The sequence below is a fragment of the Pelophylax lessonae genome (assembly GCF_965119305.1).
Source record: "Pelophylax lessonae genome assembly, chromosome: 7".
In the NCBI taxonomy this organism is placed as follows: Eukaryota; Metazoa; Chordata; class Amphibia; order Anura; family Ranidae; genus Pelophylax; species Pelophylax lessonae.
The window spans coordinates 141,616,486-141,760,664 of record NC_138774.1 but is presented as its reverse complement, the minus strand read 5'-3'; positions in this window follow the sequence as shown (position 1 = coordinate 141,760,664).

The following is a 144,179-nucleotide window of genomic DNA, read 5'->3' as shown; positions in this document are numbered from 1 at the left end:
TCCGAGGCCAAGAATGGCTGCGCATCGTAAATGTCTTGTGATGGATCGGCAAATAATTTCTGTGACTCAAGCGGAGGGTATATGGTGGTGGTGGTGGTGTTGGTGGTGGTGTCTTTGGGGGTGCACACAGCAGAGAGTGAAGAGGGTGCAGATGGAGAGGATGAGGAGGGTGCAGAAGAGAAAGGCTGAGTGAGCCACTCAACCAAGTCTGGTGCGTCCTTTGATGTAATTGAACGCACCTTCTGCAACTTCCCACTTTGGCTCCGACCTGGGGCTCTTGCCCTACCCCTACCACCCCTGTGGAAGGGCCTGTCATTTTTTAAAATGACCCTGTGACAAAAGTCTCTAGAGAATAGCAGTATATGTGGAAAAAGGTATATAACACCCTGCTTCAATCTGTCATTTGGGGGGGGGGTACTGGTTTATCACTCCAGTTATGAAAAACATTTTCTAGTAACTTTTGTCACTGTGCGTAGCAGAGTTAACACAGTGAAAGAGGCAACATTTCTGCAGTACCCAAATACACTATTATGAAAGTATATTGTTATATAACACCCCGCTTCAATCTGTCGTTTTGGGGAGCCACTGGTTTATCACACCAGTTATGAAAAATATTTTTTAGTAACTTTTGTCACTGTGTGTAGCAGAGTTGACGCAGCGAAAGAGGCAAAATTTATGCAGTACCCAAATACACTATAATATGCTTTCTATATTAGAAAGTATATTATAAGTGTATTGCACCCCTATATACTGCACACCAAACAATAGTACACCTATACCAGTCCTGTGAAGGTTTTTTGTGGACCGTTTACCGAGCGATTTGTATCACTCAGTGCCGGTTCACACTGATGCGATGCGGCAACACTGTGAATATATCTGTGTGTTCCTGCATCGCATCCGCAGCACAGGCAGTTCACACTGCCATATGCAATACGCTGGGGGTGTCAATTCAAAGTTAATGACACCCCCAGCTCAGATCACATATTGCAGTGCGATCTGACAGTTCGCACAGAATTTGGATCGCACTGGTGTGAACAACCATGCGATCCAATTCTGCTGTGGACCAAAAAAAGGGTCCTGTGCGTGTTCGCTGTGATTGCGGTGCAAATTCAGCCATACAAACTGTATTTTAGGAGCAGTGCGATCCAAATTACATGCGATCTCTGTGATCGCAATAAGTGTGAACCGGCACTAGGTGCATGGTGGTTCACACCAGTGCAATCCGATTATGTGCGAACTGTCATATCGCACTGGGATATGCGATCTGAGCTATTGGGGTGTCATTAACTTTGAATTGACACCCCCAGCATTTTGCATATTGCAGTGTGAACTGCCTGTGCTGCGGATGCGATGCGGGAATGCGCAGATATATTCGCAGTGTTCCCGCATCGCATCAATGTGAACCGGCACTGAAAGTCTGTCCCTGTTCCCCACAGCAAACCTCTCCCTACACCGACAAAAGACAGAATATAGACAGTACACCTATACCAGTCCTTAAAAGGACTTTTGTGGACCTATTACAGAGCGATTTGTGTCACTGACAATCTGTCCCTGCTCCACACAGCAACCTCTCCCTACACTGACAAAAGGCAGAATGTAAAATGTCAGCCAGCTGGGGTCTATTTATAAGGTAGGGGGTATGTCCATGTGTTGAAATGTCTCAGTTGGCTGTCCTCTACCACCTGATGGATGTGTCATGGGTCAAAGTTCTTCACAATGTAAAAGAATATGGTGGCCGAGAACATCGCAATATGTTCGCATGATCGGCGGACAGCGAACGAGCAAAGTTCGCCGCGAACCGACCGCCGGGCAAACCACAAGGTCATCTCTAATTGCCACCATCTCCTGCCACCAGATGCAGCTTGTCACTTGCCATCGTCGCCTGCCACCAAATGCAACGTGTCACTTGCTGACTTCGCCTGGCACTACGGTGGATGCAGCATGTCCCTTGGCACCGTTGCCTACCACCAGATGCAGCGTGTCACTTGCCACTGTCGCCTGCCACCAGATGCAGCGTGTCACTTGCCACCAGATGCAGTGTATTCCTTGCAGCCATTGCCTGCCATCAAATGCAGTTTGTCACTTGGCAGTGTCGATACTCATCACTATCCTGCCACTAGATGCAGCTTCCCAGTGTAGCCTGCCAACACAAACACCAGATGCTGCTTGTTTCTTTAAGAATTTTTAATGCCAACTTGTAAAGGTTTTCTGCAGTGGATACACTTGCATGTACAGTATCCCTCTTTTTGCAGCCTCTCCCCAGCGGTATGGCTTTCAGAGAATCCAAAAAAGTGGGGAAACCGAAACATGCGCAGTTGCTATACTGCATTCCATTCTGACAGTCAGAAGGGGGAAAAACTGTTATGCGAGACAGGCAGGTGAATAGAGATGATGATGGCATCTCTCTGCTCGCCTGCTACACCCCTTTCAGTGAAGCCTTCGAGGCCCAGCTGCAAACAGGGCATGGACTGGTACCGGTCCATGGCCCGGGGGTTGGGGACCCCTACCTTATAGGTAAAGATGCAGGTGTACATTTAAAGTTCAGCTGTAGCCATTTCTAGCACTGGCAACTGTAACAGGACTGGGAGCAAGCAAGGATGCTGCATTCAAATGTGTTGACAAGGAACATGCTGATAGCAAGTGAGAGCAGAGAAGGCAGAGTAAGCATAGGGGTGACATCATTGGTCTGTTATTGTTCTTTGACTGTCTAATCAGCAGACTGGGAATGGAGAAAGGACAGCACTGTACTATTAACTATAAGTGATGACATCTATCTGGCTTTGCTGTGTGAAGGGGCTGCATTAATTTCAGGAATGGATGGACAAATATATAAGCTTTTTCTTACTTTGAGGAAGGTTTAAAACCCCAACTCTATTTAGCTATAATTTTACATATTTTTTCGGATGTAGCAGTATATAGTGCACACACTTGATGTTCAAATTTACCTTAAATTAGTGTTTGTTGTTTTTTATTTTTCCTTTTCATTAGATCTTTAGTGGATAATGCTAATGTTACATGACCTCATGTTCATTACCCGCTGGCCATCTTGCTATAAATCATTGAAATTATGGGATGTGAACGTAGATGAATGACCACAAAACATGTTTTTTTATGCTGCTGCTCTATTAACATTACAATTTACCAGGAGAGTGCCTGACAACCGGTGATATGTGGCTGTGATCAAAGCTAAGAACTGTTTCATATGTTTTTACAGCAGACTTAATCCGCTCTTTCATTGTCAATAAATCTTTATACGAAACCCAATATGTCCAGGGTATTGGTAGCAGTACCTTGCAGAGATTAATGTGCAGAGAGCTGAAAATAGCTTCATTTACCAAGAGATAAGTGCCAGGAATCTTATGGGTATACTCTGTTATGTATTGCACGTTACAGGGGGTGGCTGTGCTAATAGTTAATACTGTCACTAGGCTCAGAGCACTGTATTATAAGGACTTTTGATTCAATACTAAAGAGATTCGTGCTTAGCTTATGAATCATCTTGACGCAGATGCGAGGGTCGTAATTGGTGACTATGCCAAGAAGCAGTGATTTCCCACCTACTTATGACATACTCATTTATAATGGTAGTGCATTTTTTTGCCTCTAACTCACTGTTGCTCAGGATTACTAGGGACTGACTGCTTGCAATCTTGTATTTTGAATCTTGATTTGTTTTTATAATACCATTAAACTATGTTTTCAAATTTAGCCAGGACACAGGTAAAGGTCTATTTTATTTTTTAAATAATAAACATGGTACACTTACTTTCTCAGTGGCCCTGATCCTCCTTTTCTGGGGTCCCCGTCAGCACTCTGGCCCCCTCCTCTTCTGTGTCTACAAACATGCAATCTCAGGGCCAAGCTAGTGTGTCCATAGACACACACAGCGGTGCTTGACCCCCCCCCCCCCATCCTCTGCTTACAGGATTTGATTGACAGCAGCAGAAGCCAATGCTCCCCAATGCACCCCAAAACAGGTCGAAGAGGCATTAGGAAAAAATGTTGTGAGTCTGGTGGGTACCATATACCAGTGGGAGAGGAGTTAGCTTTAATAAGGTCATATTGAGCACTCCCTTGGGTATTCTTGCCGTCCAAGCAGTCCATTCTTCTAATCCCCAATCTTTAATCCTCACTAATCTCTGAGCTCAAGTCTGTTTTTGTTTGAAATGGAGGAGAGCATTTTTTGAGACAATGTAAGTAAGGGCCAAAATCCAATCTTATATTAGATTATGTGTGAGAAATATTCATGGTCATAGAAAATGCTGTTCAATATGTCTTACATTGCTATTGATGGAGAGCAACTGGTAAAGCGCCAAGATGCCACCTCTTTGTCTCATCTCCCAAATGCATCTATTTTTTAATACAGATCTAGTGGTAATATCATCCATCTCTTTTCAGATGGGGTTTAAAAAATGTGTAATTTGATGCACCAGGAAGATTTTGGGAGGAGGCAGGTTGAGCTTTTGGAGAAAGTGGTCTAAAGCCAGAATGTCTTTATGATCGAGGTTATGTTCTGTTTAGTATAAACCTTTGTCCTTACACCAAACTAAAACACAAAACCAAACTGTTGGGGTTAAAGTCTAGGTGGGAATGTTAGGTTGTTGAATGGTGGTGTCTATGGGGTATGTGCAAAAGAGTGGATGTTTTGCAAAAGATATCCCACAGATGAGGTAAGGAAGTGTAGAGAACAGGATAGATCCTCTCTGTTTTGGTGTTAACCCCATCAGAAGTTCAGGTGGATCCAGTCAGAGTTTGAGACATTAGAATAGAACTGTGAGAGTTGAATCAATTGTAATTATAGTAATTTAGGACCCCCAATCAACCTGATAATTTAAGGATGTATAAGGAATGATTTAGTAAGGGCAAATAGTCTGTTCACTTTCAAGGGCAACTGCACTTTTCTAGGGTATTTGCCCCAGAGCTTAGTATATGAGGTGAAGTTCTTCTGACTTCCATCATCCAATCATGTGCATGCAAAAATGCTGTTTTACTTAAATTTTCCCTGCACAAGTTTGGGTATTCTTTGCAAAGTAAAACTTCACCGCATTCACTAATCTCTAGGGATAACGCCTCTGCAAAGTGCAATGTCCCTTGCAAATTTAACAGCATATTTAAACAGCATGCGTCACTTCCGGTGGGACCAGTCATATAGTGGAGTGCACGTGGAGGACGCCGGCAGCGGCTCCTCCTGCACATCCACACAGTTTGGCGGCAAAACAAGATAGACTTAACGCACAGGTATGTAATGGGCAATGTGACCCCCTAACTTTTACAACTCTATGGACTGTTGGGAATGCCTATGGGTAGATTAATACTGGGTGTCCGAGCTCCATTGCTTGGCAGAAACTCCAGGCTAATGTAAGGCAATATCACACCGGGAGGTCTTCATTATTATTTATAGTTGACCTTGAGCCCTATCCACAGTAGCCATTCTAATATGGTGGTTTAGTTAGCCCAATTGCCTTATGTAGTATAAATACTGTACAAGCTAACTGCTGTATATGGGGGGGGGGGGCTGGACCATTTGTAGTTGAGTTATATAAATAAATGCCCTGAACCTCCAGTTTGGCTATCAAAAACAACGGTTGTGATTTCACCTTCATAGCAGCTAATAACAGTTGGGTTGCATTTGTTGTGTTGCTAGGGGGGTTGCTTTGCTTATAAGCGAAGTAATGTATAGCTGACTATTTCTCATTATTCTTTAATATATTTGGATTAGATCCTCATTGCCTTGAATGTGAAGTCCACTTCCTGCCATGGGACGAGTCCGTTACGAATGGCTGGTCCAGTCTACACCGTTTTGGCCAACCCCTAAATAGGACATATGGGCCCTTTGGGTGGTGTGGCTAGGACCGGAGCTTGTCGACTCAGTGGAGTTACCCTATTGGAGGTCGCTTTGACTAAACAATGTGTTAAAAGATATATGTAAAGTATGGTAAGCTGATGACTTTGATATTAAACCTTGAATTATTATTTAATGGTTATAATTGTGATGAACATTCTGACTTATTGTCCTTTTTCTTTTTGTCCATTACAAGTACAATAGATGAATGCATTCCTCTCATTCCTGATGAAGCAATGCCCAACAAATTAATCTGCGAAACGCGTTGAATGAGGGGGCAAAGCTCTACGCACATTCATCTATGTGTTATTTTATGTAATGTTTATGTACTAGTGTGTATTAATTGGTGTTGGTTTTATGAAATTTTGTAATAAATTACTGTTTTACATTATATGCTTACCTTACTTTGTAACCTATCCTAGAAAGTCCCATCTTACTATGATCCTACTGGTTACTGGGACCATAGGCTCAGCTTTTTCTCTTTATATGCTTCTTAAGGGATGTGGAAGGGTTACATTGGACAGCACTGAATTATAATTTGTTCTAAACAGCATATTTGTCTTTAATAAATCAACCCAATAGGGTATTTTTGTAGAATCTACATCCCCTAAATAACCAGGTACATTTTATGAGGCAAGACTGGAATTTATTTCAGATCTGAGGAAAGGATGATAATGGGAAGATTTCTGAAGTAACATTAACAAGAAGTTTTAAATCACAACGTCAATATACATATATCTGGATTGCAATAGCACTGCATGTATTGTTAATTAGCACGAACTGTATCATAGATTATCACTGGTTTTATCACGGATTGTATATCACATTTGTATTTATTTCATGTCATTTATTTTACATGCACAGTATGAATTAGTATTGTATATTTAACATATAGCACAGATGAATAGCGCACCACCATTATTTCTATATACATATCTGATTACCTCAAGTTTAAGAGTACTTGAACACAGTGGGAGCAGCAATTCACTTAATTTATGAGGAATTTTCTCTTATTACATATAGCAGTGCACCTGTCTTTTATTATTCACTATTTTGGAAACACAGACTTCTGCCCATCCAGGAAAGAGAGTAGGTGGACCACAGGTCCATCTTTTCTATCAATTCAAAATTCAAAGTACAGTAATATTAGGGGTAAACTTTAGGATGGCATGTAATCAATATCCCAGGCAAAAAACAAGTGGACTTTCAGATTGACAATGGTACAGGCCAAGCAAAAGAGATATGGATTCGCAGTGATACAGATTACCATTTCGGTAGCATGGTGATGGGGGCCGAGATGAATAGCAGTAAGATATTTATGCTGAGTACTTCCACTAATAAACAATGACTGAAATCAGAATTCATGTAAATAGCTTTTGATACCAATTCTAGCTGTAATGAAAAGAAGGGGTGACAAAAAGCAGCTCTATCTTGTGCCTGTGTGGATGTTAATATTGTCAGATTTATATGCCTGTGATATTCGCAGACGGGGTGGAGTTGAGAGAGTGTAGCAGAGTGCTAAATGTAGGTTCAAAATTCTATTTGAGCAGTTTAAGGAAGAAGTAGTTCCAAGATAAAGTATCCAAGGTCTTATGAAGTGCTGTAGAGACCCATCTCAATTTTAATAGGCGATAAGGTCAACCATCCTTCTGATTTGGTGCAATGTCTATCTGTTAGGGATGACATCCACTTGATTTATATGAATTTATTGTTCCAAAAACCTGTTAAGTTGGTTAGCAAATATTCTTTTTTGTAGGTTTAAAACACAGTGGATCAATTATATTCGCCTGTAATACACAATTTTACTTGGATTCCTCTGCTGTAATCATTACCTAAAGATGTACCCCATTGAAGCACAACAAAGTATTTAACCAGGTGCAACACAGTTGTGGTACACACATTTTGTAATTTACTGTTGCAGCCTGGGGCTTAGCTTTCTTGAAAGCAAATAGGGCCTCCTCTGTCATTATGTCTCTCTCTCTATAATTTTCCTATGGGTCTGTGATAGGATAGGACAGGGAGATTTACAGGGTTGTTTAGGGAAAAGTATTGTGTCAAGTAAGAAGCTATAAGGCAATATACAGAAAGCAGTGGCGGCTGGTGCTCAAAATTTTTTTTGGGGGGGGGGGGGGTGCAAAAAGAAAAATTTGCGGCAAAAAAAGAGTAAATGTCTGCACATGAAGTAACTCCAACACAGATATATATATACTGTACACAGGCTGTTGATATTTATAGGCCACAGATACCCTGTGTATGTAGGCCTTAGACATGACCAGCGTGCCGTGCCCCCCCATCATCAATGCAGACTGACCACCAGCTTGCCGTGCCCCCATGATCATCAATGCAGACTGACCACCAGCTTGCTGTGCCCCCATGATCATCAATGCAGACTGACTGAGTGACCACCAGCTTGCTGTGCCCCCATGATCATCAATGCAGACTGACTGAGTGGCCACCAGCTTGCTGTGCCCCCAATGATCATCAATGCAGACTGACTGAGTGACCACCAGCTTGCTGTGCCCCCAATGATCATCAATGCAGACTGACCAGTGACCACCAGCTTGCTGTGCCCCCAATGATCATCAATGCAGATGCAGACTGTGACCACCAGCTTGCTGTGCCCCCATGATCATCAATGCAGACTGACTGAGTGACTACCAGCTTGCTGTGCCCCCAATGATCATCAATGCAGACTGACCAGTGACCACCAGCTTGCTGTGCCCCCAATGATCATCAATGCAGATGCAGACTGTGACCACCAGCTTGCTGTGCCCCCATGATCATCAATGCAGACTGACTGAGTGACCACCGGCTTGCTGTGCCCCCAATGATCATCAATGCAGACTGACCAGTGACCACCAGCTTGCTGTGCCCCCATGATCATCAATGCAGACTGACTGAGTGACCACCAGCTTGCTGTGCCCCCAATGATCATCAATACAGACTGACCAGTGACCACCAGCTTGCTGTGCCCCCAATGATCATCAATGCAGATGCAGACTGTGACCACCAGCTTGCTGTGCCCCCAATGATCATCAATGCAGATGCAGACTGTGACCACCAGCTTGCTGTGCCCCCAATGATCATCAATGCAGATGCAGACTGTGACAACCAGCTTGCTGTGCCCCCAATGATCATCAATGCAGATGCAGACTGTGACCACCAGCTTGCTGTGCCCCCAATGATCATCAATGCAGATGCAGACTGTGACCACCAGCTTGCTGTGCCCCCAATGATCATCAATGCAGATGCAGACTGTGACCACCAGCTTGCTGTGCCCCCAATGATCATCAATGCAGATGCAGACTGTGACCACCAGCTTGATGCTGCAGCTGTGCCCCCAATGATCATCAATGCAGATGCAGACTGTGACCACCAGCTTGATGCTGCAGCTGTGCCCCCAATGATCATCAATGGAGATGCAGACTGTGACCACCAGCTTGATGCTGCAGCTGTGCCCCCAATGATCATCAATGCAGATGAAGACTGTGACCACCAGCTTGATGCTGTGCCCCCAATGATCATCAATGCAGATGCAGACTGTGACCACCAGCTTGATGCTGTGCCCCCAATGATCATCAATGCAGAATGCAGACTGTGACCACCAGCTTGATGCTGTGCCCCAAATGATCAGACATCAATGCAGAATGCAGACTGTGACCACCAGCTTGATGCTGTGCCCCCAATGATCAGACATCAATGCAGACTGTGGCCACCAGCTTGATGCTGTGCCCCAAATGATGATCAGACATCAATGTAGACTGTGACAACCAGCTTGATGCTGTGCCCCCAATGATCAGACATCAATGCAGACTGTGACCACCAGCTTGATGCTGTGCCCCCAATGATCAGACATCAATGCAGAATGCAGACTGTGACCACCAGCTTGATGCTGTGCCCCCAATGATCAGACATCAATGCAGACTGTGACCACCAGCTTGATGCTGTGCCCCCAATGATCAGACATCAATGCAGACCGTGACCACCAGCTTGATGCTGTGCCCCTATTGATCAGACATCAATGCAGAATGCCCTCCCCATCAATGCAGAGAGAGGCATCATTCACATCATGATTCACAATCACTTCACTCGTCATCACTGACGCTTACCGGGCTGCTGCTGGACTCTTAAGTGTGGAGTGACCTCACGCTGCGGCCTGCGGACTCTCTGCGCGCCTGCGGCCTGGGCCTGGCTGCGATGATGCGGAGTCGAATGCGGAGCGGACTGGTCTGGAGTGACTCTGGGTGTTGCACCATCGCACGCAGGAAGGCGATCGCCGGGCCCGAAGTTCCGATCCGACTCCTGGACTGGTCCTGGACGTCACACGGCTCTCGCTCTCTTTCTCCGTCCTCTGTCTTCTCCTGTCCGACACTCCTCGGGCGGGAACGGAAGCCGGAAGCGGTAATCGTAACGCCGGGGCGGTGCACCGCCCCCACGCGTCACATCACCAGGTCCATGACCTACTGTGATTTTTCCAGGCTGGAGTCTGGACCAATCACAGCCCAGACATCAGAAAAGTGGCGAGTGTCGGGGCGCATTGCTCTCCGCCCCGATGACCCCCTGAAGAGCGCCAATCTGTGTAAATAGAATCTTTTGGAAAATCACATGGCCGCTCCCCTCATTTTATTGATGTGCTTTTAAAATAAAACTGTGGATAGTTTTTTAAAGTATTTAAGGTTATATGAGTAGGGAAGTGTTTTTTTTTGCAAGAGGAATGTGTTAGAGCCTCAACTCCCCAGTTAAATTCAAATCTCTGCAATATTGTGATATTGGAGCTAAGTATTGTGTGATAGGACCTCAAGGGGCTTTGGTGTTTTTGGTGTAGCAATGTTGTGTGATAAAAGAAAATGCTTACCACCCAAGGTGGTGAGCTCCAAGGTACAGGTGCACAAGTAGGGAGAAAGAAGGCAAGCTCTGATCTAGGTGGAGAAGAGGGCTAAAAAGGAAAAGAGAGTGTCTCAAATAGTGGGGTTGGTAGAAAATTAGCAACAGGTTAAAGAAAGCATTGCAAAATATTAAAAACTTGAAACTTAAGACTTGAGACACACAATTGTTGTAGTATTGTTTTAATATTTAGGGTAAAAAAACAACACATTGTGTCCCAAAACATGTGGCCATTAGATTTTGGGCTGTCCATGTTACTATGGATGGGGGTAGAGTCAAATGAGGGTGCATAAAAACCACATATGGCCTACACTGATTGTTGTCAATGAAGGGTCAGTAAAATTGCTGTCTAGGTTGCCTAAATAGGGCATAGGACTCACCAAATAAGTATGGTACATTAGGTGATAAAGTTCAAAGGAGAGAAAACTGAATCCAGATATGGGTCTTAAGAGAGGAAAAGCTTTTTTGGGGGTCCAATTTTTCTTAGGCCAGCATTGGGTAATGTGGTATGGAAATGCAAAAATAGTCTGTAACTGGAATCTAATAAAGCTGTGGTAGAAACAGGGCCAGTGTAAGGTGTAATGGAAGAAGTTCTCAATCCATGATAGCCTTTAAATGGTTATATATGGGAGTGGTTAATCATTCAAAGGGAGAGCTGAGTATATGAAAGGACAACTTTCATCCTCTTTTCTATCAGCGGTTGAAGTAGAGGTTTCAGCATTCACCTTTTTTTACAGTAATGGGAGAGGTATATTTGCAGTTCATATTTTTAGCAATTTTTTAAAAATTTCCCCCAAAAAGTGTCAATTTTGTCCAGCTATAAGTCGCTGATCGCTGCCATTACTAATAAAAAAAATAAAAATTCCATAAATCTATACCAATGTATGTAGATTCTATAACTTTTGCTCAAACCATTCAATATACGCTTATTGGTATTTTTTTTTTTTTTTTTTTTTACCAAAAACATATAGCAGAATCTTTATTGGCCTAAATTGATGAAGAAATTAGATTTAGATTTGATTTTTTTTTTTTTATTGGATGTGTTTTAAAGCAGAAAGTACAGTAAGAATTTTCTTTTTTTTTTTTTAATAGTTTTTATTTATAGTGCAAAAAATAAGAACCGCAGAGCTAGTCAAATACCACTAAAAGGAGGGGCCCGCCCCCGGAAGTTACCATGTGAGTGTGCTCTGCGAGGCTCTCAGCGGTGGTGTGCACCTCTCCCGGCTCGAGCTTCCATAGACGCTGAAGTCAAGCCAGCTAGTCAAGGGGGGTCAGCGGACTACTAACCCGTGGACCAGCCGCTCTCGTAGGAAGGTCCCACGGAGTGAGCGGAGAAAGGAGGCAGCGGTAGGAAGCGGGACAGGAGGAATGGACCCACGATTCGGTGGACACTGAACGGCGCCGTCACCCGCCCGCTGCTTCCACCGGCTCTACCCGGGTAGTGAAGAGACCCGGAAGCGCAACTCGGGAGGCACTAGACCGGGAAGGCCTCGTCGGCCAGACCAGCCAGGTACAATACCATCAGTAGAGGGGAGAGAAGTGGAACCGCGGGGCCATCTACCGCGGTGGACCCCAGGAAGATCCTGGAGGGGTCCACAGGGGGGACTGCAATTCCCTGGTAGCCACGTCTCCCCTAATCCTGGTATTCCCGTGTGAAAAGCTGCACCATTAAGAAAAAAAGGAGAGCAGATAGGAACATCACGGCTGGCAAACTTGGAACCTCGGGAGAAAGCTGGTTTCGTGAGTACTGTGGTCTGTGTAATGTGGAATTTAAAAGAAAGTAATATTTTGATGGTTCCTGTTGTCGTGGGCTATACACTTTAAATGGAAGGGGAATGAGTTAAAATAGACCAAGATCGGAAAGAGTCTGGTTAAAATTCTAGCTGCTAGAAACTTGCCTCTCTAGAATCACTTAGACAGTATACCAAGAGAACAAGGTCCTTATACGGGGGGCATAGGAGAAGGGTAGGAAAGGAGAGGATGACCCTCACCAAGAGAAGGAAAGGAAGGAAAAATACAGAAAAGACAAATACAAGCAAGCTGGAAGGGGAAATTGGTTGATTTTTTACCAACAGCCAGAAATCGGCCAAAGGTGCAAAAATGGCATCAGCAAGCCCAGAAGCTGGTGACCAGCCTAACTCTTTGCTCACTTCCCCTAATTCAGAGAATAGTGCAAATAGCCCAGGATCTAGACAAGGAGAATTGTCAGCTCCAAGTACCCCTATACAGACTTCCACACAGATCTCTGAACTTAAAAAAATGCTACAAGTATTACCAACGAAAGCAGACATTGAAAAAATGATAAATAGGCTGGAGGAAAAACAGCGTCAGGAATTGCAAGGAGTTAAAAAGACTTACAAAATATTAAAACTCATCTAGCAGAACAGGAGACCTCCACCAGCCAGATAAAAGAAAGACTAGAAGCATTAGAGATAAAAAGTGACACTCAGAGAGAACTGGAAGACAGAATACAACTGCAATTTGAGGATATAGAGAACAGGAGCCGACGTAGTAACCTGCGACTACGGGGGATACCGGAAACTGTAAGCAGTGAAAAACTGGAGGGAATAGCGACAGGGATCTTTAAACAAGTTTTAAAAGAAAAATACCCGGAAAACTTTGAAATCGAGAGGATCCATAGAGCCCCTGGTCCTAGAAGAATGGAACTAATGAGACCAAGAGATGTGATTTGTAGGATACACCGTTATACGCATAAGGAATCTATATTGAGAGCAGCGTGGGAAATTAAGGATTTATTGGTGGAAGGAATGCCAGTGAAAATATATTCAGACTTATCCAAAGGAACGCTACGGAGAAGAGCTCTTATAAGACCCCTGTTGGAGCTGGCGAGGAAGGCGGGGTATACATATAGATGGGGGTTCCCCTTCTCCGTGACATTCAGTAGAAATGGCCGTTACTTTATCCTTAAAACCTATCAAGATAGAGGGGCTTTTTTTCGATTTATAGAGTCGGACCCGATAGAGGTGATGAACTGGCTAGGCCGAATTCCGTGGGAAAGAGGTATGGAGTTTTCACAACAGCAAGAAGAGAGAAGAGAGAGAGGAGTAGACCCCGAATAATTATAATTGTAAAAATAGTAGAACTTCCCTGAAGGATCTAAGTTCTGTGTTTTATCCCTCATTTTTGCCCGAACACTTTGAGGAACAATGCCCCCTTAAAATTGTGTTTTATCGGTTTGCCTTCCCCCCCCCTTTCTCCCTCCCCCCCCTTTTTTTTTCCCTCCTCTCACTTTAAGGATGGTTCTTTTTATTTGGACCTCCCCTATATCTTGATTACACAAGACTTAAAACATTAAAAATATTTTTCTTTTTCACTCTAAGGATGGTTCTCTTTTATTTTTTATTTTTGGACCTCCCTCATATTTTGATTACACAAGATTTAAAATATCAAAAAAAAGAAAAGAAAGAAGAAAAAAAAGAAATTTTTTTTCTTGCCTTTTTGGACTCATTATATTCTGTTTCTGTTTTGTTTAATATATTCTGAATAATTGTAGTACAATTGTTCTAAATAACCGGTGTAAGAGCCTTGATAGATTTTGCTGTATTTACTGTGTGTTTTGCCCCCCCTTTTTTTTTTTTAGGGAGGGGTTGGACGTGGGTGTGGGCGGGGGGGGAGGAAAACCAGAGGGGAGCACAAGAATGGGATAGTATCACCCGATGCTAAAAAGCTAGTTTTGGCTTGGCTCCAGCTGCTCTGGGGTCCCTCCCCCTCCTCCCCCTGGCTCCCGCCTTTTGCCCACTGTCCTCCCCTAACTGAGGGGGAGGGTGGGGTGGGGGAATGTGATGAGATCTGGGGGAACCCCCTATATACAGGAGAATAGGAGGAAGAGAGGAAAATGACTTGTTAATTATTTTTGGAATTGGGGCAAAAGAGGGGAAGAGGAGGAAGATGGAGAGAGTGGAGGGAGAGGGGGGGATGCACTTAGGTGCCCCCTCCCTCTGCCTGCCATAGTTGGGAGGGGGAGGGGGGAGAGAAGGAGAGAAGAAATTTTTATTTTTTTTTTTTTTTAATTTTTCACTTTAAGGATGGTTCTTCTTTTTTTGAACCTCCCTTATATTTGGACCACATAAGACCCAAAACACTAAAAAAAAATTATTTTTTTTGGTCAATTTTTCACCTTAAGGATGGTTCTTCCTTTTTTTTTTGGACCTCCCCTATATTTGGACCATATAAGACCCAATACACTAAAAAATTTTTTTTTTTTCTTCTCTCTCTCTTTTTTTTTTCTTCCCCCCCCCCCCCCTCTACGTTGTAATTATTTTTGTATCCTTATGTTGAAGTAAGAGGACACTTTACTTAGAGAGAAGGGAAACTGGCTTGGGCTTCACAATTTGAAAGGTTGAAGATAGATTGAGCGGGAGAGGGTGCTAGAGAGCCCGCAGAGAAACACTCCGGGGCATATTGACCCACGGAGAAAGACACACAGGTGGCACCCATAAAGTGCCGTGTGAAATCGGGATAAAATATTTATCCAAGTTGACGGGAGAGAGAAACGGTTCTTAGTGTAAGACCGGTCACTCTTACACGTCATAAGAGGGAGGGGTTTGATTTTCCCTTTTTTTTTTTTTATTGTATTTAGTGATCCACGGCTGTAGATGGAGGACTTAAAAATTGTCTCTTATAACGTCAAAGGGTTAAACGTACCAGAGAAAAGACACATGCTAGTAACAGATCTAAGACGTCTGCGCACCAGTGTTGCCTTTATACAGGAGACACATTTCAGGACAGATAAACTACCCTATCTAAAAAATAAACACTTCCCATACGTATATCATTCTACATACTCAAAATCAAAGTCACGGGGGGTGTCTATATTAATAGCAAAGGAGATCCCATGGACCCTTCAAGATAGTGTTCAGGACCCTGAGAGGAGGTTTCTATTTGTTAAAGGATTATTTGGCGATATACAAGTGACAATGGCAACGGTATATGCACCGAATAACCGACAAGACAGGTTCATATCCAGAACTTTGAGTGAATTGGCAAACTTTACAGAAGGCCAACTAATTATAGGTGGGGACTTTAATGTACCTATGTCACCAAAAATGGATGCTTCATCAGGGTCCTCAACACTTTCAGGGGGAATGAAAAAAAGGATTTTAAAGGCTCTATATGAGGCCCAACTGATTGAGGTCTGGCGCCTGCAACATCCATCTGAAAAGGACTACACATTTTTTTCTACACCACACAGGAATTACTCTAGAATAGATTTTTTTTTTATACCTCATGGTCAGCTTCAGGCAGTAAAAGAAACCGGAATAGAAAGTATTACGTGGTCTGATCACGCACCTATAACGTTAATATATAGCCTAGGAACTAACCCTACTCAGAGGGGGAATATGTGGAGGCTAAATGAGAGTTTGCTACAGAGGGAGGAGATATTAAAGGAATTAGAGGAAGAGATGAAAGCTTTTTTTGAGATAAATGACCTGCCTAGCTGTAGTATAGGAACGTTATGGGAGACCCACAAGACAGTAGTTAGAGGTATTTTTATTAAACATGGGTCACGCCTTAAGAGGGAAAGGAATAGACAGCTGTCACAACTTTTGGAAAAACTCCGAATTTTAGAGATTGTTTATGCTCTAAGTGCAGCAGATAAAACAATAGCAGAATTAAAGTCAGTTAGAAGGCAAATAACAGACCTATTGCAATATAAAGCGAAGGCCGCAATACAAAAAGGGCATAAGCTAAACTATGAATCTGGTAACAAGTGTGGAAAAGCGTTGGCTAGATCCATACAAAGGCAGAAATCGAGGTCATATATACCCCATATTACTACAGCAAAAGGCATTAAGAAATCTTTGCCAGCACAAATATTGGTGGAATTTGAAAATTGCTATACTGCATTGTACAACTTAAGAGAAATGTCTCCTAGGCAAATAGATATGGAAAGCTACTTAGCTCAATCGCAACTACCCAAATTAAAGGAGGAAGACCGAGAATATTTAGAGACTAGGATCACCATTGAGGAGATACAACAAACATTAAAAACAATGAAACAGGGGAAAGCACCTGGACCTGATGGCTTGACAGCATGCTATTACCAGACACTGATCCACATTTTAGGTCCCTATATGGAAAAATTGTATAATGCAACAGACGCAGAGGGTAAGCTGTCTAGAGACACTCTTACAGCTCACATTTCACTAATATTAAAATAAGGCAAGGACCCGGCACAGTGTAGCAGCTATAGACCTATATCTTTGCTAAATGTAGACCTAAAGCTGTATACTAAAATTTTAGCAAATAGACTGGCAAGATCCCTCCCGAGCATAGTGCAGCTAGACCAGGTTGGCTTCATAAGATCGAGGGAAGCAAGAGATAACACTACAAGAATATTAAACATAATACAAGAAGCGAAGGAAAAAGAAATCCCCTGTGTAGTCCTGAGCACGGACGCCGAGAAGGCATTTGATCGGGTGGGATGGCCCTTTCTGTTCTCGGTGCTTAGATACATTGGATTAGGAAAGGTTATGTTGGATAGAATAGCCAGAGTATACACAGAACCAACGGCAAGGGTGAAAGTTAACGGGCTCCTGTCTGAGGCTTTCCCAATAAGCAATGGTACAAGACAGGGGTGCCCATTGTCGCCTCTGCTATTTGCTCTGACAGTAGAACCTTTCTTGTGTAAGGTTAGACTAAACCAAGACATTGAAGGAATAAAGATAAAAGGGAGGCAATATAAAATTGCCCTACTATTTTCATTGTCGAATCCGGGAATTTCGCTGCCGAACCTGATACAGGAGTTCAAAAAATTTAGCACCTTGTCTTATTTAAAAATTAATTATGGAAAATCAGAGGCAATGGGGGTGGGGATGCCTGCGTCTCAAGTTAATCTATTGAAAAGCAATTTTGGCTTCAAATGGAAAGACGAAGCAGTAAAGTATCTAGGGACATACATACCGGCAAAGCTATCACAAGTCTATGACTTAAATTTTCCACCTTTGTTGAAAATGACGAAGAAATTATTAGAACAGTGGCAGGGAGGTCTTCATTCCTGGTTTGGTAAATGCAACCTATTGAAGATGATTATCTTACCAAAATTTCTCTACCTGATAAGAGCATTACCGGTAAAAATCCCAAGGGCTTTTTTTAAGGCAACACATTCCCTATTTCTGAAATATATATGGTCGTATAAAAAACCCAGAATAGCACGTAGAATTTTATACCTACCAAAGAAGAAGGGCGGGTTGGCAATCCCTGATGTTTATATATATTATCAGGCAGCTCAGGTGAGCAGAATCTTGGATTGGTGGCATCAATCGGAAAATAAAATATGGATACAAATTGAACAGGCACAAACGGAAGTAGATCTGAAAAGAGCTATTTGGTGCTATGAATCTCTGCCTAAAGGCCTGAAACAACACCCGATAATTGGAAATACACTTCGAGTATGTACACGACCGAATACATATAATAAATTAACAGGGAAAGAGTCACCCTTATTCCCGATTCTGGGAAACCCCCAGTTTACCCCAGGTCTGGATACCAGACAGTTTTTAACATTGAGGGAAAGGAAGCAGGAACAAGCTTGGTCTTTCTTAATACAAAATAAATGGCCCACAGTTAATCAATTGGCCGATAGAAATGGACCATTTGATATACCTTTTTGGAAAGCGGTCCAACTACATCATTATTTGGCCTCAATATCAAATCCAGGTAGCTATGGTAGAAAATTATCGAGATTTGAAAATTACTGCGTAAAACCAGGAAACATATCACGTACTCTATCGATTACTTATGATATGTTAATAAATCCAAAGGAACAACCGCAGCTCCCATGGGTGGAAAAGTGGGCAAGAGATCTGGCGAGTGATCTGTCGGAGGAGCAGGTCCAGAGGATATTGAAACTTGCCTTTAAGACAGCTAGATGCACGAAGATCCAAGAGCTGAATTATAAGGTTATAACAAGATGGTACATCACACCCAAGAAAATACATACTTGGTTTCCGAGAGAAACAAATAATTGCTGGAGATGTAAAAAAGAAATAGGCACTGTGTTCCATATCTTCTGGACCTGTCCCGAAATAAAATCATTCTGGGGAGGGGTCAGGAATATTATACAGAAATTTACGGAACATAAAATAGAGGAGAACCCAGGCTTTTTTTTGCTACATTTATCAGATATACCAGTAGGAGATATGAAAGTTCTATTATCCCCTACCTGGTTAATGCGGCTAAAGCATGCATTCCAGGTAACTGGAAAAAGACACAACCACCTTCACTAGCAGAATGGATAAATAGAGTAGAAGAAATAAGAAGAATGGAAGAGTTAATTGCTTCTTCACAAAATAGACAGGAGAAATACAAGAAAATTTGGGACCCATGGAACCATTTTATGGTTTCTGAAGAGGGAAATAATGTTATAGGATAAGAGAGGAGGAATAGATTTGAGGAGATGATGAGCCCTCCTAATCTACAGCCGTGGATCAAAGGGGTTTGGATTTAAAAACCCCCCTTTTTTTTTTTTTTTTTTTTGTGGTGGGGAGGGAAAGGGAAAAAGAAAAGTGGGAAAAAATACAGGATTGTAGGATAAATAAGACATAAAAAAAGATGTAATGATAATTATTGTAATAGAGATGGCTATTATGTTAAAATGTTAAATGTACATATATTTTGAAAATCCTGAATAAAATTCATATTTGAAAAAACAAATACCACTAAAAGAAAGCTCTATTTGCTTGAAAAAAACGGACATAAATTTTATTTGGGTACAGCATTGCATGACCGCACAATTGTCAGTAAAACTAACGCAGTGCCAACAACAGGGTCCCAAAGTTAGTTGGATTCCTTTTTTAGCAAAAAATGCCCAAAAAAACGCCTGCGCCAAAAAAAAAAAAAAACGCCCAGGTGTATTGTTGTATTGTTTTTTTTGGGCATTTTTTGGGGGTCTTTGGAGGCAGGCATAACATCTGAACTTCTGTATAGGGGTATATATACACACACACTTATATGTATTTATACACCTATATATGTGTATGTGTATATATACATACATACATGTGTGTGTGTATATATACCCCTACACAGAAGTTCTGAGGTTATGCTTGCCTCCAAAGATGCCCAAAAAATGCCCAAAAAAACGCCTGCTACAAAAACGCCCAGGTGTGTTTTTGCAGCAGGCGTTTTGTTTGGGCATTTTTTGGGGGTCTTTGGAGGCAGGCAAAACATCTGAAATTCTGTATAGGGGTATATATACACACACACTTATATGTATTTATACACATACACACATATAGGTGTTATAGCAGAGAAGCCATATGCCTGTTAATTATTTCATTAGCGCAAGCATAGGTTTCTGCTACTTTCACGCCTATATATGTGTATGTGTATATATACATACGTGTGTGTGTGTATATATACCCCTACACAGAAGTTCAGATGTCATTCCTGACTCCAAACATGTCCTCAAAAAAGCCCTATAAACGCCTGCAACAAAAAGCAGGGTGACAGGGTTGAAGCCACCATCCTGTTCTGTAAGTGTTCTAAGAGAAACAAACTTTTCTCTATAGCGGTCACCTAGACATGGAAGGGTTTTGTCACCCTGCCATAGCAGTCAGAGTCAGTTAACCCTACACTACACTTAACACGTTCCCTACAGAAACTTTGTCACCCTGCCACTTAACACTTTCCCTACAGAAACTAGATTATTAAATCTAACTATAGTCGAAAATAGTACCCTAACTACACTAGATATCCCTTTCCTCACACTAATAATTGCTAAATGACACTTTGAAGCAGAAGTAACAGAACTGCTTCCACTCTCTTCCATGTCCCTTATTACAATGCTAGAGATTTGGCGGGGCTATCTTATATACTGGGGGGGCGTATTCACTAATAATTGGCCTCTGGACCCCCTAGTCACTCCAATCACATTCCTAGCATTCTCCTGCCCCCTCAATTGGCTTTTACTGATGGTTCTGGTCCAATCACAGGCTTTTAAAGCCCAGTTCCTGTCCCATTGCATTTTGGTCAGTTCTGGTTGCCAAATTCTGAACTTTTTCAGCAAAAAGTTCGGAATTCGGCCGAATTTCGAACAGTCAATGTTCGGGTCGAACCAATGGTCGACCCGAACCGTTCGATCATCCCTACTTGTTAGCTTATGTCTGAGGTTGGGTGGTTGCCTGAAAGCCAATATAGGGGGTTGATGGAATATTTCTTTCAGTGTTTCATTCTCTGTTATGATGAGTTGCAAATCTTTGATTATCTTTCTTATCCCTTCTATTAGATGTCAAATTCTTTGACTTTTATTTAGTTATAGGCTTCCAGTTTGGTTGATCATGGGATAACTAGTTCTGTGTCACAAACATGCTTAGATACTGTTGCAAACCTAAAGCTGACATTTTCGCAAAAATGTAGAAGCAAGTAAAAATATATTAAATCTATCACTTAAATGTGATTTTTTTTTTTTATATCTCTGGATCTGTTTTAAAAAAGATGTTTTGTTCCAGAAAGGTTTCTTTCTTGTAAAGTACTGCATGTAATAAGGATAAATGTATGCCACTCTTTTCATTTCCATCTGTATTCTATAGACTGCTTCTGGTTTATAGATGGTTTACATTTCAATCAGTAAAATGGGTTACACCTTATTGTCTTTGCTTATTTAAATGTCTACACAACCATCTGTTCTCAAGAGTTGTAGATATAACAGCTGCTGATCTGTCTCACCTCCAAAATGATTACACTTGCAGTAGTGCTGAAAGATTTAGTCCTTCAGATGTGATGCAGATAAAATATGCTTTGTACATGCAAATTATTACAAAGCTTTGTACCGGCACAGTGGGTCGCCTGACCTGGGTTGAGCGATATTTTTGCAGATGTTAAGGTATGGCTATCAAGTGGTTTCTGCAACTTGCATAATGTGAGTAAAGACCTTTTACTCCAAAGTAAAACTTGCTAATGATTTAGATAAAAGGAACCCAGCTACAATTGCCAACAGAATAAAGTATTGTTACAGCCACTTTCCAAAAAAAGAAGCCCAGAGGCTTTATACTCCACTAGAAAACACAATGAACAGAAAATTAAATATGTTTTATGTCATCTTTTATATTGTCTTTATTGATACAAACCGAGCCTCAGCTGCACTGTCTTTTATAATTTGGTTGAAGTGTCGGAAATATTAATAAAGATCATGAAAAAAATGTGTAATTCTATACAGGCAGCAGTAAAAACGTTTTATTTGTCTCCTTCATGTCAGTTACTTTACTTCATGTATCTTTTTTTTGTGTGCTTGTTTTAGTTCCCTAAAATGCTGTTCCACCAAAAATATTAGAGTTTAAGTGGACTCTAGTAAGCTTCATAACCACTACTTGCTATATCTCTTAGTGACCCCAGCAATGATGCTTAGTCACTGTAGCTCCCTGCTTTGCTTCTTCCTGATTTGGAGATACATTCTTCCTGTGAACTCAAAATTAAATTTTAAAACATATAAAAAAAATTACAGTTTAAGTGAGACCTCCAAGACACAATAGTTTTTAGTTATGCTCAAAGGACAACCACACACACCTTCCCTGTGCTCTCTCACTGCTTAATTTGTTACCTTGAACCAGGAGCTGATAACCTGGATAAGCTCTTTGTCAGATGGTGTTGGAGCTTAGGCTAGGTGTTGTGCGGGTCGGGAAATTATGCATAATCATGGTCCTGATTCACAGGTGTGCAGGGATACCATTAATTCCTAAAGAGGAACTAAGGGAATCAATACTCATCTTTTCAATGGTCTCTTGCCAGTGCCTGCAACTTCTCCCGTGTGACGGTTGTTGGCCATCTTCATCAGCTCAGGAGATCAAACCAGCTGTTGTAAGCTGAGCTGCGCATGCGTAGCTCAGTTTACATTCTGGGGATTGCTGTGGGAAGGCAGGTAGGTGTAGTTTATTGTAGAAGAGACATTGCATGTCTCTTCTGCATTAAATAGCCTGCCTGCTCACAGTATGTAACAGCAAAACTTTACTTCCACTTTATTGGCTCCCCCACACATCGGAAAGCACAGCTCATTTTTGGATGCACAAAACTGCATTGGGTCACAATACCATGTGCCCACGTTTTTTAAATGTAAATAGGCTGTTGTGCCCATTCAAACACGATATGCAGGACAAACACAAGTGTCAACCTAGGCTTACACAGTATTAACTTCATCTTTCTGCCACAGTGTTTGGGCCTGCTGACCGGCCGCTCAGACAAAAACACTGTATCTTGGGAGAAGGTCACATGGTCCCTAATGCTTAAAATAACTGGTTATTTAAAAGAAAGTTGCAACAAAACAATGGGGGAATACAGCAAACATGAGTATCAGTGAGATGGTTGTTGTTTGTACAAGAGATCCTTTTATTTTGCCCTCTGTGGCCCCCTTTTTTTTTCCAGAAACCAATCAAAAGTATGGTGTCAAAAGTACAAAGGTTACCACCTTCTGGTGGGTTAAGTGTTGGTACCATGTCTAAAAACATGATGCTGTGAATCTGTTTCTATGAACAAATTGTCAAGGGATGCATCATGCTATAAAAAGCAATGAGTAAACTGATACAATGTTTCAACCTGATTTCAAAAGAATTTCTCAAAGCAGGTAGTCCAATGTTTTAGCAGTTTACACCAAAACATTTATGACGTTTTTAGTTCTAGATATTTGGCAGATTTTCCTAAGCTGCTTTGCATGACTTTGTATGGTGCACTGTGATTTTCTGCTATTCCCCACGGCTAGACACCAGAGGTTTAATCATCAGTTATAACAAATGCATTAAAGAAACAAAGTGGTAACTCACCAGAGTTGGCCATACCCCACAGTGCTAATCCAACCTATAATTACAGTTACAGCACAACTGCTAAACTTCACTGTCCATTGCAGCTTTTACTAGTTATTCTCTTTCTTGTTCAGTGCATGATTTGCTGACAGTATGTACTTCAAGCTGATTAATCCTACTCACTACTTCTTGTGTAAAAGATTTTTTAGCAGTGCTGTAAAAAGGATAGCAGGCATTATGTAGGGTCAAGGTTTGTTACTGAGGTTTACATGTATAGAGGGTTAAAGTGTACAGAGGATTAGGGTAAGGGCACATGTACACAGCATTTTTGCCAAATGCAGCCTTTTGTATTCAAATGCAGTGCTGCTCAAACACATAGATTTAAATGAAAAATGCAACTGTGGACAAAAAAAGCTGCGTTTGAACTGCTTTGCTTGCAATACAATTATGACCCGCTATGTCCAAAAAACCTCAACACAATGCAAAGCAGAGCAGCCTTTACTAGACAATGGATGTCTGCTGACCAGTGTTCAACGTGCATTTCAAAAGCATTTAAGACTCGTGTGCTAAAGAATTCATCTTACAAAGATTTTTTCTATAATAACTTATTTAATACATGATAAAATATATTAGAAAATAGTAAATAATACTGCGCTATGGATATAAATAAACCCTCAATCCTAAAATGCTGCTGTTCAAAAATAATAGTATTTTTAGAAGTAATAAAAGGAATACACAGCACAAAATAGGGTATATCAACAATAAAGTGATAGATGCTTCAAATTGTGTATGTGCAGATAATAAGTAAATAAGGAAAAGTGCAATGGTGCAACTATACAGATGTGTGGATAATGTGCAAAAATGCAATTGGATAGCACCTAAGCACATTGCACATTTTACTGGCAACTTGCTTGAAAAATTTAACTTTTTTTGGGACTTTATTTATTTATTTATTCATTTATGGAATTATACATATGCACTTTTGCAAGTTTCATAGAATGCAATTTATGCACTAATTTGTATTGTATTCGATTTATATTATTGAAGCACTTTATTTTAGAACACATTTTAGGGTATTATCCAATTGCATTTTTGCACATTATCCACACATCTGTATAGTTGCACCATTGCACTTTTCCTTATTTATTTATTATCTACACATACACAATTTGAAGCATCTATCACTTTATTGTTTATATACCCTATTTTGCGCTGTGTATTCCTTTTATTATGATAAAATATATACTTTTATTCCCCAAAGTTTTACCAAATATGTCTGCGAATGTTAGTTACGTTTAAGTAGACTATCAAGAACATACCTCAGCATTTCTAACACAAAAATAAAACATTATTCTACACACTTTTATATTTCAACCAGTCCCTACCCAGGCCAATACTGACATTCTTCTTCTACATGTAAAAATCAGTATTTGTTTGCTAGAAAATGACTTAGAACCCCCAAGCATTTTGTATGTGTAATATATATATATATATACATATACATTTTGGTAATATAGTGTGTATATATATATATATATATATATATATATATATATAGTGCCTTGCGAAAGTATTCGGCCCGCTTGAACTTTGCGACCTTTTGTCACATTTCAGGCTTCAAACATAAAGATATAAAACTGTAATTTTTTGTGAAGAATCAACAACAAGTGGGACACAATCATGAAGTGGAACGAAATTTATTGGATATTTCAAACTTTAACAAATAAAAAACTGAAAAATTGGGCGTGCAAAGATATTCAGCCCCTTTACTTTCAGTGCAGCAAACTCTCTCCAGAAGTTCAGTGAGGATCTCTGAATGATCCAATGTTGACCTAAATGACTAATGATGATAAATAGAATCCACTTGTGTGTAATCAAGTCTCCGTTTAAATGCACCTGCACTGTGATAGTCTCAGAGGTCCGTTTAAAGCGCAGAAAGCATCATGAAGAACAAGGAACACACCAGGCAGGTCCGAGATACTGTTGTGGTGAAGTTTAAAGCCGGATTTGGATACAAAAATATTTCCCAAGCTTTAAACATCCCAAGGAGCACTGTGCAAGCGATAATATTGAAATGGAGTATCAGACCACTGCAAATCTACGAAGACCTGGCCGTCCCTCTAAACTTTCAGCAGATGCAGCCAAGAGGCCCATGATCACTCTGGATGAACTGCAGAGATCTACAGCTGAGGTGGGAGACTCTGTCCATAGGACAACAATCAGTCGTATACAGCACAAATCTGGCCTTTATGGAAGAGTGGCAAGAAGAAAGTAATTTCTTAAATATATCCATAAAAAGTGTCATTTAAAGTTTGCCACAAGCCACCTGGGAGACATACCAAACATGTGGAAGAAGGTGCTCTGGTCAGATGAAACCAAACTTTTTGGCAACAATACAAAACGTTATGTTTGGCGTAAAAGCAACACAGCTCATCACCCTGAACACACCATCCCCACTGTCAAACATGGTGGTGGCAGCATCATGGTTTGGGCCTGCTTTTCTTCAGCAGGGACAAGGAAGATGGTTAAAATTGATGGGAAGATGGATGGAGCCTAATACAGGACCATTCTGGAAGAAAACCTGATGGAGTCTGCAAAAGACCTAAGACCGGGACGGAGATTTGTCTTCCAACAAGACAATGATCCAAAACATAAAGCAAAATCTACAATGGAATGGTTCACAGATAAACATATCCAGGTGTTAGAATGGCCAAGTCAAAGTCCAGACCTGAATCCAATCGAGAATCTGTGGAAAGAACTGAAAACTGCTGTTCACAAACGCTCTCCCTCCAACCTCACTGAGCTCTAGCTGTTTTGCAAGGAGGAATTGGCAAAAAATGTCAGTCCCTCGATGTGCAAAACTGATAGAGACATACCCCAAGCGACTTACAGCTGTAATCGCAGCAAAAGGTAGCGCTACAAAAGTATTATTAGTATACTTTCGCAAGGCACTGTGTATATATATATATATATATATATATATATATATATATATATATATATATATATATATATATATATATATATAGTGGTATTAATCCCAGAAATTCCAGCTTACCAATTCCTAAATTTGGTGACTGCATTTTTTTTTTGGCTTCTTTCATTTATTTTCAGCTGAAAAAGCAGAGTCTTATTTTCCCCGTTTTCCTCTAATAGACCAAGCTATCCAGACAAAGTAGTAGCTAGAGGGTTGGAGTAAACAATTTATCACTGACAGGTGTACTTACAATGGTCAACTGTACTTCATTTGTGTAAAACGTTTATCCCAATGGTAAAGAACTATTTGCTGTAACTGCTTACGTGTTAACTCACCTTTAATTTGTTTGTCAAGCCTATCTACTGTAAATCTGCTAGACCAAGAGTACCCTTTACCCAGACTGACAATGCTGATGTCCAAAGATGTCTGCTTTACTACTTCATCCAGAATGCAGACACCCTACAAAAGGATGTGGGTTACTTGCCTGAACACCATGTGAAATAAAGGGAAAAAAAAAACGAATTGTGCCCCCACATCAAAGGATACGTTTTTGTTTTGGGGTTTAATATTGATTTAAAGTCACAGTGATAGAAATAAAAAAGGTGTTTAATGTAAAAAAAACTTTTTTCAGAAGCCTGTTATGTTTTCATCACTAATTTGCAAACTTTTTTAACTTGCAAGTGAATATGGAAATAAGAAGTACCACTTTTTTTGTTTGACCAATGATAAAAAAAAAGACAACAACATCATGGGTTCCACCTTTTTAGGCTACCAGCCCAAAAGCCTTATATACTTGATTGTAACCTCATAGCGCGAGGGTTAATGAACATGTGGACATCTCTCCATGTTGATATTGGTGTATAAGCCCATTTTTATTAGGGAAGTGATTTTTAGAAAGTTTCTCAAAAAGGAGTTCCTTCTCAAATCACTAGTGTATGGTAGTTGGGATACTCAAAGTGTTGCAATTAAGTAGGAGTTGATAGACAAACAACTTGGCCCTATAACACTGCTATATTTTGGACCATCTATTCCCTTACTCCTTCACTCCAGCCAGCATATAACATTAACCATAACTTCATAGATGTACACCAGTATGGGAATAATACAAGATTTATATAATAACAGATTCATTTATAATACATACATACAATGTACAAACAAGTAATATAAGCAAGATACCTCCAGATGAATGTTGCAGCAAAGTCCAGTTGCAGAGACCACTGAGAAAGATCACTGTGTATGCAGGGTCTGTCTTGGTGTCAACGACCTGAAATTCTGAAGACAGAATCAGTGGTGATAGGAGGAGTCTTCAACTTTTGTCCAACCAGCCTGGAATGCAGCTTTTCACTTGCAGAAACTGTGGTATGACTCTGGAATTCTGAATCAGCTTAGCTGCTCTGTTACTTAGTCCCTAGCAGCTTCTAATCAGCCATGCAACCGGACCTTTAACTACCTATAGTCTGTTGGATGCCTAACCTAACATTAGCCTATGCTGCTTACTGAGCCCTGAGCTAACACTAGCAATAGAATCCCAGACCTGAAGGAATAGGGATAACTAGAACAACAGAAGCTGCATATCATTTCTATTGCAATAAACAAATTTACCTATATGATACAGCAAAATGACTGATACACTCACACACTGCATCACAGACTGAACTATCTGGTATATTACATGCGAGATAACTAAAAGGGGACAAATATATTTCTATCATACGTCTTTAAATATGTACACATATACACCCATAAGCTATGGACAACAAAAGTAAACTAATAAACATAGAAACACTTGACTAATAATCCCTGCTTCTGGTCTGGATTAGCAGTAGCTCCTCCCTAGTGGGACATGTGTTCCCAGACTCTTCCTTTTAATATCTCCCTCTGGGGTTTCGAACCCAGCCACCCAGAGACAGGAAGTTCTTGAACATACATAACTCTGTGATATTAAGCAGCACTGCTATTTACAAATACAGACAGTAGATGGCAGAATATCCCTACAAATGTTTAATATGCAGAAGCATCAAAATGAAGTAAAAATCCAGTAAATGACAGTAGGCATTTATGTCCAGGAGAAGAGTGTTGGAGAGTATGACCATGAGCAGTGTATGTTGAAGAGGAATGCAGAGGGCATGCCAACAGCCAGTATATGCAGAAGAGCAGTTCAGAGGGTATGACAGCAAGCAGAATGAGCAGAAGAGGACTGAGGCTATGACACTGGCCAGTATGTGCAGGAGAGGACTGAAGAGAGCATGACAATGTATGAAAATGTGCTTCAACATGAAGTTGAAATCCAGTAAATGACAGTGGGCATTTATGTCCAGGAGAAGAGTGTTACATAGTTACATAGTTAGTGAGGTTGAAAAAAGACACCAGTCCATCCAGTTCAACCTATGAAGTGTGTGTGTTTGCTGCTAACCTTACCTAACCCTGTATGTTGTGGTCTTTAAGGTGCCCATCTAATAGTTTTTTGAAACTATCAATGCTCCCTGCTGATACCACTGCTTGTGGAAGAGAATTCCACATCCTTACAGCTCTTACAGTGAAGAACCCCCTGCGTGTTTTAAGGTTAAACCGCCTTTCCTCTAGTCTTAGTGAGTGGCCATGTGTCTTATTGTATTTCCTTTCTCTGAATAGGTTTTTCCATATGCTAGGGTTGCTAATACAATATTTGTACATTGATATCATATCCCCTCTCAATCGTCTCTTCTCCAGAGAGAATAGGTTCAGTGCTTGTAGTCTTTCCTCATAGCTGATGTCCTCCATTCCCCTAATTATTTTTGTTGCCCTTGTCTGGACTTTCTCCAGTTCCAGCACATCCTTTCTGAGGATCGGTGCCCAGAACTGGACAGCATACTCCAGCTGTGGCCGGACCAGAGTCTTGTAGAGTGGTAGAATAAATCTCTTTATTTCTGGAGTGAATCCCCTTTTTTATACATCCCAGTATTCAGTTGGCTTTGCTTGCAGCGGCTTGGCATTGCATGTCACTGCCAAGCCTGTTGTCCACTAGTACCCCCAGGTCCTTTTCCATCCTAGACTCACCCAGAGGTTCCCCCCCTAGTGAGTAGCTTGCTTTCTGGTTTCTGGCACCCAGGTGCATTACTTTACATTTTTCAACATTAAACCTCATCTGCCATGTAGTTGCCCACCCCATTATTTTGTTCAGGTCTGCTTGTAAGGTTTCCACATCCTGCCCGGAAGATATTGGCATGCTTAGTTTAGTATCATCCGCAAATACTGGGATTTTACTCGATATCCCCTCCTGGAGTGTTGGAGAGTATGACCATGAGCAGTGTATGTTGAAGAGGAGTGCAGTGGGCATGCCAACAGCCAGTATATGCAGAAGAGCAGTTCAGAGGGTATGACAGCAAGCAGAATGAGCAGAAGAGGACTGAGGCTATGACGCTGGCCAGTATGTGCAGGAGAGGACTGAAGAGAGCATGACAATGTATGAAAATGTGCTTCAATATAAAGTAGAAAGCCAGTAAATGACATTAGGTATTATGTCCAACAGAAGATTGTTGGAGGGTAGGATAGCGAGCAATGTATGCTGAAGAGGATTGCAGAGGGTATAACAGTAGGCAGAATCAGACAAAAATTGTATATAGAGCTTAGTGTAATGTTGTCCTAAGGACTATCTGCCACATCCCTAAGGATACAGGACACAGAAAAAAGGAAAGGACCCCGAAGTGGGACTTTATAGGCAGAAAATAATTGGAGTATCAGAAGTATAAAAACAATACATTTATTTCACATAGTAAAAAAGTGACAAATTCACGTAACAGAATATAAAACATATGACCATCTGTACGAGAGCATGAATACCATAGGCTCAATGAGAGTAATCAAAAGGGGTTATAGGATGGAGTATCCAGCCCAATATGTTCACACGGACATATCCATATCTGACATGCTTCTGTACATAAAAAAATCCTTCTTCAAGGGATAAATGGGAACAGGGTACTTGGGTACCAATACAGATAGGTCCAGAGGTTGCAAGAGGTTATGCTTTGAATCCTGGATGTATGCCCCATATAGATCGTAACAAGGTATTGCCCCTGATATGGGGCTGTGAAGGTAGGGGCCGCAGCATAAGAGGGGGGTTATTTTGAAGCAAAAGCCCATGAGCCTCTGCCATATTGGACATCCTCGAATTGCCATAAACAAAGACAGGACATGTACTGTATATCGGGCAGTAGATGGTGGCAAGCCTTATTCGGGACACCACTATATACGGTACATGACCTGTTTTTATAGTGTTTTTGAAATTTTTTCTATTCTTTGTGTCGGTGGACGTCATGATTGACAATAGATTTACATCGAGGGACACTATTTTTTTTTTCTTTTTAATAAAGGGACTTGTTAAAAACTGTGTTCTGTGGTTTTTCTCTTTTTTACACATTTTTGGTGAATGGGTAGGGGTACGATGTATCCGATACCCATTCACATAGGAGGGCGGGATCTGGGGGACCACAGAAAAAAGGCACACAGTTGGAGAGAAAGCGCTGACAGGAGCAGGCTACCTTGAGTTGGTGTCCACTAGCAGTGCCCTGTCCAGTGAGCACTAGGAGACTATTTCATAAAAAGTTCCAAGTTTATTTGAAATCCAAAATGTTAAAAAAAGAAAAAAAATTCCACTAATGCAAATTGCATGAGGTAGGGTACCTTTAAGAAGGGGAAGCCACGATCCGTCCTCCATGATGGAGTCTGTGCTGGAGCCGTGTGGAGTAGCAGGCAGGAGGGTGGTCTCTCCGGTGAAAGAGGGGAGGGGGGCGGATGCCAAGTGCCCCTTGATGGAGGAGGAGGGCAGTCTCGCTGAGTGACTGGGATTGATGGACAGTACAGTGCAGCGTGCTTCAGGAGGGAAGCTGGAGGAATGGGAAGAGGAAACGTATCAGGCCTGGGCGGCATGGTATGGATGGGTCAGCAGTAGTTAGGGGGTAATGGTTGGTAAAAGAAGATCGCATGGGACCATAGTTTATACCATGTTACATAATTCAATCTCTTCGTTAAGTCCATTCGGGGATAAAGAATTTAATTTAAAAATCCAAAAAGCCTTTCGCTTGCATAGCAAGGTGAATCTTTTATTTTCTGTAATAATTTGGCCTCTGATGACCTAGATAGCCATAACTTCCATTAGCCTAAAATCTTTATTGGGGAAGTGTAATAAATGCCGTGGCATGCTGTGCCAACAGCTATATATAACGAGGTCGGCCTGTCCTGTCGCTTAGCTTGACAAGGATTATGGGAGCGAAACATGTTGCTATAGCGACAGGACGACCTCCGACGCTTTCTCCTCCTTCTGTCTCCTCCCCCTGATGCCCGGAACCTGAGCGCGGTGAGGATGTCATCATCCAGTACAACAGGCAGACAGTGACCGGACTGAAGCGTCCCATGGCTGAGGCACGCTGCACTGTACTGTCCATCCATCCCGGTCACTCGGCAGGACTGCCCCCCTCCTCCATCAAGTGGCACTTGGCAACCGCCCCCTTCCCTCTTTCACCGGAGAGAACACCCTCCTGCCTGCTACTCCACACGGCTCCAGTGCAGACTCCATCGCGGAGGACGGATTGTGGCTTCCCCTTCTTAAAGGTACCCTACCTCCTGCAATTTTGCATTAGTGGAACTTTTTTTGTTTTAACATTTTGGATTTCAAATAAACTTGGATGTTTGAGGGCAAGCGGCCTTGTATGGTTCAGGAGGGTGCTCACTAACCCCCACCCCCTATTCTGGCCTGCCGGGCTGCATGCTCGGATAAGGGTCTGGTATGGATTTTGGGGGGGACCCCGTGATTTCTTTTTCATGTTTTTTTATCTGTAGTGCCAGGAGCCGAGCAATTACATGTTTTCCTTTAGAAAGGTCAGTTTTGCTGCAGCTGGCTACATACATTGTACAGATGCGGTACTTTACAGGCACAGTAAGGGGACCCCCAGGCACTATATTTAAAGGAAATTTCCATTTTTATTGTTTCAATTTAAGCATCATAAAAATCACTGCTACTGTAAAAATGATAGTTTTGAAAAAAAGAAAATTTACATTGATACATGTCCCCCAGGGCAGTACCTGGGTCCCCATACACTTTTTAGGGCAATAACTTGCATATATGCCTTTAAAATGAGGACTTTTGATTTTTCATGTTCGTGTCCCATAGACTTTAATAGAGTTTGCATGTTCGCTAGAACTTTTTCCCTGTTCGAGATGTTCTGGTACAAACCGAACAAGGGGGTGTTCGGCCCTTCACATCACTACTGGCCAGTATGTACAGATAAGGATTAAACAAGGTTTTCACAGTAGACAATATGTGCAGGAGAAAGGTGTAGAGGATATGATAGCAGTCAGTGTGTTCAGGAGAAAAGATTGGGAAGGTACACCAGTGGGTAGTATTTTCAGAGGAAGAGTAGAATAAACTAATAGAACAGAAATAGTATTTTTGCAGCACAGCTTTACTAAACAGTCATTTGTGCCTCTTTTTCATTTACTGGACCCAGCAGGTGGTGGTGATTTTTGTGAAAAGTACCTGTCAATTTTTCAATTTTTATTTCATATTTCATGTCTCGCTGGTACAAATTATTTTGTATTACATTTTTTTTTCCATATACAGTTTTATTATTTATAATTTGTAATTTGACTTTTTGCTGGTATAAAGAAACTAAGTGTGTGAAATCAATAATCCTCCATGACAACATGACCATGGCATGTGGTGTCCTGGTTTTCTTAAAGAAAGCTAAACAAATCACATTAAAACTAGTTTTGGCATGTTGGTTGTTTTGGACATTTATAGAGAACTATTTAACTATATTTCCCTAGTGCCTGGTATTGTCAGCGCCTACACTCACAAAATCCTTTCATGTTTATTGCTGTGAAATTTGTTATTGTGACACTTGTTTTTAGATAAATAGTTTCCAAACCAGATTTAGGCAACCTGTGACTCTGCATCTGTTATCAAACGTCATCTCCCAGAATGCTCTGCTAGCCTCTTATTTTACTAACAGCTCAGAGTCAGAAACAGTTCCCCTCTGCGAGGCAGCATGATATCACATTGCATCAGTTGAGATCAGAGACCAGAAACATGAAAATGTAGACTATTCCAAACAGAAAGTACTTGGCACTAATCACAATTATGTCATAAATAAAAGAAAACATGCCAAGATGCAAGGGGAATATCAACTTTCATATCATAGCGGTTTATGTAATTTTTAAAGATCGGATTGTCTTTATTAGACACTTAGAGATCCTACTGATTTTCAGTTCCTAGGGAAATTGACTTGCAAATACTTTGAACATCAAACTATTCTTCCTGAACTATAGTGATTTGACCGGATTAAGTTTGTGTGAGTATTTACATGTGTTGCTATGTGCTTCCTGAATCACCCTTTCTACCTCATTGCTAGCAATAGGAGTGTTCTCTTGAAATTATTCAATTTTTGTTCTTAAAAAAACATTACAAATCATTTTATCCAACCCATAGATGAAATGGAAAATAAATGTCAAATGGAGTTTTGAGTTCTCTAAACTAACAAACTGTGTTCTGATTAGTGAGGGGTTTTTGATCATTAATTTTGTGTATTATCAAATCTGACTCGTTGGCAGCATGCAGTACAATACAAATAAACTGTGGCCAAATAGTGGTGTAACAGAGTTAGTAGCCATAGCCACTCATGAACATTTGGCTCTGACTGTCGTTAAAAAATGCTTTTTCTACCTAATTGCTCCAGCAAAAATCGTTATGTAATATTTGCGCATAAGCTATAAATGGCACAGATTGCCAGATCAGACTGAGTTGTAATGACTGGGAATACTGATGTGAATTAAAGGAAAATATCTGTTTTACTGGTGATGCTTTCCTATTTTTGATTAAATAACTTCAAGTTTAGAAAACCTAGTACTCGTAACCTAGAACCCAATTACCAGCATTTTCCTTTACAATAATAACCATTATATCAGCCCTTGGCCTATGCTCTTACCTAGGCAGTAATCATTTGCCTAAACTTTAAAATAGATAAAAAAAATAGTGCCATGCAACCCAGCTGGAGTATGATGGAGCAACATAAGGTAAAGTCCAACTGAACTTTCAGTTTAAATCCATTCGATACATTCCAGGTGCATCAATACAGTGTGAAAAATCTTACAGTTCATTTTGTTTAGAAAGCAGCCACAGGCTTAGTAGAAAGGTCTGTCGCTGACAGCAGGCTGTAGAAAAGGATCCTTTATCTCTGGGTGAAGTAGTGGTACCTTTGCAGAGGTCCAATACACCCTCCCAAGTCAGAGATAGAGTTCTCCAATCACCAGAAAGCATGAAATTTGCTGAAATTAAAGGCAGTAAGGCAGATGTAAAGGCAGGCAAATTATGGTAGACTGCTCTGATGGCCAACAATTATAAATGCATGCACAAGTATTAAACAGAACACCATTTTCAAATGGCACTCCAGAAATCTATGTCCACCTGCCTGTTGATTTTTCATTGTATGGTGGTGGTAAGGTTGCTAAAAAGATTCTCTTCAGTGCTTCAGACTAGTTTAGTGGGGGGCTTGTTGGTGCATTTTAGCCTACCTCACCATAACTTGTCTGGTTATACTTTCTTACTATTTTTTTTCCAAATTAAATGTCAATCATTACTATAGTCAGGAATATGAACTCTTAATCAGGAATCCTCCTTTTAGTTATACAATGTGACAAATAACTATAAACATATATGGTATCTGTTGATGGACTTAACTAGAACTCTTGAAATAAACTAAAGCAGCATTTAAGCAGCTACAGGGTGCTACAGTACAATTCCATCCAAGTATTGGCTAACCAAGGACTTTTATTAACTGGCATTCTTTGGTAAATAATGGGTTTGCTATTCAATTGCAAATGCTGCGCTTGAATTGCAAATGCAGCTTTTTACAGGAAAAGGCTGCATTTGACCTGCTTTGATTGCAGTTCAAATGCATCTCAATAGAACATCTTGCGTTGCACTGGGTTTCTGAAAGCAGGTCAAACACAGCCCCTGAACCATGTGTACTGCTCAATTAAATACCTGCTTTTTTGTTAATCTGCACATAACTGAGTGTTTAAATTAAACACAGCTACGATTTATGGAGTGAATATTCTTAACTAGAGCCGAACTTTACCCGGACACCGAACCCCATTGAAGTCAATGGGGACCCGAACTTTCAGGCACTAAAATGGCTCTAAAAAGCCAATGGAAAGGGCTAGAGTGCTGCAAATGGCAGCAAAATGTAGTTAAGAGCATGGCAAGTGCTCTGCAAACAAATGTGGATAGGGAAATAACTTAAAACAACAAAAAAAACTGAAAAATAAAACAATTTTCTTCATCTGTGAAGGACGAGGCCCATATGGAGTAGGAGGGAGGTTGAGGTGGCGGTGGCAGTGGATGTGGCAGTGTAGGTGGAAGCGGCGGTGGAGGGGGACGAGGTAGCCAACACTGCTTTTTTTTAAGTCATTTTAAATTAGGGTACACCCCAAAAGAGTGAGAAAGATCAAAAATATAACAATGGCTGGGTAAGGTCGGTATCCATCTCTATTCTGCACAAGGTACGGAAAAGTCCCGTCGGATCCATGCCTGGTTCATTTTAATGAATGTGAGCTTGTCCACATTGGCTCTGGACAGGCGGCTGCGCTTGTCTGTGATAACGCCCCCCAGCCGTGCTAAATACACGTTCAGATAATACACTGGCTGCAGGGCACGCCAGCACCTCCAAGGCGTAAAGGGCAAGCTCAGGCCATGTGCCCAATTTGGAGACTCAGAAGTTGAAGGGGGCAGACCCGTCATTCACTACATGTAGGCGTGTGCACACATACTGCTCCACCATGTTGGTGTAATGCTGCCTCCTGCTAAGACGTTCCATATGAGCTGCTGGTGCTGCTGTTTGTTGTGGCGTGCTGACAAAGCTTTTCCACATTTCGGCCATGCTAACCCCTGCCTTCTGAGGTGCTGGCGGTGCCCTGGTTGCGTTGGCGACCTCTTACTCCTCCTCCTCTGCCTTGGCCTTGTGCTTCCACTGTGGCCCCGCTGTCAGGTGGGAATGCCAGCAGCATCGCGTCTACCAGCGTGCGCTTGTACTCGCGCATCTTGTGATCACGCTCCAGTGAGTGAATTAAGGATGGTACGTTGTCCTTGTAATGGGGATCCAGCAGTGTGGCCACCCAGTAATCAGCACAAGTTAGAATTTGGGCAACTCGGCGGTCGTTGTGGAGACACTGCAGCATGTAATCGCTCATGTGTGCCAGGCTGCCCAGAGGCAACGAAAGGCTGTCCTCTGTGGGAGGGGTATCGTCTATGTCCTCTTTATCCCCCCAGCCACGCACCAGTGATGGCCATGAGCTGGCCTGGGTGCCACCCTGCTGTGAACATGGTTCCATCTCCTCCTCCATCTCCTCCTCCTCGTCCTCCAGAACTGTGCCCCTGCTGGACAATTGTGTACCTGGCGTTTGTGGGTGCAGGAACCCACCCTCGGAGCCACTTGTGAATGACTGCCCTGAAAGCCTTGGAAATGATCCCTCTTCCTCCTCCTCCTCCTCCTGTGCCACATCCTCTTCCATCATCGCCCGAATCGTTTTTTGAAGGAGGCATAGAAGTGGGATAATTAAGCTGACAACGGCGTCATCGGCACTGGCCATGTTGGTGGAGTACTCAAAACAGCGCAACAAGGCACACAGGTCTCGCATGGAGGCCCAGTTATTGGTGGTGAAGTGATGCTGTTCTGCAGAGCGACTCACGCGTGCGTGCTGCAGCTGACACTCCACTATGGCCTGCTGCTGCTCGCACAGTCTTTCCAGCATGTGCAAGGTGGAGTTCCACCTTGTGGGCACGTCACATATGAGGCGGTGAGCGGGAAGGCCGAAGTTACGCTGCAGCGCTGACAGGCGAGCAGCAGCAGGGTGAGAATGCCGAAAGTGCGCACAGACGGCCCGCACTTTCTGCAGCAGCTCTGACATATCGGGATAATTTTTAAGGAACCTCTGCACCACCAAATTCAGCACATGCGCCAGGCAAGGGATGTGCGTCAAACCGGCTAGGCCCAGAGCTGCTATGAGATTTTGCCCATTATCGCACACCACCAGGCCGGGCTTGAGGCTCGCTGGCAGCAACCACTCATTTGTCTGCTGTTCCATGCTCCTCCACAACTCCTGCGCGGTGTGTGGTTTTTCCCCCAAACAGGCAAGTTTTAAAACTGCCTGCTGTCATTTACCCCTGGCTGTGCTGAAGTTGGTGGTGAAGGTGTTACGCTGACCGGATGAGGAGGCAGTAGAGGATGAGGAAGCGGAGTAAGAGGAGTTAGGAACAGGAGGCAAACTGAAGTGCCCTGCAATCCTCGGTGGTGGAAGGACATGCGCCAAATTGCTATCCGCCTCAGGCCCAGCCGCCACTGCATTTACCCAGTGTGCCATTAGGGAGATATAACGCCCCTGACCATGCTTACTGGTCCACGTATCGGTAGTTAGGTGGACTTCCCCACAGATGGCGTTGCGCAGTGCACACCTGATTTTTTTCCCCCCACTTGGTTGTGCAGGGAAGGGATGGCTTGCCTGGAAAAGTAGTGGCGACTGAGCACGATGTACTGTGGGACAGCCACCAACATAAGGCTCTAAAACTGCGCATCTCCACCAGACGGAATGACAGCATTTCAAAGGCCAAGAATTTTGAAAAGCTGGCATTCAGGGCCAGGGATCGCGGGTGGGTAGGGGGGTACTTCCTCTTCCTCTGAAGTGTTTGGGAGATGGAAAGCTGAAAGCTTTCACGGGACATTGTGGAGATGGTTGTGCCCCAGGTGGTGGTGTTGCTGACAGATCCTCTGTTTGCGGGGTGGCAGGTGCCGGTATCACTACAGAGGTGGATGAAGAGGCCGAGACTGCAGCAGAAGAGGAAGCAGGAGGAGCCAGAGACCTTTCTTGGTTTTGAAGGTGTCTACTCCACTGCAGCTCGTGCTTTGCACTTAGATGCCTGATCATGCAGGTTGTGCTCAATTTGAGAAGGTTTATGCCTCGCTTCAGGCTCTGATTGCACAGGGTGCAAACCACTAGTGTCCTGTCATCAGCACATTGTCTAAAGAACTTCCACGCTAGAGAACTTAAAAAAAAAATGCCCATAATGCCTGTGAAAACAGAAAAAAAAATATTTAAATGCCTTCTTGCAGTGGTTTTCCTTTCATATATTATTTTCAGTCACTTACAATGTGCCTTTGAGCTTGCTAGAAATGTTTCCCTTGTACAGTGGCCTCCCTCCTTGCACCTCGTAGCCCTCTCCTGATATGTGAGCGTCAAATACTGTAACTCTCTGTGTTGGTTCAGCTCCTTCACACCTACCTCCACGTCTCTACATTACCTTTTATATAGCAGTTGGGGGAGTAGAGAAGTGTAAATACTATAGAGCATCAATTGGAAATCAGCTCTGATTCTGATGGAGCTGCTGAAGTCACACCCTTAAGGGCAGTGCCAAGCAGCATTTTTGGAGCTTTTGTTAAATTCACACATCATCCTATGAAACAACACATGATTAGCCTGCTGAGAGGTGCAGCAGCAGCCACAGTAAACATTCAGAATCCAGTTGCAGAGAACAAAACTTGCATTAATATAAAAGTTCAGCAGATACATTAGGCTTGGCAGGAAGGTGCCCGACCGGGAACACTCACAGAACGCAACAGTAGTGTGCAACAGAGCAGGTCTCGTTGTGCCAACAACCTTAGTCTTGAGGGGCAGAATGCATACTCGAATGGGAAGGTGTCCAGAAAGGATGGCATGTCCTTATCCTTACCCTACCCATCTAGAACCTTTCCCTGACACTAGTCACTGTCCCTGTCAGATGGATGACCTGTCCGCACACTACTCACAAGAAAAATGTGCCCAAGCCTGAGAACCAGGGCTTTAAATAGGCTCTGCCTGACCCAAGATGGCTGCCAGAGTCACATGAGATGACAGCATCTAATCAGACAGCTTCCCCAGTGACCCAGGAAACCATAGTTCCTCTATACTTCCTCTCCAACTGCAGTATAGCTGTGGACAAGTGCAACCTGCAGTGGAGAAAGTAGACTGCACCTGCCTACAAGCCCACCAGACGGGGATCAGCAGCATTTTTCTTGTGTACAGTATAGCATAAGACAGTCCGCAAGACAAGCACTCCATCCACTAAAGACATTTATTAGCACATGTCCAGACTAGTCATGAGAGGACAAGTGTAATAAACGTCTATACAAGTGGATGAAACACTGACTTTTTAGGTTCTCCAACGCATATCATTTTGTGGGAAGATCTTTGTTTAAATCAATGGTCTGGCCAGGGTCTCTTTAAATGCAGTAACAGTCTACACATCACACTCCTAACACATGGCACACACACACACACCCTTGCCCACACTATCGATTAATGGAAACCTGCACTACAGAGAAAAAGAGGCTACCATTGCTCATTTTTTTTCTCAAAATGTTACTTCCTTGGCTGTCATGCAAACCCGATGGCTCCTATATTGTTACTGCCCTGAAACAAATATACATATCAGACATTCCAACTTTCTCAATCTGCATACATGTTACAAGCCAGTCACTTAGACAATCCTGAAGCCACAAGCTAGCACACTACTGGCGTTTTCATAATATGAGTTTGCAATGGCACTCCCTGTGTTATTTTCAATAGTGGTTTCCTTAAAGTTGAGCTCCAAGTATGATCTTTATTGCATACCTACATTGATCCAACTTGGGTCCCCCTTGATATCACTACCAGTATCTTATCAAGATAAGAGTCTTGTATGTATTCTTAGGGGTTTGTTTGGTCCTTTGGGCCTGGTAGGAAATTTAGGAAAGAAACTCAAGCAAAAAAAAAAAAAAAAAAAAACAAAAGCATTGGGGTCCGCTTTCAAAATTGCATGGGGGATGAGTGTGAGTCCCCCCTTCCCCCGTGAACCATACCAGGCCACATGCCATTATCATGAGGAGCAAGGGCTGAATCTGGAAGCCCCCTTTAAAAAAAAAAGGGGGAACCCAGATAAAGCTTCCCAATCATGAATGAGTAAGGGGTTTGTAACCCTACTCATTCACTAAAAAATAATATACACCACATTTTTTGACAAGTCATTATTAGCCCTCTCCTGCCGTAAGTTAAAACACATCTTAATGCCCAAACCTAGTTTTTCAATTTTTGCATGTGTTAAAAAAACTGTACACATCACAGGAACTACTTCTTGCCTTTAACATGATCAAAAAATAAATAAAAACCCCGGAGATAAATTCTCCTACTCCTGATGTTTACACTGATATGTTTTATGTTTTATTGTTTGTACCCGTAGTAGGGCCAAGAAAATATAGTGTATATTTTGCTTTTTTGTTAATCTTACCTAAAACACAAAGACCCTAACTTTTTACCCAGGCCATGACCTTTGACCCTGACCTTGCTCCCTGAGCTTTAATCTGCAGTGTAAACAAAGGGGCAGGGTATACCTGGTGATGTCATTAACCAGATGCGGCCATGTCACTGCCCAAAAATTTTTAGTCAGCAAGATCCATGACCTTTGGTTAAATGGAAGGGATTTTCAGCCAGCAAGTGTATGGAGCCAGGTGACATCTCTGGTTGTCAAAAAATACAGTGGATGAATACAGTGAATAAAAGAATCCACTGTTACCTCCAGGCAAACCTGCCCTTAATCCATTAATGGCTACTGTATACTGTATATGTGCTCCAACTTAGAGACTCAGAAATTTATAGAGTTAAAACTGCAGTACACAAAGGTCCCTTGATGCAGGCACTGCGGTTTATGCATATATTTGCCAATGTGTGCAAACACAACCGTCTGTTTTTCACATGAATTGCTAGACAGGGTCAATGTGGTTGGTTTACATGTTAGCTGGTAAGTGTTCTGAGAAATCTTTGTTTGCTTGTGATGTGTGTTGCCCTTCCATGTAAACCATACTATAAAAGCTAGTTAAAGGTTGGGGTGTAATAGGGAAATTGCATATTTCATATTCCGTATTAATGTTGGCTTCATAAATATCTAATAAGGCCTCTAATATCCTGGTTACCTTTAAGAACTCATCTTATGGGAATGTGTGATTGTAAATTGACCAAATCCTTGAGGGGTCATATTGCAAAGGGAGTTGGCTTGAGGGGTTGTCTATTCTTTATATACAAGTCTAAATACCACAGCCCAAAACTGGAAAAGGCTAGTCTCACACCAAAGCTTGCAAATTATGCATACATCTGAACCTGGTCAGCCATGCTGCGTAAAAGCAGGGGGACTCCATGACGAAACAGACTCTTTAGTTAAGTAATCTTGTCATATTTTCTTTATCTTTATCTGTATCTGTAATTATCTTTAATAAATGTTATATTAATAAGTATTTGTGTTTTCTTTCTTTGCACATGTCGAATGAAAACCCAATGAAATGAAATACAAACTATCACTTAAATGTAATACAGCACAATGTAGCTGCAAGCAGGGTTGGATTTGTGTAAACAAAAAGATATAAAATAATGATGCAGAATTGTGCTAGATTGTTTGTGCTGGGTTTAATGTTGTGTTCTTGTATTGTAAGCCATAGTACTTTCAGTCTTACATAGTCTCATTTTATGCCACATTATACAATCTACCTACGTACCCTTCTGATACTTTCCCAGAAATCTTTCAATCTAAAATAGAGGAGTATATTGCCAATGCAGCGCCCCGACTCTTCCTACAATGGCAGTGCAAGATCTTGAACAACCATTTCTAGAAGAACTCTCAGTCGCAATTTCCTCTTTTAAAACCAATAAAAGCCCTGGCCCAGATGGATACTCTGCTCGCTTTTACAAATCCTTTGCTGATCCACACATTCCGTAATAGCAAACAAATTACTTTATCCCAAATGTTCTCCACCTGTCATAACCCACCCAGAGCATGGCTTGAACATACTCAATTGGCACACTTGTTGGACAGGATACCGAACATCGATGAACTGAATAGACCAAAAGCAGCCTTTGAGTCGTTACTTTCCCAGTCTAGCAGACCGGAGCACTCACTATCTCAGATTTATCAGATTTTGATACAGATATCCTACCAGATCCATCACCATTCCTCTCAAAATAGGAACAGGAATTGACTATGTCTCCTGATGTTATAGAATGGGGCAAATCACTGGCACTTTCCTTTAAATGGTCTATTTATGCTCATGCCCAAGAGCGAAATTACCAGTGTCTAGGTGATATCATTGCCATACTATCCTACACAAAATCCAACGATACCATACAAGACACATGCTGGACAGGTGTCTTAAAGATGTCATGCCTGCCTCCAAAGACCCCAAAAAAATGCCCAAAAAAAAGCCTGCAATAACACACCTGGCCGTTTTTTTTTGGCGCAGGCATTTTTTTGGGCATTTTTTTTGGATCTTTGGAGGCAGGCATGACATCTGAACTTCTGTATAGGGGTATATACACACACATATGTATGTATATATACACCTACACACATATAGGTGTGAAAATAGCAGAACACTATACTTGCGCTAATGAAATAATTAACATCAATATGTCTCCGCTCCTATCACACCTATATATGTGTATGTGTATATATACATATAAGTGTGTGTGTGTATATATACCCCTACACAGAAGTTCACATGTTTTGCCTGCCTCCAAAGACCCCAAAAAAATGCCCAAAAAACCCCCCTGCAATAACACACCTGGGCGGTTTTTTTTTGGCGCAGGCGTTTTTTTGGGCATTTTTTTGGGGTCTTTGGAGCCAGGCAAAACATCTGAACTTCTGTGTAGGGGTATATATACACACACACTTATATGTATATATACACATACACATACATAGGTGTGATAGGAGCGGAGACATATTCCTGTTAATTATTTCATTAGCGCAAGCATAGTGTTCTGCTATTTTCACACCTATGTATGTGTAGGTGTATATATACATACATGTGTGTGTATATATACCCCTATTCAGAAGTTCAGATGTCATGCCTGACTCCAAACTTGTCCTCAAAAAAGCCCTATGAATGTCTGCAGCAAAAAGCAGGCTGACCGGTGAGAAGCCATATCGCTGCTCTGTAAGTGACAAAAGAGAAACAATCTTTTCTCTATAGCGGTCACCCTGAAATGGAAGGGTTTTGTCACCCTGCCATAGCAGTCAGAGTCAGTTAACCCTACACTACACTACGGTCACCCTGGCACTTAACACTTTCCCTACAGAAACTTTCCCTACACTTTCCCTACAGAAAAAAGATTATTAAAGCTAACTAAAGTGGAAAATAGCACCCTAACTACACTAGATATCCCTTTCCTCACACTAAAAATTACTAAATGACACTTTGTAGCAGAAGTAACAGAACTGCTTCCACTCTCTTCCATGTCCCTGTATTACAATGCTAGGAATTTGACGGGGGCTATCTTATATACTGGGGGCCGTATTCACTAATGATTGGCCTCTGGACCCCCTAGTCACTCCAATCACATTCCTAGCATTCTCCTGCCCCCTCAATTGGATCTTACTGATGGTTCTGGTCCAATCACGGGCTTTTAAAGCCCATTTCCTGTCCCATTGTATTTTGGTCAGTTCTGGTTGCCGAATTCCGAACTTTTTCAGCAAAAAGTTCGGAATTCGGCCAAACCTCGAACAGCCAATGTTCGGGTCGGACCGATGGTCGACCCGAACCGTTCGATCATCCCTAGTGCTCAGATGGTCAAGTGCCTGAACTGTCTGTATAAATAAGCAAAAGTTCCATCTACCATGGTGGTTAAGTGCCTGCACGTTGATGAACTGAAACAGTCTGGGAGGATGAAATGGACTTTGTATTCTACAGTTCTTTCAATTTTAAAGCATTGCAATTGCTGTGCTGCAGATGAGATCTGACCACCAGATGTCTTAGACTCTGCTGTCCATCATCAGATATGGAGTTTGGTGTTCTTTTGTTTGTCCAACACATAGTTTTTTTTTTTATAATATTTTTCAGCCCTAACATAGCCAAATTAGATTTTCTGAGTAGGTTAATCAGACAGGGAAAGTAGGTATCCACACTTTAGCTTAGATACACTTCAGATCCCCCATTTTCCTTTTAAGGGACATTGCATATTTTCATATTCCTTATTAATATTGACCTTACAGAAATCCAATAAAGCCTCTAATATCCTGGTTATTCTGGTTACCTTGAATGACTCATCCTAAAGAAATGTGTGATTGTAAGTTGACCAAGTCCTTAAGGGGTCATATTGCAAAAGGGAGTTGGCTTGGGGGTCGTCTGCAAACCCAATTCCAAAAAAGTTGGGACACTGTACAAATTGTGAGTAAAAAAGGATTGGACTAATTTATGTATAAACAAAAAGTCCTGGTGCTGTGGTTGCGGTGGTCAGACGGCGGGGCTGGGATAATGGGGTCGGACAATGTCCCAAGGGGGTCCACCTTAAATATCACGTCCAAGTCCGGGCTGCTGCCTACCCTAACCCAGATCCCAACTGGGTGGAGAGAATAGCAACACAAAAAAACGGGTATGATGGCGCTCCCGGACAAAATTTTTTTTTTTTTTTTTTTAAAAAGTAAAGTTTTTTTTTTTTTTTTATATATATATATTTATTATATATATATTTTTTATATTTTTCATATATTGTTCATATATTTTTCTTCCAATAATTTTTTATGATATTTGTTGTTTTGTTTTTGTTTAGTCATGTTATTATGTTGTTGTTCTGTATTTATCATGATTTGACACAAGGTGGAGCCAGAGGGTGGGGGGCAACGCCTCTTCCTCCTCATACCCTAATTCATTTGGAAGGATTGGGAAACAGGGATTTCGGGCACAAGAGTTTTTTTAAAAAAGATTTATTTTATTCAACAAAAAACTAAATATTTTAAAATCATAGAAAAATACAGGCAGATAATTGTGTATTAAGGACACAGTGAGACCACACAACAATGGTCTATGTTGTACAATATCTCAGTGCATAGAACTTATAAAAGTAATTTACATACAGTTCAAAGTACAAGATCATTAATAGTCATATAATTCTTGGAAACGTGTTACTTGATATCAGAAGAACCGCCGACGGACACCCAAGCAGTATGGTGCCGGTCAGCGGGGTCGACTGAAAGTATAAGTTAACATTCACCATGTAATATATGACCTTTGCTCGACATGTTTCGCTTTCTTAGACAAAAAAGCTTCATCTGGAGCATATCATTTCTTTTGTCTGTGTGAAAAATAACAGTGTTTAGATAAATTACATATATATGTTACCTCATTTTCAGTGTGTTATAATTACAATTGCATATCATTTATCTCTCCTTTTAATTACATACAATCGTCTTACACATCTCAGATAAGTCCTTCTATTTTTGCAATATCAACACAATATAACATTGGGTCTTAGGTTGCATTCAGACACTAGAGGGGTTTAGGGGAAAAAACAATGGAGGCTGCCAATAGTGAGTATATGTGGGGATCCATGCTGTAGTTATAGTATAAGCATATATATCCTGTTTATATACCTAGTATATGGACAAGAAAATGTATACATACCCGTACATATAGTAATCAGGCACATATCTCAATTTCCATAGAGAATTTCTTTAACGAGGAGGACTGTGCGTTTTGGGAAGCTCAAAAAAGGCAATGTATAGTGACATAGTAGTGAGGGTAGTCACTCCATGTCTCATATCTGAGTGGATGAGAGCAGAAGAACAATGTTTCTCAGAATAGTAGGCGTTTTTATTCTATGATATCACTTTAAGGGAGAGCCCATAAAAGTGCTAAACCATAAACTCAAGTGTTCCAAAGTGGTAAAATCAGTGTGCCTCATGCTTGTTATAAGAGTGTGTAAGTACCTATAGAGCCCATAGATTATCTGCCTTGAAAGGGGCAAAAGAAAAGACATATAGTCATTCTGGACCGTAAGGATGGACAGGTGCCATGCGTTTCTAAACGATTATACACCAACATATAGAGTTTACCCATTCGTGTATGGGCTACCCCTATAGTAAAATACATATCATGTATATTGGTTTGCTTTCATATACATATGTGAGTATGTGTGTGTAGTCAATTTGGTATCCAGCCCACCCTCCTCCATAATAGTAGGGGGGTGACCAGGATTATATATAGATAGGCAGTTGCCACATAGGGTCCAAGATGAGTACATGCAAAGCGTACTTAGAATAAGCATAGGTAGTAAACATAGTGGTAAATATATAGAGTGCCACCCAATATAATAGATCCCTATGCAGTACGAAAGTTCCAAACATAAACAGACACCTTAGCACGGCTCACCAAACTTGGGAAGGACCAGAGCTTAAATGTAGGGAGCGTATCTCCTCTGCTTGTATGTCGGCTGTTAAGCACAGTAAGATTAAGGTAAATTCCCGGGTATCACAAAAGTGTAATGTTACAGTATTGGTACTGGCCATATAAAGCTTACCCCTTGCCACGCTGTTCCCAGCTTCCGCACAGTCCTCACCGGATGGGGAACCTCCACCATACCAGGGCTTGTAAATGGCGCCCTTAAGTAGCATGGATCCCGGGCGGTTCGTCAAAAGGACGTCACCGCCCCGGCCACTCCCACCGGACATCGCTCGAGAGCAAGCGCGGGGACACCCCAGCAAAGCTCTCGGCTCAGTCACAGGTGTATGCAGATCATACAGAGGCAGGAAGTGCCTCCGTAGTCCGCTCAAGTGCCACAGGAAGTATCCAGTATCCCTCACGAGCAGGGCGTCGGGATGATACGCACGTTCTTATATGAGCAAGACCATCACACTTGGCCATTTTGTGATTTTATTTTGGAACTTTTATTGTTTATTTTGAAACACAACTGGTTTACTTTCAACGGGTCCCACTACCTCCAGGTACAGGGCGTGGCCATGGGCACTTGTTGTGCCCCGGCCTACGCCAACCTGTACCTGGGGGGGTGGGAGCGACAAATCACATCAGATGAAAATTTATCCCATTTCTTTTCATCCGTGGCAATTTGGTTTCGTTATATAGACGACATTTTTGCTGTCTGGACAGGTTCAAAATCAATGCTAGATGAGTTTATTGCCCAACTAAATATAAACGACTTCAATTTGAAGTTAACATCCACCATCAGTGACTCGAGTGTTAATTTCCTTGACCTAACGGTACTCAAACATGTGGATGGACACCTGACGACTAACCTATACAGAAAGGAGACGTCAGGGAATGTAATATTACATGCGTCTAGCGCCCACCCAGGGGCGCTTATACGTAGTATTCCATACGCCCAATACATACGCCTACGGTGTAATTGTACATCTGATAGCGATTTCAAAATACAGGCTAACCTTTTACGAGAACGCCTAATGGCTCGTGGATACAGTAAGCGTTTGTTGAGAACAGCTTTCAACAAAGCGTTTTCTCAAAATAGAAACAGCCTCATCTTTAGAGCCAAACCTCCAAACACGCAACCGACAGTTAAACTAATAACCAAATACTCCGCTCATGAAAAAGTATTGAGAGATATTCTTGAACGGAACTGGCATCTTCTTCGTGATGATCCGGTTATAAACAAATACGTGGGCAAACATCCCCAAATTGTTTTCAGGAGAACAAGATCTTTAAGAGATCAATTAACAACAAGCCACTGTCAACCCATCAGAAATAAAGTAACCACAGGTAGAGGTACTTATAAATGTCGCAAATGCGCCCTATGTCCTTGGATAGAGGAGAATACTGAATACATTCTACCTAATGGGGAAATATTTGCTCCAAAATTTCGAGCTGACTGTAGCACCCGTGGAGTGGTATACATGATGCATTGTGCCTGCGGCATGTTCTATATAGGTAAAACTATAAGAGAGCTCCGCCAAAGGATAAATGACCATGTGTACGTATCAGCAGGGGGAAGGATGATCACGCCCGTGAGCAGACACCTTGACCTATACCACAGGTTCAATCCCAGAAAGGCAAGATTTTATGTGCTTGAGGTTATTCCTCAAGATCCTCGGGGTGGCAACTGGGACAAAAAAATTCTCCAGAGAGAGACTCTCTGGATAGAGCGTCTCAATGCCACTTATAGACCTGGTTTGAACGAAACACAGTCGTACAAACCCTTTCTGTGAAGGCTTCCTTGTTTACTTAGTGCCAATAGACCTAATTGACCTCGAGTAGCATACTCTGGTTACGATAATGGCCCTATGTGGGATATATGGGTCAGGGTTTCTGCTTGGTTTTGGCGTGGTCATCCTCCCCCTGTATATTTAATTATTCTGATACCTCTTCACATTAAATAGGTTCTGTGGCACATATACCCCTTTTCCTTTCTTATGTACAACAAATAGTTTTTTGTGTTATAATCCCTATCTCATCAATATTATGATCTTGAGGATTTGTAATAAGTCAAAATATGCAACTTTCCCTTGGGGTTTGAAGTATGGAAGTGTTTCTAGTAGGGGGCAGTTCAGCCCCTGTTCTTTCATTAGGGCTATTACTATTGAACGCCCTTACTAGTGGCTAATGTCAAAAAATAAACATGGTTATATAATAATTTTTGATAAACAAATATATTACCGATATATATCTCCTGGTCTACCAGGAACATTTTTGTACCTTAGTGAAATATGCTTTTATATCTGTATTTTTAAATATATAATTTCTGTCTTGTTGTGTTGTTTTTTCATTTCAGGCAATTAGAATTCTCATGTAATTGCGGACCGATCCTGTGGGGGCAGTGTGGGTAAGCATGGAGGTCGGCCTCATCAGTGAGATATGTGCGGCCAGATAGGCCGCAGGTCAGTTCCGCCCCATCCGGGCGGAACCTCCTGTGGCACTTGAGCGGACTACGGAGGCACTTCCTGCCTCTGTATGATCTGCATACACCTGTGACTGAGCCGAGAGCTTCGCTGGGGTGTCCCCGCGCTTGCTCTCGAGCGATGTCCGGTGGGAGTGGCCGGGGCGGTGACGTCCTTTTGACGAACCGCCCGGGATCCATGCTACTTAAGGGCGCCATTTACAAGCCCTGGTATGGTGGAGGTTCCCCATCCGGTGAGGACTGTGCGGAAGCTGGGAACAGCGTGGCAAGGGGTAAGCTTTATATGGCCAGTACCAATACTGTAACATTACACTTTTGTGATACCCGGGAATTTACCTTAATCTTACTGTGCTTAACAGCCGACATACAAGCAGAGGAGATACGCTCCCTACATTTAAGCTCTGGTCCTTCCCAAGTTTGGTGAGCCGTGCTAAGGTGTCTGTTTATGTTTGGAACTTTCGTACTGCATAGGGATCTATTATATTAGGTGGCACTCTATATATTTACCACTATGTTTACTACCTATGCTTATTCTAAGTACGCTTTGCATGTACTCATCTTGGACCCTATGTGGCAACTGCCTATCTATATATAATCCTGGTCACCCCCCTACTATTATGGAGGAGGGTGGGCTGGATACCAAATTGACTACACACACATACTCACATATGTATATGAAAGCAAACCAATATACATGATATGTATTTTACTATAGGGGTAGCCCATACACGAATGGGTAAACTCTATATGTTGGTGTATAATCGTTTAGAAACGCATGGCACCTGTCCATCCTTACGGTCCAGAATGACTATATGTCTTTTCTTTTGCCCCTTTCAAGGCAGATAATCTATGGGCTCTATAGGTACTTACACACTCTTATAACAAGCATGAGGCACACTGATTTTACCACTTTGGAACACTTGAGTTTATGGTTTAGCACTTTTATGGGCTCTCCCTTAAAGTGATATCATAGAATAAAAACGCCTACTATTCTGAGAAACATTGTTCTTCTGCTCTCATCCACTCAGATATGAGACATGGAGTGACTACCCTCACTACTATGTCACTATACATTGCCTTTTTTGAGCTTCCCAAAACGCACAGTCCTCCTCGTTAAAGAAATTCTCTATGGAAATTGAGATATGTGCCTGATTACTATATGTACGGGTATGTATACATTTTCTTGTCCATATACTAGGTATATAAACAGGATATATATGCTTATACTATAACTACAGCATGGATCCCCACATATACTCACTATTGGCAGCCTCCATTGTTTTTTCCCCTAAACCCCTCTAGTGTCTGAATGCAACCTAAGACCCAATGTTATATTGTGTTGATATTGCAAAAATAGAAGGACTTATCTGAGATGTGTAAGACGATTGTATGTAATTAAAAGGAGAGATAAATGATATGCAATTGTAATTATAACACACTGAAAATGAGGTAACATATATATGTAATTTATCTAAACACTGTTATTTTTCACACAGACAAAAGAAATGATATGCTCCAGATGAAGCTTTTTTGTCTAAGAAAGCGAAACATGTCGAGCAAAGGTCATATATTACATGGTGAATGTTAACTTATACTTTCAGTCGACCCCGCTGACCGGCACCATACTGCTTGGGTGTCCGTCGGCGGTTCTTCTGATATCAAGTAACACGTTTCCAAGAATTATATGACTATTAATGATCTTGTACTTTGAACTGTATGTAAATTACTTTTATAAGTTCTATGCACTGAGATATTGTACAACATAGACCATTGTTGTGTGGTCTCACTGTGTCCTTAATACACAATTATCTGCCTGTATTTTTCTATGATTTTAAAATATTTAGTTTTTTGTTGAATAAAATAAATCTTTTTTAAAAAAACTCTTGTGCCCGAAATCCCTGTTTCCCAATCCTTCCAAATGAATTAGTCAATTGAGGATAGGGGCACACCCTAAATTGGATACGTCATGGCCAAGATGGCTGCTATCTGTGGACACATGACTTGTAAAATAACTCCTCATACCCTATAAATGTGCCCTTTCAGTTAGCCACAGGAGATCTGAAGAAGGGCTCGGCCCGAAACATGTCATTTCCCTCCAATTGTGGCATTCCCCAATAGCTCCACCAGGTGATCCTTTGGTTGTGTAAGAGCCGGGTCGTTGGTGAGCTACCTCCACACTTCCGGCTACATCGTTGGTTCAGCCTCTGGTGCGCACGTCGGCGCTAGGCACCTGGTGACGTCATCTCCTGGCGCCGCGTCAGCAGGGACTGACGAGCAGCGGCCGCTGCCACCTCGGGCGCGCACCGCCACCGGAGCTGTAGGTCGGGGTTTGAGCATTCTACCCCCCCCCCATCAACCTCTTCTCACCCTAGGCATCGCCCCATCCGGAGACTCACCCGCAGCGAAGGTTCCCGATTCGATCGAGGCTGTCAGTCCATCAACAGGTGACACACCGTCCAGACCTTACAGGTGGTAAGGCGTTGTTTTCCTGCCTCTGGGTCCTCCTTGCTCTTTGAGTTATCTCCTCTGGTACCATGTCTACATGCTTAGTACTACATCCTTGGCACACCATTGGTTTCCCCCTGACCAGGAGCTTATTTTATTGATTTTAATAAACAAGCTTATCATCCAGATCCCGAGCAGCATCCAAGTTCTTTCTTTCTTTTTATGTCATTTTGTCCGGGAGCGCCATCATACCCGTTTTTTTTGTGTTGGACTAATTTATAAATCTCATAAACTTATATTGTATTCACAATATAATATAGATAACATATCAAATGTTGAAAGTGAGAGATTTTGAAATGTCATGCCAAATATTGGCTCATTTTGGATTTCATGAGAGCTACACATTCCAAAAAAGTTGGGACAGGTAGCAATAAGAGGCCAGACAAGTTAAATGTACATATAAGGAACAGCTAGAGGACCAATTTGAAACTTATTAGGTCAATTGGCAACATGATTGGGTATAAAAAGAGCCTCTCAGAGTGGCAGTGTCTCTCAGAAGTCAAGATGGGCAGAGGATCACCAATTCCCCCAATTCTGCGTCGAAAAATAGTGGAGCAATATCAGAAAAGAGTTTCTCAGAGAAAAATTGCAAAGAGTTGAAGTTATCATCATCTACAGTGCATAATATCATCCAAAGATTCAGAAAATCTGGAACAATCTCTGTGCGGCCAGAAAACCATACTGGATTCCCGTGATCTTCGTCCCCTTAGACGGCACTGCATCACATAAAGGAATGCTACTGTAATGAAAATAACAACATTGGCTCAGGAATACTTCCAGAAAACTTTGTCGGTGAACATAATCCACTGTGCCATTTGCCGTTGCCAACTAAAACTCTATAGGCCAAAAAAGAAGCCATATCTAAACATGATCCAGAAGCGCAGGCGTTTTCGCTGGGCCAAGGCTCATTTAAAATGGACTGTGGCAAAGTGGGAAATTGTTCTGTAGTCAGACTAATCAAAATTTGAAGTTCTTTTTGGAAAACTGGGATGCCATGTCATCCAGACTAAAGTGGACAAGGACAACCCAAGTTGTTCTCAGCACTCAGTTCAGAAGCCTGCATCTCTGATGGTATGGGGTTGTATGAGTGAATGTGGCATGGGCAGCTTACACATCTGGAAAGGCACCATCAATGCTGAAAGGTATATCCAAGTTCTAGAATAACATATGCTCCCATCCAGACGTCGTCTCTTTCAGGGAAGACCTTGCATTTTCCAACATGACAATGCCAGACCACATACTGCATCAATTACAACATCATGGCTACGTAGAAGAAGGATCCGGGTACTGAAATGGCCAGCCTGCAGTCCAGATCTTTCACCCATAGAAAACATTTGGCGCATCATAAAGAGGAAGATGCAACAAAGAAGACCTAAGACAGTTGAGCAACTACTAGCCTGTATTAGACAAGAATGGGACAACATTCCTATTCCTAAACTTGAGCAACTTGTCTCCTCAGTCCCCAGACATTTGCAGACTGTTATAAAAAGAAGAGAGGATGCCACACAGTGGTATACATGGCCTTGTCTCAACTTTTTTGAGATGTGTTGATGCCATGAAATTTAAAGTCAACTTATTGTTCCCTTAAAATGATACATTTTCTCAGTTTAAACATTTGATATGTCATCTATGTTGTATTCTGAATAAAATATTGAAATTTGAAAGTTCCACATCATTGCATTCTGTTTTTATTTACAATTTGTACAGTGTCCCAACTTTTTTGGATTTGGGTTTGTATTATTTATATACAAGTCTAAATACCACAGCCCAAACTGGAATAGGATAGTCTCACATCAGAGCTTGCAAATCATGCATACGTCTGAACCTGGTCGGCCATGCTTTGTAAAAGCAGGGGGACTCCATGGCAAAACAACAACATTAGTTGAAAGTTTTTGTCAGATTTTCTCTTTTTATCTGTATATGCCATTATCTTTAATAAATGTTATATTTATAAGTATTTGTGTGTTCTCTCTTTGCACATATCGAAAAAAAACTAAAAAACTTCACGTGACCTTAATAAAACAGAATAAGAAGATGAATTAAAGATCTGCAGCCATGTTTAAGTGCCAGCACACTTTTGTTAAAGAATGATACTTTGGATAAAAATTGCCATTGCAAGAGTTCCGTTTAGTGCAACAAATAGATGTACTAAATGGCCAGATTAGGCTATTTCACCCTCTCACTCGAACCTCCGGCTGCTACTGTTGCTGCTGGGAATCATTCATTTAATGGTAGTACAATGAATAATGTGGTGCCACAATACAAAATAAAGCTCAAGAGTAATAACCGTTATACAGGGAACCACACTTCACTCCAAACTGTTCCCACAACACACCACATGTAAAAGAAGGTGATCCAGAAGCTCAAGCCTTGCTATTTCACACTAGTTGTTTATGCTAAAAATGCTGCAGGAATAACTGACACCAATCAGCAACCATACTCACCTCATGGAAGCAGTTAAACATTCTTCACAAGAGAGATCTTGCACAATCAGCAATATATCAAAATCCAGAGCTAGAACAATCAGACAGCCCTTGGATAAAGAGGTGAGAAACGCACAGAACTCTTGATAACACTACGAAAGTTAGATTTCCTCCATGTTTTCCCAACTTCAGACCAACCTATCCTGGATACAACACTTTTTATACTTTATACTTTTTTTTACCACAATGCTCTCTACATGCTGATATGATAACCATGATTAGGCAAATGAAATGCAATCTCATTGACCTGGGATTTAGGAAAGATTACATAGTCTTCGATTGTAAGCGCTAACGAGCAGGGCCCTCTGATCCCTACTGTATTAAGGTATATTGTATTTGTACTGTCTACCCTCAAGTTGTAAATCGCTGCGTAAGCTGTCGGCGCTATATAAATTCTATAAAATGATAATAATAATAGAGCACAAAATGGGAGGAATTACTTTTGCTCACAATGAACTGGTTAATTCACATAATGAAATATCTAACAACCTTTAGTGGGTAAAATCTAAACTAGCAGAGTACTGCTCACAGAAGAATAATGTAAAGTTTGAAGACATTCCGGAAACAATTGCACCAGATTAGAAAACTACATCCAATTAATAATACACATCTTCTTACTGTAGCTGCACTATTAGAAGTTGCAATTGATAGGGTCCACAGATTGCCCAAACAGTCCTTAATTGCAGACAAATGGCCTAGGAATGTATTAGCAAGAATTCACTTTTTTCACATAGAAAGATCTCACCTGCTCCCAGATATATATGCAGGGATATCATTGTACAAAGACAATTATACAATCAAAGATTATCAAGCAAGATATCATACTGAATAACAGTATGACTGCTTACAGATAGTTATACAGTCAAACTCCTCATAATAAGCAATGCTAAAACTCATTGTTGCTTTCATTGCAGAGGGCTTTCAACTACTGACAATCTGAGGCATTAGACCAGATACTGTACATCCCACATGCAACCTTAGTTCTACAGGCAAATCTAATCTTCAACAAAGAGACAAGGATTCACAATTTCCTACTTTCTGTGTCTTCTACAAACTCTTTAATGAGTGCTATGCAACAAACGCTCTACCTGCTTTCTTGGTTGGATTCTTGGCCTTGTTTTACAGTCTATCACCCCTCTTGAGAAAATGAAGCATGCTGCAGCTTACTGGACTTTTCGAAAGCTTTCCTTTTCATTGTTTGTCGACTCATGTTATCTATAAGTCTTATTACACTTTCTCTATTGGTTAAGCTGGAATCCCCCTCCCAGATGAGAAACAAATTAGCCTTCGCATGGAAAGCATGCATCTCCTATTCCATCGTCACCACTGAATTACACTGTTATAAGGTACCCTGCCGGTATCCTAACAACCAGTGACTTATCCCCACCTGGCACATTTATAACTGACAGGTAAATGTAAACAATCAGCGGGGTTAAAAAAAAAAAAGAAAAAAATATAGTATGGATTTTAAGGGGGGGGGGGGGGAACTCCATGAAAAACAAAATAAGAAAAAAAGTGTAACCTCCCACTCAAAATTCATACAGCACCCTTATCTGAGCACACAGCCTGGGTGGCCAGAAAAGGGGAGGGGTGGACAAGCATACAAGCCCCCCTCCCTGAACCATACCAGTCCAAAGCACCTTTTCACCATGTTGAGTTAAGCAAGGGCTTTTTCCCCACAACTCTGGCCCATTGGTTGTGAGGGTCTATGGGTGGGGGGCTTATAGCAATCTGGAAACCCTCACAATGTAAATCTACCATCAATCAGGTTGTCCAGAGATGGAGATCCATGTTAATCCCAATGCCTGACATTCGCCTGTTAAATGTAATAAACCCACCATATGCTGATACATCTGAACCTGTCACTCGACTCCCACTAAATGTCTTCTCCCAGTACCTGCTGCTGCAATATAGGCAAAGGGGCGGGTCTCTGTGTAACCTCATGGGCCATATATGGACATAGCCATCACCCTTTGGGTCTGGTATGAATTTTGAGGAGACCCTACTGTGTTTTTCCTTTTTTAACCGTTTCAGCTATAGAGCCCTGCATTACTTTACCTGACGATTACACGGCCGTACAACCTTGTACCAAAATTAAAATTGATGTCCTTTTTTCCCCACAAATAGAGCTTTCTTTTGGTGGTATTTGATCACCTCTGCGTTTTTATTTTTTTGGACTATAAACGAAAAAAGACTGACAATTTAAAAAAAAAAAAAAAACAATATTTTTTAATTTCTGCTATAAAACACTTCAAATATTTTTAAAATCAAATTTCTTTATCAGTTTAGGCCAATTTGAATTCTGTTACATATTTTTGGTAAAAAAAAAAATCCCAAAAAGTGTATATTGATTGGTTTGCGGTAAAAATCAGGGGCTGCTAGGGAGTGCTTTCTAACTGTGTGTGGGGGGGGGGGGTGGGCTGACTGCAGGAAGAGAGAGATATGTGTTCCTGATTAGTAGGAACACAAGATCTCCCTCTTCCTGTCTGACAGAATGATGGTCTGCCTTGTTTACATAGGCAGACTGCCTTTCTGTCATTCTCCTGAACGATCGTGGGAGGCCAGCGCCTATCATAACTGCCCGACCTGCTGAATGGCTCTCGCTGTGAGCCCCCTAGAGCTCATCTACAAATTATTGATTTTGCTCCTAAGGGCCATCCTGCCACAGTAAATGTACATGGGGCAGTCCTTAACTGGTTAAAGAAATAATTTGCTCTATCCCCACTGTTTTTTTTACTTCAGACACACTCTCCATTAACCAGTTCTTGACCAGAAGGATTTTCCCCCTTAATAACCAGGCCATTTTTTGCGATTTGACACGGTGTTAATTTAACAGAAAATTGCGCAGTAGTGCAACACTGTACTGAAATAAAATGTATGTCCTTTTTTTGTTCACAAATAGAGCTTTCTTTTGAGGGTATTTGATCACCTCTGCGATTTTTATTTTTTGCGCTATAAACAAAAAAGTGCGACAATTCTGAAAAAAAAAAATATATATATATTTTTCACTTTCTGCTATATAAACATTAAAAAATAAAAAAAAGCCTAAAATTTAAAAATCTAAATTTTTCATCCTTTTAGGCCAATTTGTATTCTGCTACATATTTTTGGTATTAAAAAACAAAAAAAACAAAACAAAAAAAACAAAATCGCAAAATAAGCGCATTTTGATTGCTTTGCGCAAAAGTTATCGTGTCTACAAACTGGGGGATTTATGTCATCTTTATTTATTTATTTTTATTTGTTTTATTAGTAATGGTGGTGATCTGGGATTTTTAGTGGGACTGCGACATTGCGGCGGACAGGTCGGACCCCTAACTGACATTTTTGACACTTTTGTGGGACCAGTGACAATACTACAGTAATAAGTGCTAAAAATATGCACTATTACTGTAATAATGACACTGGCAGGGAAGGGGTTAACACAGTGGTGATCAAAGGGTTAAGTGTGAGCCTAGGGGAGTGTTTTCTAACTGTATGAGGGATGGGCTTGTGAAATGACCGCAGAGATCTGTGATCCTATATAGAAGGATCACAGGCGCTCTGTGATCATTTCAGAGAGAAGAATGGTCTGCTGTGTTTACAACCACATAAACTGTTTACAACAGCTGACCATCCATCTCTCTCAGCGGGGAGTGATCATAGGTGCCCGGCGGCAATTGGGGCCACCGGTCCCGTGGATCGGCATCCGCGCTGCCTAGTGCTCGCCCCACCAGGACCACGCATGACCGACGTACCCCTACGTCATTTTGCACAGCCGAGCCAGCCTGCCACCGTAAAACTGCAGCATGCGGTCGGCAAGTGGTTAAAGGGCACCACTTCCCACATGTGCAGCATTTTAGGGACCATACCCCAGAGCCAGTAACGATCTCCACCAATACAGCGTTAGCGTCATTTCTCTCCCAGTGACTAATCTCATGGCTGCTATGGAACACAGGAATCGCGCTCTCTCCTTTCTCCAACAACTGTGCTTTCCCTCTGTCTCCTGAGGTACCTCAAACATTTCTTCCGTGACTCCAGGCTGGGTTTCTAGGCACTCTGTGCCACAGGTCTAGTGCCAAGAGTGGGAAACCGGCTGCTAGTGGAGGTGCCAAGCACTACCAGGATAACTGTTACGTTTGCCTTGTTACCTATCATGTCTTAAATGTTTTCATTTGCTTATGTGGTTAGCGCTGTACATACACACATACTGTAGATCCGTATCAGAGTTGGTACTGAGATATGGTGCTAGCACCTTTCCTTAGCCTTTTGTTTTTTTAATAATTTCATGACCCCAGCGTGGGTTTTTGTAAGAATTTTGCTTGATAATAAAGTTGGCAGTGCCTCTATCCGGCATAGAGCCTCTGTAAACATAGGGGATTCCCTTTCTTTGAAATGAATCAGTAATCTCAATAAAGTAACTGGGAGAAGAGAAACTACTTCAACCAGCATATAACAATAATCATAAGTATATAAATAGGTAGATGGATATGTAGATAGGTGCCCACAAGTATAAAAATAATACAAAGAGATTAATATCAGTACACGTATCCAAATTACAAAAAGATATTATCAGCAAAGGGGTGATAGGAATCCTGGAGGAACTGTGTATATACAGTGCCTTGCGAAAGTATTTGGCCCCCTTGAACTTTGCGACCTTTTGCCACATTTCAGGCTTCAAACATAAAGATATAAAACTGTAGTTTTTTTGTGAAGAATCAACAACAAGTGGGACACAATCATGAAGTGGAATGAAATTTATTGGATATTTCAAACTTTTTTAACAAATAAAAACTGAAAAATTGGGCGTGCAAAATTATTCAGCCCCCTTAAGTTAATACTTTGTAGCGCCACCTTTTGCTGCGATTACAGCTGTAAGTCGCTTGGGGCATGTCTCTATCAGTTTTTCACATCAAGAGACTGAAATTTTTGCCCATTCCTCCTTGCAAAACAGCTCGAGCTCAGTGAGGTTGGATGGAGAGCGTTTGTGAACAGCAGTTTTCAGTTCTTTCCACAGATTCTTGTAAGATTTGGCATCTTTAAAGGCACATGTTTTAGGCATACCTCTACAGTCAGATGTTTCTATCCAATTTTCCACCAAGAAAAAACAATTTTATAACTTAAAATACCCATTGTAGGGCCGGGAAAAACCCATATATGCTTTGATAATCATCTGCAGACCATTGCTTTAAACTGCATAAACTGGTGTTTTCTGTTTTCACCTTAGCCACTTGTGAGTATATAGCTATGTTTGGTTATTCACCCATACTCATATGATGAAGGACCATGTGAATGATTACCAGCCTTGGACTTTTCTGTTAGGCTGGGTTCACATTATCTTTGGCATGGCTTGCAGCAGGGGGTCCGGTGCATCCCAGTTCACCATTTCAGGTCTGAATTTGGTCAGAATTTTTGCCTGAAATCGGGAAATCCGCATCCAATTTGCAGAAGTGTGAACCCAGCTTTAATCAGATTTGCTTACGTAATCCTACATACTTCAAAAATCTTAAGTAACGCTTGCAAAGCAAGATTTACAGATAGCTTATCTAGGAAGCACACATTCATTGTAGGCCTTTCATTGATCTTTATTAGGTGTCTCACATTCTCTTATGGAGGAAAAAGAGGTCTCTCTCTCTCTCTCTCTCTCATCACATCCAGCAGGGAAAGTATGTAAAAATAAAACAATTAAAGTGCATTATGATTATTACTGATACAATTTTGACTTATCAGTTACATACATTGCTTGGATTTATCAAACTTCCCTGTAGAGTCCCTCCTGATACAATTTGTGTTGAAACTTACACATTGATTCCAATCACTTTCTGATTCAGGTGTCCACTTCATAGGTCCTAAGTGGGATGGCCTTCCTGTTATAGATAATTTATCTCAGGCTTGGAACAGATACAGAACAGCTGTGAGACATCAACTGAGTGGGAAAATACATTTCTATGGGTGTTGTGCACATCATCAGTGTATACAACACCCCATATAAGTTAGGCTGGCCATTGCAGACCATACCTTTAAACTGCATAAAGCACAAAAGCTAATAAAGCATTTTAAAAATGATGATATTAGCTCATGTGTAGTCCAAAGCTAACTGTAGTTTATCCAAAACTTTTATGATGTCTTCGGTTTTCACCTTATCCAATTGTGACTATGTAGCTATGTCTTGGTTATTCACCCATACTGATATGATGAAGGACCATGCGTACGATTACCAGTCATGGACTTTTCTGGAAATCAGATCTGCTTGTATAATCCTACATACTTCAAAAAGTATATAGGATATAAAATAGGTAAACAAAAAGTGGTGCGCTATTCCTGCGTGTTAAACAATAAAACTTTCTATGTATAAATGACATCATTAAAACGTGTGAAATAAATAAGCTGTGTAACTGTGATCAAACAAATCTTCTACTTCCAAGTGCAAATAATGATGAATAAATAATGTCCACTAATGAATAGTTCATCAAAAAATGAAAATATCTCTTAAGAAAAAATAGTGCTGTGTAGTAACAGAAACTGTAAAGTTCTTCCACCAATCCATCCAGTAAAAATGCCCGCTCACCTGCAAACCAATAAATCAGTGCCTGGAACAGATCCTTCTAATCTCCAATCAATGGCAGTGGGGTGTTGAACATCTCTCCTCACATCCAAAATTGCCACATAGAAAGAAGATAAAAACACATGCAATATTGCCAAATAAAAAAAAAAAAATGCAATATTGCCACATAAAAAAAAAAAATATTTTTATATATGATATAAACTCTCTGCTTTTACCATCCCTATCTTAAGTAACGCTTGCAAATCATGATTTACAGATGGCTTCCCTAGGAAGCACTGTTTCGTTGCAGGCCTTTCATTGATCTTTATTAGGTGTCTCACATTAAAAAGAAGTGTCTTTCTTTCTCTCTCTCTGCATGAATTAGAATACCAGGTGATGGATAGAAGTTAAGTGGCAATGAGATTCTCTAGATTTAGACAGTGAAATCTTGTTTGAATGATGATACGGAAGTCTTTAGTCCTGGCAGGACTCAAACATAAAAGTAGTAATCAGATCAAGCAGGAGTAGTACTACATGTCAAAATAAAACAAATAAAGTGTATGACCATTATTACTGAAAAAAACAATTTACATTACATACATACATTGCTTGGATTTATCAAACTTCCCTGTAGAGTCCTATCTGATAAAATTTGTGTTGAAACTCACACATATTCCAATCACTTTCTGATTCTGGCATCCACTTCTTTGGTCCTAGGTGGGATGGCCTTCCTGCTATAGGAACATGATTCAGGGTTGGAAACAGATACAGAACAGCTGTGGCAGGAAAATACAATTCTGTGGGTGTTCTGCACATCAACAGCATATACAACACCTCATATAAATATGAGGTCAAAACGAAGCACTTTCAATTTGTATGCAATTAGGCAGGCCCTTGCACTAAATAATTGAAAATAAATCTAAAGGAAATTCAAAAGGGAAATTATATAATGTATGGCCAGCCTAATGCCTCGTACACACGCATCAATTAGTGGCCGGGAATTTTCGGCCAACGTCCGATCGGCCGATTTTCGGCTTGTTAGTATGATGCTTCCGACAACCGACTCCGACTTTTCGGCCGAAAAAAATCTGGTGTGCAGGCTATAAAATTTTTGTTGGCCGTCAACACAACGGCCGATTTTCCGTCAGTCAGTACAGATTTCGGCAGACAAAAATCTGATGAGCAAGACTGGGCATGCTCAGAGAAGAAAAAACACACGGAAAGTAAACCAGCACATGACATCACTTCTGAAGTAGATTTTTGTTGGCCGAGAAAATTTGTGTGCAATCTAGGCACATTCCAACCAACAAAACAAAAGTCGGACGATCGGTCGGCCGATAATCGTTGCGTGTGTACGAGGCATAAGTCATGTTTTGCCCAAATTTACAAAGCCATAGCTGCATGCATACCAACCTTTAACCACTTCCTTACCGAGTCATGTAAAATGACGTCGGCAAAGTGGTTGTCTAGATCCGGGCCGCCGTCATATGACGTCGGCCCGTTCTAGCTGCTACTGCGCGCCCCCGGCGGCGCGCAGCGGCGCGATCAGGGATGAGGCTCGTCCCTCGGACATAGCCCATCACTGATCAAGGTAAACAGCCAATAGAAATTGGCTGTTTACCACGTGATCGGCAGTGTCAATCACAGCCGATCACATGAGCGGCTCCAGCACGAGCCGCTCGTTCTCTCTGCAATGCGCGCCCCCGGGGGCGCGCAGAGCAGCGATCGGGGACAAGGCTCGTCCCTCGGACAGAGTCGATCCCCGATCTAGGTAAAGAGCCAATGAAATTGGCTCTTTACCACGTGACCGGCTGTGTCCAATCACAGCCGGTCACAAATGTCAACAGAGAACACGGTAACTAGCTGTCACCGTGTTCTCCTCCTCACACACTGATCCTGTGTGAGGAGGAGATTGTGGTAACAGCTAGTTACCAATTACAGTGCACCCCAAACACACTGATTGCCCCCCCCCCAATAAAGAGCACCTGTCACTAGCCCATCAAAGTACCCGAGTACCTGTCATCAGGTACTCAGATGACAGGTACTCGGGTACTCTGATGGGCTGGTGACAGGTATTCGGGTACTCTGATGACAGGTACTCGGGTACTCTGATGACGGATACTCTGATGACAGGTACTCGGGTACTCTGACGGGTACTCGGGTACTCTGATGACGGGTACTCGGGTACTCTGATGACGGGTACTCGGGTACTCTGATGACGGGTACTCGGGTACTCTGATGACAGGTACTCGGGTACTCTGATGACGGGTACTCGGGTACTCTGATGACAGGTACTCGAGTACTCTGATGACGGGTACTCGGGTACTCTGACAGGTACTCGGGTACTCTGATGACAGGTACTCGGGTACTCTGATGACGGGTACTCGGGTACTCTGATGACAGGTACTCGGGTACTCTGATGACAGGTACTCGGGTACTTTGAGTACCTGTCAACGGAGTACCCGTCATCAGAGTACCTGAGTACCTGTCACCTACCCATCAGAGTACCCGAGTACCTTCCACCTGCTCATCAGAGTACCTGACGCCTGAAGTACCCAAGTACTTGCCGCCTGCTCATCAGTACCCATCACTTCTCATCAGTACTCATCAGTACCTATCACGTATCAGTACTGATCATCAGTACCCTTCAGTACAGTATCACCTATCAGTATCAGTACTACTCATCAGTACCTATCACCTGCCTGTCACCTGCCCATCAGAGTACCCGAGTACCTGTCACCTGCCTATCGGAGTACCCGAGTACCTGCCACCTGCTCATCAGTACCAGAGTACCTGTCACCTGCCCAACAAAGTACCCGAGTACCTGTCACCCTTCATACAGCCACCATGTCCAAGTCCAAAAAGGTTTATATACGTCGTCCGTTTAAACCTAAATACCGGTGTTATGGCAGCAGATAGCTGCCATAACCCTGGTATTTTTTTAAACGGTGGACGGTTGGCTTTCCGATAAGGGTGGTCCCAGCGGCGGATTCGCCGTGGGATCACCCTTCCGGGATGGCGGAAGAGGCGCCCCCCCCCCCCTCCCGACGCGTTCCGGTCCTTTTCCCAGCTTACCGGACCCGCCGGCAGCGGGGAAAACGATCCGGTCCCGAATCCTCACAGACAGGATGTCGAGTGAGGGCAAGCTTGCCCTCACTTGACTCTATGGTCTTGGAGGACCGGAGCTACGGAAAATGTTGTTGCCTAGCAACCGGTTTAAAGGTCCTTTTTTTTTTTTTTTCATTTTATATTATAATTATTTTTTTTTTTTTCTATCTTTTAGTGTACTTGTGAGATCTGAGGACTTTTTGACCCCAGATCTCACAAAAAAGAGGTCCTGTCGTGCCTATTTCTATTACGAGGAATATTTACATTTCTTTTAATAGAAATAAAAATGATCAATTTTTTTTTTAAACGGTGTAAAAATAAAAAATAATAAATAAAATAAATAGTAAAAAAAAAAAAAAAAAAATTAAAGCGCCCTGTCCCCGTTAGCTCGCGCGCAGAAGCGAATGCATACAGAAACCCCGCCCACATATGTAAACGGTGTTCAAACCACACATGTGAGGTATCCCCGCGATCGTTAGAGCAAGGGGAATAATTTGAGCCCTAGACCTCCTCTGTAACTCAAAGATGGCAACCTGTAGAAATTTTTAAATTGTCGCCTATGGGGATTTTTAAGTACCAAAGTTTGTCACCATTCCGTGAGCGTGCGCAATTTTGAAACATGACATGTTGGGTATCTATTTACTCGGCGTAACATTATCTTTCACATTATGGAAAAAAATTGGGCTAACTTTACTGGTTTCTTATTTTTTAATTAAAAAAAGTGAATTTTTTCCAAAAAAATTGCGTTTGGAAGACCGCTACGCAAATACGGTGTGATAAAAAATATTGCAATAATCTCCATTTTATTCTCTAGGGTCTCTGCTAAAAAAAAATATATAATGTTTGGGGGTTCTAAGCAGTTTTCTAGCAAAACAACTGATTTTAGCTTGTAAACACCAAATGTCAAAAATAGGCCTAGGCAAGTGGCTAGGATGCATGATGATGCTCCTTGGATGTTCGGCCCCTCTATATGGCTAGGCTGTGAAAAAGTCTCACACATGTGGTATTGCCATACTCAGGAGGAGTGGCAGAATGTATTTTGGGGTGTCATTTTTGCTGTGTACATGCTATGTGTTAGGAATATCCTATAAATTGACAACTTTGTGTAAAAAAAAAAAGTTTTCATTTTTTTCCCACATTTTCCAAAAACCTGTGGAAAAAAATGATATGTTCAAACGACCCATAATGCCTCATAGAATATACGTTGGAGTGTTTGCTTTCCAAAATGGGGTCATTTTGTGAACTTTTCCAATGTATTGGTGCTCTAGGGCCTTGAAAAGTGTGATAGGTAGTAAGAAAGTTTTATGTGTATTTATGCTCCTAGAACGCCTGAATGTGCTTCTTGGACGTGGAGTCTCTTTTTGTGGCCAGGCTGTGTAAAAGTCTCACACATGTGGTATCGCCATACTCGGAAGGAGTAGCAGAATGTATTTTTGGGTGTAATTTTTGCTGTGTACATGCTATGTGTTAGAAATAGCTTATAAATTTACAACTTTGTGGGAAAAAAAAGAAAAAAAAATTTTTTTCTTCATTTTCCCAAGAATTGTGGGAAAAAATTACAACTTCAAAAAACTCACCATGCCTCTTACTAAATACCTTGGACTGTCTACTTTACAAAAAGGGGTCATTTGGTCGGTATTTGTACTGTCCTGACATTTCAGGGCCTCAAGAAAGGAGATAGGCAGTCAGTACATCTGGTGTGATCAATTTTCAGTAATTGGTACCATAGCTTCTAGACTCAATAACTTTCACACAGACTAAATAATATACACTAATTTGGGTTAATTTTACCAGAGACATGTAGCAGTATACATTTTGGCCCAAATGTATGAAGAAAAATTTATTTTTTGCAAAATTTCATAATTGAAACTAAAAAAAAAGTGTTTTTTTTTCAAAATTTTTGCTCTTTTTTTGCATATATCAAGAAAAAAAAAAAACCCCAGTTGTGATCAAATACCACCAAAAGAAAGCTCTATTTGTGTGAAAAAAATGATAAAAATTTTGTTTGGTTATAGTGTAGCATAACTGAGCAATTGTCATTCAAAATGTGAGAGTGCTGAAAGCTGAAAATTGGTCTGGGCAGGAAGGGTGTCTAAAGGCCCGTACACACGTACCGATCGTCGGCATACAAACGTCGGTGGACGAAGGATCTGCCGATTGTACGCGTGTTAGTATGGTGCCTCCGACAGATGTCTGCGCACAATCCGCGGACAAAAGTCTTTCGTGCAAACATGAAAATATTTGTATGCCGACACCAGAACGGACGATTGTTCGCCTGTCAGTACACAATTCGGCCGACAGACCGCAGATTTGCAAGACTGGGCATGCTCAGAAAATAGAAAACACAGGGAAAGTTAACCATTACATGACATCACTTCTGCAGTCGGCGGACAAAATTCTTGTGCTGTCCTTGTGCTGTCTTTGCACTTTTCAGCAGACACCGACATCCCGGGGAGAAAAGAGGAACATTTGTAAGCCGACCATCGGTACGTGTGTACGGGGCTTTACTGCTCTGTATGGAAGCGGTTAAAGGTAAAATGTATTACCACTAAACCACAAATAAAATTGGGTAGCTATTATAGATGTCTAATCAATTCTTTTTACTAACTAAAAAGTGGATTTACCTGTTAACAAAAATCCTTACCTAAATCACTTGGTTGGGTCTTAAAAAAAAAAAAAAGAATTGTCCTTATAGTGGAAAGCTATTGCCAAGAAAGAAAAGGGAAAAACTATGAATGAAAAACAGATTTGTATGTAATTAAAGAAATGCAGAGACATAGTGATATACACATCAACCAGACAGTAAAATGCAAGGAACCACAACCCCAATTATAGTGGTATCAGGCAGGCCTTTTTAAAACATAGAAAGATCTACAAACAGCTGCTCATGCCACAGAGCAAGAAGCAAAACCAGAAGCAGCAATTGTGCATTTATGTTGGATGCTAAGACATGTACATTTCCCATGAATCAGGAATAGAAGAGCACAACATGCAGACAGTATAGTGGAAGAAATGAAGAAATTTAAAGACAGATATTATTTAGGCTTGTGAGCAAGTACTCAAGGCCATTTGAGCAGGCACAGTCATAAACACTATTTAGAAGGGACAACAAAAACTGCAGACTTGGGTGGGGGACTTGAGGATATTGGTCTGGTAAGAATAACAGGTAACAAAGACACAGATACATTTAATACCAAAACACAGATCACCCTATTAGACGGAATTAGATAGATAATGGAATTAGATTGTGCAGTCTTTAGTAGCTGCTTGACAGGAAATACTTGCTGGTATAAAAGGTTTCACTGCATAAAAATAGAAAATAGTTTTTTTTTTTTTTTTTTACTAAAGACAATAAGTCTATTCCCTTTTAAAGCATTGCTGATTTCCATCCCTCAATTATGTGCAAGAATACATTTTTTTTATTTCTTTGCTCCAGGTTCTGTTCTGTTCACTAAATGTTATTGAATTTCAGATCTGGAATTCAAAGTATATTAAAATAAATGTGAACTAAATGTTCGCTTTCAGTAATAGTTATTTTCTAAGCTAAAAGACAAGGGATTGACAAGTAAAGGGCATGGGGGGTGGCAGACACTGACATGAAGGACATGTACCAAAGGGAACATTTTTTAAAAGTTATCGTTCATCAGGGAGAGGCCATTTTAGAGCGGCCCAAAGGGCAATATGAAAAAGATGAAAATCCTTTAAATAACATGATTGGGTATGCCTTAAAGCTATAATTGAAAGTATAGAATAACTCATCAGCATCAGCGACACCATATTCTGGCATCACAAAAATTATAAATAAAATATATAAATAATGTGCAGTGTTTCGACAGAGAATTTTGTTATAATTAATGGGAGGTAGACTCTTTTTCAGACACGTAGGGAGAGATTTACTAAACCTAGTGCACACAGAATCTGGAACAACTGTGCATAGTAACCAATCAGCTTCCAGGTTTTATTGTCAAAGCTAATTCAACAAGCTGAAGTTAGAAGCTGATTGGTTACTATGTACAGCTGCACCACATTCTGTGTGCACCAGTTTTAGCAAATCTTCCCCATAATGTAAAAATCATACATATATTCTGCACAGAATGTAAATAGTGTTCATAGGTAGAGATGGCCTTGCGGTTCGCTCGGTGGCCGGTTCGCGGTGAATTTTGCTTGTTCGCTACCCGCCAAATTTGCAAACACATGGCGTTGTTCGCGGCGGCCATATTAGTTTACATTGGGGAGAACTTTGACCCATGACACAGCCGTCAGGTGGAACAGGACAGCCAATTGAAACATTTCAGCACATGGACAGTCCCCTACGCTATAAATAGACCTTTCACATTCCGCTTTCTGCCAGTGTAGGGAGAGGTCTGCTGTGCTCATGAGGGAGAGTTTGCTAGACACAAATAGCTCTGTGAAGATCCACAAAAGTCCTTTTCAGGGCTGGTATTTCGGTATAGGTCTACTAGTATCTTTTGAGTTTAGGGACAGTTATCCAGTCGTTGCTTTAGGGGCAGTTAGAGATTGGCTGCAGTCACACAAATCGCTCTGTTAATGTCCACAAAAGTCCTTTTCAGGGCTGGTATTTTGGTATAGGTCCAGTCTCTCTTCAGTATAGGGACAGGTATCCAGTCTGTGCTGTAGGGGCAGTTAGAGATCATCATCTGCAGTGACACAAATCGCTCTGTTAATGTCCAGAAAAGTCATTTAAAGGGCTGCAATACCACATATTGAAGCGGGGTGTTATCTGAGTAAACTTTAACAAGTGTATTTGTGTCCTGCAACAATATTGCCTCGTTTGCTGAGTGAAGTCTGGTACACACAGTGCCAAACTCACTGGCCAAAGTTTTGAACTGGTGTGATACACCAATGGCCCCCCAATACCACATATTGGAGTGGGGTGTTATTTAACAGTATAATTTTCTAAGAGTGTATTTTAGTCCTGCAAAAATATGGCCTCTTGCTGTGTAAACAGTGCTACACACAGTGACAACAGTTACTGGCCAATTATTTGTAGAACTGGTGTAATAAACCTGTGGCCCCCCAATACCATATATTGAAGTGGGGTGTTATCTGAATACATTTTTACAAGTGTATTTGTGTCCTGCAACAATATTGCCTCGTTTGCTGAGTGAAGTCTGGTACACACAGTGCCAAACTCACTGGCCAATTTTTTGAACTGGTGTGATACACCAATGGCACACCCAATACCACATATTGAAGTGGGGTGTTATCTGAGTAAACTTTAACAAGTGTATTTATGTCCTGTAACAATATTGCCTCGTTTGCTGAGTGAAGTCTGGTACGCACAGTGCCAAACTCACTGGCCAATTTTTTGAACTGGTGTGATACACCAATGGCCCCCCAATACCACATATTGAAGTGGGGTGTTATTTAACAGTATAATTTTCTAAGAGTGTATTTTAGTCCTGCAAAAATTTGGCCTCTTTTGCTGTGTTAACTGTGCTACACACAGTGACAACAGTTACTGGCCAATTATTTGTAGAACTGGTGGACTGACGGACCAGCAGATAGGGAGGAGAGGCAGGCAGAACTTGCATTGCACAAGAGATACAAAGCAGACTGCAAATGTATCAGGAGCGAGCCATCAACCATGTACAGTCACATCTGGCGCTCCCAGGACGCCGTCACATGGCTCCGCAGTGTGGGCTTTTTTTAATGTATCCGTTGCTGACAACACTGTTGCCATCTGCAGCCTTTGTAGTCAATGCATAAGTCGCGGTAAACCCAACACTCACCTAGGGACCACCGCTTAAGAAGGCACCTGAAATCACATCACCGAGCCCAGTGGGAGCAAAACCGTCAGAACCCACAAAGCCACACTCCAGGCTCTCACCGCCCAGCCTCTTCTCCTTCTCCTGTCTCCTCACAGTTGTCCAATGTCCATGTCCACCTTCCATGATGCCGTCGTCATGTTGTTCTGGAAAAAGGCAGGCTTCTGTGGCTCAAATGTTGGAGCCTAAAAAAAAAAAGGTGTCCGACTACATCGGGTTAACGGCCGATGTGGACGCTCTGAAGAGTGTTGAACCCCTGGACTATTGGGTGGGCAGGCTTGACCTCTGGCCAGAGCTTGCACAATTTACAATGGAACTGTTGGCTTGCCCCCCGTCCAGTGTCCTGTCTGAAAGGACGTTCAGTGCAGCAGGGGGGATCGTGACCGATAAGCGCACTCGCCTAGCTCATGGCAGTGTAGACTACCTCACATTTATAAAAATAAATGAGGCATGGATCTCTGAGGAATTCAACACATGTGACCAGTAGACCATGTTTCATTGAAATTCCTCATGACAGGCCACAATTATCTGCCAGACCACCATCCACCCACAACAATTCCTGGTCCTTGTCTTTGCTAAATACAGCGGCATAAAGGGCATTTCATGTCCATTGAATGGCTAATTTTTGGGGCCTATACAGGCCGACACTTACTGTTCTGTGTACTGTGAATGCATAATGTACCTCCAGCCATCAAATACTAAGTTCTTTGCTGTCAGTTTAACCCATGTGAGCTAATTTTTGGGGCCTATACAGGCTGGCGCTTCTGTATCTTGTGAACTCCTACTGTACCTCTAGCCATCAAATACTAAGTTCTTTGCTGTCAGTTAAACCCATGTGGGCTAATTTTTGGAGCCTATACAGGCCGACACTTCTGTATACTGTGAATGCCTACTGTACCTCTAGCCATCAAATACTAAGTTCTTTGCTGTCAGTTCAACACATGTGAGCTAATTTTGGAGCCTATACAGGCCGACACTTACTTCTGTATACTGTGAATGCCTACTGTACCTCCAGCCATCAAATACTACGTTCTTTGCTGTCAGTTCAACCCATGTGAGCTCATTTTTGGAGCCTATACAGGCCGACACTTACTTCTGTATACTGTGAATGCCTACTGTACCTCAAGCCATCAAATACACTACATTCTTTGCTGTCAGTTAAACCCATGTGGGCTAATTTTTGGAGCCTATACAGGCCGACACTTCTGTATACTGTGAATGCCTACTGTACCTCTAGCCATCATATACTACATTCTTTGCTGTCGGTTCAACCCATGTGAGCTAATTTTTGCAGCAGAAAAGTGTAGCCGCTCAGGTGTGTGTCTAATGACCTGGTGCAGGTCGGAGCCGTAATCCGGAAGCTTGCAAAATTATAGAAAGATTGACCGCACTCTGGTTGAGATATTGCTTGAAATCAAAAATTGTTTCCTTTATTGTTCCAATAAAATCAAGTGACAGACAGTGTACAAGCAGACGAGGTTGACGCGTTTCACGACATTGCCAGTCGCTTACTCATAACCATACTGAGAAATTGCAAAAAGCCACAAAGCATTTGTAAGAAAGCCATCAATTAAGGATATAGAAAACACATGTGAAGCACATGGGTGGATGGTTCAAACAAGCTATTTTGCAATGACCAGTGAAGACATTCTGATTGCACATAAATTCCCAAATGGGAAAAAGTGATACCAATCTAATAATTATAAACAAAGACCAATTTAAAAACATAAGTGCAACCATGGCTGCTCTCAAAATACAGGCTACACGAATATATGCGTATAAAAATGTATATAAACATGAACATAATCCCAGACTTTAGCAAGAAAAAAATGTATATATACTAGAAATATAAATCAAAATTGGTGAAGAAATCGTCACATGTGTGTGAGATAAAATAATCAAACACAAAACGTGAGAAAGATGCACAATAATAATAATAAATAAATAAAAAATATAAATAAAAAACTTTTTTTTGAGGAGGAAGGAAATACCATAGGGCGCACAGAAGGCCAGTATCATCTCAGAACACATCGGAAATAATGACTGAGGACTTGAATACGCATATAAATTCCACAATGACAAATGTTATCAATCTTTCCAAGCGAGTTCTGACGGTAGATGATATTAGCCTGCTCTCAAAAGGACTGAACTTTTGTCCACATACACGGTTCGATCCTTTTACAACTGTTCTGAATGTCAACAAATTTGTCCGCAATCTGACATTAAAAAGGCATTTCTATACATCCTCAGATGACACATCAGATGACCAAGATTCCACTACATTCAATAAATTGAAAGATTCATTTAATACTTTATTTACCTTTCGGGAATCATGTGCTGTGACAGAGCTTGAGGATTTGGCCAATGACAATGAAGAGTTTACCAGAGAATATAACGAGGAAAGTTGCAACAAGGTCTCTTTTTCTACGTTTTCTAGTTTTTATCCCATTCAATCGAGATCACCCAATATGGATCTGTTCCAGAAGTCGGTCGAGAGAGACATTTTCAAATTGTCGAGCAAAACACCATCTGTTGTACCCAGATCCCTGGATAATTTAACGTCTAAAGAAAGAGCTTCACTTAAAAGCCTAAAAGAAGACACTACGATTACCATCAGGAATGCGGATAAGGGGGGAGCGGTGGTAGTGCTCGACAGTGAGATTTATAAACGTGAAGCACTGCGACAATTAGGGGACTTGGATATTTATCAACCACTTAAAAGTGATCCTGTGAATATCTTTAAATTAGAGCTTTCACATATAATTGACGCAGGAATTGATATTGGTGCCTTTTCCTCAAAAGAGGCTGAAAAGCTCATCCCCGACTTCCCCATCACGCCCATATTCCACCATCTCCCCAAGGTCCACAAGGGTTTAGACCCTATTCTGGGCCGACCCATCGTCTCGGGGATTGGGTCCCTTTGTGAGAGGCTTGGGGAATGGTTGGATGGGCAGCTTCAGGAATTGGTCTTGCAACTCCCAAGTTATCTCAGAGATACAAAACATCTTCTTAACATTATGGACAGATTCGTGTGGTCGGAGGATCTAGCCTGGATTACATGCGATGTATCTAGTCTGTATTCCTCGATACCACACGATCTTGCCATTCAAGCCATTGATTTCAGTTTGAAACATTACACCAATTTAACACAGAACCTCCGTATGTTCATCTTGCAAGTTCTAGATTTTCTTTTAACGCATAACTACTTTTTCTTTGATGGCAGCTTCTACCTCCAAAGATGTGGGGCAGCGATGGGGGCCAAATTTTCCCCCTCTCTCGCCAACCTCTACATGGGTTGGTGGGAGAGACCCCACATCTTTGGAGGTGGGAACCCATACAGAGACCAGATCTCTCTATTTTACAGATATATTGATGATCTGATCTTTGTCTGCCATCGGGACATTAATCTAGAGGATTTTTTGCATTATCTCAATGACAATTTATTTAACCTAAAATTCACTGGTCATAAGAACATTGATAGTATAGAATTTTTGGATGTTACACTGAGTCATTCTGGCCACAGGGTCACATCCAATCTATACAGGAAACCCCTATCGGGAAACAGTCTTTTACATGCAAAGTCTTGTCATCCTCTACATACCATTAAAGGTATACCTGTGGGCCAATTTTTGAGGTTACGCAGAATTTGCAGCAATTTCACTGACTTTAATATACAGGCATCTGCACTCTTCTCCCGGTTCCTCGAAAGAGGTTACCCACACTGGATGCTTGACAGAGCATACCGGATAGCTGTGGAAAAGAATCGCGATGACCTTCTTCATTCAGGTCAATTAGAACAGCAACTCATGGCCGATCATGACACGGCTGCCGATGTGATACCACACACTGACAGCCGTGCCTCAGTCGTAGACATATATGGACATACGGATAGTCGTATTTATAGACAGAAAGATAAATATAAAAATAAGAACAGGAATCACTATAGGAACAGAAATGATAATAAGGACAATGTCAAAACCTTTCCATCTGTGACTTTGTCCTTGCCCTACAGCCTTGAGTTTAATGAGATCAAAAAGATCATCCACAGTCACCTTCCAATTTTAAAAACTGATGAAATCTGCGCCAACATTTTGAATGATGGGGTCAATATAGTTGCCAAAAGGGCAGTTACATTAGGAAATTCCCTGTCACCTAGTCTTTACACTTCTAAAAAACACAATACATCTGCCACTTGGTTACACTGTAAAGGCAATTTTAAATGTGGCATATCAGATTGTGTTACCTGCCCTCATATATTGCGGAGCAATAACTTTGTATCTAGCCAGAACAATAAAATCTATGATATTTGCAAGTTTTTTAACTGCAATACACAGTATGTAATTTATCTCATTACGTGCAAGGCTTGCTCCGCACAATATGTCGGCAGAACCACACGCAGGTTGAAAGATCGCTTTAGAGAACATCTCAGCGATATACGCACATTAAAATCCACAAATGTTGCACGACATTTCAACCATAAACATCAAGGTGACACCACGTTGGTGCAGGTACAGGTTATTGACCACATCACCAAACCCACTAGAGGTGGTGATGTGTATCGATTACTCTGCAAAAAAGAAGTTCTGTGGATCTTTAGGCTCCATACTCGGATACCACATGGCTTGAATTGGGAATGGGATGTCACTCACTTTTATGAGTGATATTTCTTCTCATTCCCTTTCTTCCTTCCTCTGTTCCCCCCCCCCCCCCCCCCTCCCTCCCCCCCCCCCCCCCCCTCGACCCCTCCTTTTTACTTATAGTTATATTTACCCGCATGTTGATCCACACGTGTATTCTTTTACACCTGTGTATTACATACGGATCATTTTGGTCCCTTTCCTCTCCCTTTAAAACCCCCCCTCCCTTTTTTCCTTATAGCTACATTGTTGACATGTATCGGTTAATGTGGACATTTGAGACAACATTTTTCATTCACTTGGTGAGCTATGTCAATGTGCTACAATGTCTCTCCTTTGAGAGATTTGTAAGTAGAGTCTTGTCTTTTTAGTTTTAGTTTTGTATGGATACTTTGCATAAGTCTTTTATATATATGTGTTCTCCATACATTTCTATCTATATGTATTTTTCTGTGGAGTTGTATTTTTTCATCAGCTGCGATATTTCTCTGGTGTGAGTAGTTTTTTCCATTTATTCTTGTGGCTTTTGCTTTTTCATTGACTTTTAAAAAATGGGTCCAATTAGATCGCTTCATATATGTGTGTTAGATTCTGGATCTAGACCGATTTAGATGCATGTATTTCTTATACACATGTGTTTTGAATAGACACACGTGTTTTTGAATTTTGTTATATATGTCCACATGAATATTCGTGGATAATTACTCCAACATCATATAATTTGGACAAACCAAAAAACAATAAGATACATGCATTTTTCTGATGTTTATATATATACATTTTTTGATGTCTATTTTTTGGACATATTTATAAATCAGTCTTGACAGCTTTAATGAATTTCTTTTCTACACATGTACACATGTGTGGCTGTACGTGCATCTGCTGGTTCGATCCAGACCTATTCCAAATTTGGTATCACAACATATTATATTATTATTTATTTGTACTTTTATTATATACTTGTCAACAATGAAATCGCTCTTTCCACAATTTTGTGTACATTTCTGCACATGGCTCCTCTCTCATTCAGGCTTCATGGTTTCTATATTTTCATGCAAAGAAAAATGGAAAAGTAAAAGAGAAAAAACTTTGCTTCATATGTAACTATTCTTGAGGATATTACTTCCAACTTGACCTTTTTATATCCTCCATAGATTTTCACTGATCATCATCTTTTTAATATTTGATGACATGTGATTCAGAGGATAATAATTTTTTTGGATAACAATATTCTACTTAGATATATTATTCCTCACATTCCCATGACATATACACATACAATCTTTATTGTACCTATATTCGTTACACCATTGTTTGCACTTTACCATTTCGGCAATATGTGTATACATATATTTTCACTATTACTATATATTTACCCATACCTATATCAACACATCACTTTTGTTCAAAAAAAGTTTTTTATTTATATTTTTTATTTATTTATTATTATTATTGTGCATCTTTCTCACGTTTTGTGTTTGATTATTTTATCTCACACACATGTGACGATTTCTTCACCAATTTTGATTTATATTTCTAGTATATATACATTTTTTTCTTGCTAAAGTCTGGGATTATGTTCATGTTTATATACATTTTTATACGCATATATTCGTGTAGCCTGTATTTTGAGAGCAGCCATGGTTGCACTTATGTTTTTAAATTGGTCTTTGTTTATAATTATTAGATTGGTATCACTTTTTCCCATTTGGGAATTTATGTGCAATCAGAATGTCTTCACTGGTCATTGCAAAATAGCTTGTTTGAACCATCCACCCATGTGCTTCACATGTGTTTTCTATATCCTTAATTGATGGCTTTCTTACAAATGCTTTGTGGCTTTTTGCAATTTCTCAGTATGGTTATGAGTAAGCGACTGGCAATGTCGTGAAACGCGTCAACCTCGTCTGCTTGTACACTGTCTGTCACTTGATTTTATTGGAACAATAAAGGAAACAATTTTTGATTTCAAGCAATATCTCAACCAGAGTGCGGTCAATCTTTCTATAATTTTGCAAGCTAATTTTTGCAGCCTATACAGGCTGACACTTACTTCTGTATACTGTGTGAATGCCTAATGCACCTCTAGCCATGAAATACTAAGTTCTTTGCTGTCAGTTCAACACATGTGAGCTAATTTTTGGAGTCTATACAGGCCGACACTTACTTCTGTATGCTGTGTGAATGCCTAATGTACCTTCAGCCACAGAATACTACGTACTTAGCTGTCAGGTAAACCCATGTAGGCTAATTTTTGGGGCCTATACAGGCCGACACTTACTTCTGTATCCTGTGAATGCCTAATGTACCTTCAGCCACAGAATACTACATTCTTAGCTGTCAGGGGTAAACCCATGTGGGTAAATTTATGGGGCCAATACTGGCCCACACTTACTTCTGTATCCTGTGAATGCCTAATGTACCTTCAGCCACAGAATACTACATTCTTAGCTGTCAGGGGTAAACCCATGTGGGCAAGTTTTTGGGGCCAATACTGGCCGACACTTACTTCTGTATCCTGTGAATGCCTAATGTACCTTCAGCCACAGAATACTAAGTTCTTAGCTGTCAGGCAAAGGCATGTGGGCTAATTTCTGGGGCTTGGAATGGCCGACACTTACTTCTTTATCCTATGAATGCCTATGAATGCCTAATTTTTCAGACAGGAAATGAAAAACAATGGGTCTGTAAAGGTTCCGCAAAATTGTGGAACGGATGTGGACCCATTTTACAGATGTGTGAATGGACCCTATATGTATTAGACAATGTATTTACTGGCTGCTGTGAGTTCTGGCTGATTTATGAAAAAAAACATTTTTTTTTGCTGTAAAAAAAAAAAAAAAAAAAATTTGGGGCAACTTTTTAAATTGCAATACTTCTGTTATTACATTGTCCATGTGCTGGGACTATTTGTGCACAGCTAGTACTTGAGGCTGCAAATATGACCTAAAGGTTTTTAAAGTTCGCCTCCTATTAAAGTCAATGGGGCCCGCCGCGAACTTGCGGTTCACTGACTTTTGAGAAAATTTGCAGGTGTCGTTCGCGAACCGCCCCGGCCGATGTTCGTCCATATCTACTCATCAGACACAATTCAAGAGGGAGAAAGCAGGCAGGCTTCATCTGTAAACCCAGAAATTCAATTTTATTCTCCATGCAACAAAGGAGAAAATTATTTTGAGGAATTATCTGCAAATACTTTAAAGTACATTTTATAGGCCGGAATTTCAGGAAGTAAAGAGTGATATCTGACATTTTTAATGCAAGGTATTAATGTTAGGGCACACTACTTTACTGTATTCCAAATTTAATAGTTGAGGAGCAGCGTGAGGAAACATATTGTGTGGTCCAAATAATAGGATAATGCCCTGTATTTAAAAATAAATAAATAAATGGCAACAAAGTATTTACCCAGCCCCCAAAATGGAACAATTTCTACCCTCCGTAAAGAAAACTTTTTAAAAATTTGATTTTGCCTATTTTTCTTAGATTCTTTTTTTTTTTTTAGCCCGTGGTGTGTGAACACACTCGAACTAACACCCGGTGCATAAAAAGGTGCACGCACACAAACATGAGACACACAAAAAGTGCACTGGGCATACACATGGCCCTCCTCCGAAAAGGAAAGGCCCTAACCCTGATTCCCTGGGGTGCAAGACTCCTGACAGGGAATGAGGTACTCACTTGGTCCTACCTGGCCGAAAACCAGGCAGACCCCATTCTCTGGGAAGATTGCCAAAACAGCCCACCCCAAGTACTAGGTGGGGATCCCCCGAAGGGAGACCCCTTGAGAGAGGGCAAACTAAGCCAGAAGGCCATATCCACCCCCTCCAAAGACTTTCAGGGCAGGCCCAAGGACCTACGTTGTGCAGTGACAACCAAAAAAAAGGACAAACGTGAACACACTACACAAAAAGTGGGGAAAGGGAAGTGGAGAAGTGCAGGTTGTGTCAAGGTGCAAGATCTTGACAGGTCCCTCGGCCAGGAATAAAAAAATCCTCTGGTCCTGGCCAAAAGGTCCGTCCCAAGAGGCAGGTGCGAAAAGAGTGTATATGGTGCAGTGACCAAAGTGCCAAAAAACTCAAGGTGAACTGCGCCTCACCAGTGAGAATTTACGGCACCCCTGGGCTGCCACACCAGGGGCACGTACACCATGGGCTTTTTCTGGTCCCGGCCTTCGGCCAGACCAGTGCAGCCTATCCCTACCAGCAGGCATCAGAACTTGGGCGGCTTAGGGAGAGCCTACCTTTGACTCGGGACAAGCCTTTTGCAAGGCCAGATTCAACCCAGGAGGAAAGGCCCTCCCATCACCATCCTCGTTCCTCAGCCAATTACATCCAGGAGCAATACTAACCGGCCTCAAAGACAGACTGGCTTTCTTGCCCCCTTCAAACTGGCAAGAACAGCTTAACCCATTCAAATCATAAGGCGGCGGAACCCACACGCTTTCCCGGACATGACCTACTTTCCATACCCCAGTGACATCCAGGCGCTCTGGTACATGCCGGTACTAGCTAAGGTCCATACCAACTGATAAGAACAGACACTACACTTGATCTTAGCCAAAAGGCCTTAGATTCATGACACCACAACCAAACACGAAAATTATTGTAGAGAAGAGGATTGACCGTGACCAAATATTGTATGTTTTGTGCTATCATCACTCAGCATTGGGTGATGGGTATTTGTGGTTCCCAAACACCTAAACTCCTGCAGAGCCTTGTGCTCTATCCTGTATAGACCCTGCTTTAACAAACATTATGTGCAGTAGCAGCCATGAGCTTGTGTCTGTTTTCCTCGCTCCTGGCTGTAAAGTGACAGTGATCCTATGGTTGTGTAACAGGCTTTCGTACTCCTACCGGCAGAGGAACATTTATTTGTCAATCTGCTCTGTCTGGAATGAAAAACAAATCGATACTGATTTCATCACTTCTAAATTCAGAACCACTATTCACTGACTAATACAGCCAGGAAAGCATGTAACCAAGCAGATCTTTGTTCCGTTAGATGTTCTGGGGCAGGGGAGACATTGGAGTCTATTAAACCCTCAATGTCTCCATAATGAGTGCCTGTCACCTGCCCAGTGCTATCACATGTGGGTTTGTTAACCTCTTGTGATATGAAGTTAAAAAATAAAATAAAAAATATAATAAAAGTGTTTAAACAATTATAATAAAATGTAGTAAAAAAAAAAAATTAAACATAACTTGCATTGCCCTGCGCACACCCCATAATACAGCACAGTGTACAAGAGTATGTAAACTGCAATTGCACCACACGTATGAGGTGTTGCTATGAACGATGAAGTCAGTGTAAAAATTCTAACTCCAGAGCTCACAGTTAGCTCTAAACTGTAGCTGTAAAGGTCTTTGTCACCTATGGAGATTTTTGGCTGTTATTACAAGCAGTGGGAGGGACATCCTCTCCCTCCCGCCGCTCTCTGATGCTCGCCCATGCTCTACCATCCCACCCATGGACCCGAGCCACCAGCTGGCATGTCCAGCGACTGGCTAGAGACCTGAGCAAAGCTGGAATCAGCTTTGTTCAGGTCTCAGATATGGTAACCTGGAAGCGATGTCATTTTATCACTTCCGATTTACTGGAATCTTAATAGTACCCATTTTTGAAGATTGAAAGCATTCAAAAATGCTAATCTTGGTGTTTTGAATGTTTTCAATTGTAAAGGAGAGATCTGGGGTCTTATAGACCCCAGATCTCTCCATAAAGACTACCTGTCATGTGCCTATTGCTGTCACAAGGGATGTTTACATTCCTTGTGACAGCAATAAAAGTGATAAAAAAAAATAATAAAGCAACAGTGTAAAAATGTTAAAAAATAATATAAATAAAAATAAATAATAATAAAAAAAGTTAAGTGTCTCCCATCCCCCTTTGCTAGCACGCAAAGGCGAATGTGTGTGTTGGTCCCCAAAAATTTGGGTTAAGTATTGTGTGTTTTTGGATTAAAATTTAAAAACAGTGTATTTTTTATCCAAAAACTGCGCTTGAAAACACAAATATCGTGTGACATAGAAAACTGAAAAACTCACCAATTTATTCTCTAGGGCCTCTGCTTTGAAAATGATATAATGTTTGGGGGTTCTAACTAATTTTCTAGCAAGAAAAAAAAAAAAACAGATTTTCACATGTAAACAGAAAGTGCCAAAAAATGTCTGGTCTTTAACTTGTTAAAGTGGTTGGAAACCTCAGGCATAAAATATGAACAAAGCATATTCCTCTATAGTGTGTACTTGTCTCCATCCAGAGCACCAAGTGTTATTTCTGTACACTGCCCCAATCCTCTGTTATCAGCATGAGTCCCTTCTGCAAATTTTCCTGACACTAAGAGAAACATGGTGACAGGGAAGGGAGCTCCAACTGATTGACAGTCTCAGCTCTGTTCCTGTGTGTTGTGTGAAGGGGGTGTGTCTCTTCCCTCCAATCAGCTCTCATAGCTCTCCTCACTGATATACAGTAAGTCTAGCTCTCTGCCCCCTGCTTTACAATGCTGAAAGATCCTGTGTAAATTCTGTACTTTGAATGGATTATGTAGAAGAATGGAATGGATTATGTAGGAGGATTTGTTAAATCTTTGTGTATCGCCTGAGGCCAGTCACTTTACTGGGTAAATGTGAGGGTTTATAACCCCTTTAACATAAAAAAAAGTTACCACTTTTTGTGTCGTCCCCCCCAAACACTTACCTGAGTCCTTTCTTGATCCAGCAATGTGCCTGGTTGCAGTTCTTCTTTCCCCTCTTCCTAGACTCACAGAAGATGCAGGAAACAATGGGAGCCACAGCTTGCTTTGAGGGCACATGCAGGTGAGGAGGAGTGGACAGCAACGGCAGGGTACTCCAGAAGAGCAGGTAAGTATAAACCTCTTTTTTATTTTAACCAGCTCCTGCCCGGCCTGTAGTAGATTGAGGGCCGAGATGCCCCTCCTTCTGAGTAGAAGTCATATGACGTCCTCTCAGTCAAGCCACTCCTGCGCACCCCCTGGGCGTGTGCAGTGTGGCGATCAGTGGTAAATCGTGTCCCTTGGACACAGCGCATCACCCATCAGGGTAAAGAGCCAATGACTTTGGCTCTTTACCATGCGATCAGCTTTGTCCAACAACTGATCCCATGTAAACAAATGCTGGATATCGGCATTTGCTTTCCTCAGCACTGTCACTGTGTGAGAATAGGAAAGCTGATAACAAGCTTTACTGTAACAGCACACATATACACTGATAAACAGGGCACTGATCATTCGTGCCTTGATTATTAGTGCAGCCCCATCCATGCCAATCAGTGTCCATCAGTGCCCATCAGTGCAGCATATCAGTGTTCATCAGTGCACCAAATCAGTGCCCATCAGTGCTGCCTTATCAGTACAGCCGCATCAGTGCCTCTTTATCGATGCACATCAGTGCCACCTTATCAGTGGCTATCAGTGCCACCTCATCAGTGCAATCCCATCAGTGTCCATCAGTGCAGCCTCATGAGTGCCCAACAGTGTAGCCTCATCAGTGCCCATCAGTGCAGCTTCACCAGTGCCTATAATAATAGCCTCACCAGTGCCCATCAGTGCAGCCTCACCAGTGCCCAGCAGTGCAGCGTCATCAGTGCCCATCAGTGCAGTCTCATCAGCAGAGAAAAATTACTAATTTGCAAAAAATATATATATTTTTTATTTTCAAAAAAAGATACAAATTTCATGTGGTTACAGTATTGCATGATCATCCAATTGTCATTCAAAGTGCGACAGTGCTGAAGTTTGAAAATTGGCCTGGGCAGGAAAGGGGTAAAAGTGCCCAGTAAGCAAGTGGTTAACTAGAAAATAGGATTTACAATCACTTTAAATTCATTTTTTTTATAATAAAAATAACCATCTCGCTGTTTATTATGAGCAGCGCTACTACATTTTCCTTTTCTCTAGCCTCTACATTTTACATTCTTTTATTAGGCAGGACTAACATTAGCACTGCAAAGATAAACCTAGAAAGGTGTGAGAATAGCTTGAGTAGACTGCTTAGATTTGACTCTGTCCACAGCATACATTGGCCCTAAAAGAAACAGTGTTGTTAACAAACAAATTGCTGTTTTTACAATTTGTCAATTTAATGACCAAGTGTCCCAGTCTAAATGACCCCTTTGTGAATTTTCTAGTCACTCACTATTAGCTGTGCTATGTGCCAGTACTCTATATTTAACATTGCTTAATGAAAATCAAGACTCCATCGGCGGCCGCTCTTGTCATTGGCATCCTTGTTTTTTAGCTATGATGTATGAGGAGCAAACAGAACAATTCCCATACAGACAGCAGCACGCAGAGTGCAATTTATCTATGTTTGCACCATGCTGAAACTAATCTGAAGTGTCAACTTTGTGCTAGTCTACCCTTGCACAACACATTAGGCATCTATATATCACACAAGGCGAATGCGGAGATGCTAGGGGAGTTACACTGAAGACCAAAGTTATTAATTTATTTTTTGGATGTTGTTTTCAAAGGCACGGTTGAATTGGAAATAGCCATAGGTTACATCTAAAATGTTTTGGTGAAATGTGAAGTCACCCATGAAGGAGAAGACAAAAAAAAGTTTATTTATAAAGATTAACCAGATATTACCCCAAAGGAATAAACAGACAGGCCTTACTATTAGCCTCAGGGCTATAGTGCAAAGACCGAATGGAACCCTAATCACAACCCATGCAAAAAATGTGAAAGAGCTAGTAACCCTAAAGTAAACATGTCATGTATGTTACTTTTTTGTTTGCTGAAAACCAAAAGAAAAAAAAAGTCCAAAATTTAGTAATAACTTCTTCAATAGAATTAAAAAAATAAAAAAATACTGCAGGCTCTATAACCTTCAATCTCCAGATATGGCTCTGGTATATAGGAGCATGTGTCCTGTAGCTCATCATCCTGCATTTTTTTTTGCAGAAATTGCAGATCTTCCCTTTATGCCTTCTATGGCCACACTTAGGAATGGAGCCAAAAATAGAACTTTACTCTAAAGTAACTGCCATGACCAATGTTCCCTTTTCTTCTTTTCTTCTTGGATCTTATGAAAAGGTTCTTTCTTTCGTTCATTCGTTTTTCCACTTTTTCTATCAACACCTTCTGACTTTTCCTCTACATTTTATAAAATGATCATTCCTTGTTTTTTAGGTAACATCTTTGATTTTCTCTATAATTGATTGTTGACTGTAACCAATGTTTTGTTTCCATTACTGGTCATTTTCTTAAATTGTACAACACCAGATATACGTATTTGTCCATTGTGCCAAATGAATATAGGATCTACAAAAAATGATACTTCAAGATAAGTCAATACATAAAGAAAAGGTTTACTACATAACTCTAATGAAAAAAAAAAGTAATTTCTTCCTTCCTTCATCTATTCATTCAGTTTAAACTATGTGCTACCCCTTCTGCCAAGAACAGTTTTAAAAGAATATTTATGAAAAAATGCTACTTCTACTATTACCACTACTAATACTAATAATATTAATTGAACTACTTTACCGCTTGCCGACCTGCCACTGTACTTATACTGTAGCAGGTCGGCTCTGTCCCGCGAAACTACCTACCTGTACGTCGCTTCATGGAACCACTAATGGGGGTGCACGCGTCCTGATTGGCCACAGGCAGAGCCAATCAGCAGGTCCGGTGGCTGCAATGTCTGCTGGGCACCTGTGATTACTCCCCTTGGAAACAGAAGGGCAGTCTGCATTGTAAACAAGGCAGGCCACTGTTCTGTCAGTAATGAACACAGGGATCCTGTGTTCTTTATATTTAGGAACACAGGTCTCTGTGTTCATTCAGCAAGCCCATCCCCCACACAGTTAGAAAGCACCCACATTTATGCCTTTGATCACTCCTGGTGTTAACCCCTTCCCTGCCAGTGTCATTAGTACAGTAACAATGCATATTTTTAGCACTGATTACTGTAGTAATGTCACTGGTCCCCCCAAAAGTGTAAAAAAATATCCGTTAGGTGTCCGATCTGTCCGCTGCAATGTCCCAGTCCCACTAAAAATCACTGATCACCACCATTACTGGTAAAGAAAAATAAATAAATAAAAATGACATAAATCTTTTCCCTAGTTTGTAGACGTGATAACTTTTGCGCAAACTAATCAATATACTCTTATTGGGATTTTGTTTTACCAAAAATATGTAGCAGAATACATATTGGCCTAAAATGATGAAAAATTGTGATTTTTAAATTTTTTTTATTGGGAATATTTTATAGCAAAAAGTAAAAAATATTGTTTTTTTTCAGGATTGTCGCTCTTTTTTTGTTTATAGCGCAAAAAATAAAAATCGCAGAGGTGAACAAAAACCACCAAAAGAAAGCTCTATTTCTGGGAAAAAAGGACATCAATTTTCTTTGTTGGATACAGCATCGCATGACCGCGCAATTGTCAGTTAAAATAACACAGTTCCGTATCGCAAAAAATGGCCTGGCCATTAGGGTAAAACCTTGAGTAAAACCTTCCGGTCCAGAAGTGGTTAAACAAGCAGAATAGTTGTCACAATTGCTTCTATTTGCTCCAATTTTAGGTAGGCTGCACACCGTTCACACCCTTGCCATACTTGAGATTACACCTTGAATGTGTTTCTGACTTTTACATCTTATTTTATGAGCTTGTAGCCTCCAACCTGAGCTTGTTATTCCAGATTGCTGTACTTGAATCAGACTTCTAGCCAGGAAGATTTATTACCCAGAGAGCTCCTCTGCAAACAAAAACAGATGAAAATCTGATAAACACAGATTTTGATGTATTTGCTGCATTTCTTAACTCAGTGTTGACACCAGAGTACTTACGACGAAATAGGTGCAAAGTATTATGATATACTGATATTTTGTCACTTACATTGTTATATATTGCTAGTAAAAAGATTTATTTGTGAATAAACTGGATTATAGCATTGTCAATATCAAAGCTAATTATGCTTAATTGTCTTACACAATTCAGAAGGTACGAGAAGAGGATTATTTAATTGAATTAAATTTACTTTAAAGGATAGGCAACAAGCAACAAAAATGTGCAGTTATTATTTTCTATACTAAGAGCTTGTAAAGCATTGCCCCCATGATCAGCACATCGCAGGTGCAATGCAAGGCTCTTGCAGACTGTCAGTGTAAGCTGTCTGCTCCTACTATGTATGAAAAGACACTTACACACTAATAGGAAGAAACAATGAACTACCTAGAGCGCTCAACAGTGCCCTGTTAATTCATTCATTTAACTATAAGCCTACAGTCGCGACGTCTGTTGGTACTTGTAGTTCTCACATTAACAGAACAGAGCCCCAACAGGGGATCAATGGTTGCAGGGGCTTCTGCATCTGTAACATGTTGCATGTTACACCCTAAATATGGGTGTAACATGTTACGAAATAGGAACCTATCCTTTAACAGATAACAATGACTAAGGGTTTGAAATACAATATTTCAAGTATGATGTAACATTTAACACTAACTAGTAAAAAACAAGGCACTTCAATTACATGGCAGACACTTCAAAGTGTTTGATTGGCACTCCCTATTGTAGTCTAGGACCCTCAAAACCTGTGAGGCTCTAGTATGCAAATGCCATCCAAGCTACAGTAGTCTGTGATGCTTGCTCATCTAATGTGTAGGCTCATTGCAGTGATGGGTGGCCTCACTAATAGGCATGTGCATAGCATGTGCTGGAAGAGTTAATGTAGAACTTAGGACCATTGTAGTAAAGCTTATAAACATTTTAGCTTAGTTGGTGTTTGTGTTATCATATAGAGGTCAGGGTTCCAAGTGTTATAGGATTAAAATTCATACGAATGCTACATGCATCGCGGATCGGGTGGACAGATTATTGGGTGGGGCTGGGGAAGACCCAGCTGTCATGGTACACGTGGGTACCAATGACATAGGTATAGGAAGATGGAGAGTCCTAAATGATTTCAGGGACTTAGGCGCTAAGTTGAGGAGTAGGACCTCCAAGGTAGTTTTCTTCAGAAATACTACCTGTACCTCGAACCACACCAGAGAGACAGCGGGAGATTAGGGAAGTTAACAAGTGGCTGAGGAGCTGGTGTAGTAAGGAGGGTTTTGGGTTCCTGGAGAACTGGGTCAGCTTCTCAGTCTCCCACCAGCTCTATGGTAGGGACGGATTGCACCTAAATGGGGAGGGTGCAGCCGTACTGGGGGAGAAGATGGCCGAAAAGTTAGAGGGGCTTTTAAACTAGGTGATGGGGGGGAGGGTACATATGTAGAATTAGCCAGTGGAAAGCAAGATTCAGAGGGCACAAATGGGGACATTAGCGGTAGGGTGTCGGAGCTCCTAAACCAAGGGTGGATATGGGGAAAAATCACAAGAGCAGACTAAAAACATCATATGAGGATATATGTAAATGGCCAAAATTATGAGGTTTGTATACCAATGCCAGAAGCCTGGCCAACAAAATGGGAGAGCTGGAGCTGCTGATGTTTGAGGAGGACTTAGATTTTATGGGTAAAACAGAGACTTGGTTCGACAACTCTCATGATTGGATGGCGACCATTCAGGGGTACTCCCTTTATCACAGAGATAGAGTAGGTAAAAAAGGGGGAGGGGTATGTCTGTATATTAAGAACGGTGTGCAGGTAAATATGAAGGATGATATTAATAATGGAGCTATGGACGAGGCAGAATCCCTATGGGTAGAACTTCAAAGGGAAGGCACTGGGGAAGGTAATATTGGGCGTATGCTATAGGCCCCCCAACCTGAGGGAGGAGGGGGAGGGGGACCTCCTTTTGCAGATAGGATTAGCAGCAAGAATGGGAAATGTCATTATAATTGGGGACTTCAATTATCCAGATATAGACTGGGCAGAAGGAACCGCGCATTCAGCCAAGGCTCGGCAGTTCCTAAATGTTTTGCAGGACAATTTCATGGGTCATATAGTGAATGCACCGACAAGAAACAATGCGGTACTTGACCTACTGATTACCAACAATACAGACCTGCTCACAGATATAGAAATCTTAGGAAACAGTGACCATAGGTCAATTAGTTTCAGTATTAATCATAGTAATAGGAAACATAAGGGTAATATAAGGACATTGAATTTCAAAAGAGCCAATTTCCCAAAACTGCGCTCTCTGCTAGAAAATATCAAATGGGATAGAACCCTGGGAACAAAGAACACGGAGGAAAAATGGGAGTGCTTCAAGAGCTTACTAAAGCTTACTAGAAAAACTAAACCCTGGGTGGCTAAACTCCAACTTAAAAATGCATATTAATGCTAAAGAAAAGGCCTTCAAAAAATACAAGACTGAGGGGTCATTGGCAGCATTCAAGCATTACAAAGAGTGTAATAAGAAATGTAAAGATGAAATCAGGGCAGCTAAAATAGAACACGAGAGACATATAGCGGAAGAGCGTAAAAAGAACCCCAAAAAATTCTTTAAGTATATAAATAGTAAGAAAGCGAGGCCAGGACACATTGGCTCCATAACAGACGACAAGGGAGATTTGGCCACAGAGGACAGGGAAAAGGCGGTAGTGTTAAATAATTTCTTCTCTTCAGTCTTCACAAAAGAATCGGAGGGCTACACTAACCCAGCTTATAAGGCCAAACTAAATAATACACCTCAGGAAGTACCGCCATGGCTAACAGAAGATAGACTTAGAACTAAACTAGAGAAACTTAACATAAATAAATCACCGGGACCGGATAGGTTGCACCCAAAAGGTTCTTAAAGAGCTCAGCCAGGTGATTGCCAGACCATTATTCATGATTTTTAAGGATAGTTTACAGACAGGTATGGTGCCAGCTGATTGGAAAAAAGCCAACGTGGTACCAATATTTAAAAAAGGGCCGAGATATATCCCGGGTAACTATAGGCCGGTCAGCCTAACATCAGTAGTCTGCAAGATTTTGGAGGGGATGTTAAGGGACCAAATACAAGACTTTAGTAATGAAAATGGTAATATTAGTAGTAATCAGCATGGATTCATGAAAAATCGTTCTTGCCAAACCAATCTATTAACCTTCTACGATGAAGTGAGCTGCCACCTAGATAAAGGTAAGCCTGTGGATGTGGTGTATCTGGACTTTGCAAAGGCCTTTGACAGCGTTCCCCAGAAACGCTTACTGTTCAAACTAAGGAAGGTAGGTATGGACCATAAGGTGAGTACCTGGATAGAGATTAATGGGGAGTACTCGGATTGGGCGGGTGTGGAAAGTGGGGTCCACCAGGGTTCTGTCCTGGGGACAATCCTGTTTAATTTATTCATAAATGATCTAGAGGAGGGAATATCTAGTACAATATCAGTATTTGCGGATGATACTAAACTAAGCATGCCAATCTCTTCTATGCAGGAAACCTTACAAGCGGACCTGAACAAAATAATGGGGTGGGCAACTACATGGCAGATGAGGTTTAATGTTGAAAAATGTAAAGTAATGCACTTGGGTGCCAGAAACCAGAAAGCAAGCTACTCACTAGGGGGGGAACCTCTGGGTGAATCCAAGATGGAAAAGGACCTGGGGGTACTGGTAGACAACAGGCTTGGCAGTGGCATGCAATGCTAAGCCGCTGCAAGCAAAGCCAACAGAATACTGGGATGTATAAAAAAGGGGATTCACTCCAGAAATAAAGAGATTATTCTCCCTCTCTACAAGACTCTGGTCCGGCCATATCTGGAGTATGCTGTCCAGTTCTGGGCACCGGTCCTCAGGAAGGATGGGCTGGAACTGGAAAGAGTCCAGAGAAGGGCAACAAAAATAATTAGGGGAATGGAGGACATCAGCTATGAGGAAAGACTACAAGCACTGAACCTATTCTCTCTGGAGAAGAGACGATTGAGGGGGGGATATGATATCAATGTACAAATACTGTACCGGCGACCCTAGCATAAGGAACAAACTATTCCGAGAAAGGGAATACAATAAGACACGTGGCCACTCACTAAAACTAGAGGAAAGGCGGTTTAACCTTAAAGTACGTAGGGGGTTCTTTACTGTCAGAGCAGTAAGGATGTGGAATTCTCTTCCGCAAACAGTCGTATCAGCAGGGAGCATTGATAGTTACAAAAAACTATTAGATTGGCACCTTAAAGACCACAACATACAGGGGTATACAATGTATGGTTAACAGCAAACACACACACATCATAGGTTGAACTGGATGGACCGATGTCTTTTTTCCTACCTCACTAACTATGTAACTATGTAACATGTGTAATGCTGACACAGAACAGTACCAGAAAAATGCTCAGATTACAGAAACACACAGAGAATGTAGCCAAATTTCACTATTCTCAAAGTGATAAAGTTTACCTGAGAAACATACGTTTTCAAAGGCACTTACACTATATTTCCAAAAGTTTTTGGATGTCTGCCTTTACACGCACATGATTTTATTGGCATCCCAGTCTTAGTCTGTAGGGTTCAATTATGAGTTAGCCCATCCTTTGCAGCTATAACAGCTTCAGCTCTTCTGTGAAGGCTTTCCGCAAGGTTTTGGAGTGTGTCTATGGGAATGTTTGACCATTCTTCCAGAAGTGCATTTGTGAGGTCAGGCCCTGATGTTGGATGTGAAGGCCTGGCTCACAGTCTCTGCTCTAATTCATCCCAAAGGGTTGAGGTCAGGACTCTGTGCAGGCTAGTTAAGTTCCTCCACCCCAAACTCGCTCATCCATGTCTTTATGGACCTTGCTTTGTGCACTGGCGCGCAGTTATGTTTGAACAGAAAGGGGGTTTTCCCCAAGCTGTTCCCACAAAGATGGAAACATGAAATTGCCCAAATGTGTTGGTATGCTGACACCTTAAGTGTTCCCTTCAATGGAACTAAGGGGTCAAGCACAACCCCTGAAAAACAACCCCACACCATAACCCCCATTCCACCAAATGAGTTAGACCAGTGCACAAAGCAAGTTCCATAAAGACATGGATAAGCGAGTTTGGGGTGGAGGAACTTCATTGACCTGCACAGAGTCCTGAAGTCCTGACATCAACCCGATAGAACACCTATGGGATGAATTAGAGCAGAGACTGCGAGCCAGGCCTTTTTGTCCATATCAATGCTTGACCTCACAAAATGCACTTTTTACAAAACTATTTCTCTTAAACCTTGAGGAAGCCAGGCATGTAGCTCTGCAAAGAGGCACTATGAGGAATCAACTTTTTCAAAGAGGAATCTAATATTCAGTTTTGGGAGTTGGGGGGGGGGGGGGTGGGGGTAATATCTGGGGACAGGGTCCATTTTGTTTCCATTAAGAGATTTCAACGTGTAGCCATAATATACTGTCCTGTTCAATTTGTCTACATTTTAAATTATGGAACTGCTAACTGAGCACAATACAGCTTGTTGTAAATAGTTCAAAACCCTTTTGCTGGGTAGACTTCTTGTACAAACCCTTACTTAACTTTAGTCAGAAAATGAGGTCCTGTTTGATCACTATAGCCTGGCCCCTTTTTCAGGTATAGCTATGTAAAACATTAAACAATATGTACCTATACTGTTTAAAATCCAGTAATACACAGTCCTATGTAACTGCCCTACAATAATAATTATATAATTATACTTTGCCTGTAGCTGTACCATACAATGGCCACGACATGATATTTGCGTGGTGTTCCCATGCCATCTTTTTACTTTCCCTCAACATAAAGAAAGCTAGTCCTATGCATGCTTCACAGAAGTTTTCTCTCCCTCTACAGTGCTATATGCTGAGCTGGAGGTCACGAAAACCATTGATTTGCTTTATACATTGATGGTCCAATTTTAGCAAACCTCATTCTGTATATTGATCAAACAGTATAGAGACTTTCATGTAACACAGAGTGAGACAATTAAGTCACTTGGAGAGGAGGCGCTTGAATGCTTGCATATAAAACAAACACTTAATTTTATCACTTGCTACAGCATAACAGTTGTAATAGTGAAAAGTTTATTTGATAAGAATAGGTTTGATTCATTTGTAATGAATATAACACGTATATAATATGCATGAACAATAAATGAATAATATACAGTATATACTGTATTTGTATCCCAATGTGTCCCAATACTTTTGGTACTCTAGTGTATATATATATATATATAGAGGTAGTTCAGAAAAATAGACACGGGGTTATGACGTTATTGAGCTTACACTACTTTGAATGGCTCCAGAATGTCAGTTTTGAATGGAGAAAGATGTGTTTTCATCTTTCTCCAGGTTTTGTAATTCTGGCATTAGGGTCTGGAGCTCAGAGACTTCAAAGTGCTTCTATAATCCTGTATCCACATTTTACAAGAAACCAGCAGAGTGTGCAGGTGTTCACACCTGTTATAATCGAGGATCTGACAGTAGTTTGGGGCTCCACCCAACAGGAAGGAGGTCTGTGCATAGGAGCAAGGAGGACTCCAGAACATGCATGTCTGCAGGAGGCAGATTTAGACCCCTGCACACAGGCATCATAATTTACTGATGTTTACTCAGGTACATGTCACTCCCGTGTGCAAAGACCTGAGTGATGATGAGTATAGACGAGTAAAGGTGCGCAAGCGTATAAAGGAGTAAAATTCTTCTTCACTGCCAGTATTGTAATATACTCTCTTATTTACTTGCATATATTATATATATATATATATATATATATATATATATATATATATATATATATATAGTTATGGAACAGTGCTTCCTGGAATTTGAATCTATGGTACTTCCCACTTGCTGTAGAAAGGGATTAAAAAAACAGCTACCCCTGGACCGATACAGCTGGATCATGTAATAGTATCAACCCCTCAACACTGAGGCTTAAATGTTGTAACACTTCACACAATATTCTTATGTCTGCAAAGCATTAGACAAACCTACATAGAATGCAATTTTTCCTGAAAAACAATGTAAAAAAAGCCAGTATTATGTCATTAAAGTAAATAGGTTATGATTTCCACATCAAAGTCTATTAGGACAAATGTACACTCCTTGGGAAACCACATTCCCTCCCACTTGTATTTCTAGGCTTCTATATTCTGTCAACCATCTATTGCCAGGCTGACTCTGTGTAGCCTGGAAAAGCCCAATAATGCCCAGTCCAGCAAGGTAATTGTTTGATTCTATCAAAGCATCTTCTGCCCTGGTGGCCGCTATTACTTCAGTGGTATTTTCCACCTGCTCAATCTGCACTTTGTGACAGTGTTTAGCGCTGTGGGAGTGGAGTCTACCCCAGGATGCATTACAGGCCCACATTTCCCTCATTCCCAAAGGTGGCAAAGATCCATTACATAGCCTACATTATGGACTGATATCATTGTTGAATACACACCTGAAACTATACAGTATATTAAGATTCTTGCGCATTTATAAAATTATCTATCAGGACCATTGTATCTTTTACAGACCGTTGCTATACACATTCCAGCTTTTCAAAAAGTATGAACAATACATATCTCAAATTCTAATAGGTTCATAAACCACTAAGACTTCAATGTGCTTTACTAGATGTCTTTCTCTAACAGGCTACATGCTTTTTTACTAGGGTGTCAATGTGCCCATAGAACAGGCTACCACTGCTATTCTTCAAAATAGCCTACAATGGTGTCTTAATGATGTCCCTTCCATAATTATAGAGTAACTCCACTTTTGTGGGGAGAAAAATAGCAAATAAAGAGAAAATAATATAGCATGTACAATTGCAACACAAGTCATAATGCAAATGAATGCTATTTAAAAAATACCTTTCCTTTTCAATTTGCAGCCGCTGTCATTTTCGGAAAATGCAATGCAATATGGCTACCTGGAGGTGTTCATGAAACATAATTTTCTGCTTGTGTGATTGGCTCACTGATTTTCCCAGCATCTGCAATAAGATGCAAGTCAGATTTCAGGCATCCCCTGCAACGAAAATGTCCTTTTTGGTGAGATACTCCTAATAGGAACATGTCTAAAGGCCCAGCAGCTTCCCTCATTAGTGCCCTGCAGCTGAATGATAACTATGAAATCACTCCCATTAGACTCATTCGGCACAGAGGAACAAACAGTGATTTCTTCAAAATAACAAAAGGTAGGAATCTATAACAATGTTCATTAAAATCCTTGCAATGTACATAGATCACCCAGAAGGGAATGTTTTTTTCTCATAAAAGTGGAGTTACGCTTTAGGTCCCATCCCTCTAGTGGCATCATGTGGGCTATCTGAATTTTTTTTCAAGGGAGTATTTTACCATTTCTCCTTCACCTCTCTTCGCTGTTTTGGGGAATCGGTCCCTTTCCCCAGGAATGGATGGTTCTTGATTAATCCACATAATTCACATGGGTATTTATTGAGCCTGTGATTTTACTGTTTCACAACAATGCCTCATGTTAGACCATCTGACATAGGATACTCACATGGAGCACCTGGGCTTTTGGAGGACTGTACAACTTGAACATGTTATGAGCTCTACTAGCAATTTTGCCAGACCCCTTATGAAGCTCAAAACAACATGATCCCCTCAGGCATATAGTTTTCTTAATGCATAGCTTAATAAACCCACTGATCCACAATACATACATAACAAAATGGGAACAAGACCTGTAAATGTATTTGACACCAAAACAAAAGCACAAAATATTTATTATACAAACAAGTTCTCACTCTGCATGAAATATCAAGAATATGGGTTTAAGAACTTAAAGAATAACTATCAGCGGAAGAAAAAAAGGCTTGATAAATTCCACAGGGGTCTCTGCATCCATAGACCATGTTCCCAGTTAAATCAGAGCAGTGGATATTAAATAAAAGCCTAAAAATATGGATTTTTAAATGGGGGGGGGGGGGGGACGTTACATCCAGCACTGAGCCCTGTCCCTTCTCCATAGTGCAGCTTGGTGTCTCCCCATTCCTTCTGTTCAGTATACATGGAGTTTGAACCTGCCACCTGCTATTCGGGCACATTAAGAGTGGAGACCATAATCTTGAATGGGGAATGAGTGCAGCTATAAGGCCCCTTTCATACTTGTGCAACTTGTTCTGTGACTTAGGACTGCAAAGTCTAATTGCAAGTGGTAATACATGATTTTCAATGAGTACCGTTCCAGAAGTGCATTTGTGAGGTCAGGCCCTGATGTTGGATGTGAAGGCCTGGCTCACAGTCTCTGCTCTAATTCATCCCAAAGGGTTGAGGTCAGGACTCTGTGCAGGCTAGTTAAGTTCCTCCACCCCAAACTCGCTCATCCATGTCTTTATGGACCTTGCTTTGTCCATAAGTCAGGACAAGTACCTATGTGCAGAGGATCCCACAGGGCACATGGTGTTAACAAGCTTTTCTCTACTCTGGTGGTAGTTTTTCTTTAATGCAATGGCAAAAGACACCACATATTCTTCAGCACTTGATCCCAGGATTGCCTGACTTGATTGCAGATGTGGGGCAGTGCCTGGAGACCTTTTGCATGTATTTTGGCCTTATATCTCCTTGAAATCATTCTAGGTTGAACTGCACTACATTTCTTAAATATTTACTGACTTTCTGCTACCAGATGTCCTGGCATTCTTCTTATTCTACCATAATAAAGTTCCCTTCCAACATTGAATATGAAGATCTTGTGCGCACTCACTCTCCATCCCAATTGGATTAAAAGACCTGCAGTAATGACAATTCTAGACCCAGGATGGGAGGAGGTGTGATACTTCCCCTCCCTCTTTTTCTTTGTCTTCTTTTTTTGCATTCCCTTCTATTCAGCCCCCTGGCTGTCTTTTTCTCCCCTAAAGACTTTATTTCTCTTTCTTCTTCAATTCTTACCCAAAATATTATTGAAAATAAAATTATGCAGCCCTTTAGATGCATTCTTTCCACGATTTTTTTTAGCTTTGTTTAATGTTATTGTACATTGGGATTCACTCAATTCATTCTGTTGATGTGGATCCTTATGATATTATGTCCAATACTTTTATCTGCATCTTTGCACTAAAGCTGACCAACTTCAGCCTGAACTGAAGTTGGACTTCTGTATAGGGGTATATATACACACACATATATGTATATATACACATACACACATATAGGTGTGATAGGAGCGGAGCCACATCCCTGCAAATAATTTCAATAGCGCAGGCATAGGGTTCCGCTACTTTCACACCTATATGTATGTGTATATATACATATATGTGTGTGTGTATATATATACCCCTACACAGAAGTTCAGATGTCATGCTTGCCTCCAAAGACGTCCACAAAAAAGCCCAATAAACGCCTGCAACAAAAACGGCCAGGTGTGAAAGTAGCGGAGCCCTATCCCTGCTCTACTGCAATTCTAAGACAATCGATCTTTTTGTTTCTGGTTCTGGACATGCTACAGAGCTGAAACTTCAAAGGTACACTTTTTAGACCCCCCAGACACTAAATCCAAAGAAATCTAATTTTATTTTTTCAATAATTTTTTCAATAATTGGCTCTCTATCAAAAACGACAATTTTTAAGAACTTTTTTTTTGTGTGATTAATAGTCCCTGGGGCATGACCAAGAACCCTAAGCACTTTTTAGGGGCATTTATTGGGTTTTAGGGCTTCAAAATGGTGTTTTTTGATTACCGAAGTTCGGGTCCCATTGATTTGAAGTTCGGGTGTTCTGGTCGAACCGAACTTTTCAAAAGTTTGAACATCCCTAATCATGTATGCACAGATCCTCCTCATCTTCTGCTGACTCCAAAACATGTCCAGTTAAGACAGAGCCTTTGGAGTCAGGCTGCACATGCTCAGTTTGGTGTGTATTGCTAGAGAGGTTTTTTTTTTCTCCTACAAGCTTCATCAGGAGCTGATAGAAGTCACAAGACTGCTATATACTGCTGTCGAGGAAAGGTATTTAGCAGTTTATATTTACTAAAATAATTGCCTTTCTATGTTCTGTGTACTGTGGGAGACCAGAGACCAGATATAGTGAATGCAGGATCCTGGGTTTAGTAACACTTTTTTTTAGCTAAGTGTTATCGTCATTCACATTGTAATACATCTAATGTTATAAATCAAGAATATTAAAAAAATAGAGACTGCTCAATGGAAATTGTGACTATAGGAATATGATTGAAACTGAATGTTGTGGGGTGAAGGGTAAGGAACTGATTATAATATTATAATAACTAAATTTAACTAATTAATGTTACATGATTGTGTTGTGCAAAAATGTTGAGCAAACAAGTTTAAAAGCAAATTTTTGTTTAGAATTAATTTACAACTTTGACAGAATTAACAAACTGCTAAAACAAATCAGCTTATAGTTTCTGGATAATTAAACATTTTTTTTTTATAAATTGGTGCAGCATCATGTCACATTCAGTTGCATTTGCTTCAAGAAGAAATGGTATTGTGAAGGATAATGAAAGTGAAGCATTAGCCATTAATTACAACCACACTAGAACAGCAGAATAAATGTCTTTAATATCCACTGAAAACCAGTAAACACAATGGAACAATAGCTAAAGACATTTCAGATCTTGATATGGGCAGACCTATTATTGCCACACATCAGCAATGTTACACACACCATTTTCTATCCTCGCAGAATATATATCTAATAATAAATCCTGCCTCAATTTTACATGGGAAAATTTTCTCAGCCAGACTGCAAACAAGCTTTTTTTTCCCATCTACTAGGAGGGACAGTCTGCACCAAGGCTTCTGGGTAATGATCATAAATTATGTGCTTAATGTTGGAGAAAGTAATGCTGTTGGATAATAAATTGGGGAATGTCCCATTATCCTCTACAAGAACCATAACCTTTTAAGTGCTAAAGGGTCTAGTTCTCTTCAACAACAGACTGAATAAATTAAAGGGTTTTCACACGTACATGCTAAAACCTTTTATGTGTTATTTAGGGTTATAGCCGCTTAGGTACATATTTTATTACAAAAGAGCAACAAATTGTATTTTGAATCAAGTAAAACTAAAGACTGTTGCCAGCCAAGATGTCCTAAAACATTGGTCCAACTTTCAGATGAACTGGTTACTTTAACGCAAAACAGCAACATTTCAACTTATGTCTCTTTCACACAGGCTTTGAATTTGAAAGCAGCCTTTAACGCGCCTTTAGCATTAATGTGCATATTGACTCATATCCTGTGAGATTTTTTTTTTTTTTATTGTTTGCAAGGCGAAAATGGGAAATGATAACTTTCGGCACTTTGCAACTGCAACTTAAATGTGCTGTAAATGTCATAGGCATGCTTACAGTGCATTCACGGTGCACTTGTGAAGCATTTTTAAATCAGTGAATGGAGGCAGTTTAGAGGCGTCAATGTCTGGTGGAACATTGAAGGCAGTGTTTTTTTTGCCTTGCTGCAACACATGACAACGCTAATGCTACTGTGTGTACACCTCCATCTGTTCCCTATTTTAACAATTTTGAGTGGCACTCATTTGGAAAGCATTAAAAACAAAACCCAACTGCCTATTCTCAACACCTGTGTGAAAGAACCATTACAATCAATATTTATTACATTTCTTACTAGGTTATATATTGAAGTATCTAATGCATGTATTGGAAAATGTTTGCCTGTTAAAATATCACTCCACCATTGAACCACTGTGAATATAAACAAGTAGCATTCCATTAACATCACTGCATATGCATTCTGTAGACTCCTGTTTTGAAAAGGCAAATAGAAAATGGGACTTTATGAGCATAACATAGTGCTTCAGGTTCTACTATTATAATACTATTACCATCATTGTTTTGTTTTTTCCATGGCTATCCAATTACACCAAAAACACTTCATTCTGTGCTGAGTGGGAAAGGGTAGAGCCTCTTTTCGAAATTGCATTACCTTATGTGTTCCAGTTGGGAAGCTTTTCCCTTACTACACAAAGTGATAGGAAATTTCTCCAATGTGGATGAAGACAAAAAAATACATATTTTTAGCAAAGTGAAGGGGGGGGGGGTTAGATCTGCTGAAAATGTTTTTTTTTTGTTTGTTTGTTTTTTTTGCTGTCTATGTCCATCCATGAGAATGCAGTTGTCTCAGTGACAAATGCATTCACAGTTTCTTGTACAGACGTCACGGGGTCAAGAAAATATTCCCATTTAGATCACAGACAGACCGACATAAAAGCCTGACATAAATGTAACTCTTCCCCACTTTGTATTAAAAACAATGACAGGTTAGACTATACAGTAGTTTAATAAAACATAAAAAAAAAAAAAAAATTAAATTGTGTTTCATTGTTCATATACGCTATGACCTAGAAGGTGGAGCTGATGTTATTTCTGCAAAAAGACTCTATTATAATATTGAAAACGTTTTAAATATTGGCCAAAGGTTAAAGATCAGTAAGATTGTAAAAAAACAAAAAAAAACTAAAATGTGTTAAAAAAAAAACATCCTGTTCTCTTTGTGCTGCTTTCTTTCTGATAAGTCCCTGGTGTACCTGCCAGTCCCTCTGCTTTGCTATTAAAAACTGAACACATTAAGCAGAAGAGCACAGCGTAGTCAGTTCTTTGGCTAAACTGGGAACTCAGCCCACTCTCCTTCAATTATCAGATTTGTCCTGACACGCAACCACCCCCCCACACACACACACACGCTTATAAAAAAAAGGGGATAAAAGTATTTATAATGTTTCTTTATAACTAAAAACAAGTGTTTTACCTTTCATTTTTGTTTTAAACCGAATGAGTTGTTTTACAAGGTGAGAGTTTACAATTATGAGGTTTTTCTTAACACGCAACCCCCCCCCCCACCCCATAGCCATTCACTGGGAAATTCAGTGGACTGCTGTTTCTCCTGCCCCAGCTCACATGCAGCTGAGAATATGTGATCACTTATAAAAAAAGGGGGGGATAAGTATATATAATGATTTTTTTTATATCTATAAACAGGTATTTTACCTTTAATTTCTGTTTTAAACTGAACAAGTTGTTTTACAAGGTGAGATTTGACAATTACTGTCTATGTCTCTGTTGAGGAGACATTCCTCAACAAGAAATGAGGAGAACCTCCTCAAAAGGGACTCAGATAGCTACAAAAAATTGACAAGAGGTTCTAAGCCATCTCCTTGGTCTAAAAGAAACCCATTAAATGCATATATCATAATTCTAAGCTGCTTATGATCCAAATATTTCTGACTTTATGTGATATTTCATGAATTGCAAAGTGTCAAATTTTCCTAAACCGATTGCTAACACTTTGCTGATGCATAGTCCACAGAAGCAAAGCCGTGTAAGCACAGCTTTTAAAGACAAGACAGAGAAATGTATCCAACTGTACTTGAATCCTGGGAACATAGTGAGGATGTTGTTAAATTTTCCTTACAGATTTCCTTTATGATAAAAAAACACATAATGTAAGAGACAAACGTGTTATTTATATAAAAGAAGTTCTCACTTTAGAATATTAAAACGTATACTGGGTTTTATTTAAACATTATAATACATTTTAAAGTACAAATAAACCTTTTCCTATAATTTGTATGTCTTTTAATATAAAAAAATGTACTTCCTATTGCTCTTCTGGAGGGGCCTAGAACATTTTGTTAATGATTAATATAAAGTCACTGGAATTCCACAGTTATTGAGAGCCTTATGCCCAAGTATGAACTGCATTGCTAGATCAGCAAAGGCAGTTGTCAAGGAAACCTCTGTGTAATCTATTTAACCGGCTCCCAAAACACCAATCAAGGTCAGATAACGCACTTAAACACCATACGAACACTCTCATATGGCATAAAACTTTGTATCAAGACAGCAGGGAGGAAAAACCTCATTAGGATGTAAGGGGGAAAACCAAATTCAGTTCTGAAAGGTGTTAATTGGGATAGCAGTTCTCTGCGTAATAATACCGCACATGCGGTGCAGTTATTTCCACACAGGTTTTAAATACTGAATTTATTTTTTAGAGATTCTGTTTAGCACCAGAGTTGGTTTATGTGATTGTACAAAGAAAATACTTAGCATACATTATCTGTATTATGATTATTAATCACTATCACTGTGATTAAACCTGAGTGAATGCATTTACAAAGTGATACCATGTAATGGAGGACTTTACAAAGCTGATTGGATTCAGAGAATATTCTGCCCAAGGCACCTGTCACAGATGACCCCCTTTTATTCAGGCCCATTCTGCAACCAAGCATAGTCATATTCAATAAAGAGTTCATATATTTAAAATGTATCAAAGCCAAAAATATTTTATTTTTTTTGGTAACAAAAGAAAGGAGAAGGAAGGAAGGGTTAGAACCCCTGTCAGGCTTTCATTGCTGTTTGTGTCTGCACTGAGGAGGGGAATACCTGTTCAGGTGCTACTGTACAAGTCAAGTTGTCCCTCCCTTTGAAGAGATTTTAGGGACACCACCAGGACATGCATCTCTTTACCAAATCACAAGCCACACAGTGGGGTTGATTTACTAAAGCATATACACTGTTCCCTTCACAAGGAAAGTTGCACTTTGAAAATAAATTTGCTTCAAAGCTTAGTGAATTTGGTGAAATTTTACTTTGCAAAGAATTCCCAATCGTGTGCACGAAAAATAATAAAACAGCATTTTTTTCGCTTGCATATGATTGGATGATGGAATCCACCCACTGTCTTCTGCTGTCAGCTTCACCTTGTTCATTAAACTCTGGGGAAAATTCCCTTGCAAAGTGCAGCATCCCTTGAAACATGAACAGCATAGTTCCCTTCAGTAAATCCTACTTCATTACTAGGGATGAGCCAATGGTTGGGTTTGAACTTAGGTTCAGACCAACTTTGGGACATTTGGGCAAATGCCTAAACTTTTTCCCATTTGGGTCCCTGTTTGGCGGGAGCTGAACATCATATATAGATGGGGTATTTCTTTGGCTTCTAAATATAACAGCTTCTTGCTGTCAATGGTTGTTAAGGAAGCAATAGGTGCTGGCATCTGCCATGTCCCTAGCAACTGATGACAACACTGGCGCCAATGACTACATGGCTAGGAATCCCAAGCCATGTAAACAAAAGGGCCAGGGATAGCAATGACTTATCCAAATACAGCCACTGCACGGATTAGGACAATGACATTTACAAATGACCATGGCCATATTTTGTTAATGATGTCACTACTGTTCCCACCTGTCTCTTATTTAGTTGCTATCATTTTGTGAGAAGTAGTATAGGGATTAGGGATGATCGAACTTTTGAAAAGTTTGGTTCGACCAGAACACCTGAACTTCCCGAAAGTTCGGCCCGGATTTCAGAACCCCATTGAAATCAATAGGACCCGGACTTCGGTAATCAAAAAACACCATTTTGAAGCCCTAAAACCCAATAAATGCCCCTAAAAAGTGCCTAGGGTTCTGGGTCATGCCCCAGGGACTAATAATCACACAAAAAAAGTTCTTAAAAATTGTCATTTTTGATAGAGAGCCAATTATTGAAAAAATTATTGAAAACAAAAAAATGAGATTTCTTTGGATTTAGTGTCTGGGGGGTCTAAAAAGTGTACCTGTGAAGATTCAGCTCTGTAGCATGTCCAGAACCAGAAAAAACAGTTTGTTTGTACTTGAATTGCAGTAGAGCAGGATAGTGGCTCTGCTATTGTCACACCCGGCTTTTTGTTGCAGGCGTTTATAGCGCTTTTTTGTGGACGTGTTTGGAGGCAGGCATGACATCTGAACTTCTGTATAGGGGTATATATACACACACACACTTATATGTATTTATACACATACACACATATAGGTGTGATAGGAGCGAAGTCCTATGCCTGTTAATTATTTCATTAGCGCAGGCATAGGGTTCTGCTACTTTCACACCTATATATGTGTGTATGTGTATATATACATACATGTGTGTGTGTATATATATCCCTATACAGAAGTTCAGATGTCATGCCTGCCTCCAAACACATCCACAAAAAAGCCCAATAAACGCCTGCTACAAAAACGGGCAGGTGTGACAGGAGCGAAGCCACTATCCTGCTCTATTGCAATTCTAATAGAAACAATCTTTTTTCTATGGCTTTCTATGGCAGTCACCCTGACATGGAAGGGTTTGGTCACCCTGCCATAGCAGTCAGAGTCAGTTAACCCTACACTACACTACGGTTCCTGACACTTAACACTTTCCCTAGAGAAACTAGATTATTAAATCTAACTATAGTGGAAAATAGTACCCTAACTACACTAGATATCCCTTTCCTCACACTAATAATTGCTAAATGCCACTTTGAAGCAGGAGTAACAGAACTGCTTCCACTCTCTTCCACGTCCCTGTATTACAATGCTAGAGAGATTTGGCGGGGCTATGTTATATACTGGGGGGGCGTATTCACTACTGATTGGCCTCTGGACCCCCTAGTCAATCCAATCACATTCCTAGCATCCTCCTGCCCCCTCAATTGGCTTTTACTGATGGTTCTGGTCCAATCACGGGCTTTTAAAGACCAGTTCCTGTCCCATTGCATTTTGGTCGGTTCTGGTTGCCGAATTCCAAACTTTTTCAGCAAAAAGTTTGAAATTCGGCCGAATTTCGAACAGTCAATGTTCGGGTCGAACCGATGGTCGACCCGAACCGTTCGATCATCCCTAATAGGGATCAGTTGTGTGTGTCGGATCTGCCAGGTTTTTTCAGCTAGCCAGTGGGTGGCATTGTGACTGATGATAGATTTACAAAAAGGGACATTTTGGGGAATTTTTAATTTTTTAATAAAGGACAGGTCAAATGTTTGGTTGCTTTTATTTTTCAGTTACATTTTTTTTTTGTAAATGAGTAGATTTACTTAAAGACTTAAAGAGTCTGATATACATTTTGGATGTTGACTCCTCAATTCTTTTGGATGTGCTACAGCAAATATGATGTTTACAAAGAAAACAAAACAGAACGTTTAAACTGCTGCCAAAAGACATTTCATTGTCAGTTTTTTATTTTTTTATTTTTAACAGCCCACAGACTCCTTCAAACATCCCCCAAATATGTATTTTGAAGGATCATTAAAGAAATCTGTGTGCTCCTTTTTATTTTAGGAAGCCACTAGCCAATTATTTGGGTTGGAGGAATATTAGGAAGAGTTCAATAAAGCATTTACAACATTTTTTGTATGGTGATATTGATTGCCTATTTCATGAAAGCCTTGTGACACGTTCAGTACCCATCAAAATCAGAGCTGTTGGTGAGTTCATGTACCACCTCTATCTCCATTGACAAAAAACTGTCTGCCTGTGCGCATCCCCACACTGCTCAAAATGGATAAACAATTGCTTTTTTCCGTACAGGCCAATATGCCCATGTGAATGAGCCCTTAGAAGTGTCACTATGATTGCATTAAAAAAAATAGAATTACCGCCAGTTCGCAGATAACAAAATTGGAGGTAATTAAAACCAATTCAAGGTTGGTGTACAGACATGCTGTAGCTGCTGGGAGGAGTGTTGTATGTTAACTTCTTTATTTTGTAGTGCATTTGCTTTAATGTTTACAAGGATTCAGCAGGTATAAAATCCACCCACTGTCTTTTGCTGTCAATCACAAGGTAGATGGACCTGATGGGAAACTAGTCTCAGAGTTCCCCATGAGGCTCCACCCACCTCACAACAAAACTACTCACCTGCTGCACCTGTCTTTGTGACAGGTGCAGCAACCAGGTAGGGAGCTCAGCATTACTGAGCTGCACTGAGAACGGAGTATTTAGTATGGACACTCCAGCCTCAGTGCCTACCTCCCACAACAAATTCATGCACCTGTTTCTGACAAGCAGTGTTCATTTTGTTGCCGAAAATGTTTCCGTCATCTAAATTAACATTATTTTAGTCGACTAATATTTGGCTAAAGCTAAAATGCCATTTTAGTCAAAAGACTATGACTAAAACTAAATTAAAAATTGATGTCAAAATTAACACTGCACTACCACATATAAATAAAAGTAGGGGACATCTACTAAGCTGCTGAAAGAATAAAAATGTTTTTTTTTTTTTTAAATATTTAATGTTGGTAATATATTCAGGTAATATGTGCAATGGCATTACAGCCAATATAGTTTACAGTCGTTTTGTTTTTTTATATACCAAAGTTAAACTTCTGTTTGTTAACAACCAATATTTTTTAATAAAAAAAGCTATATTTTGGTTTGTTTATGAAACTTGGTTTGATTTATGAAGATGTTATATATCACAATGGATAAATATGTGTCTGTAGTACATGTTCAAACCTTAATACCATAAATAATAACATGTTAATAGATTTTTACTCCAGGAGTATATAATGGGCTTGGCAATTTTAGAGAAATGCTTAAATAATACATTACAAATTAACTAAACCCATTCCATTTTAGTCTAATATAATGTATTGAAGTTTTAAGTCGACTAAAATACAACTTAAACTAAAACAATGTAAATAACTAGGCGAGGGGGGGTTGCTTCTTTTGCACACAAAAGGTGAGTAGGTTCTGCCACCGTCCCTATGTGGAATGTAGAAGGGTTTTTTTGGTGCCTCAAACCAAGAAGAATGGGACTTTATGGGCAAGTGGATGATAATGCAAGTAGGTAAATAAGGTATATGCAAAATAACGATAGTAAGGATAAAACCATAATTTATTAACTACAATACTGTTTCCATGTATTTTAAACAAATATTTGGTGAACAATGTGCTTGGGGGAAGACCCAAGTGTGAAGGAAGTAAAAAGGGTGATTAAGAAGAATCAGTGACAGTAGTGCAATAGTGACATTTCATAAGGATTTTTTGGCTGTTTTCCAATGGATGTTGAAAAGGACAGATGTCCCCAAAAAATCCCAGATTGCTGACGCGTTTCGGCTCTATCATGGGCCTTTTTCAAAGCGTTTTAGTCACTCAGTCTTTAATCTATGGGAATAATATACAGGATTGTTTAGGTCCTTTAGGTACATAACGTAGCGTCAAGTATGTTTTTCAATTTTAAGAAAGAGTTATATACATACACGGGTGTAGCCACTAGTTTCTGCGCAGAGCTCCCTTATCCATGTTGCAATCACAGCGGGAATCGTGTCCTGCATATAGCCTAGGGTGGTGTTAATAAGAGGGGTACTTGTTTTAATGGTGAGGATTAACACAGTATGTCACAGGTATTGGAGGAGTGTGATGTCTCCACTTATAGTTGTACAGGCTGAAGGGGGTTAAAGCTTCCTCCACGGTTCTGGGGGTAGGTTTTTCTCCCTCTCTCTTTGCCAGGTTCTTGGTCTATATTGTAATGTAATGTAGTATAAGATGGTCTGTTTTTACAATGTTGGTACCATAGTGACTGTATATAAATACTGTGAATATATGGTGACTATAATGCCGAGTTCCAGGATAGGTGTTCCATGTGCTTGTAACTCATTGTGCTTATACAGTAGGGATAATTGACTCTGGTGCCCAAAGTTTATTAAAGGTAATGGACAAGAGTTCCATTGGAACTTACGTTTTGGCAGAAGTCTGGTGGGAGATGATCCATCCGGCTGGCACAGGTTCGGTCTGTCCTCTTCTCTCTACTCGAGAGAAGTGAGGACTGACTATCGTTCTCCAGCCTTATGAAGTCCTCCGCGCATGCACGGTAGGCCCTGCACGTAGGAGGACTTCCAAGGAGCGTGACGTGGCACCGGTTTCTGCGCCTGCGCTCAGTGGATGCGCACGCAGGTCGCTCCGGCCCGTAGTGAGGGACGCTCTCTGGCCGCCAGCACGGGAGGAGGGGCCCTCCTTTCCCCGAAGGTGATTGGTGGGTCCCAGGCAGCCCCTACGTGAGCACGTAGGGGCTACCCGTGCTGGGTGTGATTGCGGGGACAGCAAGGAGCCGGTCTGCAGAACTGTTGCTAAAATCCATGCATGTAAAATATCATGGTACAATATATAAATATTAACACAATACATCGTGCACTTGGCGTTTCAATGGTATACAAAAAATGAAGTAAGGAAGAAATAACAAAACAATACAATAATAAGAGTATTATTTCAACAGCAGTAATACATTAATCCCACTCAGGGTATCGGTGGATTGGGAGGGAACAGTCCCGATAGCCGGGTGGTCCAGGGTTGTCCCAGGATCATGTTTTTCTGGAATCGGATACTGGGCATCAGTATATGTGAAGGTTGGACATGTAACAGTGGATGACCTCCGATATGTATAGGCAGATTGTCATAGCCCATACATTATCTATTAGTTTAGGAACGAAAAAAGATCAGTATATGTGAAGGTTGGACATGTAACAGTGGATGACCTCCGAAATGTATAGGCAGATTGTCATAGCCCATACATTATATATTAGTTTAGGAACGAAAAAAGAGGGTAAGGATGTATATAGACTGATGGTTACACGGAAGTTTGAGAGCTGTTTTTTGGAGCAGGGGAATAAGTAAAGATTGGTTCTTAATCAGTCTTCCCTGATGCAAAGCCCTCAAGGAAAGGGCGAAAACTCTCGTTTTCGTTAAGTCCGGGTGGTTTTGTAGCCTGAAGGCGTCTGATCCACCTCATTTCCATCTGTAGCAATCGTTTGTTCCAATCCCCCCCTCTACACGGTATGTGAATCCTTTCAAGTGCTATGAATGTCACTTTAGGCATTTTATTTTTATGATGGTGAGCTACGTGTCTGCCAAGGGGTACATAAAAATTACACATTTGCATGCTATTGATATGTTGATTAACACGTTTTCCGAATTCCTGTTTGGTCTTTCCTACGTAGTAGGATTCACATTGGCACCTCATGAGGTAGACCACCCCTCTCGTCCGACAGTTGACAAAGTGTCGGGGTTCAAAGAGATCCCCGTTGGGGAGTATTGTGTTTACACATTGTTTTATGACATTGCACTGCCCACAGTTTCCGCAGGGAAATGTGCCCATTTGCTTGCAGGGATCCTTTCTTGTTTCCTTGTATTCACTATGGGTGAGTGATTGTTTCATAGATCCCGCTTTTCTGTATGTAATTTGGGGGTTTTCAGGTATGAATGGTTTTATCTCATTATGACCCTGGTCTGGTTTTCTTGTTAGTTGGGTATCTGTCTCTTTTTGTTTTTGAATAGGATGTCGTGTCTCTCTTGTTTTTTTACCCTGTTGAAAGCTTTTTTTAGGGTCGTCTTGGTGTAGCCCCTTTTCATAAGTCTGGCAGTAAGGGAATCAGCCTCCCTCTGAAAGTCTTGTTTGGTGGTGCAGTTTCTTTTTAACCTAAGAAACTGGCTGTATGGAATTGCATTTTTAAGTGGAGGGGGATGGAAGCTGGATGCATGCAGTATGGAATTTCCTGCTGTTTCCTTCCGATATAAGGTTGTTTTGAGAAGTCCGTCTTTATCTTTAATGATCCACGTGTCTAGAAAGGGAATTTTTTCTTTATCGTAATTGATGGTGAAGAACATATTATACGTATTGTTGTTCATGGCTTGAAGACATTCTTTTATCATGCTCTGGTCCTGTCCAAATAATGAATATGTCATCTATAAATCTTTGCCAGACAATGATGTTGTTTGCAAAGGCGCTGTTTTCCTCTTTGGCTAAAAATTCCTGCTCCCATGATTGCAACATGGATAAGGGCGCTCTGCGCAGAAACTAGTGGCTACACCCGTGTATGTATATAACTCTTTCTTAAAATTGAAAAACATACTTGACGCTACGTTATGTACCTAAAGGACCTAAACAATCCTGTATATTATTCCCATAGATTAAAGACTGAGTGACTAAAACGCTTTGAAAAAGGCCCATGATAGAGCCGAAACGCGTCAGCAATCTGGGATTTTTTGGGGACATCTGTCCTTTTCAACATCCATTGGAAAACAGCCAAAAAATCCTTATGAAATGTCACTATTGCACTACTGTCACTGATTCTTCTTAATCACCCTTTTTACTTCCTTCACACTTGGGTCTTCCCCCAAGCACATTGTTCACCAAATATTTGTTTAAAATACATGGAAACAGTATTGTAGTTAATAAATTATGGTTTTATCCTTACTATCGTTATTTTGCATATACCTTATTTACCTACTTGCATTATCATCCACTTGCCCATAAAGTCCCATTCTTCTTGGTTTGAGGCACCAAAAAAACCCTTCTACAATGTAAATAACTAAAATATGACTAAAATTAAAATGGCATTTTAGTCAAAAGACTATGTCTAAAAATAAATCGAAATTTGACTTTAAAATAACACTGCTGACAAGGAACATTAATCTACCACAACAACTGATATTTGTTGTGTAGAAGTGCGACAGAATTCTGAAGACTATGAATTCTAGGGAATATTTACTGCCCAAGGAAAGCTTAAAGTGTGAGTCTAACCAAAACTGATATTTCAGTTGTTGATAGATGCTAGAGAATCAAACTACCTGAAAACTGATTATATCTCAAAAACTGTATCTGTGATATATCTTCATTTGAGTTCCAGGGTTTTACACTCACATTAATCAATTTAAGCAATTTTCACTTTCACTGTTGAATTTTTTATGCTTGTTATATTGTGGGGAATGCAAAAAGAGGTTCTGGAACACTCAAGGTTGGATGGGAATATCCAAAATTGCCAGATGGAAAGTAACAGAATAAAGAATTATGGCAGTGATATCTCACTGTTGAAGTATCCAAGTTGTAGGAATAGCCAGGGGATGACTCAGGCCACTAGGCTCAACCTGTTACACATGGACGGTGGTAACCATTCAGAATCCATCTGGTCCATACTGGCAGTGCTGGACAGAGAGGAGTGAAAGCTTTTTTAAGATTTAAGATTAAGATTTTAAACCCCCGTAGAGTTGGATTGGCTTGCAGGAGCCTTGACAGCTCAGGATCTGGAGAGGTAAGTACAGCAGGGAGGGGGTCTGGTGTTAGGCAACCTTTACAGATTTTCTGTAATGGTGAACTTGCACTTTAAGGAACTTTTCAGGCATTTTAGTTTCTTTGAAGAAGTGATGAAATGATTACTGACAGCAGAACAAACATTATTATTTAAGATGTAATTTCAAGTTACCAGTATGGACTTCAACACAATTCTCTTTATGCCCTCTCCCTATGAAGGGTCATTGTTTCTATGAATCATTTTTATGACAGAAGGTATTAAAGAGGGTAGTTGAAAACCTTTTGATCCCTAGCCCAGAGGATTACATTAATTTAAAATATTGAGTGTCAAAGGGTTAAACAGCTTAGAAATTCATTGTGCTAATGACTGACAGAAAATGCGGTCTATTTAAACAAAAAAAAAAAAATACGAGAGGGGCTTTCAGGGAATGTTGCCATTTTTTTTTTTATTGGCAACTATTTTTATTGGAGCTCATGATACATACAGAGTCGCAAAAAGTACAACAGTAATTGCTTAACCACTTAAGGACTGGAAGGTTTTACCCCCTTAATGACTAGGCCATTTTTTGCGATAAAGCACTGTATTAGTTTAACTGACAATTGCACAGTCATGCATGGCTGTACCCAAATAAAATTAGTGTCATTTTTTCCCCCACAAATAGAGCTTTCTTTTGGTGGTATTTTATCACCTCTGCGGTTTTTATTTTTTGCGCTATAAACAAAAAAAGATATAAAACACAGCCAATAAAAATAAAAAAACTAATTTTTTTTCATCATGTAGCATGACCCCCTTTGGGGGCTGCTTGGTAATAGAACCTCCTCTGCACTCCCTGGACCCTGAGGAACTTCCGACCCACTTGGCACTACAGGTTCAGTCATTTTTCTAGATAGTAATACTCCGGACACTTAAGTACCAGTGTAACTGTTTACTGAAACAAAGTAAATGCAACAGGTACAAGAATAACACACCAGAATAGGTAATTAAGAAATAGAGTGTTAGCGCCGGTTCATACTGCAGCGCCGCGACCTCGGAGCGGCCGCCACAGACTTCATAACATTGAAGTCTATGGCGGTCGCCTCCGGGTCGCCCCAAAGAAGCTCTGTACCCTTTTTCTAGGTCGGAGCGACTTGTGTCGCTCCTATTAGAACGGGTCCGCAGCTTCCCTATGGGAGGCGACCTGCGGCGGCCTGTGAGGCGACCAGGTCGCCTCACAGGTCGCCCTAGTGTGAACCGGTACTTAGTCTCCCAAATCCCAATAAGGCACGTGGGACTTGAGGGACAAACACAAGTTTAAATCAAACACTTCGCAATAAATATATGTTTATAGTAAATGAGAGTGACAGCAATATAATACTATAGTATCCACTACAAGGCAGCTTAGACCTAACATCCTCAGCTAATAACAATTACTTCCTTCTTAGCTATAAGAATCAGTCTAGATGATTCTAGACTGGCATAGGCACTCTAGAACTGGGGGGCCCCTTTTAGGATTAACCCATGTAGTCACTACACTAGCAAAGCCTTGCGTTTCTTCACCAGCAGTTGGAGCTCTTGTTTAAGTGATATTTATAATCAACAAAGTGGGTAGGTGTTATAAGGATCCTAATGGCAGATATATGCTGTATTCAGTTATGTGTATACTTGCAGTTTCCCAAAGATCACCAGGCACTTTACTGCAGCGTCAGTGTCCAACAGTGATCTTCTTATCCCTGCAATTCTGCTCTCTCTCTCCGGTGCTGCGTCACAGGCAAGGATCTCAGCAATCTCAGTACTAGGCCGCTCTCTTAGTGCCACTCACTGTCCTTCCAACCTCCACATTGGAACGGTCACCTCTCCATGGCTACCGCTGTCCTCCTCAATCAGAAATGTGCTCTCCGCACTCTAGGCCTTGCTCTCAGGCCTCTCTCCTGGTCAGTCTTCCTCTGCAGCTCTTCTCCGCACACCTGCTCTCCACGAGTTCCCCTAAACAAGAGAGTGTGCATCCAACTCCGCCCCCAATTTATCTCTCCTCCCATGATCCTCTGCAGATCCCTCAAAGCTCCCTGGGAGTGTGGTCCAGTCCAACCACCTGATGCATGGTCTCCACCTTCTTTCATACTATATCCCCCATAATCCAGTTCACCACTCCATGGGAGAAACCCATCTTCATTACAGAGTTCTTAAAGGAGCAACTGAACATAACCTAAACCGCGACTCAGTACTTATGACACAATAATTTCAGCATGGCTACAATCATTTTAAGCCAATATGTATTCTGCTACATATTTTTGGTTAAAAAAATCAATAAGTGTAAACTGATTGGTTTGCACAAGAGTTTTAGCGTCTACAAACTAGGGGATATGTCATTTTTATTTTTTTTATATTTTTTTACCAATAATGATGGTGATCAGCGATTTTTAACAGGACTGTGACATTGCAGCGGACAGATCGGACACCTAACTGACACTTTTGAGGGGACCAGTGACAATACTACAGTAATCAGTGCTAAAAATATGCATTGTTACTGTACTAATGACAATGGCAGAGAAGGGGTTAACACCAGGGGTGATCAAAGGTTTAAGTGTATCCCTAGGGGGTGTGAGGGGGATGGACTCATTAATGAACATAGAGATCTGTTTTCCTAAATAGCAGGAACATAGGATCCCTGTGTTCAGCTGTGAAAGAATGGCGGTCTGCCTTGTTTACATTCTGTCTCTATGGGGAGTGATCAGGGGTGGCCGGCGGACATCCCTTCTGCCAGGCCCGCTGATTGGTTCCCCCTCTGGCCAATCAGCATGCGCACCCCTACTGGCTATTATATGAAACAACGTACCTGTACGTCGTTTCGTGTAATAGAGCCGACCTGCCACAGTAAAAGTGCGGCAGCTGGTCAGCAGGAGGTTAATTATACATACAGAAAGTAAATACCAAAGTTCATCAATTTTTTGTTAATATAAAAATACAGAAAAAGAAGAAAACTGCCACTCTACAATTCCCAATGGGGAGGTGTAGGGACTATATAGAATAAATATAACACCCTCAGAAAAGAGGATATAAAGGAAATAAACCCATATTGCAATATTTCCAAACGGAATAAAACAGCAAGAGGTACATGCCAATTACTAATCAAGGTACTGCAACCTGTCAAGAGCAAAAAGCTTAGTAAAAAGACCAATTTTCCCATTTCCTTTTGAAAATTGGCATGGTATCCATAATGGTATGATAAATCCTTTCCATGAGCTTTATAGTCTCCATTCTTTGCAGAACCTAGGACCAAGAGATTGAGGGAGAGTGCCAGTTTAGAGCAATAGCCCAGTAAATTGCACTGAAGTGTGTGTGAACCAATCTCTGGCATGGAGACGATACCTCTGCTAGTGCAGCAAAACCCATTGACACATTGTCAAGATCAAAGTAAGTTGTATGCCTGTAATTTGGGCTGTTTTGACAACCACCTGATGCTAGATAGATTTTTAGGGCCTTACAGCTATAGAAAATGTGCAGCAATGTACCCCTATCATAAAAAAACATTTTTTTTCCAAGTTATATACCAAGTTTCTGATGACCTTTTACTATGGAAAGAGCATAACGGTCAACCTTGTGCAAGTTATGAATTTTTTTTTATATATGTTATTAGACCTTTAAACAGTGAAGTTGATCTGATACTTGTCTATAGAGTTCATGTTAGCTTAATCATCCTCTGTGAAATTCCACTTCTTTATCTTAACCACTTCAAGTCCAGACATTTTTACCCCCTTCCAGTCTGGACCAATTTTCAGCTTTTAGAGCTGTCACATTTTGAGTGACAATTACTCAGGCATGCAACACTGTAACCATATGATAGATATACTGTATATATATATATATATATATATATATATATATATATATATATTTTTTTTTTTTTTTTAGACAGATAGCGCTTTCTTTTAGTGGTATTTAAACACCACTGGGTATCTTGTTTTTTGCTAAATAAACGAAAAAATACAGAAAATTTGGAAAAAAAAAAACATTTGTTTCTTAGCTTTTGCAAATAATCTTTCTTCATAAATTTAGGCCAAAATGTATTTTGCTATGTTTTTTGGTTACCCAAAACAGTGTACATAATATTTAGTCTGTGTGAAAGGTATAGAGTATACAAACTATGGTATATTTACTGTATTTGAAATTGTATCACACCTGATGTACTGACTGCCTATCTCATTTCACAAGGTCCTAAAATGCCAGGACTTTACAAATACCCCCCACATGATCTCATTTTTAAACTAGACAGTCAGAGGTATTTAGTAAGTGGTATTTTGAGTTTTTGAAGTTGCCATTTTTTGTCACAGTTTTCTGGAAAATGAAGAAATGCAATACAATGTGTTTTTTTCCCCACAATGTTGTCATTTTAACAAGCAGTTTCTCACTCACAGCCTAGGCATACTTCCAAATACACCCCAAACCCCATTATGCTCTGCCCCCTAAGTATGGAGACACCACTTGTGTGAAACTTTTTCACTGCTTAGATGCATAGAAGGGTCCGAAATCCAAGGAGCACCTTCAGGCATTCCACGGGTATAATTTATGCATATATTACACATCTAACTTACTGACTACCTCTCACAATTTTGGAGGCCATGGAGTACCAGGACAGTGGAAACACCCACTCCATTTTGGAAAGCAAACACTCTAAGGTATTTTTTGAAAAACATAAGGAGTCTTTTGAAGATGTCATTTTTTTCGGCACAAGTACTCACCAGGTACTCACCAGTTACTCACAGTACTCACAATACTCACAGAGCTCACTAGTTACTCCCAATGCTCACAGTACTCACCAGTTACTCTCAATACTCACCAGTTACTCCCAATAATCACAGTACCCAACAGTTACTTAAAATACTCAACAGTTACTCACAATACTCACTGGTTACTTACAATACTCACAGTACTCACCAGTTACTCACAATACTCACAGTACAAGAAACATGAAGATTTAATACCACCTTACACAGTGTATTCCATGTGCTTGTCTGAGAGAAAGACACACAGACTGTCATTGGCAGACTTCCCTATTGTTTGTGTATTGGAGGGAATGTGGATTGTGCCTGTCTCATTGTTAAATGTTAATGACCTCACATTGTTCTGTCTGCCTTAAGATAAGCGTATTATGGGATGCATATGTGTATGTTGATTGGCTGCTAAGGGGGAGGGGGGATTGTCCCACAGTGTATATCTGTAAGATTCTGGTACCTTCGGTACCCTTATAGGTCATTTCCTTCTTCATATTGCGTCCCACCTTTTCAGCTAGGTGGAACGCATATACCTTTAAGCCGCATGACGTCATCACTAAGCGCCGCTCTGAGCGGCTATTTCAATCGCCGGCTTCTCTCTCACAAATTGTTCGTTCAAACCGCATGGTATACAGCCTTGTCTTACGCTGCTGGAGCCTCCAGCTATTGCCATACCTGGATAGACTGGAACCTCGCTATTGATCCCGTATCTCGCTACCCGATCATTCACTCATTACCGGACCCTTCGGCTTACTAATCTAACTAGTGATAAGTACCCCACAGGGGATTCCTTCCTATCAAACTTACACTATCTACTTCTGCATACTAAGGACTGTTACTATCTATGCATTACTATTTCTATCATCTGCACTGTTACATAGATTGCTAGCTCTTGAGTCTACTACCATTTATATCCTTGCACTAAGTTAGCCTCTCTTGTACACTCTATCTGCTGTCCCCTACCACCTGTTATTGCACATGATTGCTAACCTATCTACCATCATCTACTACTCTCCTGAACATTACTATTGAGTACTCATCATTGCTATCACAACTCACGCCTGTCCTTTCAGCACATCACCTCTATACTATCATATACAACCTATCACTCCAGGAACATCTTATTGAGTGTTTGTATATTGTATGCTGAAGCAGGCTGGCCACAATGATGAGTCTGGAGAGTTGGACATGGTGATTCAACACATCTCTGCACAACTACTGAGTGGAGATTCTGCAGCTGCAAATCCAACTCTCTAAACAAACGCTAGAGCATTACAATATCTTTGTGTACACTGTATGGGAGTGTAAAACTCTGTTTTGATTGGATTGTGAATGTCATGGCCTGTTTTCAACAAGGTCCACCTGGGCGGTAACCTTGTGGGGGAAAACTGTATAAAAGTATGTTTCTTGTTCAATAAAGTTGAGTTATACTTCACTCTCAATCTAGAGTCCTGTCTCTCATTGGGGGAATATGCTACAAGGGATTTCTATGTCCTTCATACTCCCTTGGATAATACCTAAGCTCTTGTAAGAGCTTGTGTAAGAGCTTGTTCCTGTTCCTCCTGAACTCTCTGGGGAAAGAGAGGTTCAAACACGGGAACCTGGAGCCTTGTTGTAGGTCCAAGGTGAGTAGGAGATGGCGAGACCCTTACCAAGCTGCAGCGGTTCCTGGGGTCTGAAGTGGTTACGGTGTCTGGTGGAGTGCTTGGAGCCCTCGGGAAGTACTAAGAGGATCCGTCAATGGAGGTACCCGGTCGGGGTGCCGGTTGATCCGTTACACTCACAATACTCACAGTACTCACCAGTTACTCACAATACACACTAGTTACTCACCAGTTACTCACAATACTCTCCAGTTACTCCCCATACTCTCCAGTTATTCACCAGTTGCTCACAATACTCATGGTACTCACCAGCATCTCACAATACTCACACTACACCCTCCTCAGACAGGGTCCTCTCCCCACACAGTTAGTCTGTCAGTCACAAAGTCAGCCTGCCTTTTCTGCTTGTTATGTGGCCGCTCCGATCCCCCAGCTTAGCTGGCCTGAAGCTGTCTCCAACCGGGCTTTTCGGCACCTGCACCCTCTCCTAGCCAGTGTGCTTCCCTCTACCATTGTTACTGGCAATGTAACAATGATTTGTATGACAAAACCACTCTTTTTTTTTATATTTTATTTTGGACAAGGTGTAAATAGATAAAAAAAACAGCCATCATATGTTCCGTACTAATACAGTTCAGTTAGGTATAATAACATGCAATATGGTTATAAAAACATAAAGTAAATATCTACTAAATGTGCACAGTTTAGGAGATATTTACTGGATATATGCAGCTGATGACGTCTTCGGTGCATGCGCTCTGAAGAAATGGCCACACAGGTCATTCCTTCAGAGTCCTGTGCCATAAATGGTGGCTTCCCCACGCATGCGCGGGAGTGACATCACAAACCTTCGATCACACTCTATTGAAACCCTAAAGAAAAATTTCAGGTACCAGCTTGGACCAATGTAACTATGCATATACTATACCATTTTCCCTAAAAGCTGGAAATCATTGAAGTAGACACTGCTGCTCCATTAAACCCCACTTGCTTCCAGGTCAGAAGCTGCCCTGCTACACAAGAGGCTGGCCAGTTGGCACCAGCACCATTCAGAGAATGCATTGCATTGTCTGAATGAATACAAAGCATTCTTTAATCTAATGAGGTGAAGAGGTGGGGTGCTGACCCTCCAGCCCCTCTTTATTTTTGTCTGTGCCCCAGCTGACGGATCTTTTTTCACTTGCGTCACCAGGGTTGGGAAGGGTTAGGGTCACCTACACATTTCCACTGTGGCATCACAGCACCACTGTAAGCATTTGTGGGTTGTAGTTCCATTTATTCTGCATGTTACCCAGCTCATTAGGGAAATGATGTAGAAGTGCATCATAATAGACATTAGTACACTAGTGTGCTTTGTGGTGCAAGTCATGCCCGGTTTTCAGAGCTGCAAAGTGCTTTTTTCAGCCCATGCAAACTGGAGCACACCACAAAGATGTGAAAGAGCCTTTTTTGTTGTCCTCGTACATTTGTACATTTTTGTTTGTACATTTCCTTAGCTCCTGATGTGATACCAGGATAGCAAAGGGTTGAAACTCTCTCTAACCAGACAACACAAAACCTGTCAGAGGTTCCAACACTTCCCCATGCTATAAAAAAAAAGGCAACTAGCAATTTCAGTACAAGGTCAGTAATGGCAGGGAACAGGTTTTTGTCAGTGTAGGTTTCCCTAAATCAGTGATGGCGAACCTTGGCACCCCAGATGTTTTGGAACTACATTTCCCATGATGCTCAACTACACTGTAGAGTGCATAAGCATCATGGGAAATATAGTTCCAAAACATCTGGGGTGCCAAGGTTCGCCATCACTGCCCTAAATCATAAACCTGACCCTGGCCCTAGCCAGTACAACATCATAGGAACATTATATTGCAATTTACTGGTTAACCCTCAAAATATTAATTTTTTTTTTTTTTAATTTTTTAAATTGGGAAGTATTGGCAGTTAGGTGTATGGTTGTTAAAGTATTTATAAAAGGCTATTACTCTGCTTTAAACCAAGATACCAGAACAGTATGTTCAGTAGGTCCAATTAATGTGTTAATGTTCTTAAACATAATTAAAGAGCATAACAATTATTGACAGGAGCAAGGATGTGTGGGACCCTCTCAGCTAGAAAATTGTTGATAAATAACCTTACAAATTTCATTTGTATAGTTAACAAGGGTAAAGATTAAATCAATTAATACTCACAATATTTTATATGCAATAAATAATTATAATTTCCAAGTTTTTAACTGTCCATGAAACAACACAGAGGCATTTGCCCACAGGAACCAAAAATCACATTTTCTCATGCTTGCAGCACAAATAGCTAATGTAATTTGCCTGTGTTTATATTAGGTCCTCTATGGGCTGGGTTGTTCCCCAGAGAGCAGAGCATGGAACAAGTAAAAATTTCCCAGCTGCCACTGAGATGGTACATACAGAAATATATTCTAGGCATCTTTGGCTATGGCTCATAATTAAGGTTTCTGCTATGATGATGTGGTACACTTACAGTACAGCTATAGTTATGGGTTTGCATTACTATGTGGCAAAGGCTCTATATCAGCAACTGAGAAATGAAGTAATGCTAAGCTGTATGTTATAAGTTAAGTTTGACTTTATTTTGCATTTTCTGTCTGCATTCTAAACTATATAAATATATTGTATTTACAAAATAGTATAAGGAAAGACACTTGCATCAAAATCTAAAGACCTTTTTATGATAAACTCCAACTCTGGATGCATTTTTTTATTTTAGTTTTGAACAGCGTGGGAAATAATTTAAATATCTGTCAGGTTTCTACTTCTATAACCAAAAAACAGTGCTGCATTACCCTATTATAAATCAACAATTAATCAATTCCCAACTGGTATCACTATATAAATAACCCAATCAAAATACAGTCTGAAAGTATGATACAATAACAGTAAAAAAATATATAGAGCATCACATATCAGTGTATACAATAAAAGTACAACGAATATTCATATGACCCAAAAAAATCTTCAAACATGGAACTTTAAAAAGTCTAATGATGCAATTTATAATAATATTAATAAAACGTGTTGCGCTTTCAATATGAATTGCATCAATTCCTAACAGTTTATTAATCAAGTAAAAATTCATATATATTAAAAACTGTAAATATAAAAAAACATTCATAGATGTTTCTAAAAGGCCATCAGAAAAAAAAGAAGAAAAAATCTGCTTACCATCTACTATGACCCCAATATGGGCTGCTCTTTATCCCAGTATCACCATAAGATGGATTGATATCAGGAGCCAAGATTCCAGGACGGATTACTTTACAACCAGGATGTTCAACAATGGGCTCAGTAAAAGGGAGAGATAAAAGGGGAACTCATAGTGTAGTCCAGGCTTTTTAATGAGGGTTAAAACATCTTACAAGAAGGCAGGGGTGAAATTGCATATTAGACAGTCAATCGCATGCTGACACCCCAGCAGGTGTAATAAAGTCACTGCTGTAGCTCCTCCCGACTAGTTTATACCAAGACTGTGCCAGGGCTGGTATCTGCTCCTTTATGCAAGGAGAAACATGATGAGCACTGCCAGAGCCCTACAAAATGACCTCCAGCAGGCCACTGGTTTGAATGTCTCTCTGACTAAACAATCAGAAACGGACTTTATGAGGGTGGCCTGAGGCCCAATGTCATCTAGTGGGCCCTGTGCTCACTGCCCACCACTGTGGAGCTCGATTGGCATTTGCCATTGAACACCAGAACTGGCAGGTCTGCCACTGGCACCCTGTGCTTTTCAGAGCAGGTTCACCCTGAGCACATGTGATCGACATGAAAGGTATTGGAGAATTTTATGCTGCATGTAACATCATTCAGCATGACCGGTTTAGTGGTGGGTCTGTGATGGTCGGGGGGGGGGGGGGGAATCCATGGAGGAACACACAGACCTCTACAGGTTAGACTAGACAATGGCACTGACTGTTATTCCTGCACAAGCTCTGTGAGTGTTTTTAACTTTTTTTTTATACAATAAAATCATTCAGCGAACACTATGAGAATTTTTTTCTCTTATATATGGATCTGATAATGCAGAGGTAATAAGCGAGGGGCACTTTTAGAGCTGGATCACTGTAAAGGAGACCTGTTTATCAATTTACTTCAATGTGAGGATTTGTGCCAGATAGACCTCATGATCACATAGAGGTCAATTTGTAAAGGTGAACAGTTTGGAGTTGCATTGGGTGAAAATGTAGCACCTTTAAGTATGAAATTGAAAGAAAAAGCGCATTGATCACATTATTGCATTGGGACTTGTTCGTTGTTATTGATTATCTCATCACATTGTTTTGTGTGTTTTTTCACAGTTGTGTATAAATGGGTATTTGTTGCGCAGTTATTGTATGCACTGATATGTGATGCGCTATATATTTTTTTATGGTTATTGTCTCATACTGTGATTTTGATTTGGTCAATCACTTATTTATTCATCTAAGATGACATTGCAGATTTTTCTCATTATTTGTTCTTTTGATGCTCATACAAGAATTGGAGGAGTAATCTTCGCACTAGCAAGCAAAAACACAGGCAATAAAAGCAGTGTCAGAAGTTTGAACCCTTCCTAGGTCTACTAAAATGTATATATTGTAGTATGAGTCTCGCGCTGTCTGGGAAATTTTTCCCATATGTTTAATATATATGAACCTTTCCTAGATGCTGCATGTACCGATACTGCAAACCATACAGTGCAAAGCTTATATAGAGAGGAGGGGGATACCGCGCTTCTGGGAAATAGGTTATCTAATCTCTAAATTAATTAGTGGACACAAAATATGTGTAAATTAGTGAAACTCTATAAAAATACTAGATATTAAAATACACTTATAAATAAGCTAAAATCAATAAATAATTGGTGTTCATTGCATATGGATCAATCAAGTATAAAGTGCATCTGTGTAATAAATATTATAGAAAAGTTGCTCACACTCTTAGCCCAATAAAGTTGTGCAAATACATATAAATAAATATTAGTGACAGATAAAGTGCTCAGTGCATTAAACAAATAAGTGATAAATTAGTAAAAAGTCCTTAGTAAAGTGCTATTAGGTGACGCCAAATTTCAAAAAGTATCAAAAAATATCAAAAAAAGTTTTTTGGGAAAAAATGCAGATATAAAACTGTATCCAGGTGATGGAAGCCTTCAAATAGGTGTATGCCCTCCACCTGACAACGTGTGAAATATGGGATGCTTCTTCTCACTCTTTACCCTTCAGGGTGTGCTAAACGCTCACCTCAATATAATTGATCATGCGCCTTGTGATAAACACTCAATACTCCTCTCCTCGCCTTCCTTAACATTCAACAGGGATGGTGCTCAGTCTGCCTTCTATCGGTCAGGGTCCCGTGTTCTCTAGATAACCCACGGATCTCAAACAAAAGGACTACAATAGTGCAATATTGCCATATATTTCTGGCTTTATTTGAATAATTTAAAAGCACTTACAAACAATGCTCGAAATTGCACCTTTAATCACACAAAGGAACGATCGCGGTCCTCACTTCCGCATCAATACGTCACTTCCGGTCAAGCGGCCCTACGCGTTACGCCACTTCCGCTCACGTGGCTTCTTCAGGGGATCCTGGACCTTGCTTTGTTCACTGTTGCGCAGTCATGTTGGAACAAGAAGGGGCCATCCGCAAATTGTTTCCACAAAGTTGGGGTCATGAAATTGTCCAAAATATCTTGGTATGCTGATGCCTTAAAAGCTCCCTTCACAGAAACTAAGGGGCCAAGCCCAACCCCCTGAAAAACAACCCCACACCATAATCCCACCTCCACCAAATGATTTTGACCAGTGCACAAAGCAATGACTTGACTTCAACCCAATAGGGGTTGGGATGAAAAAGTCAATGTGTGTGTAATGGCCGGTGTCCCACTACTTTTGGTAATGTAGCGTAGTTTACGTGGGGGACAAATGAAAAGGACAAAGAAGGGCCCTTGCTATCAGTGTTGGTCATCTGGATCCCCCTATGTAGAGAGAACTCATTGGTGTTTGAGGATGTGAAAGCGACTTAAATGCAGATAATTAAATGCTGTATCAGTGTGTTCCATGCAATGACAGGCTTTGCCACTACAAGCAATATGGCATGCAAAAATGTAGGGTTCATATTCCTTATCCTCGTATGTGTCTATTGTACCATGTACATGTACAACATGTGTTAAAATGACCCTGTTCTCTTAGTATTGTTTCCTTTGTTTGAAATACTTTGTGTTCCTACTAGTTAGTCATGTTTCTCTACCCCAAACTCACTCATCCATGTCTTTTTAGACCTTGCTTTGTGCACTGGTGCACAGTCATTTTGGAGCAGGAAGGGCCAACCCCAAACTGTTCCACTAAGTTGGGAGTATGAAATTGTCCAACATGTCTTGGTATGCTGATGCCATAAGAGTTCCCTTCACTGGAACTAGGGGACCAAGCCCATCCCCTGAAAAACAACCCCACACCATAATCCCCCCTCCATCAAATGATCTGTACCAGTGCACAAAGCAAGGTCCTTAAAGACAGAGATTTGTGAGTTTGGGGTGGAGGAACTTGACTGGCCTGAACAAAGTCCTGATCTCAACCCGGTAGAATACCTTTGGGATGAATTAGAGCAGAGACTGCGAGCCAGGCCTTCTCGTTCAACTTTACTGCCTGACCTCACAAATGTGCTTCTGGAAGAATGGTCAAACATTCCCATAGACACACTCCTAAACCTTGTGAACAGCCTTCACAGAAGAGTTAAAGCTGTTATAGCTGAAAAGGGTGGGCCAACTCAATATGTAACCCTAAAGACTAAGACTGGGATGCCACTAAAGTTCATGTGCATGTAAAGGCAGGCGTTCCAATACTTTTGGTAATATAGTGTATATAGTTCAGTATATAAACACGCAAATGTTTTGCCTTGAATTTCTTTTTTTAAACGGAATTGGTTGTTTTACAAGGTAAGGGTTCACATGTATTTTAACCTATCCTCTGCTGCACCGTCAGGCTCCTTTGCACTTCTAGACTTTTTTTCTGCAGCCTCTTTTCCTCTTTTTCATTATTGGTGGTCTAAGGTCCTCTGATGTCATCAAGACTAATGCAGGTCCCTAACATGAGGTCACTGAGGAGCAGTTCACTGCAGGAGCATGGGAAAGCACCATCTACCATGGGAGCAGAGGATCAGGTAAGTAAGCTGCATTCCATCCCATAGACAGAATCAAGCAGTTAACCCTTGTAGTGTGAGCACAGCCCCACTGCAAGAGTGGGACTTTAATTTATTTTTTTTGAGTTGGGCTTAAAATTTGCAGCTTTCATTAAAATAGTATCCTAAGATGTCACTATAAAGGTGCTTGTTTAGCTACTTTCTTCATGTTCTCCTAAATAAACTCATGCATTAACATCCTTTCACATTGGCTTCCACTGTTGTCTCCATCATAAAACCCACCCTGGAACATTATATGGCAGCCGTTGCTAAAGTGCATGCATATACTGTAGGTAGACAGTGTCTAAAGGAGGCTGCAAAAGATCAGTAGCAAAAAAAATGCAACAGAGAATTAAAAAAAGGGTTTTATTGAAAAATGAAATGTCGTTTTTATTAATATAGTGCTTTAGCAAACGAATGTCATTCAGCTAGCATTTTCATCTACTTTTAAATATTTACATTGCACTCAAACATAAATACTAATATAAAATATAAAACAGATCTATTTATTCTTGGGTCATACAAGGATATTTGTCAGCTTTGGTCATGGCCGCAGGTACATTCTTGTAGATAGAAGGATAAGATGCTTTATGATTTTGATAAAGCATTTTTTATAGAAGAAACATAGAGAATTATCAATCAACAACATTTTTCAATGACATGTACTGTTGAGTCCCAATATTACAACAGCAAATCATAACCTCGGCAAAGTAAACAGACCCTGGGGAGGGGAGACTATAAATTGAGGCTGCCTACATCAAATAAACTCTATCAGGAAGGTCTGTGAAGCACTAAATAAAGACATGGAATTCAGATTAGTACAATGCACAGAGGTGGCTGCTCTGTAACCCTGTGATTTAGAGATAAGTGTACAGTTATTCACAAAGGACACCTTCACGGCATAAGTTAGATGGTTAGCCCAACTTGGGGGTCAATAAATACAGTATATATACATATATATATATATATATATATTTTTTTTTTTTTTTCCCTTCAATGTGCTCAGTTTTTTCTGTTAGGACCTCAGTTGTCAGGTTGACCAGCCATAAACTATAGAGGGCAGTAGTATATGTAGGCACAATTCAGTCACCCTTGTGCAGAAACATTGCCCAGCAGCCCCAGAAATATCATGAAAATGTTGCCACACATGTCTCTAAAGAGGTGAGGGAAGACAAAATAAGCAGCACTGTCAAACACTGGCAACACTCCTTGTCTCACTTGGGAACCATAAACATTAAAGTGCTTGTAAAGGCTCAAGATTTTTTACCATCATGTATTCTATGCTTGAAGGTAAAACCTTCTGTCCCCCCCCCCCCCCACAATACTTGCCTAAGCCTCATCTTGATCCAGCAATGTGCATGAGTCTTATTCCCCTCATTGGCTTAGACAGCAGCAGGGGTCATTGGCTTCCGCCATTGTCAATCACAGCCAGTGAGCCAATGAGGAAAGCGGGGGCAGAGCAGATCTGTGCTCCAAGTGTGAATGTTCTCTCTCTGAGATGAAAAAATGGTGTTGTCACTGATCTGTAGCTTCTGAGGTATCATAATACATGTTTTAGAAGGATGTTATGAGTTATACAGTAAAGTTTGTGAATCTGTATGAAGCTGTAACATGTTTTGGTTTCCTGACATGTTTAATTTCTCTATCATCCATTTCCCAAGGTACCATGGGATATATAGTCCTTAAAAATTGAAAGTAAACATCAAAGATGAAGCTACAAAGCATACAGGGAATCCGGGATGTCGTGGAAAGAGATGGCTAGCAAACATGCAGCACTTCCAACGTGAAAAGAGTTTTTTTCAAATCAACGTATATTGGATTGTCAGATTGAATTGTCAAATATAACTATTGTTTGTATTGTTATTGCAATGCTGATGTTAGAAAATAATATTGTATGCTGTCTCTTTTAAGGTCAGTACTCTATAAAAGCAGAAGAAAAAAAGGAGTTTAACATCCAATTTCAACTCTAATTTTTATTTGGCAAATAAGAAAATGTGAAATATGAAGATTAATTGTGCAGATGGTGTGCCTGCACAGAAGGCAGGTCTTCTCTTCCAGTAGTGAAATAGTTACAGTGACCATCTGTAATGTATGTAAAAACTCTGCTTGAATTCTGTGACGGAGCAGTTTCACACAAGAAACTTGCTCTTAAATAATTGATGGAAGGTAAGCAATAGTGATTCATCTATCTCTGAAGAATCCAGCAGGAGATCATTGTGTATAGAAAAGGTTTGGAAGAAATAGTAGAATGAGAAAGGAGAAAAGAACACAATAATTATTTTATATAAAAAGTCTATTTACACGTTATCAGGGTTATAAAATGAACTGTAGTTTTAGTGCCTAGGGGAAAATATTATCTATCTATCTATCTATCTATCTATCTATCTATCTATCTATCTATCTATCTATCTATCTATCTATCTATCTATCTATCTATCTATCTATCTATCTATCTATCTATCTATCTATCTATCTATCTATCTATCTATCTATCTATCTATCTATCTATCTATCTATCTATCTATCTATCTATCTATCTATCTATCTATCTATCTATCTATCTATCTATCATCTGTGTTATTATTTATTCCTGAATAAGTTGCATTCACACTCTATTCTCTTTATATCTATTTGAAAATATTCTTCATTTGAACACTGAATCTCTCCTATAAAGAAACAACAGGAACACAGTTTCAGTATATTTAAAGTGGAACATTAGTCAGAAAATAAACTCCTGCTAGATCAGGATCACTTCAGGCTGGCCCCTTTTGCAGGTATAGCTATGTAAAACATTAAAAATAGGAAAGTGGCCCCCTTTGGCATGAAGAAACAGCAGCAATGCTGGAGGCAATGTACACCATGCACTACGTTTGGTAGCCTATTTATTATTGTGGAATGTATGTTCCTTGCTAAAGAACATATTTTTTATCAAGTGGCATAGGCAAAGTTACACTTTAAGTTGTGGAATTTTTGAAAGGATGGCAGAGCAACACAAGCTTGTACAGACATTTTCAAAGATTTTTAATTTGGAACAACCAACACTTTTCGGGGGGGCTCAGCACTCCCCCTTCATCAAGGCTAAAAACTAGACAATAAAGAAAATACAAAGAAAGCTTAAAATGTGTTAAAAACTATAGATATAGACAAGTATAAAAGTACAAATAACCTACCTAATTGCAGTAATGATCAGAATCAAAAGGACATACAGTACATTACTTGACTAAGAAGTATAAAAAGAGGGAAAAAGAAAACATGTTCTTATTGGGGCTACAAGGCAACACAAAAACAAAAGCAAAAGCAAAGAAATGAAAAAGTGCTAAAAGTGTTCTTTTTCTTCATAAAGCAACAGTGCAAAAAAAAAAATAATAATAATTAGAAATAAATAAAATAAGTAGTAATAATAGTAGTAATAATAATTATAAACAAACACCAATGCACTGCAAATGAAAAGTAGAAAAACTAGTTCAAACAATCCATAAACTATAAGATATTCTTCAAAAGTAGATTATATTCTTAACTGTATGGAACCAACATCTGAGTGAGCTGCAGATTAAATAAGTATTGGAGCAAAGACGTAAAAAACAGCTAGGAGTAATGAGAACAAAGTGTAAGGTAAACCGGATTTCCTCCACCAGAAGGCCAGTACGGACTTTCACTCACACCCGTGCACATTGCACACCTGCACTCACCAATTAGCATTTGGCTCCCAGTGGCCTATTTAAACTGCTCTAGTACTGTGAACAGTTGCTGAATGGTCTTCAGCTTGTTCCCGTGGTTCTGAGACCTGATCTGTTGTTACTTCTCACCCGTGTATGACCCGGCCTGCCTTTGGACTTTGCCTCTGCCCGTGCTTCTGTTCTGTTGCTTACTACCCTGACCTTGGCTTGCTTAAACGGATCTGATCTGCCTACTTACCCTGTACTGCGTTGCCCGCCCGTTATCGACCTTGGCTTATCTTCTGGACTTGCTTGCTTGCTGATTCTGTACCTCACTGCCCGGTTTCCGCTGCTCCCTGTTCCAAGGACTGCAACTATCTGCTGTACCCACCTACGGAGTGAACACCACCAGCTAGCCGCTACGGCACTCGTGCCACTCCTTGCCCTACACTCTCTGTTCCCACCTTCAGGAGTGTCAGGCAGGAGGAGCAAGAGAGGCCTCCACAACATTCCAGTCTTCACCAGGTACGTGATACAAAGTTTGTATGGCAAAAACAAAAAGGAGGGAGAAAAGGAATCAGAGGCAGGCTAAATGAAGATACATATTTATTTGGGAATAGTAGACACAAAGTATTTTGGTAAAATTCCAACAAAAATAAATCTGCACCAGAATAAAACTCAAAAAGCTGCTGAACACCGTGTTCATGATATAAAAATACAGCAAGTAGAAAGCAAAAAATAGTGCAGCGCTGTGAAAAAAAAATGTCCAATATTCATATGTAAAAGTCCCAAAATCCAGTGAAGATGATAATCCCACAACCATTGTGATGGGTAGGAGATCCTGATGTAAACCCAGTGACACCTCTCATACCAGAACTCGTGTGACCCCCTTATAGAGTGGTCAACAAACGTCTGTATGTATACCGGCTCACCAGCCACAGTGGTAAGAGAAGGTACAGATTAGATAAAACCAGGAAGTAACAAACATCTAAAGATGGCAGAGAAACAGCATCATGGACTCCATAAATGCAGGGAGACCAAGAGGAATACCAATCAGAGAACAAACACAGAGCTGTATCGAGGACAGTGGTCAGATGACTCAAGGTATAGAAAGCAACATGAATCAAGAGCTATGAGCCAAAATGTTGCTTCTTAGTATCCTCATAGAAAAATAGTCTCCCCGCAATTACAGAGTCCATGATGCTGTTTCTCTGCCATCTTTGGATGTTTGTTACTTCTTGGTTTTATCTGACGTTGACCTTCTCTTACCATTGTGGCTGGTGAGCTGGTATACACATTTGTTGACAACTCTAACAGGGGTCACACTAAATCTGGTAAGCTGGATTTGAGTGTGAGAGGTGTCACTGGCTTTACATCAGGATCTCCTACCTATCCCAACGGTTAGGGAACTATCACCTTCACTGGATTTTGGGACTTTTACATATGATTATTGGACAATTGTTTCACAGTGCTGCACTATTTTTTGCTTTTTATTTTTAAACAGGGACTATGCCATGCCAGTGACACTGTGGGGAGGAAAGTGGCAGGTATGAATAAGACCATACTGAGGCTGGAAAAGTCAGAGGGTTGAGGGCGGGGTAAAATGGCAAAAAAAAGGGTTTTGAATGATTGCATTTGAGCAAGAACCATGCTATGCCAGCATTACTGCAGGGAGGGAGGTGGTGGGTAAAAGGGAGATGACATGTGAGTGGAAACTATGCTGTACCATCAGTACTGTGGGAATGGAAATGGTAGGTGTGAGGAAGACCCTACCTGGGCTAAGTAAAAAAGTTGTGAGATACGGGGCTGGGGAAAAGAAAAAAAAACCAAATGCATACATAAATACATTGATAAACTGAACCTTTTAAGGTGTGGAACTAGTTCAGCAGAGAGTTTCTATGCTTTCATTTTAACCATCAGCTGTAAAAGTATTAAAGAGGAGCTCAAGGCACTTATAAAAAAAAAAATAGAAGTCAGCAGCTACAAAAAACTGTAGCTGCTGACTTTTAAAAAACAGCCACTCACCTGTCCCACGGTCCAGGGGCGAGCTCACTCCAGCCATCTTCATCCTCCGTCCTCCCTCGGCAGTGCTAGAATCTTTACTATGGGCACCTGGCTGTGACAGCTTGCAGCTTCACAGGCAGGTGCCCACTGTGCTTGCACAAGTTACTCTGCGCATCCTGAATGGTGGATGCAGTCTTCTGGGACCTAACAGTGTCCAAAAAGGCTGCAGGGGGGAAGGAGGGAGGAGAACTTAGGATAAGTGGGAGCAGGTACCTGTCAAAATCAGGTACCTGCTCCCCCCCCCCTCCTGCTCCTCAAAAGAGCCAATTGTGCAAATAGAGTTGGGAGGAGTCCTTAAAGCGGAACTTCCCCTTTTGGGTGGAGTTCCGATTTAAGTTGGAAAATCCAAAAAGTTTCTCTTTAGCAAAGTTTCTTGAGTCTGTTTTACTGAATGGACAGAGGTACTAGCTCGATGATGGTTGCTGTACATGGATCAAAGTCTTGCATACATGCAAAATGGCGAGACAGACTGTGGTCTTTAAATACAATTTTGATATTGTGGTCATGTTTGTTGAACTTGTTCCTAAACGTTTGTATGGTTCTACCAACAAATAGTAATTTACTGGTGCAAGTGATCACATAGATAACATAGTCAGAGGAATAGTCCATCTGGACCTTGTTGGGTCATGACATTCCATTGCTGTTGGACGTTACTGAATGAGTTTTGTCTGAGATTGTCTTCCAGCAGAGACATTTAGTAAAGTTTCATTTGTGGCCTCCTGGTGTTTTTGTTTTGGTGACCAGAGAGGTCCTTTGTTGAACACGGTTCAGGGCGATCAGGTTCTTGAGGGTCTTGGCTCTACCAAAGGTGAGCTTGAATCTTGGGAGAAGTTATTTTTTTAATAATGGATCAGTCAGCAGTATATGTCAATGTTTGCTTAGTATGCTGCGGATGTCTGTATGGTTCTTTTTGTATCTTGTGAGAAATGCCAATGACTTGTTTTGTCTCTCAGCCAGTTGTCTTGGAGTAGGCTTGAGGCAATTGGCTTGAGTTAACTTTCTTGCTCTCAGGTAGGAGTTCCTAATTAAGGTTTTGGGGTATCATTTTGCATGAAAACGATCTTTGAAGGTGTCAGCTTGTTTTTCAAAGTCTTTTTGTGCAGTTCAATTCCTTCTTAATCGTTTTCTATCAGTAATTTAGTGCTCCAGCCTCAGTTTTTGTTTTTCTTCGAATGCCTGTTACAAGTTATGCCCATCACCACGCAGAAGAAACAGAAGAAACATTGTATATGGAGCTCTGAGGAAATATAATTTGAATTTACTTACAAAACTGGATTTGGGCTTTAAATAACTTGCTGATTATTAGCTCAACCTGGAACTCCTCTCTGCATTACATCATAGGTCAACCTGTGATCTCCTTTTGCTGCTCCATAGATTATCTCCTACATCAAATTTTTTTTTTGCCTGGAGTATAACATTTGTGCCTTTTTTATTGTTTAGTGTAAAGCATTGAATAACATGTTGGTGCTTTATAAATAAAGAATAAGAATTAGAATCAATAATAATTGATTAGTTATCTACTAATAGTATAGAAGCCTGAAGTGCTACTTTGATGGTCTATGAGGGGAAATTCTCAAGTTAACCAGTCAAAATCTGCAGTAGTTGGCCTTACAGTTAGATTGATGTGATACAGAACACAGGATTTCTCAGAGCTGCTTGTCAGGTGTCAAAGATCTAAACATTCTATTTTTACCCATGAAAACCTTTTTGAAAATGCCAAAATGATTTTTTTTATTTATGGAAATATGCTTGTAGATTCTCTTCATAATTTTTATGGATCGCAAATTATATATGAGTGTGCAGACTTTATCAGTTACAAAGGACTCGACACAGAGATAGTCACCCACAGTGAGGGCAGTAGTCCCCCTGAAGGTGTAAAGTGCACATGCAGATTACCATTGCTGCAGTCAACCACAGCGAGGGTGGAGATACGCCCCACGGATCAGCAACAGTCAGCACCTCCAGAAGGAGGGGGAAGGGAGGAGATGAGTCTGAAGGTACCCCCCCTCTTAAAGAGGCCACAAATCATGTTGAAGAATCTTGCCTCATCATACTGCCCTTACCTCATCATCTTGAATTATGGTCATCTTGACCTGAAGGCCCTATTGGATGTGATATGATATGTATGCCTGAATAAGGGGGATTTGTGTATTTGGAGGAATTATTAAGTCTGTAATATGTTTTTCTAATAAATGTTATGATTTTAATTTATCTCTGTGTGGAGTCCTTGGGTACTGATAAAGTCCACCTACTCAAATATAGTTTTCATTCAAGTATAAATTTTGGATGCGATACACCTCATTTTTTTTATTGATACCTCACCCACTCACCAACCTTACTGATTTACAAAAAACAGAAAAGCTCTAAGTGTAATACTTTTTTGCAGGGGGATGATAGCAATGACAATTGCCAACTCATGAGATAGGAGTCGGATAAAGGCTCATCTGTGAAGTTAACGTTCTCCCACAGGTGAAGTACAATATTCATATTTAATATATTTATGATGCAGTTTATCTTTACATTGCTATAACCTACATATATTTATTTTAGTCAGTGATCATGGACATCTGGCACTTCACTCTACACATCCAACCAATTTCCTGTCCCTCATCCTTTCCCAGCTGGGTGTTTCTGGGTCCCCTTCCATCAGCTCCCGGATCAGGCGTTCATGCCCCCACTGGATGTTAGTGTCTTTTCGCTGTCCAGCTCCGGTCAACTTGTGAGTATGGGTGCCTGACTTGGGATCCTTCATGGGTTTTGTACCCTGCAAACATCATCAATATCTACTTTTTGGATTGTTGTTGCAATACTATTTCTGCATATGTGTTTTCACAGACATGCATGTGTGCATCCATTTCTGAAGAAGCAAGCAGTTTGCTCAGGAAACGCGTCAAAGTTATTAGGATGCCTGTTTACAACCATGCAACAATACAGTTACCAACTTCAAGCATGTACTATATTTGTGCCTATACCTTTGCTTGGCTTGGTTAACGTTTTATATACCATGTTACATGATGTAATTTTTTTATACTAATCATTAAATTGAGATTACATTTACTCATTGGAGTAAGGAGGAGTGGCCACCTGTGTTTAAAGTCCAACGGCAACCCTCCCTTTCTGTCCCACAGATGAAGAGTCCAACACGCCAATCTCAGTGTGCAGAGCCCACAATCAAGACAGGAAGGTGTTGCCGGCAGATTCCTTTTTTGTTCTGGGTATCTATGTTGGGCCGCAGTGTGACGTCACTGAGGGATAGAGATCACAACGTGTTTCAGAACATGCGCAAAGCTTGTACTAAGCATGCACGCTCCTTTATCAAGAGCTGCCTTGCCCTAAGTGCTCCAGGCTTTACTCACCACTATTGATCCCCCATATACATCCATAGACTTTATATAGACTTTTATATCCTCATGGATTGGTCTTCCACTTAATATCTGAAAATTACATGCTTTTTCCTGAGCGCTTGCCATCAATAATTTATTTGTTTGACCTTACCGATTTAGTGTTGGATCTACTGGATCTTCTTATTGAGATTGCTAGAAAATTCTTTAAACCAAATTGAAGTCAAAGGTCTTTGCATCTGTCTAAAAACACAGATGATTGAAAAGATGGGGCTCTGGGAGATTGAACTAAAAATGTACTGAAGCTAACTGAGGGGCTTTGTTCTTTATTGGGGTACTGTATGTGTACTGGACTGTTTACAATTTGTGACCTATTGTGCTTTTTCTTTATTTCTAGCTGCTTAGCAGGATTTATTTTTTGTTTTTGGGCTGTGTTATGCCATCTTTAAAAAATAACCACAGCCATATTTTATTTAAACTGACTCCTATGTGGACTAATTGCTTATATTCTCTATTTGTTACTGATCTCCTAGTTAGAATACTTCTTTAAAATCCAAGTAGTGAAATGGTGGTAAACTGTCATTTGCTGAAAAAAATACACACCTATTCAGTAATTTCCCTGTCTACAGTATATCATTTTGAAAAATGACTCATATTAAACGCCAATGTATTTTATTAATGATGATGTTGCATGGATTTTTCAGCCAGCATGTTGATACCATACAGTACATTTCACTATAATCAGGAATCTGTTACTTAATATTTAGAAATGTAACATCAGTGCTGTACTATTCCTGAAAATAACATATGTTTTCAAACAACGTTACTGGAAGATATATCCCTTTATGGTTTTAGGTGTATGTGTTCATAAATGTAAATGTAGTTTAAAAGGGTGCAAGAAAGATTTAAAAAATACTGGAATATGTGAAGATCAACAAAAGTTCCTTAAAAGCAAACCCAACCTATAAAATGTCTATGGGCAGCTGGGTTTATGTGGTCTACCATAAACCAAATATGTGTAGGTTTTTTTTTTTTTTTTGAACAAAAAAATGTCTGCAGTGGCAAACACAGAGTGGACTATAAACAGCTGATTTCTGGAATTCAAAGAAAATTGAGTTTTGTCAGTATTACTTTTTATTAATTAGCAGTAATATCCACATTTTCAGGACCATCTTTAGAGGTGTAATCTCTGAGAAAAAAAGCACACACAAAAACGCACACAAACAAACATACACTGTAATGGTAATTAAACCTGGATAGGTAATGAGATAAGGCAGGAAGAGAGCTATAAAAGGGGGATGAAGAGTCACAGGGGTGGGGGAGGTCATTAAACCGTCGGATAGTGATTTAAAAAAATAAGGTGTACATTTAATCTATTATTTTTTGTGTCAAATAGAATTTTAACGCCTCCCTGGCGTTATGATTCTTTCGGATTTTAGGTGCTGAAAGCGGTACCATTATTTTGCATGTAATTCTTAAGAATGAGCAGCCCAAACCAACTATTTACATATGATTTTTTTTACTGTGCGGTCTTCTTTATAACATCTCGGGTATGATAAAGTTTAAACCACAAAATCACAAATTATAATATAATAAAAAACTATAAATAAGTTAAAGTATGTACGTATGTATAGATATCTACATATATATATATATATATATATATATATATATATATATATATATATATATATATATATATATATATATATATATATATATATATATATATATATATACAGTATATATATATATATATATATATATATATATATATATACATATATATATACATATATATATATATATATATATATATACGTATATATATATATGTACGTATATGTGTATATATATATATATATATATATATATATATACAGTACCTTGCGAAAGTATTCGCCCCCCTTTTGCCCTTTCAGGCTTCAAACATAAAGATATAAAACTGTAATTTTTTGTGAAGAATCAATAACAAGTGGGACACAATCATGAAGAGGAACGAAATTTATTGGATATTTTAAACTTTGTTAACAAATAAAAAACTGAAAAATTGGGTGTGCAAAATTATTCAGCCCCTTTACTTTCAGTGCAGCAAACTCTTTCCAGAAGTTCAGTGAGGATCTCTGAATGATCCAATGTTGACCTAAGTGACTAATGATGATAAATAGAATCCACCCGTGTGTAATCAAGTCTCCGTATAAATGCACCTGCACTGTGATAGTCTCAGAGGTCTGTTTAAAGCGCAGAGAGCATCATGAAGAACAAGGAACACGCCAGGCAGGTCCGAGATACTGTTGTGGAGAAGTTTAAAGCTGGATTTAGATACAAAAAGATTTCCCAAGCTTTAAACATCTCAAGGAGCACTGTGCAAGCGATTATATTGAAATGGAAGGAGTATCAGACCACTGCAAATCTACGAAGACCTGGCCGTCCCTCTAAACTTTCAGCTCATACAATGAGAAGACTGATCAGAGATGCAGCCAAGAGGCCCATGATCACTCTGGATGAACTGCAGAGATCTACAGCTGAGGTGGGAGACTCTGTCCATAGGACAACAATCAGTCATATACTGCACAAATCTGGCCTTTATGGAAGAGTGGCAAGAAGAAAGCCATTTCTTAAAGATATCCATAAAAAGTGTTGTTTAAAGTTTGCCACAAGCCACCTGGGAGACACACCAAACATGTGAAAGAAAGTGCTCTGGTCAGATGAAACCAAAATCGAACTTTTTGGCAACAATGCAAAACGTTATGTTTGGCGTAAAAGCAACACAGCTCATCACCCTGAACACACCATCCCCACTGTCAAACATGGTGGTGGCAGCATCATGGTTTGGGCCTGCTTTTCTTCAGCAGGGACAGGGAAGATGGTTAACATTGATGGGAAGATGGATGGAGCCAAATACAGGACCATTGTGGAAGAAAACCTGATGGAGTCTGCAAAAGACCTGAGACTGGGACGGAGATTTGTCTTCCAGCAAGACAATGATCCAAAACATAAAGCAAAATCTACAATGGAATGGCTCACAAATAAACGTATCCAGGTGTTAGAATGGCCAAGTCAAAGTCCAGACCTGAATCCAATCGAGAATCTGTGGAAAGAGCTGAAAACTGCTGTTCACAAATGCTCTCCATCCAACCACACTGAGCTTGAGCTGTTTTGCAAGGAGGAATGGGCAAAAAATTCAGTCTCCCAATGTGCGAAACTGATAGAGACATACCCCAAGCGACTTACAGCTGTAATCGCAGCAAAAGGTGGCGCTACAAAATATTAACTTAAGGGGGCTGAATAATTTTGCACGCCCAATTTTTCAGTTTTTTATTTGTTAAAAAAGTTTGAAATATCCAATAAATTTCGTTCCACTTCATGATTGTGTCCCACTTGTTGTTGATTCTTCACAAAAAATTACAGTTTTATATCTTTATGTTTGAAGCCTGAAATATGGCAAAAGGTCGCAAAGTTCAAGGGGGCCGAATACTTTTGCAAGGCACTATATATATATATATATATATATATATATATATATATATATATATATATATATATATATGTACATACATAAAAAGTATATATATATATATATATATATATATATATATATATACAGTGGGTACGGAAAGTATTCAGACCCCCTTAAATTTTTCACTCTTTGTTATATTGCAGCCATTTGCTAAAATAATTTAAGTTTATTCTTCTTCCTCATGAATGTACACATAGCACCCCATACTGACAGAAAAACACAGAATTGTTGACATTGTTGCAGATTTATTAAAAAAAGAAAAACTGAAATATCACATGGTCCTAAGTATTCAGACCCTTTGCTCAGTATTAAGTAGAAGCCCCCTTTTGATCTAATACGGCCAGGAGTCTTTTTGGGAAAGATGCAACAAGTCTTTCACACCTGGATTTGGGGATCCTCTGCCATTCCTCCTTGCAGATCCTCTCCAGTTCTGTCAGGTTGGATGGTAAACGTTGGTGGACAACCATTTTTAGGTCTCTCCAGAGATGCTCAATTGGGTTTAAGTCAGGGCTCTGGCTGGGCCATTCAAGAACAGACACTGAGTTGTTGTGAAGCCACTCCTTCGTTATTTTAGCTGTGTGCTTAGGGTCATTGTCTTGTTGGAAGGTAAACCTTCGGCCCAGTCTGAGGTCCAGAGCACTCTGGAGAAGGTTTTTGTCCAGGATATCCCTGTACTTGGCCGCATTCATCTTTCCCTCGATTGCAACCAGTCGTCCTGTCCCTGCAGCTGAAAAACATCCCCACAGCATGATGCTGCCACCACCATGCTTCACTGTTGGGACTGTATTGGACAGGTGATGAGCAGTGCCTGTTTTTTTCCACACATACCGCTTAGAATTAAGGCCAAAAAGTTCTATTTTGGTCTCATCAGACCAGAGAATCTTATTTCTCACCATCTTGGAGTCCTTCAGGTGTTTTTTTAGCAAACTCCATGCGGGCTTTCATGTGTCTTACACTGAGGAGAGGCTTCAGTCGGGCCACTCTGCCATAAAGCCCCGACTGGTGGAGGGCTGCAGTGATGGTTGACTTTCTACAACTTTCTCCCATCTCCTGACTGCATCTCTGGAGCTCAGCCACAGTGATCTTTGGGTTCTTCTTTACCTCTCTCACCAAGGCTCTTCTCCCCCGATAGCTCAGTTTGGCCGGACGGCCAGCTCTAGGAAGGGTTCTGGTCGTCCCAAACGTCTTCCATTTGAGGATTATGGAGGCCACTGTGCTCTTAGGAACCTTAAGTGCAGCAGAAATCTTTTTGTAACCTTGGCCAGATCTGTGCCTTGCCACAATTCTGTCTCTGAGCTCTTCAGGCAGTTCCTTTGACCTCATGATTCTCATTTGCTCTGACATGCATTGTGATCTGGAAGGTCTTATATAGACAGGTGTGTGGCTTTCCTAATCAAGTCCAATCAGTATAATCAAACACAGCTGGACTCAAATGAAGGTATAGAACCATCTCAAGGATGATCAGAAGAAATGGAAAGCACCTGAGTTAAATATATGAGTGTCACAGCAAAGGGTCTGAATACTTAGGACCATGTGATATTTCAGTTTTTCTTTTTTAATAAATCTGCAACAATGTCAACAATTCTGTGTTTTTCTGTCAGTATGGGGTGCTATGTGTACATTCATGAGGAAGAAGAATGAACTTAAATGATTTTAGCAAATGGCTGCAATATAACAAAGAGTGAAAAATTTAAGGGGGTCTGAATACTTTCCGTACCCACTGTATATATAAAAAGTACAGTGAAACTGCAGGAAAGGGCACTAGGGGGCAAACTAATGTGATTTTTCTTGATTTTGCACTGTATCAGCCAGACACCGCCGGGATACATCGCTGGATCACGGTGACAAGGTAAGTAACCCCGGATCCAGCGATGCTTCTGGCGGTACCCCGAGTGTGGCTCGGGGTTACCGCTTTTGGCTCTGAAATTTAACCCCGAGCCACACTCGGGAATACCGCTAAGAAGGTTAAGAACCAAAACATTCATATCTTTCACAGTGTTGTCTAGTTGTGAGAATTGATGCCCCACCAGTGTGCAGAAATCGTATTCCTTATGTTCCTTAATGGGGTGTCTGTGTAAATTAATTATTTTTTTTTAAATTGTAGTCCTGTTTTGCTAATTGAAGCATTTTTATTATTGGATGCGGTACACAACATTACTGGAGGTACAGCTGCATGATGCTGTAACATTGAAGGTCCCTTTTGTGTGTGTGACTAGTGATGGGCCGAACACCCCCTCTGTTCGGTTCGCACCAGAACATCTCGAACGGGGAAAAAGTTCTAGCGAACATGCGAACTCTATTAAAATCTATAGGATACAAACATGAAAAAACAAAAGTACTCATTTTAACCTCCCTGGCGGTCTAATTATGTCAGGATTTCTGTGCTAAAAGCGGTACATTGTTTTGCACGGAAATCTGTTGTTTTATATTTTAAAACTCACCTTTCCCTGCGATCCCCCACCGTCCTCCCCGCCGTCCTCCAGCCATCCTCCCGCTGTCCTCCAAGCCTATGCCAGCACCTGTCTTCAGGTTCCCTTCCCTATGAGCGTTGCGACGCAGGGGGGTGAAACCAGTGTCAATTTTAAAAATGTAAATACCCTAAATGACATGATACAAAGTTGTGATCCTAACAGATTACACTGTATCATGCCATTTCACCACAGGATTGCACCTGGTAAATTTTCCAGTTCCCTGCCTGTGCTTTTCCAGTTCTTTGTGCCTGGAAAATAGAGAATGACCATGGCATCCATAAAGCGTTGTTTTTGCGCAAAAGCGCTTTTAGACAAACTGGAAAACAGCAACAGTGAAACGGAGTTACTTGAAGAACTGAGCGATAGCGATTTGTGGGAAAATTCCTCATGAGGTACGGAAAGTGATGACAGCGATGATTGTGATGTCTTTTTCTGGCACATAGCTCCTTTGGAAATTCTGAAGAATCATTTGATATACTTCCCAAATTCCACAAGCTATGTGCCAGAAAGAGACACCAGAATCGTCGCTATCGTCACTTTCCGTACCTGATGACGAATTTTGCCACGAAAATCACTATCGCTCAGTTCTTTAAGTAACTCGCTGTTTTCCAATTCATCTAAAAGCGCTTTTGCTAAAAGAAAAAACGCTTTTTGGACGCCATGGTCGTTCTCTATTTTCCAGGCACAAAGCCCTGTAAAACCACAGGCAGGGCACTGGAAAAGCTACCAGGTGAAATCCTGTGCTGAAATGGTATGATACAGTGTAATCCGTCAGTATTACAGCTTTCTATCATGTCATTTAGTGTATTTACATTTTTGAATTTGCCGCCGGTTCCACTCCTCTGTGTTGCAATGCTCACAGGGAAGGGATTCGGAAGACAAGTGCCGGCATCTGCCGAACACAGAGTGGGGAGAGAGTGTGAGGACGGCGGGAGGATGGCGGGGGATTGCGGCTCGGGATCGCAGAGAAGGTGAGTGTGCTTCTGGGGTAATCCCGAGTGTGGCTCGTGGTTACCACTTTTGGTACTGAAAGTTAACCCAGAGCCAAACTCGGGAATACCGCCAGGGAGGTTAAAGGCTTATATACAAGTTATTGCCATAAAAAGTGTATGGGGATCTGGGTACTGCCCTGAGGGACATGTATCAAAGCAAACCTTTTTTTTTTTAAACAATCATCTTTAACAAGGGGGCCCCCAGATCCAGGCCCTCCCCCCTATGTGAATGGGTATTGGGTACATCGTACTCCTACCCATTCACCAAAAAAAAAAGGATAAAAAAGTAAAAACCACAAAACACAGTTTTTGACAAGACCTTTATTAAAAAAAATAAATAGTGTCCCTCAATGTAAATCCATCGTCAATCCGAAAAATAGAAAAAAATTCAAAAACACTTTGCCTCTTCAAAGACTACCCGCCATCTGCCTGATCTTCAGCTTTGACAGTTCTTTAATAGGTAAGAGGCAGGGCCACCCATCTATGTCACCCAGTGGGGTAGCCCCCTTCTGACAACTGTAAACACATGAACAGCTGATGTTCGTGTCGAACTTACGTTCGACTCAAACACAGAGCCCATCCCTGTGTGTGACACCTTTATTTAATTTGGTTTCACAGTTTGCAGCATTTTTTGTTGGAAAGCTTGGCTTTATTTGTGATTTTATAATCAGAAGGAAGTTTCCGATTGATTAATTTTTAATTTAAGGTTGGTGGATCCTTTCTAATGCTAGATTATATTTGGTTACTAGAGGTACACGGTTATATGTTTTTTTTCCTCTGTATTAGGGTAGATTTTCTCTTTGGGTTCTCAGGGATGTGTTTATGCTTGCATTGATAATTCTGTCCTCATAACCTTTTTATGAAAGGGGTCTGCTAGTAATCTGAGATGTTTATTTCTGTTTTCTGGGTCTGAGCATATTCGGGTGTATCTGATGGCGTGGCTGTGAATGGTGGACCGTTTGTTGTGTTGGAGGAGGAAGATGGAACTGTGGAGATCGTTACATCTATCAGTAGGTTTCCTGCATATTAAAGTGCATAAGTTGTTATTCCTGATGGATACTGTGGTGTCTAGGAAATTGAAATGTATGCTTGAATAGTCCCATTTTAGTTTTGATGGGTGAAATGTGTTGATCAATGTGAATTTTTTTTTTAAATTTTCTTTACCTTCTGACCATATAATGAAAATAGCATTAATATAGCGATAGTATCTGGCTTTTGTTGTATGCTGTAAATGAATTTGTTGTCCAGGTCAGCCATAAATAAGTTAGCACATTGAGGTGCCATTTTACTTCCCATGGCAGTGCCCTTACACTGAAGATAGATATCAATAATAAAAGCAATGTAGGTGTGTATTAGAATGAATTTAATGAGCTTATAACATCCTCAGCACTATATTTGTGGTTTGTTGATAATAAAACTCTGTGACCTGCAGCAATCTCATCTTTCTGAGGGATGTTCCTACACAGAGATCCTACATCCTTAGTGACTAGAAATATATTTGGTGGTTATTGCTGTATATTGTAGATCTGCAGAAAATCTGTTGTATTTTGCAGGAAACTGGAAGTATTTATGAATTTTTTTTACATATTGCCTCAGATTTGTTGTGTGTGTGTGTGTTCATATCTGTTATAATGGGTCTGCCTGGTTTTCCTGGCTTGTAGATCTTAGGCAGCATTTATAAGTCCCCAATTTCTGGATTATCCAAAATTGCACTGATAAGTTTTGATAGTAGATGGGTTGATAGTGTTTTGATTAAACCTTTTAATTGTTCAGTGAAATCCTGGGGCGCAGTTGTAGGTAGCATTTGCCAGTTGCCTCTGGCCCTCTTGTATGTATTTGTTTCCATCATAGATGACAAGCTACACACCTCAATATACAGGAAACCCACTGATAACCATGTACATCTGATAACCACATAAAATCCAGCACTAGAAGGGATAAGAAAGATAAGCAATGGTTTGAAACCCATTATAACAGAAGATTCAACTCTGAAAGAAATATTTCAACAATCCTCCATGCTGACTTTCGGGCAACCACCCAACCTCAGACATAACAGAACTTCAAGACTACTCAGGAAAGAGAAACTTTTAAACTAAAAATGCTAATTATTTTTGCCACAAAAGATAATGGACTAAATGTGGACTTTAGTTTTCCAAATTACTATCCAACAGTTTTACAACCTCTTTCATCCCTGTGACTTTTCCCCCCTCCCATTCCATAGCTTTCTCCTGCCTTATCTCACTAACTATCCAGGTTTATTTACCATTACTGTGTATGTGTGTATATGTGTTTATGAGTGCGTGTTTTATTTCCTCAGATATTGTCTTTTTTACCATTCTGCTAATACTTTGTGTATTAGTACCACCTGGACCTTGAAAAAGATGGAACACCCTGAAAGCTTGTCCTGAAAATTTGGATGTTAGTACAAATAAAAAAAATGTATCATGGACAGTACTAAGGCTCCGTTCACATGTCAGCGTATGGATCGCGGGCAGAACCATCGCGGTTCCGCCCGCGATCCGGAGATTATTGCAAATCGCGGGACGCCTGTGCATTGCCCGTTGATTTGCAATAGCCCCCCAAACGCTGAGCGATGTTGCCGCGATTTCCGCCTGCCGAATCGCGGTAACATCACGCAAAAAAAATCGCGGGACGCAATACGCTCCAGAGAAGCTCTTGTACTTTTTTGGGCGTAATGCGTCCCGCGATTTTTTTTGCGCGATGTTACCGCGATTCGGCAGGCGGAAATCGCGGCAACATCGCTCAGCGTTTGTTTGGGCTATTGCAAATCAACGGGCAACGCACAGGCGTCCCGCGATTTGCAATAATCTCTGGATCGCGGGCAGATCCATACGCTGACATGTGAACGGAGCCTAAATTGTTTTGGAACAAGTGCACTTATATGGCTACAATCACCTCTGGCATTCAAAGGGCAATTCACACTGTTGAGCATCGCTAGACCACTGTCTGTCGATTTCCACTCAGGTAGCATAACCACCATGATAAACTTGGTATCTAAGTAGATAGAAAAGTAGCACAGCGAGTTTTTTTTTTTTTTTTTTTTAACAAAGTTCTCACAAATTACATTCTTAAAATATAAATTGGAACATATTTATACATAAATATGATACATATTTAATACTAAATTTGTTATGGTCTACTCAAGCACAACTGGCTATTTATTAGTAAAATCACTGAATCTGAACGATATTTAGTCATTGTTAACATACAAAAGAGTATCCCCAACTATAGTTTCTAATAACTGAAATGAAACCCAAATTTAACATGTATAATACAGAAAGGAGATTTAAACAAGGGGAACAGGAGGTTAATGAGATGTGAGGTCAATGAGGAAAAGCTAGACAGCACTTACATGGGTCTTGTGGGGTCACTTTACTAATTTATCCTGCTTTCTCTCATTCCCTTTGCAATATTATCTTTACCAATTTGTGTAGCTACAAAGAGAGGAAGACAGAATTTACAAATCTCACCACACAGTAATTATTGAAGGAAAATACTTTTATATTTAAAATATTTAAAATATAAAATAATTTAGAGCTCCATCCACACATGTATCAGGCAAAGTCAAATGTACTAAGTTCTTCTTAGAGATAAAAGCTAATAAAAATCCAGGCAAGATTTACAACAGAGCATGTAATATTCAGTTTTAGGTACTTTGAGTGACTTTTCTGCCAAGAAACGTCTTTCCTTTTTTTTTTATAGTATTTTTTTTTTCTTTTTTGTGTGGAAATGCACAATTTACTGTACACACCTAGTATCTGTAAGATGCTGTGACTCCTTAAAACATGCATAGGAGTTAAATGTTCACAAATGGGCAGTATACGGGAAGTGGGATACATTTTGGCAAGATGGCACCTACAGCTGTTGTGGACATGGGAGAATGAGGAGCTGAAAGAAACCAAGGGAGAACTTTAAACAGAGCCCTAGCCAAGACACAATACAGTCCTTGTATCCACATTACATCCCTTAATTATTACTACGCCACAACATACAGTTACACATGTATATCATTTTTTTTTTAATCAGGTAAAGGTTTATTGAGAAGTCACAAATTTGTACAACCAGACATTCAAAGTACATCTAGTTCACATCAGATGTCAATTCAGCAGTATTGTAATTCAGGTCATGGGAATGCTTTAAGCGCCCGTTAGAACTGTATCTAGGGCCGTGCACACCTGGGACACTAGAGCTACCATAACAAAGCAGGAAGACAAGCATTAAACATTTGGAAAGCAAGGGCATGCAAACTTCAGCCATAGCATTGCCAGCTAAATTAAACCTATCCATTTTTGTCATATTTCACAACCATAAAATGTCTATTACTAAATCAGCTGGGGCCAAACCATATGTATACAATTTAAAGAAAAAAAAAAAGTATAGCGCTACACAAAATACAGACTTGGAATATATGTCATCTAAGATACCTCTGAGGAAAGTTGTGCCAAATAGAATTTAGACCATCTCAGCAACAATCAGTTTCTGAAACGATAAACACTTTTTTATTTGTGTTGTCATACATATAAATACAGTATATATTGAATACTTAACACAGTACTTAACTCAGGGCAGCTCAAAACCAAATTAAATATGTTCTAAATGTTTAGTTTATACACGTCAACTGTAAGTATACACTTACAATAAAATACTCCATAGATAGAGCATAATATATAGTTTGTGAGGTTGAAAAAATACATCAGTCCATCCAGTTCAACCAAACTAACCAAATATCACAAACTAAAAGTTACCAATAAGCATTCCATAATAAGTGAAAGCAACACTAGCTGAGACAAAAGGTAATATAGTCAACTAGATTATGTTCAAGGGTTTAACTGCTTGATGGTACTTACCGTTGGGTCTTCAGATGTTCTTTTTCTGTTGTTTTCTGACACTTATGTAGTGACTGTTTTTAAATTGCTGGTTTAATGGTACTCGGTCCCATTTAATGGCTTTGCAAAAACATATTCATTCTACATTCTGGTTAAAATAATGTATGTGCTTGTCAGTGGATGGTAGTTTTGCATCCATGTATAAATATATGGGTTTTTGACAGAAGACAGCTTGTAAAGGGAATCTGTCACCAAGCAAATGTCATCCGAACATGAGTCCATCCGCCAATTAAAGCAATACGTTTCTGCCAAGCCTGTCAAGGTCTTGATTCATGGTATATTTTATCACTGAATTCACACTAGCTGCAGCCATGCTGAATAATCGTCATCCATACAGCAATGGTGAGAGCTCCTTTTCTACGCAGCTTTCAGGTGTCAGGAATTTAAATGAAAGGTGTCAAAATACTGATTTCTGTTGACAAATACTCTGCAATGGAGTTACAAATATAAAAAGTAGAACACATTTCTGTATTCTCTCAACTTGTTCTACAACATTAAAACTATGAACAGATTCATTTTAAAGTAAACCTCTAACTTCAGTAAGTATAACTAACACCTGCCATAAATTAAAAGTCACTTGCCATCTCATTCCTCTTGTTAATTTTTTCTCTCTATAGCATTATTTAATGTGATGCATCATTTTAAATATAAATATTTATAAATACATAAATAAGGTATATTTTACATTCATGAGAATTTTTATTGAAAACGTTTCTAATGAGTGCATGATACATCTAGTCCTTGCCATCTTTTTTTTTTTTTTGCATAAAGCTGATGTCTGTCCTAAAAATCAGGCACCACA